Here is a 119,136-nt window from a genome sequence, read left to right as displayed (position 1 = left end):
AAAACTTTGATCAAAACGAGAAAGAGAGAGAAAGTAAAACAGTGGTAATAGGAGAGGGAATTTAAATAAAATCAAAGCTTACTTGTAGATGTTCTTTTAGCAGAAGGCTGAATATTTAGAAGTTTTTGACTCGAGTAATAAAATTTAACGGGCATTATATCACTAGGAAATGCTTTTCTTAATTGGATTTTTAAGAAAAATACAAGATAATATTTTATTAAGGTCTTCCGTTTCCAACGAAAGACCTTATTGCTGTTGCTTTGATTCTTTTCCCATTTTTTTTTCATACGCATTATTGTTGATGCGAGTTTGCAAGAACGGCTTGGTCGATTTTTTTAACTTTGAGAACTAACAGATTTTGATATAAACCTTATTGAACATGTACTATATTGATGACGTCATTTTCGTTTTTTAAATATTGACGTGTTAACGATTTTAAGAGGAGTCAACTTGTCCGTGGATTATCTTCTAAACAAATAAAGATATCAAGTTGAAATTTCAGGGATTGTAGACCAAAGATTTTAAATTTGACGAAAGCATTTTCATTGTTCTGTTAACTAAGGGTGCCGAAACTCGCCTGAGCTCGAAAGTTGAGATAAAAATGAATCTAAAGACTTTCTTCCGTAGCATTTAATAAGAAATATTTTGTAATATGTTAAAGAAGCAATAATGTCCACCTTACAGTTATTTTAGCATTATAAAAATTTCTCAGGCATTACGTAATCAAGGGTTTTAATGGGACCAGAAGTCCAAAACGTTGATCACTTATGTCTCAAAAAGAACAAGTTATTTTTAAAGCAATATAGAGAACAAGACGCTTAAAACGATGTTCTAAACAATATTACACTATCCAAATGTTAGTAAATGGTCCATATAAGGGATGAGCGGTCGGTCCTTAAAACGTTCTTTCCCAGAAATCTCAAGAACGGTAACGAATTTCACTTGTTGAATAAAATATGTTTAATATCAGAGCACCATTCAGTTGATATCAAGAAAAAGGAAATGACCACTCAAATACGGAGCCAATAGGGGTATTTTTTTTAAAATATATCTCAATACTGATATATACTGATAAATCTAATATTTTGTAATATGTTATAGAAGCAAAAATGTTCTTTTTACGTCTATTACCCCATTATAACAATTAACTTAACGTAATAAGGGATTTTAGGGGCGAGAAGTCCAATACATTTATGGTTTGTATATTTCAAATAAAATGAAAAAGATATAGAAATAAAGAAAAGAGTCAGGTAAAATCAAAGAATTTTTCATTTCATATCAAAAAGGGGTTTGTCCCTTAAATCAAGGACCAAGATGGTTGTTTTAAAAGTCTTTTATCCGTAGGTATCTATAAGAGAATATTTAATGTGTTACATATAGATATAGGAAAATGTTGGTCTTGCAGTTATGTTCCCAAGAATGTAAAAGGTTTTCTTAATTGGTACATAATCAGGGATTTTAAGGGACTAAAACCTTTTTTCTCAATGATAAATATTTGGAGAAGCATCATCATCATCATCATCATTATCAAGGGTATCATCATTCAGCTCACATTTCAATATTATGATTCGTTGACAAATATCGATGTCAACGCTAAATGTATATTCCCTTCTAAAAGTCACACGGAAGACCGCAACGTGTCTAGTTTATTTTTATTTTTATTTTTTTGCCGATTACTAAAAATTTCAGGTAAACTATTATATAATCTTTTTTGATTTAATAAATTCCTGATATTTCCCGTTCTGCTGTGTCATATCAAAACTTTATACCTTAGTGTCAAAGCATTTTTATATCCGACACTCACTGAACTCGGTGGAATGCATATGAAAAGTTGTATATTAAATCGTTGATACAAAGGATCTTAGGAACCCGCGACGTTTTACCACCATTAAATCCTTTATATCCGGCTTACTACCTGTATGTTTTATATTAATGGCCCATAGTAGACATCTCATACATTAGATTTTAAAACATTTAAACTTGTTAGGAAAAAAACTCATTTACCAAAAGAAAAGAACGATAGAGAATAATAAATAGCAGCAAATACAATCACCTAATTTAGTAAGTAAAGCTAGTAAGCAAAAAACCGAGAACTAAGTACAAAATATAGGGACTGATTATAGCTGAAATTACACTCAACGAATTCGAATTGCTACTGCAAAATTCTAGAAGTATTTTTTATCTTACGTTACGCAAAGCAACGACAAAGGGTAGCATTAATGCAATAATTATTCATTACCAAACACGTGTGATCTACCAAAAATGTCCAACCAGCCTTTTTCATTCGTGAGGATGAAATTTGTAAAAAAAAAAAAAAAAAAAAAAAAAGTGACAAATCTTGAGAATTAGATACATGTGTCATATTATCGACAATTAGAATATTTATACCTGTTTATGAGTATTTCTGTAATCATATATGGCAGTGGATTTGCGCCAGATTGATTAATTGGTCTGTTTAAACCCTTTTATAAAAACAAAGGTAATCCCTTGAAACGCTATGGATACACTATATTATTAAGTTGTCCAAGATAACACAGGATCAGTTTATCAAACAGCGGTCAAGTGACGAGAACATTCTTGAAATTGACAAGATTTCGAAAAAAAAAATTGATTTTGAAAATCATATGATTAAGTCTTCTTTATGCACGTAATTTTTGAGTTGCATACGTTAAAACATCGTTTACCAGTGGAGACTGTGAGATGTCATATAACACCAATACACAGGTATGTGAAAGAATTTGTACAGTTTGCAGTGATGGTCATACTGCTACCATAACGCTCATTCTTTGTCAGCTTTTTTATATTTAGTTTATATAGATCTTATTTCCCAACATACCCACAACATAGCCTATTAAGGTGATACTGGAAAGTCTGCTCCTCTACCTGAGGAGTAGCCCGTGTCTCAGTCTGTATACAAGAGGAGGCAGAAAGACAGATTCCAGATGACTACTGGAGAGCTGTCTTTCCTGAACCCATTCTATACGCACTGACACTGCGCTACAACATTCTCGTCCTAATAAGTAAATGCGATCAGGTCCATACTAATAGTCTGACGCACCGTGGTCAGCAGTGACATTTTATTACTGATTCTGATGGTAATTCTGCATTATTGTTTTTCTTCTTCTAGACGTTTTTAAACCTTAATAACTTTTTTGTTTGTCATCCGATTTCATTCAAATCTTCAGGGTGTATTGTAAATTTGATTTAGTTTTTAAGTACAAAATTAATTTTTAGTTTTTTCAATTGTACCACTTGAAATATATAATCAAAATTTTTACTCATGTTTTGCTTCGTAACTTTTTAGTTTGAAATATTTTTTAAATGCATATATAACAAAAGTTGTGCATAAATTAAAGGACTTTCATTTGAGACCAGAAAAAATGGGCTGGCCCCTTAAATAAGGGGTCTAAGCGCCTTGAAAATCTTTGCTGTATAACTAAGAAACAATACATGCTACGATAATGATGTCGCTTGAGTTGTTCTTCAGTATCTTATTAATCTAACTGTAATATAGAATTGTTCGGATATTGCGTAATATGTGAGTTAAAGCTTCACATGAAGATGCATACACGCTTTTATTTTGCTTATAGGGAAGACAAAATGAAAAATAATTGCTTTTTCTGAATTTTTTTTTCATTGATGTCCATCGATTTTTGTTCATTTCTTTCTGGTGCATATAATAATGTTTATTATTATACTTTCATGTTAGATACTAAAATCTGATTGGTTTATACGCAGTTCATAATCCGTTCTATTACCCTCAGCGTTAGCAACACACTTGGCAACGGGTAACACAACAAATTGTTACTTGCGCGTAAACTATGCGCGTACGGTTCGCCGTAGAATTCATGTCATTTCTATATAAAAGCAGTAATAATTTCTCTAAAATTAAGACATTCAGTATAATAAAATAAATAGTGCCTATTTGGGAGCATAACAGTTGAAATTGACACCCCTCGAAAACCATTGTCAACCTCCGGTTCGCATCGGTTGACAATGGTATTCTCGGGGTGTATGTTTCAATTGTAACCCTCTCAAACAGGCACTATTAATATAATGTTCTATATAGTTCTTCATTTAACAAATAAATGGTATGAGAGAATAAACTGAAACTTCTATTTGTAAAGAAAATAACTTGCTTAATGTATATAGAATTACTGGAAATTTAAAATAATTATGAAATTTAAAGATTACATCTTTTATTATGTTTTCTTTTGGATATCCTGATAAAATAATACCAGTATTGCCTCTATGTGTGCATTTTGATGAGCACGGAGATATATAAAACATTTAATCGTTCGAAACTTGAGATTTGTTATAGATAATGACTATTACATTCATTACTTGCTGTCAGTCTGATTGACTTCATTCAATTGTTCTTTTTTATCTTTCCGAGTTATTAGTTGTGCCATCTCTGTATATTTGAGAGAATATGTAAAGTCCTAGTATTGCATCCTGTCTTTGAGATATCACTGTTCAAGTTTATGAAGAAAATTTGTTTGTTACTTTCTTTGATTCCAAACATAGTCTCAAAGATATCAAGAATTAGGTTCTTTGTTTTCCTCTTTTAACTTTGACCAAGAGATCCATTTTAATTGTCAAGGATGAACTCTAGGAAATCGTCTTTCAGTTATGTTGGCATTTTGTGTTCTCTTCGTAAATAAACATTTTAACTCATTGACATCATTATTTGTATTTTTTAAAAAAATCAGAATATAAATAAACACCAGAAACTTTCGGACTAAGACACATAAATATTTTAATATTATCCTGAATTTCTTATCTCGTCTTCCGTTTTGGCTGAGATATATCAATTCTTAAAGTCCAGTATTACTGTAATAAACTGTGCAAACAGTGTATTAATACTGTATCAACCACCATATTAAATATTGTCAACTTGTGTCCTATATTTGACCAGATCCATCGGGAAATTCCACACAGGAATTTAAAGCACTCTGAACCGTGAGGCGAAATGCAACAGAACTAAACAGTGTTACCGGTCTTTTTATCGCCCATTGATTGGAGTTATCCTAAAAGTTTGCAGAGTAAAGCTAATTAAAAACATATCTAATCGCACACACAAAATAATAAATTTTGAAATACATGAATGAAATATATATCTTTCAACTCTTACAACAAGAACTTAAATTTTTTTTTATCTGATTTTTTTTTATTAATATCATAAACACTTACATGCATACCCTTATTGATAGTTGTTTGTTCTTCACCTATGATATCACATTTCTGTTAATTTATATAAAAATATCACATCTAACTGTTTCCTTAAATGTGGACTGATATACTTGTTTCGAGTAATATTGTTATATAATCAATCTCCTACATTCATATGTGAACAGAAAAGAGTACTCTACTTTAAAATATGAAAAAAAATCGGCATATCCTAGAGCATGGCAAACATGCCCATCCCTTTACTTGTTTTTTAATGTGAAATATGTTAAATGCATCATGGAAATCACAATTTTCACAGTATCTCCTTATAATTAGTAGTTTTGAGAACATTTTTCTGGACAATGAAAACAAGAATCGAGAGAAATATTCAGCTTGATACATGTGTGTTCACGTCTAAACCCGCATTTTTCTTTATTTCATTTTTTTAATTTTATTTAAATACAGTTAAAATCAAATTTTCTTGTAAAAATGTTTTATAATTTAATGACATGTGCAAAATTGGCTGAGTGGAACATGTATCCTGGAAAGTTAATGTTGTATTTAATTGCCACATCACTCGTTTCTTACTATGCAGTTTCTGAAGAGGTATCGCATTAGCTTTTTTCAAACATTGAAGTTAAATCAAGAACACTTAGCTAGGACCATTACCTCGTTTTATCAATAAAAGGGAATGAGTTATAATCGTGAAAATTTATCTCCGATTAATTCATGCAAGATGAGATGATGTAAACAAGTTCAGTTCTGGTTAATATTTAGGACACTCATTTGTGTGTTAATCAATAGAACATTTTTTCACCACATTTACTCTTTGATGAGGGCTAAAATTTAAATTCCAATGATACAGATAGAAAACATCGTGATATAAATGTAATGTTTGAAACAAATGAAATACAAATAGAAAGCAACATACACAATTAGTTGAGATACAAAGTAAATAACTGACACCAATACAGCTCCATACATGTCAGTCCTTCGTATTCCCTGTGGTGAGAGGTTGTTTTCTAAACGATAATTTTCGGGTTAACTATTCAAATTTTTATTTCATAGGTGGTCCAGATTTCAGAACAAAGTATTGAGAACAAAGGGATTATAATTCATTTACTGCATTTATAAACGTCACACCATGAATTCATGACCAGAAGTAAACCATAATTTATTAACTCACCAAACCAAGGTTTTATTTATTCATTTGATAATACTAAATCATTTTTAAGAGAATGGTGAAGTAGTGAAATCAATATTTAAAAGAAATGGAAATACCGGACCACTTATGGTACAAGCATTTCTTATCCCATTTTAGAAACAATACACGTTTGATTTAAAATGCAAATACATATATGTAAGTCCTGGCCATATGAATCCAATTTTTGATAACGAATAATTGGCATGCAATTGATTAATTATTTAATATTGATTTTATTTTCATTTTATTCTGATCAATAAAGTTAATCAATAATTTATAAACGGTATATTCTAGGGTTTTCGCGTGCAACAAAATTTGCAGACATAAAGTCAATATTTGCCTCATTATTTTTTTTAATTAAAAAAAAATACTAGCGAACAAAATTGATCGTTTAAAGCAGAAATTACATCATTGCCGAAATTATCGGATGTACGGTATTATGTGAAACTGAATATACCGGTATTAATTCATCATATATCTATTTTTTTTTATCTACACCAGTATGCAGGGAAAACATAAATACATTTCAAATGAAAAAAAAAACCACGAATACATTGTTAGATTAAGTATTACTGTAGAACATAACTCAGTGGTGACAGTAAGATCATTTCAACCTAAACAGATCCTAAAAATCAGGATTAACTTCAGATATCATCAAACTCTTGCAGCTCACCTGAAAAAAATATTCATATAGAGGGTAGATGAGAAAGACGATCATGCTAATGTGATCAACTTTAGATGTAATTTACATAACTATATAAGGTTTTAAGGGGTTAAGTTCTGCTACACTTCTCACTTTGCAGTTGAAAAAGCTGGGTTTTATATATATATATATATATATATATATATATATATATATATATATATATATATATATATATATATATATATGGCATTGAAAAGTTTTACATGTAGGAACACTTTTAATTCATTTTTTAGGAAAGTATGCTTATTGATGGTTTTATTGCTTACTAGTTGATTGATTCGATTTCTCAATATTTACATTCAGTGTATATTTCCCCTTATGTTTGCATTGAAAATCTGCGATGTTCAATTTTCTATAAATAAACTTTACAAATTCATGCGCCATGCGCGCAAAAATAAACGTCCCCACGTGTTTTAGTACATTTATTTTTGTAAAATTAAATGAAACCTTCAATCATACCATACCAATTTGATATGTCCTTCTTAAAAGCAATCCTTAATATATATGTCTACTTCTAAATAAAAATGATTTTTCTACACAAAGTTTCTGGCAATATATTTATCGTCGCGGAAGCTAACTAAATAACATGTAAATACGGCTGTTACATGTATGTTTTATATCCCTAGTTAAGAGCATAAATAATGGCTTTATAGCGGCGATACACATTATTTCATAGAAATAGAAATCAGTGTGAAAATATAAATAAAAGCATTCAATGCTGAATTATAATAACATATTCGTGTGATTTTTAATGATTATCGATGACTTAAACAGCCTAAATATTTCCCAGAAAAGATAGGAAGTCCGCAATTGGTATTTGGCTAATTTTTCATTCCTTATTTATTTCAATTTTAAACCATTCTATGGATGGATAGTCAAGAGTTGATCCATCAGCGTCTATATGACGTCTTATTTTTTTAGAAATATTGTTTGGTAATTGGTTTTCTGATGTGTATATATATATATATATATATATATATATATATATATATATATATATATATATATATATATATATATATATATATATATAAAAGCACTAAAAATAACCAACGACACGAACAATAAAGTAAAATATTGTCAAATTTTCGGGACGACCCGTCCCTTCTTCAGGACAACAAAGTAAAAACTACATATGAAAGAAAAAAACATCTCTAAAATTACCACTAAACTAAAAACTAAATAATATATAAAAACTAAAAAATGTATAAACACCGGATCGAAACGTGGCAGCTACATCTTTGTATTAAAGATTTCAAGTCTGAGAAAGAAAAATCCCGTCCGACGCAGCGGACGGTCTGTGAAGAAGTGCTAGAAGATAACGCGAACGAATTAATTTGCTAATTGAGGATTGCTGTTAATTAAGTTGTACTAGTAAGAGAAATCGTAGTAAAGGGTTGTAGGGAAGATAGGCTCTGTAAAAGACCGCATAAATATACAGAAGAGTGTAAAAACTAATGTAAGTTAAATAAAGAAAATAAAAAGGATAAAAAACAATGAAAACTAAAAAAACCAAGGAACGAGCTAATAAGGTGAATAAATTACATGAATAAAAGTTTGTATATATATGATATGTGATATTGCTACGCTTAGTTGATGTTCATTCTGGTGAAGTCACTTAATTTGTTCATGCCGTCAGGGCGGAATGACTTCAGTCTATGCATCCAAATTTTTTCTTTATTTTTTCTCTCCGCATCTGTCTTGTCTGGGTTGTGATCGATAACCAAAACCGTCATGTCCTCCCATTTGTGACCATCTAAGTTAAAATGTTCCCCGAGGGGTTCTTTAATTTTCTTAGTTTTGATGGTGGAACGATGATTACTAATGCGGCTGCGGAGGTCTCCTGTTTCCCCTACGTATTGTTTCTGACAAAATTTTTACAATTGATGAGGTATATACAATTGTCAGTACGACAAGAAGTATTTGCGAAAATTTTGTAAGTACGGCCAGTGATTGGGCTAGTGAAGTCGTCTGCATCAGAGCTGTTTCATATGTAGTTTTTACTTTGTTGTCCTGAAGAAGGGACGGGTCGTCCCGAAAATTTGACAATATTTTACTTTATTGTTCGTGTCGTTGGTTATTTTTAGTGCTTTTTTATATCTCATCTTGTAACCGTGTATCGTTTGATCCGACACTATAGATAACGAGTGTTGTTGGTTTGTTAGTGCTTCTTATATATATATATATATATATATATATATATATATATATATATATATATATATATATATATATATATGCATTTATGGGCGATACAAAATTTTTAATCATTGAAGTTTGATGGAGAACATAATGTTTAGAGATTGTTAACAAAGCAAACTTTACTTCAAATTCATGAAAATTTAAAAAGATTATGGATGATTTCGAATCTTAAAAAGACGTGTCCTTATGTTCAGAAGCATATTTATATAGAACTTCGGCCTCTACCAGCTAAAAAATTTGATAAGCTGATTTAACATAAAAATTTTATTCGTTTTTCAGATATCATAGAAACTGGTCTATAATTTATAAACAATGAGATTGATGTGACAAAGAGTCAAAAACAATATTTTAACCACCTTTCTTACTGCTTTGTGTAATTATTGCGAAAATGTCACAAAAGAGTTTAAAGACTTATTTCCTAAATGAAACCATCCGAGTGGAGACTTTTGGATGATACAATACATGCCATAAATAATTAGTAATTGTACGAGAAAAAAGATAAAAACTGCGCTATTCCACTGATAGGAGGATTCGACATATAAAAACCGTCACGTCTATTATTGAAACTTATGGCCAGAATTTGTATGAACTATTAATTAAACACAAATTAATGATCTATAGGCCCATCAAATTGCACACGTCCCGAGACTGCGGCTCTATTGACTTTGTCCAATCAGTTAACTGTGCTTCGTGCATGGCATTAAAGTAATTGCAATATCGTTACGAACAATACAACTTCAACTATAGCAACATTAACGCAACTTGATTCACATCATTAGGTGCGGGAAGTTTTTACCTTCAGTTGAAGCAGAGCTTCGCAAGCAGTCGTTTGACATGGAGCCCAAGAGAAAGCCGAGGTTAGTGAGGAAAGGGGTAACAAAAGATTTGCCCCCTCCAGAAGTAAACGAAACGGACTCAGTTCCACTTGAAGCATTTGCAAGCAAAAAACCTTGTTTTAAAGAAATCGTCAAGAGAAAAATAGAGGAAGACAGAATGACCACATTGAAAGAGAGGACAGACAACTTTATTAACGAAACGAGTTTTACCGCCATCGCTAGGATCGTCAAAGCTAACACTATTTTGAAGAAGATTATTTGGCTGATCCTTGTCATGGCCATGATGGCCTGGCTTACCATTCAGTGCTACTGGCTACTGGATAAGTATTTCAGTTACCCAGTGGAGGTCAAAATTGAGCTGAAGTCGGCACCCAAACTGGCTTTTCCGAGTGTAACAGTTTGTAACAGGAATCCTCTGAAGAAATCCAAACTAGCTGGGTCCGTGTTCTCCCGACTGAGAGACAAGTTAGATTTGAAAACAGACACGACTCTGTATAACGGGGCCATGGAACAACTTCAGAACAAAGGCCATTCAGGTTTGTAGAATAACTACTTTCTAATGATTTAATTGACGAACAAACCAAGACCACAGCATTCGTCTTAAATGTGTGTACATGTAGTAAACAGTTAACATATCTTTATACGTTTTTATATAAGTGTATCTTAAATTTCGTTTTCTGTTAACTTCTCCTTTGAATATTTATGTAAAACAAATATGTCCATATTCAAGTGGGATTTTGTGGACATAAAATTTCTAATTCAATCTTAAATTCGATATTAATTTTCATTAAAAGTTGATCAATATTGTATCAATGTATTAATGAAAGTAATTAAAGTTATCGTAGCCAAAAGACAAAAGATATAATTTTTTTTAAGACTTTTTTTTTTTTTTTACAAAACAGCCAATTTAGATATCCAAACAGCTTTCAGAGGCATACATAATTATGTCCTAAATGAGTAAAGAGTTGCATTAACAAGTAACAGTTTGTATTTTTGTATTTCTGACAGTTGAGTCAGAAATACAAATTTGAGTAACAGTTATAGGTACCGGGATTTTATATAATTGCATATGGAATAGCAAGAAAAGTTTTACTTTGTTATTATAAAATAACTTAATGTTGATAAAATAATATGGAAGTAAACTTATATGCATTCATCATCAAAATGACGTCATAATTGATCTAAAGGAGACAAAAAGTACAGAGTGTAAACGTATTATCCTGTGTTTATTTTGTTGCCGTATAAAATTCATAGACAAATAGGATGAACTAGAATATTTAATGGTATTGTGATCGATCAGCTGGAAATCGTGACTTACCAGAATGGATTGAATAAATAACAAACATTGTTAAAGATTCATCTAGAGGAGATTTTGAAAGGGACAAAACTTCATTCTTCTTATTCCACTTCCTTACTATTTTTCCGGAGAGGGTTTATACAGACACTGTCTGTTACCTTGAGTTGAAATAAAATATTTTTATTAAAGTATAAGTATATTATTTCAGTTATTTTAATTACATTAACTATGTTTCGTTTACAAATATATGATAATCAATGTCTTAATTGCAAAACAACACAAGAAAGAATCTAATACATTCATGCAATTTTCAACATTGAAAATATTTTATCAAGATACAAAAGAAATTGACATCTGTGAAATTTCTTAAACGTACATGTATGAACCAATTTTATTTCAGGACCGCATCACACTGAGGAGAACCTGACATCACTGGTCCAGGAACACGGCTTTAAGTAGGAATTATTTTAAGTTCTGTTGTTCATTTTATGTATACTGTGGATTCATAATTATACGCGAGGAATGAATATCCGCGTAAAATCGCGAGTAGCACATCTCGTGGATTTTAAAACGTGGTTTTAATGCCACGGACAGATGTATACAAAAGGAAACTATGATAAAAAATTCGGCGTTCATAAGTTATACTCCCACGATTCGATGCAAATCGGTTGAATCGCGGAAATAAGTACACGCATAAAATAAGGATTCTACAGTATTTATTTCATACATTGTATTGTTATATTTAGGCTGTAATCTGGCTTCAAACACATGTATAGTTCATTCTTTTCAGCTCTTGCTGCAACTGCGGAATTTGTATAAAATTATGTTTTATAATGAATTGGTTTTTCTGTTCTTACAATTTTAACCAGTTCAGCATACAGCTGATTAAAGCAATATCTAATTGTTTCCTTTACGATCGGTAATCACTGTCAATTACTCGATTTTCGCCTACTTCGGAGATAAACCATAAAAGAGTTTAATCAGTGGATGGGCGATATTGTTAATGTAAAATGTGGGATATTAGTTGATGAGAAATATATCAATGTTGTATAGGTTAGGCACATGCATTCACCAACAGTGAAACATACATGTTGAAAATATTTCATGAAAATTTCAACTATTGATTTCGAAAAAATATCTATTGTCAATTCACAATTAAATAACCGAATCAAGTTAAACATTATCCGTTTCACATTTTAACGACACCCAACTAATTTTCAATATCGAATTCTACAGACAATCGTGCTAATGAAGTTCTCGGGCCAATGTAAAGAGATAAGCCTAAGCGGTATCTCAGCCCTAATTAGGGCAACGAATAAAGAGGTATCTCTGGGTTATCCCTAAAGACTAATACATTGATTATTCAAACATAAAATCACTGGTTAACATCTTTCGTATGTTTGTTTATTTTGCATATAAAACAGATTACATTCATTTCTAAATATATAAAAAGTGGGGTCAATCATCCATTTTGAAGCAGTAGATTTTTGCATTTATCCTTTTACATACTTGTGAAAGTAATTGTTAAATCTACAATACCGTTGTCTAAAGAATATAAAACTGTTATGGTGTACACTTATGCACAATAATGTTTCTTTAAAGTATGTGGGACGGATTGCAAAATGAATCTGTGGCGGGAACGTTTTACAAAACATCCAGCTCAGAGATAATAGCCGCATCAGCGTATGCGTCGATGGCGCTGTTGGAGGATGATGACAGCATAGAGGAATTTGGTCATCAGAAAACGGACATGATTACATCCTGTGTATTCTCCGGACAACAGTGTTCTCCTGCGTAAGTTTGTTAAACACTTTTTTCACGACCCAAGTGAGTTTTAAGGTAAACATTAAATTCCAATTATTTGTAGACATAAAGCTGAAAATCTTCTCATAACTAGTAACGATCTTATCCTTGAATGTGCAAATAAAGGATGTCTAAATTGTTGTTGCCTAAGGTAAAAACATACAAGCAGAAACGGGTGCATGTGTTTATTGTAAAATTAGGTTTATGTTTTTACTTCCGAAAGTTTCACAAATTCATCATTAGGTGAATAATTTTCAAAATCTGATATTTTAATACTCTGGATACTGTAATTTTCTTTTCTTTCTTGATATGCCCCGCAGATTGAAGCATGGACAACCATGCTTCAATCTGCGGGGCATATCAAGAAAGAAAAGAAAATATTGCAGAAACGATCGGTGAAAGTAACAGAAATTGATTTCTATTGTTCCTTACTTGTTTTATCTGACAATAGTTCAGTTCTTGTGACAATGATTAATGGTGATGTAAATTGACAACCAGCAAGTTGAGTAAGCTAAAAACAGCCAATAGATGAAAAAAGAAACGTTTACAAAACCTATTATCGTTATATTCAAGCAAACATCCGGTTATTTTGTTCTTTGCTGGTTCTATCCCACATGAGCCCAGGTTTTGTTATTACTGTCGCTAATCACTCGGCATAATATTGAACGCAGTAGAAAGCATATCCAATTTTACCTTCTCTTTTTTTAGTGCAAATCCATCAAAATAATTTTTTTAATTTTTGAACTCTGACAAAATTACCTTATATTACATTTACTAATGATCTCAGCATCAATCATGTCAGATGTTTTTCCTTTTTAAAATTTAAAAACAGCATTATGACAAATCACAGGTGGTTGATCAAGGTAATTCTTGGCAACATGAACACTTTTTTTTCTACAAAGGCTTTGTAACATTACTAATTAAAATTGAAGTATCTGTTCCAAGCGTTTTTATAATTTTATGTATTCAGTGTTTTGTCCTGTGTATAATAGCTTACTCTTGATATAATAAGACATTAGGCAAATACCTAAAAAATATTGTTCTAGTAATTTTTTAACAAGTCTGCCACTGTTGATAATTTTTTTCTGCTTTATGCAAATGATTTAGAAGATATTGAACAAACGACTCTGCAAAATAGTGTAAATTCCGAAACAGTTTGGAAGTTCTGATGATTAGAGTTTGGCCAATTCTATGCTTTACATTGCTACTAAGTTTTTAAACTGCTTTTTGTATAATATAAATTCAATTTGATGTATTCTACAGGAACTTTACGTATCTACACAACAGCAAGTATGGCAACTGCTACACGTTTAATTCCGCGAATGACCCCAACCCACAACTTTACACCTACTACGCCGGGCCTCTGATGGGTAATGCTTTTGTGTTCACCTGTATTCTCCAGTACCCGTGTAATATTATTATGAAACATGCACCAAAATACGTATAAATCTTAGCATGTAAGATACTGGTTTTACTGGGAAAAAAATCAATTCCAACTTCAATCGATTCATTTGTGTAATCCAGAAATTCGGGGGGAAATAGACAAACCAATTACCGTGTTATGCTTACGTCAATTCTTGAAAAAAAGAAATGATTGAAGGTATTAGGTGTACGTATAATTGCTGTTTCAGTGTATAACTTATTTACTAATTAACGAAATGTAATGTTAGGGACAGAGCAGACATCAATTTTTTTTAGTTATTAGGATCAGAATAAAGATCTCATGATTTATAGTAATTCTGAGTAAATATTCTGAAATGTGAGATGTTTACACTGTTAATTAAAGGGACGACAACACAAAACTTAATATTGACTAGTCTCAGAAAGAAATATCGATGTTAGGCTATAAAATAAATTGATTTTGAAAAGTAATTACTCAGGTTCATCGCTTAATTGGAGTCAGTCAACCGTCCAAGGGCTAAGCCTTTGTCAACATCATTCATTTACTACTTCACTTAATAGTTCTTTATTAATCCTCTCTAAATAACGATTTATTTATCGAAATATTAAACATATTTATCTGATGTGATGAGTAAACTTAATTCAGATTCTATTTCGTATTCGTTATAACCAACTCAAATGGAAAAAAAAAACATTTAAAAAAGTAGATATTTCTTTGAGCAGCCACTGAACTAGAAACACGTGGTTGTTTTGATTTTCTTTTATTTCAAAAGACCAGTTAACCCATTGGTGTCGTATATATTGACTATAGTGCATTGGGCAGAATGTTGTCGGGTTTTTAAAGTATTTTTTTTCTTCCAGGTTTAACTTTAGAATTCAATATTCAACAGAGTGAGTACATATCTGCTCTGGCACCGGATGCCGGAATCCGTGTTTCTATACATGAACGGGGCACGTATCCATTTCCGGAAGATGACGGATTTACTATTTCTCCCGGATCCGCCTCTTCTGTTGCATTGAGACAGGTGAACAATGTTTTATATGTATAAAAAATGTATTTATATAGAAAGATGAGCAATATTTACTCATATTACACAACAAAACATCAAAATTATTGCTTATTTGACATCAAATTTCCAAATAGGAAGCAAGAACACGATCCCTTTTATAAATGTGGTTGATTGTTTGGCTAAATCACATACAAATGGATCTTTAAAAAGCAATGAAACAGATAGACAGAAATACCTGTAAAACAAAAGTTAACATCATATGTAAATCATTTTGTATTGACCTTCCTTATTCTCAGGTATATATTAGTCGCCTCGAACCCCAGCATGGAAACTGTTCTAAGAACCCTACCGTGGTGGACGATTACATGGATAAATATGGATTTACTTACCACAAACGCACTTGCCTGAAGTCCTGCTACCAGCAGACACTCATTCAGCTATGCAACTGCGCATGTCCAAACTTTCTCGTACCACAGAACTATACCAACATTTGTGATTTTACCAATGAAACTATATGTAAATAATGATTATTTTTAAATTCTTAAAAATTAATGATAATTATATTGATTTTTGTACTAGTATAATATCTACATATCTTTCTTACTCATTTAAACTTATAGAGGTCATTTTTAATTTCTATTTTTTTTATCTGTATTCATTTTCTAAAACTATTGTAAAAAACATAACCTTTAATAAGTCAAGATGTGTTATCATAGAATGTTAAACAGATTCAGTATTCAATGAATCATCGCAAACTTTTGAAATCATGAGTAATTAATTTCCTATTTATTTCAAAGCGACATGTACAAGTGAAAGTGTTGAGCAATGGGATACCTGTGACGAGAAATGTCCAAGCAACTGTCAGTAAGTCGGTGTATTACATGTTAAGCAGTTATCATGAATGTAAGCTGTCAAGTTACAAGTCAGTCATCAGTGTCCTGTCAATCAGTGAAGTATATATTATGTAGATATGATTCAGCACGTGTCGGTCGTTCTTATATATACTACCAGTTTTTAGTATACTATTTCTTAAAATATGATAAAATTTCAAGTACCATTTAAAATCCATTGAAGTACTTTACTATTCATTCCTTTCAGAGAGAACCAATATGAAACTACCGTCACTGCATCTGCATGGCCTTCTAAAGCTTACGAGGTACGTAAACTATCTCAAATATGCTACTGTAACAGCTAATTACCTGGTTTACGGCTATTCTTATTAACGGTATTATCTTGTCCTTTATAGAGCTATCTGAACAGTCGGATGAAATTGACATCAAATGAGTTCATGGATGGTGGACCGAACACCGATAAGTATGCAGGCAAAACATAATATAAATTCATTAGAATTTTTAAATGAAGAGAATTTTCCCTGTAATGTAAAAGTATGCATTTCTGCTATTTCTAGGGATGAAAATCTCGTTAAGCTTGAAATCTACTTTGCGGAGATGACTTATAAGAGCATTGAATCCCAGAAAGCTTACGAGGTCAGTTGATCTTATACTTTTTATTAAAGTATGTTTCTTCTTGCATTTATTGGTCAATGAAAAATCCTGCATATATATCAAATTAAAATACCAAGATAAAGCATTACAATGACTTGTAAAAGCAGATAACACAATTCTGACGATAAGTTTTATAAAAAGTTACATTGTCTACGACGAATTTAGCTCATTTGCATTCATGAAAAAGTTACAACGCATTCTTATTTGCTTAAGTGATGAGAGATTACCGTAAAATTTACTTAACTTAATGAACATTGTTATGAACACCACAAAATTAGCGGCCATTATTGATTATCGTACCTTAAAGTGAAATCAGCCCCGCTCTAACCACATTATTGTAGTAACATACTGAATAAATCATATTTATCAAATCTTAATTGAATACATCTATCTGTTGAACGTCAAAGCTTATGGGAGTTTCGACGCAATTAAATCACCCAACCGTTTACAGTTCATCCGGAGCCACTTATGTTTACAATTTTGATTGGTATCTGTCAATAAACGATTTGCAACAATATGATTATATCGATGGTTTTTACAGAATAATGGGCATAAAGTAAAAAGATATATATTTATAAAAAGTATCAAATCATTACTTAATATCAAAGACTATGGACAGACATCTTACTCGAGCTAAGGCTACGCTGAAACAGTTATCATTATGGTGCATGCGCATAAAAGCATCCTATTTTCATTAGCCAAACAATTATAGTTCTACTTAATTTTGACCGGTGGGGGGGGGGGGTATTGTTAAAATAATGAATATACTCTTTATGGAAATGGGGAGGACCATTTTAACACATGACACAAAAGACATTGTCTGCATTATAAGAGAGTGTGTATTTGCTGTATACTTTTCTATGAGCTGTCTATGAGCTAGACAGTCTGAACCAAATGGGCGTAGACCCTAAACCACACTTTTTGTCGTCAACCGTTTCACGGAGAAAATCATTGTAAATTCAAATGGCACATGTAGAATCATGATTACTGTTTTGGATCAAATAATCGTATATGGTTTCAAAATACACAGAGAGGACAATTCAGGGGTTTTTTTGTATGGGTTGAATGAGGATGACTAAATTTATCATTCCAGGTATTTATCAAAGTAGAGCTATTCGTTATTTCCTTGCCATTCTTATATTGAAAGCTTCATGTCTGTTTTTCAGTCGCAGAACCTGATATCTGACATCGGGGGCCAGCTCGGTCTCTGGTTGGGACTGTCCGCTATTACTATCGGAGAGATCGTGGAGTTTGCCATGTCCCTGTTTCGTCTGTGTACCGCCAAGTTCCTGACCAAGAAACACCGCACCGCGGACTCCACCCCTGTCCAAGCCTTCGTCAACGGCTCGTAGACATCACCATTTTTATCAACGTTTCTTAGACTTACATCAGCGTCTCCTAGTCATCACTGTTCACATCAACGTTTTCTAGTCATCACTGTCCACATCAACGTCTCCTAGACATCTCTGTTCACATCAACGTCTCCTAAACATCACTGTCCACATCAATGTCTCCTAGACAAGTATCAACGTCTCCTAGACATCACTGTTTACATCAACGGCTCCTAGACATCACTGTCCACATCAACGTCTCCAAAACATTTCTGTTAACATCAACAGCTCTTGGACATCACTGTTCATATCAAGTCTCCTAGACATCACTGTTCATATCAACGTCTCCTAGACATCACTGTTCACATCTATCAACTTTTCTTAAATATCTTTATCAACTTGCACCAATGTCTCCTAAACATCAATTTTATATCAACGCCCCTAGACTTAGATCAACATCTCCTAGACAAGCATCAATGTCCCCTTCACTGTTCATATCAACGTCTCTTTAAACATACATCAACGTCTCCTAGACATTCACTGTTGATATAAACGTCTCCTAGACTACATTGTTTATATGCATGTAATCACCAAACATACGTAACTGCTGATTTGATCTACAATATTCTCTAGACATCTACAGTCAAAGTCCAGTAATTACATAAACAACTTTTTGGAGATGTCTTTTTTGACATTTTCAACTTTTTAAAATAAACAACCTTTCATCCATTGACGTACTCACGAAGTCCAATGTCCAATTTTATATCATCAGCTTACCTTATTGTTATATCAACTGTCGTTTCTGGACATTGGCAGACATAATCCGCTGTTTTATTGTTAACCTATCTATGCCAATCTCAATGTTTATTATACAAGCTGTCATACCGTTCCCCCAATGACAATGTCAACATCCCCTTAAAACTTCAAGTGTACTTTACTTCTTTATGAACATCCTTTGCTATTCCTAATGGATTTTTAATCAACCCTTCCTAAACTCAGACTCTCAGACTCTTACTTTTTCTCAGACAAACTTTAAACCAAAATTCTGTGAGGTTCGCGCGCGAGAGACTCGTCGTCGCGAATAATTGTCGCCGCAAACAAACCCTTATAGCATGGTTGTAAATATTGAGGCTTCTTCGCGAAAATTAGTTTCTGCAAACTAGTTTACTTCAGGTAAATCACGATATACCTTTAGTCGTCGCGAATAAATGCTGGATTACAGTAATCCATATTTTATGACAACATTCTCTTCTGTTTTTATCAACATTTCCTTGCTATAGTTAAAAATACATCTCTCTCTCTCTCTCTCTCTCTCTCTCTCTCTCTCTCTCTCTCTCTCTCTCTCTCTCTCTCTCTCATGCATGTACAGTAGTTGGCCATAAATTAGTTCGCAAAATGGCCGACGTTTCCTCAGGTCTCGTCACCTGAATTTTTTGACCAACTATTTCTAACGACAAAGTAAAAATGACTTATCAGACATATTTGCTACTTTGTATTAAATCCTTGGGAGTAAAATTATCTTTGAATTTTCTTCGTTTAACGATGTACAGGCATTGTATAGTCCAATCCACACTTTACAAAAGTTGTTTCTCTTTGCAGGGTCAACCCAAAGGTCAAAAGGGAAAAAAACCAACTTTCTCCTTCTTTAGGTAACCAAATATTTGGGCATGATGAAATCTCTCTGAATTAAATTTATTCCTTCAATCTGTAGGTTGTCCCATCATGGGGCAATCAAAATACACAAAGGAAACGGACTTTTAACTTCAAATAACAGAGTAACAAACCTCTAAACTACAAAGGCTACTTTGAGAAATCTATGGGGTTTTTCCAAGGGACATAACTTTGATAAAGTGTTGATTGGTCTATTCAACATAAGGGGAGACTACTCGAAATGTCAACAACAACTCTTCCTAGGTTACGAAATGTACTTGTATAATCAATATTTTTGCTATGATTTTAAAAAAGTTTAATTACGGTTTTATTCAACACATTAGACTCTGGTCTTGCCGTAAATTAAGCTTTCCGATTTTTAAAAGCGTGTTTTCTGTTATTTTTGGGGACTCTTAAAATAGGATTCAGTCATCTCGCGGTGCCCTTCAGTATTTTAAAACTTTACTTCACAGTTCTTGCTGTTGTTCGATCATCCTTCCAGTTTTATACATGTAAAATCCAATATCTGACATCTGTAGGATGATTTATTTCTACCTTCCCATCATTTTTCTCCGGTTTGATGCCATGTTAGTTTGCAGACGACAATTGTTAACCAAAGGGGAATAACTCAAAAAATAACATCGGCGATAGCAGAAAACAAAAAGTCGGAGAATCATCGGACGATGTTTAAAATTCTGGTTATCGTAGAAAATTGACTTTATCTACCTTACAGAAAAAAAACGATGCTACGCCGGCCATTTTGCGAACTCATTTATGGCACGTTAACAGCATATGACAGAAGTTATACCCAATTATTATTTTGGACATTCACTGATCAAACATGTAAAATATACACATTTTTTTAATGATATTATGTACATGAACACAATTTTTGAAAAATGTACAGTATGCATTGTTACTTGTTGCAAGTTTTTATGAGCATTGTATTATTTTTTATAGTCTGTCCCAAGTTATTGATTCCATTGGTTTTTGGTGATTTTTAATAAAAATACACATACCTGTGAAAGGAAAACAGATGAAATAGATTAAAGGGATTATATCCAAAATATCTTCATCGACACTTTATTACTTTTCAGTCATAAAATTTCATTGGAACGAAATCAAATTTCTTACGGAGATTTATAATGGGAAATGTTTACATCTTTTCACCATTCGGAATTCACTTGAAATACCTCGCACAATTTTCCAACGTTATCATCCGGGCTTAATTATTGCTAATGCGATGCAAAATCCCCGTAGACTTTCTATTTTGGGTTGTGTGTTGAAACATGAAGCGATAGAGAGGCGTTTCAAAACACATAAACTGGACATTTTTCATAATAGTGGATGAACGTTGTTTAAGCACAAATTAAGGTAATTATGATTATCGAAATATCAAGCTAAAAGTGGTGGAAGCAAAAAACTCGGGACAGAGTATAAATGTGTTGAGGGATGTGTGGTTATTTGACCCCGCTTTTAAAGATGTGTTTCTGTTTCAGGAATACCCCAAAACCCTTTGCATTCAAATTGTTAACTTTTCAACAAACCCTATTACATATTAAGTAATTGCAATATATATATTTGGCCATCTGATTTAGCTAGATATAAACATATCATTGCATGTGATGCACCAAAATATAGTGTAAATAAATTGATGTGCATTTTTTCTGATTTACTTATTATTATTTTTTTCATATTGAGAGGGGACTCTGGCTTTTGCTATGTAGAATTTTTTGCATTCTTGATTTTGGGATCCAGAGTAGTAATTCAACGGAAACATTATTTCAAACTCCCAACTGATAGGAAAATCACATTCATGACCTGCCATAAATTTCATAGAAAATGTTATAGTCATATAAACATACGAGATTTGGTGTAAACGTAACGTTGCAGTAGTCGTTACACTTTTAAAAGGCAAATCATTACATCCCAATATGTCTGTTTCTAATGTTCTAGTACCATTTTGTTAAGGGACTTCGCCACCTTGTTACCCATTGACGTCATATTCAGCTTGTCCATGTTTATGAGTTCCGTCGTTCAAAAATTAAGCTAAAATACGCCATTAACACCCTCAATAGTTTTGTCAGTGCCAAGGTGGCATTTGTTCACCCACTACAGGTCATAAAATTCATATGTTAAATGATGCAACTGCAGAAAATATTTATAACTTCTATTTTTATTGTCCATATACCCTGAGAGGTGAGATATTTTTCTTTTAAAAAAAAAACTACCTATAAACTTTCCAATATAATATCATATATAGAAGAAAATAATAACTCTGTGAGAATTTTTTTCTATATAGTTTGAAAGGAAATCCTAAAATCTGTATGAAATTAACAGTGATATTGAAGTTAAGGGTACACTCCCCTCCCCTACCCCACACGGATTAGAATTTTTCATGATTTAAGGATTTTTGTATGAGTCTGCCCCCCCCCCCCCGCCCCCCACACTTTAAAAAACGGTTCTTGGTGCCTGTGTTGGTAGGAGTTATTTCTCGTCGGCCAAAAGTTTATATATCAGACCGTGAAGCCAACATCATAGGAATTATAAGCAATATACTATAAATATCCTATACAAAATATACGTTTATATAAATACTAAATACCAGTGCATGAAACAGTCTTACTCATATACAAAGTAATGCGCTTTATACAGTTTTGAATAAATGGAAAGGAGACGATTTAATATGATGACGTCCTAATATAAAAAATATACGTTATATATAGGTTGTACCAGTTTAAACATTAAAGACATAGTCCAGAAAAAGTAACTACTTTTAAAATAACAATCTATGTTCCACACTGACTGTTAATTAAAGCAAAACTTTGTGAAAACCTTCAGATAGCAGCTCTCTAACATTATAACATCAATTATTTCTAAATGAGTGAATAATCATATCTCCCGTAGATATTTCGCAAGATGCGGTTCTCTGTGTTGACTAATTTCAGCCGCTATTCTACAATGCGCCATTCGTACATCACACTCAACGGCTTTAACTCCGAGTTTATCATGAAGTTTGAATGACTTTTTTTTTTACTTTCAGAATCTTCTACAAAATATTGTGTAAACTCTTTCGATTTCTTTCGCAGGGTGAAATCCCCATATCTCGAAGACTTAATCAAAAACACTTGAGACATACGCATCAAAAATGTTTAATTTTGTCTCAATATTTTCGTTGCAAACTTTTAGAATACCAAACATTCATTTCATGCCTTGCATTTAGATAATCTGAGTTGTATTAAAATTCCCATTAAAATTAATTGAGATCATAACAATTATACACTTTTACCAAGGGATTTTTGGGCATAGACCCGAACATTATTTTTACTCTACTTGCCAGAATGGTGAAAAACAATTATTCTACTGCTGTCTGCATAACCATTATTACTCCATTTTACTAAATTGATACAATTGATTCGCCATAGAAGGGAACCCTAATAACACAGCATCGTCAAAATTGTGACTCAGTTGTCTTTCTTGAGTCATCCAACATTGGTTGTGTACACGTGCAGCATTCCCACAATGGAAAAGATAGTGTTACTATGATATGGGTTATTAATAAATCATGTCACATTTGACCGCCTTCTGTTCTTAGAAAGGTCTGGTCAAAATTATTTCATTACCTTATAAGGATAAAATAATGAATGGAGCCAAACATGAAACGCCTATATGATATACCAAGATTATAAATCTTTTATGCATTAAAAAATACAAAAAGCACAAAATGTCTATCATTCAGTATGATAATACGTCTGGGAATTAAACTACAATAGACAGGCCGAATTTCCTAAATCATTCTTAAATTATTAAGATTATTTCACATTTTATTGAATGTTCTGACAAACAGTTGCAAGTCCTTTATGATAAATCCCTGTGATGTTAGTTTTTCTTATTTTTCAAAACTGAATTCTATTTGTTTTTAGAATGATACGAATTAATATAGTAAAATGCGTGATAGTTTCCTTTTGTTTCTGTTCAACAGAACATATAAATACATACTGAACCCCGATAGGTTCTAAACTTTGTTAACTATAATTATTTCTATATTACAAGTGTGAATAAAACTTTCATTATATTATAGAGCCAATAGGCTTCTGGCGGCCGGCGGAACTTTAAACATTTTTTTAATATCTGTACAAATGACATTTATGAAAGTATACTTTTAATGTAAGAGCAAACAGCAATGATGTGTGTGATTGTGGCCATTTGAAACTGTTTGTACTTCATGGGGAAAAAAATAAAAATTAAAATTGAGGCGAAAACAATTGGATTTTTCCTTTGATAAATAATTCTTTTTGACGGAAGAAGATCATACATATCTTATAAAATATTGGGTGCATCGATTGGAATTGCAATTTGTTTGAGTGCTTACATTGTAGCCTCTTTATCAAACAAATTACATACATAGGTGTGTCATTCCATACCAACGTATCGATATTGCACAGGACAAACAATGATTAGAGAGGTCTCTATGAAAATATCTGACCAGAAACTTCCGAAGTTTGTCGATCTTAATGTGTCTCCAAAGTTGACTTCCAACATAATCATTAAAAGCGCAATCAGTATTTAGATGAAGCCGTGTAAAACCATGATGCACCGCAGAACTGGGAACAGTTAGACTACAATTTACAAACTCTTTCAACAGTGCGTCAATTTATTCGCAAGATTTACGTGCCCCGCTCGGCCTTAAGTCGCTTACGCTTGTTGATCATTTTGTCACATTCAATCATAATAGCGCCATAAAAGCTTGCAAAATAAATCATCAAAACAAAAGTGTAAAATTTGGTGTTTCTGATGCAATTTATCTTGGGTTTGATTTTGCCTTCATAATAAGAGTTTTTGCTCTGCGCACGTAATGACGATAACGATCTAGCCAGCTTATCGCCGCAGACTTACATCAAAGCAAAAACTAAGGGGAACAGGGGAACAGGGGGAACTGTTTTGACATTTTGAAATACTTTGAAAAATTTTTTCTAAAAACAAATTTTAGTGAAAAAAATTGTAGTGAATTATATCCATTAGCAATTGCAAAATCCCCCAAATGTCACTTCCAGGGTTAAATCTATTGCAGTGTCACACCCCACCTTCCATTTCTAGTTTCTAATGAGAAAACATTAGTATCCCATATTCAACAAACTGTGAGAGTACGTGCACAAGACAGTAAAACCATTTCATACAACACGTATTTGACCGTGACTGTGAGGTGTATCAAGACATGATCACCCCTCTTATAACAGAGTATAGGATCGAGAGTCTATCCCAACAAGTCTATCCCAACAAGTCGTTACGAACAAGTCTATCCCAACAAGTCGTTGCGAACAAGTCTATCCCAACAAGTCGTTGCGAACAGCATCCTGAACAGCTTATGTGGGAGATTAGGGCAATTGCTCCAATATTCATAAAGAAGAAGACAAACAGTTTGTTTTCTTCCAGAACAGTAGTATTTGTATATTACAATGACCTTGATAAAGTTCAAGTCGTTCACGAAAGTCAAGGTCGTTAGACGTGAAGACTGAAGAGCAATCAAGATTTAATGCGTTCATCAACAAAAGTATCTTATCATTTCAATGAATCCCATATCTGTCCTTTTTTTATCAAAATGAGCATACAAATAATGTAATAAAAAACATAAAAGAAATTAAAATTTCCGTGTTATTGCTTTGTCAACGCGTACTAATAATAAAGGCGCTACAGAATTAATGTAAACAAAACCTTAAGGCAGGGTAAAGTACGCTAACACTGAATTATATATACTTCCGTTAGCAATGTTATAAGTTTTAATTCATAGTCTGTTGTCTGCCTACGCTACTTCGGTTTTATCCACAAAAGTGATGAGCTATGAATCCATTATATTTTCGGTAGGTGTAGGAGGGAAGTGTCTGAGGTATGAAGAGGACAGCGTCAACCCTTACGTCTCTTTAATCGTCCAGCCTCCATATCGTCCCAGCTGTACACACCACTGATTTTCATTTAATTTAGAAAAAATACATCGATACAGAAGTTTTAAAGTGGGAACACAGTGTTCCCATGATAAAAAAGAATGGGACAAAAACCTTCGGCTCAAATGAAGAAGGCAATTAATTAATATGTATCTCTACAGAGATGCACCAGCTATTAGGCAGTGCGAGTTTTCGAGTTCTTCTTTTAATGAAGTTTCATTAAGATTTAAAATATCTATTATATTTTGATGCTATACAAGATGTTGTTGTTTGTTATTGCTGCTGACTTGACGTGGGACCCTACTTTGGACGATACCACAAAGAAAACAAGGAAAACGCTGATTACATAACTGATTACGTCAGTTAGAGTGTTATCGCACGTACCAATTATTAAAAATGAATTATTCCACAAAACAGTTACATTATTCTATAAAGACCTCCAATGTTTACGTTTAATTTCACAAATATTAGACGACTGGCCAATTGTCTGAGCGATTAGATATTTAGTGTCAACAGACTTGGATTATTCCAATGATAAACTCAGCTATACCGGTAAGCGAAGGCAGCCCCAGATGAAATGTCCATACCAGTCAATTATTGCAATATGCTGATGACAATTGCCATTTTATCAATAACAATTAAAGATGTTCAACAATTAGGCCATATGATCATCTTTAAGCTTATATAATAAGACAGTTTACCTCAAATTCACTAGCCGAGACTATTATGCTGTACCGTCAAATTTTGCATCTTATCTAATTATCAACAATTCGTGCCAACCAAGTTAAAATTTAAGAAACTGTTCTAAGTCTAGTTTTAGAAAAATGATGATAATATTACTTATTAGGTTTGTTACTGACTGTAAGCTATGGACTTTACCGACCCTACAAATTTCTTTAAACAGTCAGTAACAAACCTGATAAGTGTTTTATTTTGTCAAGGAACTAAAGTTTTATATGTAAACAAACAAAAAATAATATATAACAATTAAATTCATATATTATTTCTCTCATTTTTTTATTTTCTTTGTCAGTCGTCTGTGCAAACATGGATGCTATTGTAGGATCATAATATTACGTCAAGGGCGGGGGGGGGGGGGTCACTCTTAATATTTTGGGGCTTAAGGTAGTCCATCCATAACTAAGGTGAATTTAACAATTTTGATTGATCTATACAACATCAAATACATGTTTTAAAGCTATTATGAGACTGACTTAAACCAAACTTGGGTGTATGTATGTTGTCAATTAAATGAACTTTTTGCACTTAAAACTTTTTTTAAGAGTTGTCTGCCCTTTAGGAAAATTTTAAAAAATCATTTTCTGAAAATATATATGGTAAACTATGAATTATTTTAGCATATTCGAAGACGGAGAAAGCTTTTGCAACTTTTAACCAAGAGAAATGTGAGAAAATTACTTGTACTAAAGAAATATATTTAAAAATGCATTTTCCCAATAGACTTCAATGTTAACTTCAACATATGATTTTATTAAAATTATTTTTTTTAAAGATTTCAAAGGTGAAACTTTATTATTTAATAAACTCCTTAAAATCACACTAAGATTTTAATGATCAAAATGCAATCAATTAGATATGAAATATGATAGTTATGGATGGACTACCTTAAAAATCAAAAGTATGGTTGAGCGTTTGTGTAAAAAATCAGCTCAAAGAACGTTACGGCCGCCATGTTGCCGTATAAGTTTTGACGCTCGCCGTGTAAAGAAATTTATAAGACAATCAGGTGACGCGATTCATTCAATGACGTCGAGATATTCTAGTCCGAGGCAAAACAAAATGGCTAACATTGTTTGTCGATCAATGCTTATGACAATGTCCCCAATTAACTTGATTTTGCGCAATAAAAAATTAACTTTGATATTTTGTTTAACATATATACTAATATAAAATGTTATTTTTTATATGAAGGACGGTAAATACAAGTGAAAGGATGTCGCATTTTGAATTCGAATATACGGCCTAAAATAACCCCCAGTCTACCCACTGAGCTGCAAAAAATTGCGAACTTTGACACCATGATGTCTAAATGCATTGAGGAGAAAATGAATGCGTTTGCAAATCTACGCTTCCTGTAAGAATCTATGGTATTTTGTTACTCTGTCCCTGCATTGAAATTATGAATGACTTTCAATTTTATAACCACTCATCAGAGTGAATGTGTGCCGTTACACACCACCACAGGAATGTCATAAAACAGATCTCAAGGACAATCAAAATAAGTGGCGGTTCATTGCTCTTTATTTCGCTGCTGACATATTTCGCCGAACATCAACAAAGCTGTTCATTTTCACAAGAAGTTCACATTCCAGTGTCGCCCACTGCCCCCATACTATTCTATTATTATGTAACTTCCTATTTCCAAATAAGGACAAGCGTAAACGATCTTAAGTTTTATAAAAACTGTTTCTTCCGACAAACGCTTGCCCTTTTAAGAGTTTAAATAATAATGTCATTTCTGTTTAAAGAAATATCAAAATAACTTTTTTCTCTGGGTTAAAGGATGCCGAGATATCCAATTCGTCATTTCAAGGCCTCATATAAGGCATTAATTTCAATTCATTATATGATCTAATTAATCGCAGGCGTATGACAACGCCAATCTTTGAATCATCACTCATACAAGCCGTGTAATACGTAATGGGCTCTGAATATTGATTCATTAATTCTAATATATCCTGTTTTGCTTTATACATGCAATAAGTTAGAATGAGAGTGTCACCTTGATTCTTTTCGTTTACATACAACAGACACTGAGATCTTTTATAACTTGTTGGATTTTAAAGATGATGTTAGCTAGGGTCTTTACAAGTTTCCTGCTAAATCTGCTCACACCGACTTGCGCAAATCACGTCATATTGTCTTCTGTGTCACAGGTGCTTGTGGACTGCCCCTCCTTCCTTTTCCATTTTTTTATGGTTATGTTTTTCATTTATTTATTTGTTTTGGGGTTTTTTCGTTTAATAAAAACTCTTGTTTCCCCTATACACTGTATAAGAGTCAGAGTCTCTCTCTCTCTCTCTCTCTCTCTCTCTCTCTCTCTCTCTCTCTCTCTCTCTCTCTCTCTCTCTCTCTCTCTCTCTCTCTCTCTCTTTATATATATATAGGGGAAAGGAGTGTTAATATAAAATGCTACCGAGTCGATCGTGAAATATCTGTTATTTTTCGACTTGAGACATATATAAGGGGCTGTTAACGATAATAAATTTTAAAATAAATTAAAAATATATTATTTTTAAAATTGAAAACGAAGGGGAAGGGGGGTTAGTACACGGTCCTGTCCACAAGCACCTGTGTTCTGTGTTCACGAAATGTGGTCCGGGGTCTAATCAAAACAGGAAAAATATAATCTTTCTATTCAATAAAGGGTGTCACTTTTTCCAGTTTGATATGATGCACTAATCTTGCAGTGTACATGTGTTAATCTGTAAATGTCCCGGAAATTCTATTGTACATAAATATTTTTCATTACATGTATATTAAAGCAGCTGAGGTTTGTGTTTGTACTTCTGACACTTCAAACCGGAACCCACCCCCAACACTTCCTCTGATTTCCTAGGTTCCCAGCTCAAGAAAATCGAATTCGCCATATAGATTAGTCCTCGCCATCCACACATCTTTAACTATTTGTGGGTTTGCATGACGATAAACTCAGTTTCACATAACTGTTCATGAGAAAGGCATTGGAACTCATTGGTAGATTTACGGTGCAAACTGGTCCATGTGGGGCGTGAACTCACATAACTTTAACACTTTTAAGAGGTCTGTGTTAAATTTCAGTATGATATACAAGAAGGTTACTTCTCAAATCCCCACCCTAGAAATGTGAACCCAAAGTTAAATCGTCAAAAAAAATTAAATGACAAAGTGAAACTCGACACCTCTAATCGTTCACGTACAACTTGGACCCGGATTAATGACCCTGCATTCACACATTCCAGCAATATGACAAAGCAGCCCTGAGAATTAAGATGGAGGACTTCTCGTTTGTTGTGGTTTAGTGGTATTTTTAAATAAATGCCTCCCGTGCTGCTCTTCCTTTGGCTGAGAGCTCCATTTTCTGCTTCCCAGAGGGGTGACGTGATTTGCATTCCGATTAATATAATTAATAATTGATTGTGTATTTATACCCCGAGCGATAAGGTGCATTAAAATTCTCATTGCATGCATTTTTGTAGCGCAACATTCAATCAAGTGCATTAACAATTGCCATTACAAACGATATGCATGACGTCTGATAAAAATACAAAATTAATCATTCACACCATATTTCAAAGAACTTTTTTAAAGTACATTTCTAATTCAGTATTTGAAAATGTTAAAGACTTAAATTTATGTTTCCCTTTGGAAAATAATCTCTACATCTTTGAACATTTAATAAATAATTTCATTGTTGGCTAACTTTGCCTTTAATTATTTAAAAGTACAGCTATGTGCAAACTTGTCAAATGGTATCTTTCCCAGAACCCATCTGAATTTCAAAGAAAACCTGAAGAAAAGTACACATATTAATAAATATTTTTACAGTACTAGTATAAGACGATCAAACAAATTATCAGGCAGTTTTTCGATCAAATATTCTAAAGTATATTAAACGTGCATTCAAAGTCAACAAACATGAATGATTTTAATGACTAGGACACTGGGTTATAAAGTTCAGCTTAATCCAGCAAATAGTCATGGTCAAAGACATTCAAGCATCAGGACCAATGAAACAGGAACCAGTTGGCTGGTCTTCTGAGACAGTCACGACAACATTAAATGTTTTATATTGACCATCGAAAAAGTTTAATTAAGGATGAATTTCACTATTCAATAGAAACTGTAATAAAATATTACTTGACTCGATTAGTATACCATACATGATCTTATACAAATGGTCAGTCGATATTTCCATGAAACTGTTATAAAATGAGAACAATGGTAACAATGCTTGCAGTATGAGCCACGTGAACAAACCAATAAGCGGGGAAATATTGCTTTTACACAGAAGACCTTTAGCATTATTCCTCGAAACCTTTCCCTTTTTATCGTGGCATTCGGAAATAATATAATAAGTTGTGAGGGGCGGGTAGACGCTTCCCGCGCCGCGTGGTAAGAGGAAACTTGTGTATCACAGATTCCTTGTACTGACATCATAGTATCTACTTGTTAATTGATACTGTGCATCACAGAGTGATTATCGGTAATATACTAAACAAATGATTGTTTCATTTATTTATAGTTTTACAATAAGAATTAAACCCTGGATCCTCAGAAACCTGAATCACATCTCCGTGACGTAGAGCTAGATTCGACCTTTGCCTCCTGTATAAATACGTGGAGAACGCCGAAGGAATCGCATTGCTCTTATGTTTTACAAAACATCGACATCTTTTAATCGACGAGCATCAGGTATCAACTGAGAGAGAACGTTTAGTGATCAGTCAGCGGCTGACCGCGTGTTTCTGGAAGGGTTATAGAAGATTTCCAAACAGCGAAAAACAGAATACAGAGAGTGAAACATTGTATCATTTTAAAAAAAAACACACAAACCTTAAAATAGATGTAATTGGCTACTGAGTTACTACAGCGTGGAGATACTTGACCCATTTGAAACCTGATTGGTCGCGCGAATTTCTGGTGTCGCCGGAGTATATATCCTGCGACATTCGCAACGCCATGTAAAAGGAAGGTCACAATGAAACTAGGGAGAACGCCATGGATTCCGTGCTGATGTGCTTCATAGTTCTGCTCATGTGTCTGGCCGTGGAAGTTTATTCTATTCCTTTACACGGTGCTGGGTTTGAACCCAATACGCGACCGTACAGAAACAACGGCCTTATCCGACCTCAAAACAAGAAGTCCGAAATGGCAAATATTGTGTCCGAACACTTGGTTGATGCAAGGGATGTGCAAAGTGACGCTTATGTGTACAATAGAGCACAATCCACGTTAAATCACAGACTACTTTCAGACATTCGGACAAAACGTCTAAAGAGGATAAGAAGGTCCCTCTTTGATACAACAGTTATTGTCCACGAGGGTAAAAAAAATCCTTTAACCAGATGTGACCCGCATGCTGAGAGACATTATTGCCACAATAACGGCGTATGTAGTTATATTCCCTCGCTGGAACTAAAGACATGCAGGTGAGTTTGCAAAATGTGTAGTTTTAAATTTATTTTACTTATTGCATGGGTCTCAAATACCGGTAGTTCTATATGCATGTACAAGATGCTTCGATAGTCAAAGCGACATCTTTGACAATCTTCTTGACAGTCAACAGTTCCGGTTCCACGAACCTGCTAATGATAAATTCCTGTAAAAATTTTAATGGACTAGATGACACTCGGTGTCCGCGACTTCCATTATATGTCATTACGGTAATTAGCTGAATCCTTGGGATGCCGGGGGTGGGGACCTCAAAGGTCTGACAATCATGGCCGCTTCAACCCATAGCCAGTCCTTAATGGGCAATGACACAGCGTCTGATGTTGACCGATATTATTATTTAACCCATGACCATTAATTGATCTAGAAGCCAATTGTTTGTCTGAGTACTTAGTAGGTACGACTTACAAAGACAATGGCTTTCAGTGTTTCTTGGATTTTTGTAAACTAGAAATTAAAATATCTACAGTGGAGAGTTGTTTGAACCGTTGATATAGCACAAAATCAACTCTAATGAATAAGATGTTAATTAGAATTCCAGCATGATGCTTGCATTTTCTTTTCTATTTATTTTGTGTAAGGTTTCATGTAATAATTATTTGAGTTTTTTTTAATTTTAATTTAGAATAAGAGACGAATGACATGATTTAGTGATGACAAGGTTTAGTACAATAAACATAACCCTACACACTCTTAACATTTCCCCGATACTTATGTATAAAGGGCTCTACTTTTCTTGATTATAGCTACTCAATAACAATCTTGCGTCATATGCATTTACGTAAATTTTATTTCCAAGAAATGTAAGGGAACAAAATTTTTTACAATTGATCATTGAGTAGCAATCGTAGAGTACGGGGGCAGCCAACAGAAAAAAAGAAGTCATTGCAGTATTTTCATTTTCACGAAACTTCTATGTTTTCTCTGACGTTCGAGTGATCCACTCGTCAATGCGCGCTTCAACATGAGACTAAGAGATCAAAGGAATGGATAATATGGTCCTTACAAGTGCACAGCTGTTTACTTCAACATATATAGGCCAACAAAGTTCATATCGCGGTTCTTAACATGAAATGTATGTATGCCAGGGGCCATAAAATGATTCATTTTTAATCGTTACATTGCACATCGGTCGGAGGTGGTCTTTACGTAGACAATATTGTAAAAAAAAAAACCGAAATGTCACAGACTGTATATGATAGAGTCTAAAGAATATTACTTGCCTTATTGCGTAAAAAATCAGATCTTTATTAGTTGAACGCAACATAAAACTAACCTGAGAAAACAAACCACATGAATTATCTACTGAAGTGCTACGTAATGGTAAAAATAGTCGAATTCATTTAGGGGATTTTTATTTGTTCAAAGCCGCGTAACAACACTCATCAAGTACCCGGATGGACACAGATGATTGCAAAAGGTCGAAACTTAGGAGCTGTGTCGCCCGATATTGGATAGGGTGAGATTGAATAACCAAAAGAAACCCGAGTTTTATTCTTCTTCTTTGACAGTATAATTCTAATCTTATTAAAATTTATCCGCTTAAATGCATGAGAAACCCAGGAGTCTCGGGATTCCGTACCGATCCCCTCGACACTTCAGCGGCAATGGATGCTGTCAGAATGTGCATTGTTACATAGTCCGCGTTCCTGTGCGCTGCAGTTACGCAACGTGCCAATCAGTTAAAACCTCCCAATGCCTTCAATCTCTAACTTGACATTAATATACGAGATAAAACTTTTCATTCTATGAATGACAAAATATTTTTGGCATTCTTAAATTTTTTATCATTTAACAAAGGGAAATGATGGCGTCTGTAACACTGACATTTCAAGAGAAAAGGAAGTGCTACATTCTTGTGGATGTCAAGGACTGTGTTTGTAATGAAGCTTAAATCGCACTCAAAGAACAGAGTCGTACAAGAACAAACCGGTTACTGTTTGACAAAAATCATAAAAATTTATAAAGATATAGAACGCAGGTGACCAATTTGTGATAACAGCCCAGCGTTCAGTTTGTTATCTATTTAAACGATTAGTTAACTCTGTGGTGGGCCAAAGGTTGATGACGTCATAACAAATTATGAAGACAAAGAGAACAGATAAGAAAGATTCTGGCTAATAAGAAATCCCCTCACAATATGACGACTGCTTGTTACGCCTGTGGTGAAATTGTTTTCATATTGGCTTTTCCCGTCCTTCCAGAGCGCAGGGTTAAGCGGATTTTCTGAAATACAAGGCATTTTTTAGCCTGATACTGTTATCAATAGGAAACCAACTTATGATTGTTTCAACAATTTTGTTCTTCTCGTAAAACATATGGCTCTCTTTTCATTCTTCCTGTGGAACATGCAGGGCCGATTATTTACTGGAGATGTACATGGGATGTGTATTGGATAGCGATTTGCTTTGTAACACTACACCTATAACTGGCTACCTTTGGGGCAAAGCAAAAAGTATTAATGTTCTCGGCTTTGTGCTGCCGGAAAGCCAAGTAGGATAATGGGAAATAAAATGCTAATAAATGCAGAGTTTGTCATGAGAACCCAGCATTATATTACATTGGTAATTAAGGAACAATTGTAATGGTGTATTGCGTGACTAATACAGTCACCACATGAACCTAATCCTCCATCATCTCTTTTGTGGGTGGTCATTTTAATTAAATCCAATATGTTCAGCGCAAGTGGAACCCTGCATCAAAGCGCACGATTAATCACTATCGCCTCGGTAATCTAGCAGGTTCTTTAACATTTATCCTGCAATCAAGCCCCGGCTCACTCAGATGCTAAGAAAAAAGTTAATAATATCCCGTAATAATTTTATTATCTTGAATGCATGTGGTTTTATGCCCCGGCTATAAGTAGCAATCGTTACAAGTCGACATTTTGGTCCCGTATAAGATACTCCACACCTTGGGCTCTGTCGCTGTCTGAGATATCCGAGCGCCTCTCCGACATTCTGGGACTCTAATCAACGACCTACCTACCTCTGACGGTTTTCACGCGCACAGTTCACCCCAAAGTTTATCATTGTTCAAGGGTAGGTTACATAAGAACAATTAAATCAGAGGGTCTTTGGCATGCATGAAATTATTCGGCAGATAAGTTAAATTCCTGGCGCTCACTGCCTTCAAGAGGGCCGGGGTTTTGCACCGAATTGAGTGTATTGGAACTTCCTTTATAAATACAATGCTCAGCTTTATAATAATTGAGATCAGATAAAACCGTGATTTATAATTATGCAACGAATTCCTTATACACACACTTCTGGAGTTTATCAACCGTACTTATTTGATATATACTCAATATTCTATCTTAATAAACTTTCATAATGAACCTGATGTATTCTTATTTAATCGATTGCTCTGACATTGATCAACGTTTGTTGAACATTTGCATTATTTAGATTAGTGCAATACTGCGACACATACAATCCTATCAACATTTACAAAGTCATTTCAAATGGTCAGCTTATTGGAATCGTCTGAAAGTCAAAACGTTTAAACAAGCTTAAAGTACCGAAAGAATCGTCCACTCAAGACTTTTCATGATGCAAGGAAAAAGGATCAAAATTAGTCGTAGAAATGGGTTGTTTGGTCATGGTTGGACACGGGGCCCAGATTGGAATAGCGTGATGAGTCGATGGCATTCTCGGTTAAATAGGTTCATTTTAATTATCGCAGAGGAAGAGTCCCAAGTAGGAGTTGCAAACTTGCACGGGGTAATGATCAAATAGCAGAGAACTTCTCTCTTAATTCAGGAAGCGGACTTAACAGCTTGCAACACTAGACCGAAAAGTTTTCAAACGTGTCAATAAATGCACGTAAGCACAAGAACTCTTAAAAGACGTTTGATGCACTTTATAATTGGGTTAAATGTTTTAAACTGGCCATTTGCCTTCGACAAGAGTTCTTGGAATATTAAATGTAAATATTACTCGAAATGTATGAAAACAAATATGAATATCCATACGGTAGTCTCATGTTTGTACATAATGTATGGATGATTAGATGTATCTTGTAGGCGCTAAAGAGAGTTGAATCAGATGCGTTTTTTGGAGCTTACTCATTAAATCTTGTTTAATGTAAACAATTTTTGATAAAATATAAAAAAGAAATGAGTTGGGAATTATTCATTTCAAAGTCGTCTTAGTCATTCAAAAACGGCGGGGCACTAGCGAGCGGTGCCCGTAATTGGGTGAGTAAAGCCTCGGCTCCGAGATCAGAGGACGCAGCGATCGACAACAGATGAGATCGTACCGCTGTTCAAAACTAAAAGCCTCCCAGAAATTTGCTAAGTTTCCAAATATAACATCGTTAACAACATCAAGCTTTTCATCCATATTTTTGTTTTGATTACAGCTTTTGTGCCGCATCTTTTTTGTTACCCCAGCTTGATTAAATTAGTTGAAAATAGGCAAATAAATCACATACTGTTAGTATTTTTGTGCTGTAGATTTCTAGTTTTCACCTTACAAGAAATCTTTTACTTTCTAAACATCAGATAGTCTAGCATAGATTTGTTTAAAAATGTTTGATCTATTTGCAGGTGCCCGATGAAATACACAGGTCCTCGCTGTGGGATATGGGATATACAGTATCTAATAAGTGAAATGACGCCTTATAACGTGAGTCTGCAACTCTCTATACATTAAACACTTATTACAGTATACTCTGTCACTTAAAACCACATATCGGTGTTTATTTCTCTCAGCTTTTCTAATAAGAAAAGTTTTTGAACAATATTTCTCAACATTCTCTCCCCAATACCGTGCGTTTTAATGAATCCTCATTAATTTTTTTAAATTTTCAATAAAGCTTTTGTGAAACGGACTGCTAACATTTCTTCAAACCATTAACATAATTTTTAAATTTTTAAAATATTTAAATTTTAAATATAATGATCATTTAGTTATTTATATAAATCTACTTGCGTGAATAAGTAACAACATGTTTTGTTAATCGTCTTATGACAAAATAGTCCAACGGGTCAATGCAAATATTCATTAATGATATGAAAGCAAACAGCTGTATTTAAATGTATATTCATTTGTTACTGTGCCAACCAAAAATGCGTGTATGGCTTTACAGTTAATGCTGTTTTATCTTAAAAACACTTATAATTCTCCATACAGTTGATGTTGTTTTAAATTTGTTTAAAACTGTGTTTATTTTGTTGAATTAGGGGATTAATCAATTGTGACACAGCCTTCTTTAGGGAGACACGTGCATATATGATTATAAATTGATTGTTTGATTGAATTTGGCGTCCCTCTATGTCTTCACTCTTTGTGTTAATTGCATAACGCGCGTTCACTTGATATATGACGTCATACAGTAAACATTTATGATGCTTTCATCAACAATGTCTTTTTTTTTTTAATAAAGTAGATATATACTTATTACATCAAAAATTTATAAAAAATATAACATACAATTTTGTTAAACAAATGTTTTTATTTTTTCAGTTTTTTATGTATGGTAAATAAAGAACGGATGAGGGAGTCATGAAGGTGTCTTGAAGATAAACGCCGGAGTGTCCCTCCCAACGAAATTCGGTCACTCCATATCGAACGCAACAGACGAATAAACTATCACACCCGAACAGGACGGTGACCAAACTTCCATTTTTCCTTGCAATAAACTCAGTGTATTTTTTCCATATGTGCGCCATAGTGGAATAAAACCACGTGCAAAACATTAACATCAAACGTGTTTTACAAGGAGAAATACAGACAAAGCAGACCTTAGCTCTTGCAAGTTGAACGAAGATCAGCGTGTGCGCTTCGGTGGTTTAGTGGTTGCAAGTCATTAACCCTGCCTGTGGCAAAACAGGAGTATTCTAATTAGCTAAAACAAAACAGACACTTCAACAATCGCAAACAATAAACTCCTTGAAATCTAAAGACCGACAATGATGCTATCTCAGTTCCTATATTTCTTCACCTGTTAATCCGAATGTACTAGCGCATATGCCATTTCGTCAAAGAGATTCCCAGAAAACCAAATGGCCGAGTCGACGCTTCGATGATGATTATGATGTATTGAAATAGAAGAAATTAGTTATCAGTTGTTTGGCAAAGAATACAAAGAGGAAGGTTTTCTTGCAAAGATTGGTTTCAACCCAATACAAGGCGTCAATTGACTTTTGCATTTTTCCCTGTTCACGTGACAAAGATAAGCACAAACTGCAAAGGGTTCAGGGGAACGATGAGGTACCATTTCATTTCAATGTAAGAGAGCTTACAGCATTTCCATAAAAAGACGTACTTTTTATTTTGAAAAAAGTAGATTTTACCCCTATGTTTTCGAACCCCTTTGACTATGGGTGTTCGAAATGTCATTTTTATGTCTGTGATATTTCCTCAGTCTAAAAGATGAATGTATTGCTGTGACGTAGCATTTTTGTTTGTAAGATATTTACATGTATGTATGATTTATCAAATGGATACTGTATTATTTGAATCTGCCCGACCTAACGGAACATAATAAGTGGCGAGCGAGATTGATGGGTATTGGTATTCCCGGTGTGTGGTAACAGAGAAACATATAGGGCAGGGCTTTGTAACACTCGACATTGTCCACACGGGCATTCACTCAACTACTGACATTTCATAGACAATTTCATTTCACATTCTATATACCCTTGTTCATTTTAAACTTTTAATTCCAAAAATATCGTTTTTTATCAATTGTACTCATAAATTAAATATTCGTTTCAGTTAAAGAAACTCTGTTTTATTGAAAATTCGACTCAGTTCTTGATTAATTTATCTTTGATTTTAATAATTTATAGTTTCAAAAAAGCTCAGTCAAACTGATATGGTGTTGTTTTCATAATTATAAAATTGCTAGATGCAATAAATGCATGACTATGTCCACATTGTGTGTATGTCCAATTGTTTAATTTGAATGTTTTGTGTACTGCAAGGTTGTCCGATTATTTATTATTGTATATAATTTATTAGGAGAGAGTGAGAGACCGTGAGTGTTTATTGGAGAGCACCAGTTTGTTATTGTTCCTGGTTTATATTTATGAATATTATTCTGTTAAAGATCTGGTTGAATATTTCAGCCTAGCTGGAATTTTATGGCAAAATCTACTTTAAGGATTAAAATAAAGGATAGTTAATTCTGTGAACGTGTTTCTTTTTTAATTTGTATTTGTATTTTAATTCTGTAGTATTGCACAAATAATGTTGCGACTCTACATCAATGACGACGTTAACGAAAGGAAAGATGAAAGAAAGGTCCATTGTGTAACAACATACACTAGTAAGCTAAAACGTAACAAGTATTTTATTCCGACAACTTTAATCTTTCCATCAGCGTTGCTTTGTCTACAATTATTTGATACATCGTGTCATATAGATAAATATTCTCTGCGCTGACAACCCAGGTTAACAACTTCAGCGAAAAAAAAACAAAGAAAATGACAAAACGCAACTTGTTGACAGGAAACTATTTTAAGATTATTACTTAAAATACACATGTTCTTTATTTTAAAAAAAAAACGCTTGCGTAGATTTTTGAACGGAAATGACCTTACTCGTATCTCACAATGTTTGTCTCACAAACACTAAACTCCCTACTCGTCGTCTAGATTGGGGGGGGGGGGGGGGGGGGGGGGGTTATTTTCACATCTACCATACATTTTGAATAATTAAGCTATTAGTGTACAAAGCTAGTTGAAAATTAAAGAAATACGATACACATGCTAGAGAAATTAAGTGCAGAGCGCTCATTGACTAAAGTGAAATTTTAAAATAAAAAATGAAGGTAAACATCTTTTTTATTAAAAAAATATTGTAAATTTTCTTTTATTCGTATATTAATTTTCCTCTGTAAATTCCATTTAATTCATTTAGGTTTTATGATTTTTCATAAACTTATCTATGAAAGAAATATAAACATGGACCTTTGTCTCCATTTTGCATTTACAGCTTAACATTTCTTACTACGCATCAGTAAAAATTTATTATCTTTTTATAAACAATGCAACAATGAAGAAGGCACAATAAGATAATCCGTGTATTAAAGTTCAAAAAGTTTAATTATATTGTTTTTAACAGCAACAATACCATAAGAGCAAGATAAACATATTTATTTTGAAGCATACATGCATGATTGAACTCGTGTGAATTTGCTACTTTTTCCCGCGTTCGTGCACAGAAATAATGAAAACGTGAGCTTTTGTTTGATTAAGCTGCTTCATCCGATTTTTTGGCTATAATTTCATAAATAACTTTCCATACAAACAGACTTTCACCTATTTACACCAACTAAATCGATCTCCATCAAAAAGATAGAAATATTCAAAATAAAAAAAAATATATTCTGTGTGAACACACAAAATGCATCATTGGAATGTTCAGAAAAGGGAACCATTTGGTTTCGTCCCCCGGTTGGTTGAGTTTATTCAACCAGCATTTTATTCTTCGATTAGAAACAAAATAAACTTAGAAATATTAGTTTAAAAAGTTGGGTTTTTTAAATTTTGATTTACCTTAACATTTTGAAATCCTGCTTTCTTAAATTGAGTATGTCAAAGTCGTAATTCAATCTTACCCACCTCGACGCTAGAGGCGAACCTTACTTAGGGGCAAAATATCGCGAGACCCTTCTAAACAATTTTGTATATCATTTTTTCTTGGAAATATAGGTAAGTTGACCGAGAAAACAACTGAATTGCCTTTATTGCAGTGGAGTGAACACTCAGCGCAAAAATTTGATTTTGAAGTGAACATTAGAGCAGATACACCATAAACATCCTTAAAAAAATATAAGTACTGTTACCGTGATGTATATTTAAACAATAAAATTGTTTTTGTGGTGATTCATCCTAGATGTTGGGGTAGCGACATTGCAGAAATGATTATTTCGAGCTGTCCGTGACGTTTCTTAGGTTGCGGAAAGATTCGACATATCGATAAACTGGTTAGATCTGGATGGAATTGTTTCTATACAGCTATGTATCACAATAAGTTTTCTTTTTAAAAAAGAGGAAAAATACTCGGTAGATGTAAATATAATTTTGAAAGACTTACATGCTTTCATTGCAAAACTTGTTCCACTAACACCGAGTTACGGCAAAACTTATGACCTCAATACATTATTTCCTTGAGATTTCTATCCTGAACTTTTAAAACACCGCATCTTTTGACTGCAGAACCCGTCCAAACGAAAAGACATCGCTGTCTATCGTTCGACGTCTTCTAGGCTTATCGTTTCTCCCAAGCTCCAAAAAGGGGTGAATAAATAAATTAATTCAAAAATTCATACGTGAGTGAAAAGAAGATCAAAATTAACGTGAATACCATCATTATCGCTGTCATGTCAACAGACCGTGTAATGTACTAGAATTTACAAAAAAAATAAAACAAACAAAGACCACAAACATTATACCTTGTAACGAACTTAGAAAAAACCCCATGTAGTTTGCCAATTGGTACACTAATGGCAACTGTTTAGTTGGCAAAATGAAAGAGGTACATGTACACATGTATTTATTAAAGGTCCTGTAATCTATTAGTTAGTTGTTGGTCACCTTGTCAGGTGACATTTAAATATTCATTGCACGGGTTTTAACTGACCGATGTAAGCGCAGAAAGTTATATAGCCATTCGAAGGCTCTTTTCAGTGCAGATAGCTTAATTCCCACCCACCCGTCCTTGCTTTTGATGTTTATTGGAATATTATGTTAAAATATTGTTTTATTTTGTAGAAATGAAAATAAAGAAGAAAACTATGCATTTAGATTTGTGTATTTTCATGAATAAGAAAACTGCACTTCAGAGCGCTTCACATCCTAATATACGTGTTTGTGTTTTATTTTATAAATTATTTATGTTCGTTTGAGTGGAACGAATAAGAACATAATTACTTATTATAACAAATTACATTGCGTGTCGTACTCAACCAAACGTTTGTTTCGTATTCCGCTTCCTGTCAATGTTTGGTCATATTAATAACGTATATGTAACTTATCAACAATCAATAGAAATCCTTTCTCATTGCATTTACTGATTAACTTAGCCGATCTATCTTGATAATTTGTTAAAAAAAAACCTTTGGCAATCTAAAAAAAATAATAACAAATACATGAACAAATATAAATTAAGTGTACTTATTTCTTGTTTTTCATACACAGTGAAGGGTAAGTGTATCCTCTCTGTTTACGTTAATTATGAACATTAAAGCGATTACATCTTGTGTAGGTGTAAGACCTTTCTGCACTCTAAATAGTTATCTTGAATTACAGAAAAAAATCGTTAAAAAATTGTTAGATTTGCAGATCTGAATTAATTTAGTCTGTAGTATATTTAGTTGTCTCCCATGCGAAGTTCATGTTATTATAAAACACAATCTACAGTTAGAAGCTTTGGTTGAAGCTGAATAATTCTTAGTTTTTTTATCATTCATTTTTTTCAATAGATAATAAAGAAAAAAAGTTTAAACAGTTCAGCTTCCTTAAATAGACCAAAGAAACAATATTTGGCCTCAAGATAAACAATGATATGGTACAATTCTGCAAAAAGGTAACCTTTTCCTGTTTTTGATATTTAACTTCTTATAAAAAAAAGTCATATAATTTGATTTTATGATTGATGGCCAAGATGAAGGCTAATGAAGCTACGATTGGTCCATTTCAAACCTAACATAAACTCACAAGAGACATCATACAAATGGCCGTGAAAAGATCGAACTTTATTGAAAAAATTAATAACATTGTCTGTTTTGTAACAAGTAACCAGTTTACCTCACAAGAAAAAGAGATATTAGCTTCTTACTTCTGTTATTAATCAATAGCCTAACATTAAAATCTTCGGGTTATAATTATAGCCCCGAATACCAGTGTTTGAGATAGCATACCTCTGACTCTGGTATCGAGGCCAAAGGGGGTAAAGAATGTCTTATCTGATCCACGGCCCCTGGTGTTCTTCATTTACAATCGTAAAATTTCAGAAATAGAAGACACTCTGCGGTTCATTGGATTTTATGTTCACGAAATCAAACTTGGAGATTGCCATGACCAGTGTTTCAAACAGTTGTCCTCCTTCGGAAGGCGTCGGGAACCTAGGTTCTCAGACCGGCCAAGTCATCATACTAAAGGTAGCCATTTTAGGACTTTCACCTTTCACAGAATGAGTACACCAACAGGACAAAACCAGGGACGTTTATACTTCAATCTGTGGAAGTAGGTTTTACCTTGAAGTCTAAGTTTGTTTTTCAAATTCCTATAAACCTTTAGTTAACGTATCGTTTCATGATATGTTTGTTCAGTTACATAATAACACGTATTACTTTAACCCACACCCCAGTGTATGATAAAATGAAAGAGAGCTATATATCAAAATATTATACACTACAAGGGTATTATTTATTCTTTAAATGATAAGCGTTTAACAACTGAGATGTAATATTAGCTTTATTGGTAAATACCATTGCATCCAAATACATGTACACTATTAATCTAGCTGCTTTTCGTCGCCGGGTAATAGACTTGCCGACAGACATGCCATTTTTTACTTTCATCTTTTTTCGTGTGTTCATTTACTAAAATCTAGATTAAATCATGGTTACAGGATTAACTTCCATCAAAAACATTGACCCCTGGTGACCTTTGATACATGTCGTGAGACAGTTGTGATGATCGGTAACTAAAAACGAGAGGAACTCTCCTAGAAAGAAGGAAAATGAGGAGGAAGTCTAATATAAAACAGCTGAGTCTGTTCTTATGGCCAATAAAACTCATCAAAGGAAGCTAATATTTATAAGCCATTTTTTTTCTTTTTTCAAGCGTTTTTCTGACGCTGGTTACAGGCGACCTATAATCATCGCATCCACGAGAGCGCCACTTTCGATCGTCTGAAGAACCTCGCACTGGATGAAAAATCAAGTTTCAGCAAAACTGAAACTATATGGAAACCTTGCTGAAACTTGAAGTTGAAGTTTCATGTATAGTTTCCGCAATGCGGAAACCATTATATCGATTCAGCAAGTATCCGTTAGGTTTCAGTCAGCAGAAACTTTAGTCTAAGATTCCTGATGGTTTCCGCAATGCGGAAACTAAATTTGAATCGTGTGAATAGTTGTGTAAATTATTATGGAAATATCAATCAGTTTCAGAACATTTCCGCTAGGTTTCAGTATGCTGAAACTTTAAGTTAAGATTCCTGATGGTTTCCGCAATGCGGAAACTAAATTTGAATAATGTGAAAAGTTGTGTAAATTATTATGGAAATATCAATCAGTTTCAGAACATTTCCGCTAGGTTTCAGTATGCTGAAACTTTAAGTTAAGATTCCAAATGGTTTACGCATTGCTGAAACTATTACTAAAATTGATTTGAGTTTAATAGTGATATCATTTATTTTCAACAGGTTTAAGTTTAATTCTAGCCTAATGATAATGAATCCGAATATACTAAAATGTATAGTAAGGTTTCAGCGTGACTGAAACTATATGTATACATGTAACTATCTTCAAATGTGGCAAATATGGCGATTAAGAACATTTATACTAAGTAATTAATTGAATTTGAAAAGAAAAACTGATGTCTGATCTTGTTTAATGCATATGATGAAATCATTAATCTTAGGTACTCGGGCACGTGTATACATGTGTTTACATTCTTTGTCCAGGTGACCTTCTCTGTGATTTTCCTGTATATTCTGTGTGGATTGCAGGGTTTTTTCTGTCAGGAGTGAACAAAAGACTGTTACATAACATATACACAGTACGAAGCGTGAGTTTATAACTGGAGCCCGGCGGGAATTTATTTTCAATTTGTGTGTACCTGAGTTAGTAAAACTGATAAGTAAATTATAATTATTTAGTAAAATAAATTAATATACCTATTTTGTAAAACTCCTTCTTAAATCATTTAGTTATCATTTGAATGAACCTTGAGGTACAGTAACTAATTAAGCAAACAAATTAAGGTAAAGTCGTTGTAAATTTTTACAAATCGTACCAAATATTCGTATAACCTGAAGTTTAGAGCTATTTCATTTCTTTTTTAATACCACGCCAACACATGTACACAGGAATTTTTTTTTAAAAATTCTACAGTTGATAATAACAAGTAAAACCCACTTGGAGTTTGAGTCTAATATAATAATTGTTTAATTATTTACATGCATTTCAGACTTTACTACATGTATGACTGTATCATGATTCACTGGCGTCGGAAGCAAATTGAAAGTGGGGGGGGGGGGGCTAGACTTATCCTCAGAAATATTGAGGAAAAACCCTAATTCCCAAAATCATGAAAATCCTAATCCGTGGGGGGGGGGGGGGGGGGGGCTAGTGTACAGTCCGATGTGTACATCTTACTTCCCGGCTTGTTTAACGCGTTTGTATTTTAATTTCATGAATATTCTTAACGTACTGTTCATCGCATGACCAATCAGTGCACATGTGTTACTGTAAAATAATTGCCATCAATTCATCGTAGTTGTAAATTCACCGTACGGGTGAACGCTGTTAACCGGACCCCGTTAATTGATCGGCATCTAATTATATTTGTGATTTCTGTGTGTTCATGCAGAACCTGCTCTGGGATGAACATAATATTTTCACACCTCTATATTTTGAATAAGAATATGACCGTGCTTAGAATCGCGGTGAAAATTGGACAAGTCAAGACTAACTTGTCAGTAAACTATATATGGCTCTATAATATTTAGTTTGGCAAAATCATCAGTACATGTAAATAAAATATAGTTAAAGACAAAATCTGATACGTATGTCTCATTAAAACTTGTTTAATTTCATTAGACATTTGTAAACAAACGGTCGGCCATTTTCTTTGGTTAATCACGTGTTACAAACACAATTGTAACAAACACACGCCAATACTTTGTCGTATTTAACCAGGAAATACTGACTCCGACAGTTCTTATTTAAAATAAATATACATGTAAAAAGTATACTATTCGGTAAAAAATGATAATTTTGATTAAACATTATTCATTTTAAACTATCCCAAGATGCACTTTTCCAAGATTTAGCGGGTTCTGATTGGTCAGTATTGGCGCACTTTATGATTCCGAGCGAAGGTTAAAATGGACAAGAAGGTGCTGTTGTAAAATGGAGAATTGAGAAGCATTAATAGCCTCTACAACAAGGAGATAATGCAGGAACGAAGAACTCATGTCAAGGTAACTTAATCCACAATATAGATACCCCCAATAACATTTTCAAGGCTCTAATTTATCTCTAATTTGTAAACGAGATCTCGCACCATCAAATCAAGATGGCGTCATTTTTTCAAACTTGGTTCGGCGTTTTAATTTTTATTACCGTATCTCTTTTAGATATACGTTTTGACCAAGTTAACCATTAACCAACTTTATATGCATGATAATCAAGATTATCCAGGGTATACACATATATGATTATATAAACGTCCCTAATATATGAATGCTTGGTCGGTAAACAAGACGAACAATGAATCTTTCGCACATTATACAATTTACAAACTCTAAATGTAACGAACAATTTTTATTAATTAAATCCGGAAAATGAAATCTTTCACGTTTTTCTTTTTCAGCATTGACAGCATACAAAGTCAATGTTTCCGGTGATTAGTTGCATCCTCTGTTCGGTGATTCGGGTGAATGTTTTGACCAGCTGGACGATGTGAACGCAAGGTATTGCTTTGAAATTGATTATTTTCACCATTAACTTATAGGCCTACATGTGTTGGATGTTTATAATTTACTGTAGTAATTTTTGGGAAATCCAGGTCTAAGTTCTTGAAAAGGAGGTCGATGGTGGATGGTGGGGGGGGGGGGGGGTGAAACACACTTATTGTTGATAAGTTTTTCCATTTTTCAACAAACAATAATAGAATCAAAATGGAAATAACAAAGCTTCAAACATAAAATGAAACATTTTAGACCAGATACTACTGTAGTCATTATATGACATAGTTTAAACAGCAACTGGCAACTGCATTGTAGCTTCTGTATTCACAATTTTATTCAGAATGCTTTTATTACATGTTAGGCTGAATGACTTATGTTTATTGTTTAAAAATCTAAATGAAACTTTATTATTCATGTTTAAGATAAATAGAACAGACATAAAGTACAGCCCAGTGAAAGGAACAAGTTCATCGCAAGAAGAAGAATGTTAATGCTACCACTGTCCAGAACTACTAAGTCTGCTGTAGCCATGATGTGATCATATGAGTGCTACACCGGTCTGGACAATGCTCGAAAGTCCCCCAAAAAGGCCTATTTCCATAAACTACGACTCGGGTTACATCAACAACAGCCAAGGACACTCCTTATTGATTCGAATGGACACATCTCTACGACCCGACTAATCCTCTGCAGAACAAGACCTTTTAACTGTAAAGTATTCTCATTTCAAAAAACCTATAAACTATAAAAGTACTTTTTTATATGATCAAATACCAGTATATTACAATGTCTGTCTGTAAGCTAGATTCTTAGAAAATCACATGGTTTTGAGTGGTATTTCCCGGCCAACCCTGGTTTTGACTTATTAAAGGATTGATTAGACCTTGCAGATATTAACTTTCATTTTCTTAAATAATTTGTTATATTTGCAAATATTGCATAACATATTTTAGACTCCATGTAACATATATCCTCACACCTCCAAGTTGATAAGTGTTAACTACTTTTTTTCCATTTTCTTTGTTTAAACATTTATTGATAACTTTGCAGCAATATATGAAAAATTAAGAAACCACATTAAATGTAAAAACACTGCATTAGGAGATGAATGCATGGGTCATAGAAATGATAAAATACACCAAACAATATTCAATTATGTCGTATATGAAAATATATAAAGACAACATATACCCCATGTATTACAATTTTTATATAACAAAATTACTTGAATGGAAAGTTGTTTCCATGTGGGTTTTATTTTAATCTGTGTTATGTAACTAATATATAATTGGAATTAGCTTTTATATCATAAGTAAAATGCTGGTATTGATGAGAATTGTAAGGTGAATGATCTGTGTGATACTTTTTATTTTATACATTCATGCTACAAAAAGCAAGTACATGTTCATGTAGTAATACTTGTCATATATAAACAATGTATATTTTACTTCATGTCTTGGATTTAAAAATATTAATGTAGGTAAAGTAGTGAAATGTAGGAAGGTAAACCGTGTGTAAAGAAGAATATTCATCAGGAATGAAGTGTGTTGCAATCAGCATAATTAATTAAATGTGTACATCATATTTTTGCACATGATTTGACAGACTGCTCCATTGTTAACTTTTTATTGGCCAACAAGCTTTTCATATCTCCCTCTGGGTCATCTATTAAATACTGACAGGCTTATGATATTAAAATCTGATCAGTTGGTACATCATGGGTGAAAATTAAAAGTTCACTTTGGACTTAATGGATTATCAAAAAAATGATATCAAATCCTGTTCTATTGTAAAACATTAGATTATATTACTAACAAAGAAAAGGTTTATCCCAACTTGTAAGTGGGTCACTTTGACCTCATTTTGGAATTTATTGACATATTCAAATCAAATCTGGGTCATACCTCTATAGTCAACTACTATCTTGTAGTGTATTTTTTTTTTTAAAGATGGATACTTTAGACTTTTAAAAAATATTTTATGGTGTACATTTTCATTGTAGTTCAAAACAAATTGAGACAAGTGTATCATGTTCATGTAACAGTGAAGTTTTCTTTGTTTATTCATGTACGTGCAGTTATTTTGTAAATTGCATTCATATTTTTAAAAAAGTAAGATCTTTGTTGCATTTTTAAAGGGAGATTTGATAGGCATTTAATCGAGATGAAAAAAAAGAACAAATGTAAAGATTTCTATGGGAGTTTTTTTTCTTGTGCAATTTTATCATTTTTTAAATAAAAGTCCCTAATAAGGGAATTGCCATATGGATGTTTCTCCATTATTGTATCTTGGCTGTATTTTATTTATTATTGGAAACAATTTCAGATTTTTGAACAAAATAAATTTGGAACTGTTTGAAATTGTCTTGTTTTTACATAAAGTAGAAACCTTGCTCAGCTTTTGTGAAAGCAAAAATATAAAAAGTTTCAGTAAGTTTCAGTTGCGGAAACCCTTTGTAAACAATATGTTTCCCAATTGTATATGGAGGTTGAAACTATGCAGAAACTTCAAGTTTCAGTAAGTTTCCATCGCGGAAACCATTTGTAAACAATATGTATCCCAAACGTATATGGAGATTGAAATCATGCAGAAACTTCAAGTTTCAGCAAGTTTCCGTTGCGGAAACCATTTGGATTCATGGACAGCCTAAGTTTCAGCACTGCGGAAACTTAATGAAACTTGAAGTTTCCGTGCTGAAACCTGTCGGAAACTTAAAGTAACCTTAAGTTTCCGCAGAGTTTCCAAAGGGTTTCCGCAGCGCTGAAACCAGATATTTCATCCAGTGTCGGTTTTTGGCGGTAAAACAAGAAGAGCGTTTGCTGTCCTCATGCTAAGCAGACGACTGCTCATCTGGTTACCCGTACTGATGGCTTGTGGAATCGGGTCGTCAGGGTGCCACGTAAGGAGAGCTCTGTGATACTCTGGCCGAGGGTCCAGGTGGATTTTGTCCGCAATCTGAAATCAATATGTTGCGAGTTTTTAGTTTCAGCATACTTTCACTACGATTATGACCACTTGAATTAATTAAATTTTTAGGAAACAAAACTTTCCGTGTTGAATCTCAAAGACATGTGCCTAAACTCGAGGGTCGAGAACGTGTGCGTGAAAATTCAAGTTACCCCATGAATTTGGTATCTCGGCGAGATAACTGCGGTATGTGACGAGATAACCATCTTTATTTCTGGTGTGCTCATACTGTTACTCAGAGGACAACATCGTGCATTACATTGGAAAACCAATGCTGTCTTTGATAACGCGAAAAAAAAACCCATTCCATCCAAGATTGTTAATCTGAACGCGGACTAAAATAAGCGTATCAATTTTTTATGATGCCAAATAAAAAACCAATACATATCTATAGCCTACAAATATCAAAAGAATGGTTTTATCAGAACACAAGGCGAATATGTGCTGTAAATATTCAGAGATCAGATAGCGATGTGATTCGGTGGAAAGTAATTAGCATGCGTTCTACACCGTACCCTGAATCACACTCCATCAGATGGCGCTACATTGCAGCATCACAGGAAATCGTCCACAGTCACGTGACGGTACAATTTAACCCTGCTGCTGTCACATCAGCTTTTCCCAGTCCTTTCCAGTGTGTGCATCATTACCCTGATTTTCATACTATCAGATATTTCATGTGTACAACTTAACACACACACCTTTTCAACCTCTGGCTGTCAAATATTGTTCACAGATTTTAAAACTGTATTCAGAAAGGACTATGTGACTTTGTCAGATCACGGTTTGCTTCAATCTTTTCTTAGAAACCTTGACAGCTAAATATTTTGTTAACATCCTTGCACTCAGATATCTGACGACTTATAAAACTGACGTTTTATCTTGTAACCTGCCACTTACGTCACAATATTACGTATCAAACCGCTTCTCGCTATAATTTAGTTTTGTAAAGATTTCTAAAGATTGTAACATATCCACAAATTTTCACAATATAATGTTTTGACATGTTTTTTAATTGGTACATGTACTTGTAAATAAGCTAAATATTTTGGTCAAATTTTCTCTCGCTGCATTAATACATATTTTACGAATACAGAGCTCTAAATTTTGCTCGAATAATGAACAAAATATTCCATTAATATTTTGATTAACAATTCGAGTGTAAAATGAACCATTTATTTTTATTTTTCCAATATGACATTAACTTTAAAATGTATCAATTTAATATATAATGCCATCTTTTACTAATTAACAATATTTAATTGTCAACGAGCCCAGGACCACTCCGTGACTATTTAATAAATGTTAATAAGTGAAAGACAATTTTAATAAGTCTTTGTTCTCGGTATGTACTACTAACTGATAATTATTATTACTAGTATGCATACAAAAAATGCATCAATTCACAGAGTACACCAGAAGAGTCATGTGCAAATAGCTGAATAATAATTACTTCTAATAATAATACTAATAACTACTACCGCAAATACATTAAAATCATGAGCACTGAAATCTGGTTTCATCAATACGTATGTCGGACAATCGGGTTTTTTAACGAAGCCTAAAAAGTTCAGAGATATTATAAACAAAGTGTGCAGAAAGTCTGCAAAAAATCCCCAAAATTCATACTTTAATCAGTTTTTAATTTCTTTGCACTGGCCGGCTTCAAAGTTCAAAAAATGGACAACGTTGATTTTTAGTATGAGGCAACTATTGGTTTGATAAAAGAGTAAATAAATAATATATCAATGTTAACTTACCCTCGCTCTTATCATCGTTCGTTTTGGAGACGGGTTTCCCGCCATTTTATTCAGAGCTGGTATGACGTAAAGGTTACAGGTCACGATGGCAGAAACCGGATTTCCAGGTAGTCCAAAGAAAAGCTTCCTTCCTTCTTCGAGGGTTGCAAAAGCAGTTGGTTTCCTTAAAAATAAGATTTCTTTGTGTAAAGCATTCTTAAGAAAGCAATTGAATGCACTGTGCATGTATCATTACTACCAATATTTTTGGTTGTTCAGATTCTAAATCAATCGAGAATTCGAGATACTGATTTTGTATCAACGTTTCTAAATCAGTGTTGCTATTGATTCAGATAATAAATCAATAAACGCTTATTGAATTATTTAAAAGAAAATTTAATACAGTAGAATTTTAAAAGCAGTTCGTTTGAAAGTGGGCTACTTTTATAGAGTAAAACTTTGAATTCTTTTAACATCATTTCACAAGTCATTGGTTATTAGTGAAATTGATGGGTTTTTTTTATGTATCTTAATGTCAACGACCTAATTTTTTTTTATCAGGTGCGCACTTATGTTTTGAGAAGGAAAAATAAAAAACGAAGTGCTGCATTTGATATTCACTGATTGTTGAAGGAAAACAGAGAGGCAGTATCTGGATAATTAGGCTATCTGCCTCTGCATAAGTTACACAACAATTAAGCCTTGATCGTGAGAACGCCGAAATCATAAAGAATCTGGATCCATCAACAATTTTTTTTTCAACAACGGCATGCTTTGCTTGTTATCAGATCCCAGCGACTGCACGGACAGATGCACTGTTGTTCCTGCAGCGTTCACGGTCAGCGATACAGCTCTGTGGTCGGAGATCCGATCGAAGAAAATATTATGTTTACACGTAGATCTAAGGTATAAGTCACTCAGTGCACAGACAACATTTGAAATAGGAATTAACAGCCTTACAGCTTCTTTGTCTGTTTTGAAAAACATCGTTAATGATGTGGAACGGAACCGCAGTACGGCGCTGTAGGTCTTCGGCAAGATGAAGAGCGTATTCTAATGGCAAACAGGAGCCAGCAATGTTTTCTTCATTTCTCCGTCCATTTGTATTCAAACACAGGTGATTGAGTCACGGTTACATTAAAGACTTTTGCATGTGTGAGGTAAAACTACCTGATTGGATGGACGTGGAACAAAATCTGGTGTTCTAGTAATTGCTTAAGATGGTAGGGGACAATTCGATGTCAGTGCAGGCGATAATACTAGTGAACTATATTATTTATAATCTAATATTTGCATTGTTAATTGTCTTTGTCTCTGATAACATTGCGAATCCATTTTGAAGCCTATAGCCCAATAATTTCATAGAAGATGAAAGATACAAAATGGGCGTGTCTTATAGCATAACCGAAAAACGGTATCGGTTGCGCCGCGTAGTAATACAAAACATGTGCTACATAAAAAAAATGGTGGTTTTAAAATGTTGTTTTTAAAAAAGTGTCCAAATTGGAAATGATATAAATTAAAGTAATTAGGAATCATTATTTGAATATTATGAGGTAATGATTTCGGACGGAGCGTAATCAAATCTATCATATCGCCCTTCGGGCTTTATTGGATTTGACGACGCCCCGACCAAAATTATCACCTCATAATACTAAAAGAATGATTTCTTATTCCTTACATCATCTGATCGTTTTTAAAATTTCGCTGATGAACATTTTTTATGTGGAATGAAACAAATATCTATATATAGTCAAAGCTAAATTTTAGTTTGTATTTCGAAAGACAGTATTCGGCGGAACATGGATGCCTCCTTCATATAGAAAACTATACTGAATTTTTTCATAATCTAACTTTATTTTACAGGTTATTTATTTATATTTACATTCTACTGTGTTTTTCCATTAAATTCTGTGATCTTCAAATGCCTCTAAATGCAACAAGTAGTCAAAGGTCAAATTGACGAGTTTTATTATGACGTCACAAACGTTGAACGCTGTAAACTGCAACGTCACAAGCGAAAATCAAAGTTCACGCTTGTGGCTGTTACTGTGGCTCTTCCATTAATATTAACTTACTCTTAGGATAAGATAGGAATTTTAAGGTATGAATCACATTTGCAGACAAGGCAAGAAGTTAAAAAATGTAAATATAAGCATTAAATCATGATTTTTTGAAGTATACACTCTCATAACTGCAGCGGTGTGTTCATACAAATTGTCATAACGCGCTAACGCGCGTTACTCAATTTGTATGCACACACTGCTGCAGTTATGAGAGTGAATACTTCAAAAAATCATGATTCAATGCTATATTATAATCTTATTGTGCATGGCTATATGACTGGAAATTTATCTTTATACGTCTTAATTTTAAAAACGTTTTTAACCATATACATGTATTTCTTAAAACTTATCTTGGGAATTAGAATATAAAACAATGACTTCATAGCATAAGGTTTATTGCGATTTCCAGCTTAATAGTTACAGATATGCAGTTTTTAATACTTTTCATTAAATTTGAGCAGTAGCAGAGCTTTCTCGGCATCTATTGTTGTATCGGCATATATATAATGGAGGTGTTATTGAACTAAAGAAAGGTGGAAGAATCCGCTTGGTCAGCAAATAGCACAAGCGTTTATATAGCATAGTGTTATCACATTTGTAGTTGTTTTACATCGTTAATCTTAATCTTTACATTTTAACAATGTTGATTCAATAATATGCATGCTGATGAAGAGCTTTGGCGAAGGTTTACTGTTCATGTACTCCTTTTTATTATTAAGTTAACAGTTTTTAATGTGTTTTTCGCGACATCACTATTGATTGTATTCTTTGCGTGAATCAAAATAAATTGAGTAACACAAGCTAATCTTTGCTATGTTTGGAATAGATGGATATGCAAAATAGTAATTTCGTCATAACACATAAAACACACTAATGACAATATTAATAACAAATTCTTGGAATCTTTTGCCCATTGGAGAGGTATGTACATGAACTAAGCTGTTCGCAAAATTTAAATACTTGCTGAAGAATTTTATTTTTCTGCTGTTAGGGGGCGTTTCTTGCTCATTTTCCTCAGGAGTTAGGAACATTATAAATATCAGTTAAATACTTTTTTGTTGAAATTCGGTGCATTGAAGCCCATCGTACGCTCAAAATAAATAAAGAGGCGTTCCGAAAATCATTACCGGTGGCGTTTCAATTCCCTCCGTATGTAGGAATTTGCGAGCTGATGCTGAAATGACTGGTACGGCAGAAGGCTCGTGCTGTTTCCCACTCCTTCCAACAGTGAGGGCAAACCGGGTATTTGCCGTACAATCAAAGGTTCGGTGCACTTACAGCAAAAACGAACACGATCTGCATCTTAACAGGTGTTTACGTGAAAAGTGCGTGTTTTTATTTGAAACATGTTTGTAAATAAAATACTACTTAAAATACTCTTTATTTGCTCTTCCTTTTGTATAAAACGGAAGTTATCACTGAAAATTGTAATACCACAATAAACGGACACTTTTATCCCAGTAAATAAAAACAATCTAGTGAAGGGTTCTACTTCGCAACAAGAAATCTACGTCAAATTCGCGTCAAACAGAAGTTTTAAAGTAGCTTGATGTTTTCACAGAAAAATAACTTATAATAACATCGCAACATGAAAAATTTAAAACGCATATTAATAATAATAAAGATACTTTTATTATTAGGGGAAGGTGGATTTTGCCTGTTGGTCAGTTCGTCTCAAGTTATTCTAATGTCTATCATATATACATGGCATTTAAAAGGATAAAAAAAGAAATTCCCTAAAAATCTGTCTTTATCATTGAACAAAGATTATCCGAAATTTGACAAAAAGTAGCTACATATAATACAATGTACAGTCTGGTCAAATACTGTTTAAGTGCTCACTAAATCGTCTTCGAGAATGCAAATGATTTAAAGCCGATGATTACGATCCATGTATTGATATTCCGACATTGTTTAACGTGGTGTTTCTACTGATAGCCAGGGCAACGACCCGACACGTATGTTCTTTTGCAGATTTCGATACATCGACGTGTGATAAACTTTATTATGAAAACAAACTCTACGCATCTTACATGTTTGTCAAAGATAATCGGCAGATAGACCTGGAAATGCGAGCGCTCCGCCTCTATGGCTGACAACAAACGCCGCTAATATAATCTAATTAGGCGCCGGTTGAAAAAGTCAAAATCACTTTTGCACTGGCTCCTTCCATGACCACGCCCTTACATCCCTGGTACTCTGTAATACTTAGTTCAGTTTACGGCAAGCCATTAAGTGTCAACGGACGACAACTAAGTCAGGTGGGCTTGCTGACGTCATCAAATCGTGAAATACGTTCCTACGCCCCAAAATATCTTTAAACTTAATTTCAAAGACGTCATAATCGACCTGTCAACGATATATTTGAAATCAGCAGCTGTCAAGTTAGTTATGAAATGTCTTATATGAAGACAGGATCAAACAAGAGGTTTGAACCATTTTGGTCATTATTAGTGAATGAGTCGTAGAACGATAAATGGATTATTAATGGATATTTATCAGATTTTCATAAATAATAACATCATAAATACACTCAATTCACGTCTACCTGCGTAACCCGCGTCTGTTTTCTTTTTCAGGATGAATTCTGTATCAATTTGTCAAAGATAAAAACAACCTCAGCACAGGAATAAGTCTTATTATTGAGATTCTTAATGCAACAACAGACATCTGTAATCGCAACGTTTAGTGCTATGCTCTTTTGGCATTTCCGGTGGAGCGCCATCAAGCGGATATAGAATAACATTGATTTTTTTTTACCAAAATGTAACTACAACATTTTATTTCATTTATTGTTTAATGAAATAAGATGAAATTTCCACAGACCCACACATTCTTTCAATGAGATCCAGAAGAAAGCTATCTAATTGAATAATCGATAATTTGACAGCTATCTAATTGAATAATCGATAATTTGACAACTACATGTACATGTATAAATACCATTTTAATAAATATTCCTTGATTTAAATCAATTAATTAGAAATGCAAGGCACAATAATAATCCATTTCCAAAGCAAATACATTAGCTATGTCTTACCCTGGCTTCATGAAGACTCGCCCGAACTTCAGATCTGCATTCAGGTCAGTTAGGACGTGTTTTAGCAGATCCTTAATCAAAATAAAATAGTTTTAATCAAAACAAACACATGCCGTAAATTACTTTTAAACACATGAATATAATTATTATCATCTTCATACAAAAAAAAAAATATCTATAAAGCAATCGTGCACATCGTTTTTAAAAGTGGAGGGCTGGGTGGCCTACTAGTATCTGAAATATTGACAAGCAAATCAATTACTTTGCAAAATCAATCTTGAATTAATTTAACTGGTAATTTTTGCATATCTTATGTCCGCATTCAATTTGTCCAGAGACAAGAGATCAGTTTTGTATCATTAGCAGTTAGTAAATAACCTTTAGCCTTACATTTGAATTAGTCTACATTAGCCAGATACGACTATGCGCGCATTTGGACGTTGATCACACCTTTTTTTTATCGACATTTTACGATTCATAAACATCTTACATTTGAAATATGACATGTATCTGTTGTGAATCAAGATATTTAAATGACTTTTGAATATCCGAATCATTTTTAGTTTGGTCCCCTTTTTAGCTCAGTAAGGACAATAGTAACCTAAGATCAACATAATTAGTCTCAAAACGGTTGTATTTACCACAATTTTTGAGAACTAAAGAACAAAGAAAATACATTATTTTAACAATTAGTCCCATTTAAAGTCTTAAAACTGTAAGTACCTTGTCACCCATGGATACCCCACCGGATGTCACAATGACGTCACATTTACGTAACGATTCTGTCAGTTTTGTAAGTAATGCCTCTACTCTGTAATATGAAGCACAGAACCAAATATGAATTGATTTCAGACAGTCATTCATGCATCTGAATTTTTGAAGTTTTATTCTAGAAATAAAAGAGAAAACAAGCGACAAAATAATTCCCAGATGAAGTAAAATATTACCGTAACCACCCCTTTTTTATCATACAATATCATTAGTTAAATTTTGCATTGTTAATATAAAACTTTCGACATATACTTGTTCAAATAACATACTCTTGTTGTATTTCATCTAATGAAAAATGCGAGCAAACACATATATGAGAACAATTTATTTTCTTTTATTTTTAAAAAATCCACCGGAAATATACCCTGTATATCAATCAATCGAAAAATCATATTCAAAATCTTTTTCATACTTCATCATCCCTGTCACTTGTATGTATGTTGTATGTATGCTTGTATGTGACCACTTACGTGTCGTCTGCTACACCAAGGTCCACGACGGGGAATCCATGCTCCAGGAGCTGGGCTATCAGTGTAGTCCTGTTACTGTCCCTAATCTTACCCTCCTGTAGGGCCTCATCAGGTTCTACCAACTGTCAGACAGGAACACACAATTACCAGATTATCAATGTGGAAAACGTTTATTGACAATGTTTGCTGATATTGTTTCACTTTTTCCGAATTCAAAATAATCAAAGAAAGAGAAGCAAATGAAAACACAACGTAAACACCCGCAGAAAAACCAAAGAAGATCAATTTGATGTGATACCTCATTTCCGGTTGACATTACTCCTACAACAGGAAGTCTATAACACGTGACTCTGGCTGCTCCTACTGTTGCCAGAATGCCTAGCTCTGAAGGACCAATCTTTTGGGATTTCTCTAAAACCTTCTCTCCTTTGGCAATATCTGAACCAACGGGCCTGCAAAAATAAATGTATTTCAATAACATCATATTCAATGACGTATATGACAAAGCAGATTTTTAAATCTATGAATATCATAATTTATATTTTCTACATTGGTTATGAAATTGAATTTAAACAGTGACGATGTTGCTAATAAAACATATGGGTGTTAGGTCTGGTTATTTCCCGGGCGAGTAATTTTTAATAAACAGAAATTTTGCAATTTTACAAAGTGGTTTCGCGCTAGGTTAAGTAACGCTAGCTAGCCATCAGGTCACGTGGTTACGGCTCTCTCCCAGCTGCAGTTGTCTATTCAGGGACAACTTTTCTATCTCTGCTATAGCTCTATCAATAAGAAGCGTACCGGATGTCCTGTCCTCGTTTTGGCGCCACCATGATCTTAATTTCCACTTCCGTTCGGCCATCGTCTTCTTCTCTGACGAGAATAGTGTCCTCCACTTGTACGACGGAATCGGCCCCGACTGGAAGTGGTGCCCCCGTGTTGATGCGTACACAAAATCCAGATGTCACAACGCCCTTTGGCTGCAACAAATGTAGACAAAAAAACTACAAAAATCGGTCCATTTCCTTGGGTCTAAACAACCGCGAGTATAACAAGAATTATTTTTTTTTCATTGTACTTAATTATATTTATTTTAAACAATGCATGACAGTGTAACATCCTGTTGAGGTTGATCTTTTGATTTCATTCATTCTTTCCAAAATAAAATTAGTGTTTGTTTGGAATTGTCCCCAGCCTCATTGAAATACCCCCGCTGATGAAATTTTATTCGCAAAAAATAATAAACATTAGTGGAGATTTAATTAGTTAAATTTCAAGTTTAAAAAATAATCAAAGTACTGCAGTACTGAAAGCCGGGCTCTTTTGGTGTGTCTTTATGCATATTGTATAGTAAAGACTAAAAGTGTCACAGAACGACCAAATTTTGTAAGCGGCTATAAACAAAAATATGTTTGTCTAATAGAAAGAAGTTCAACAGTTACTGCCTTGAATTTTGCAACAAGCGTTATTTATTCAATCCCCATTTCTTAAATGCGCAGCAAAGTAGTTCATAGAAATTCATGCGCATTGTATGTGTCCAAAATGCATAGTCTTGTTTTTAAAGCACGTTATTAATAAGATTACTAAAAAAGATTCTCTCGAAATTAAAAAAAAGAAGAAACAAACTGCAAACACATTTGACAAAACGTGGCTCTCTGTGTAACTATTTGGTATAGCGGAAGCTTGACGCTGTTTGGTTTTTTGTTTACTTTTGAAGTTGTGCTATTTATAGTAACATTGGCGATTTGCCTGCCTACAGCCAGGACTCTGCTTTCAGCAGAGCCCGGCCAAAAAAAAATTCCCCCCCCCCTTCCTGGGTCTAGAAACATCCAGGCGGCAATTCCAAACAAATGTCTTTTAACGATGGCCTGATCAGAAACTTTGCTTGTGAACTGTAATCTTTTAATATATACATGTAAATCATGACCTCTTGCTCTTCATGATCATCTATTCAATAGGATTTTCTTTATTCCCATGGTTTTGGATCAATAAATTTCTGTCTACTCAATCTATATGAACTTGTAAAAACTGTGTAAGTAAATAAGTATATTCATGGAGATTTACTTAAATAGTATTCTCCTTTAGCCTATAAAAAACCTTGACCTGGACAATCTGATATTTCCAAATAATGTACAATCTTTGTACAATTCACGTTTTCGCTAAAGAAATTATAAACTGAATTATAAATTGATATAATACATATAAATCAAAATAACAATATAACAAGTTAGGCAGCATGATAGATGAACTGTTGTGTAATTAACTCAGCCCCCTCATTATTGACCTTTTGTTTATCTATATTTTAGTATTGTTTCTGAGTTGTAGACTGTTTGACAAGGGTTGACCGTTTTACACTTTCAATCAATGGAAGCAACACGCCCGATTGTTGCGTACTAAAGAACTCATGAATTTTTTATTTAGGGGTGAACAGCGCCGTGAGAATAAGATGTTTATCTGCCCACTAAACGGAAAGCACTTGGGTCGTCAGGAAAACCGGCCAAGATCTAAGGACGAAAAAGAACGCACCGGCAATCTCTGTGAGAGAGAAACTTGTTGTTCCGTAAAGTAAACGGAACGCACCGCAAATACTACGTCAGTCGGGCCTAAAATTCCATTCATAAATTGACACAAGACCCAGTGGGACCAAGCTCCTGCGCTACCCTCCATCAACCCATAATTGCTCAATCTACTGAATAATTCAACAGCATATGTTGCCTATCTCTCTATAGGTCTCCGCAATTTACATAAGAAACAATGGGAAACACGGTTTTCCGTATAATTGGTAAATTTATTTCTCCATTGTCGTAAAATTTATCATTATACGACGGGATTCCTCCTACCTTTATTAATATTAAATATGATTAAAAACAATTAATTCACAATTTTGACTCGGCGTCCAATAAGTATATTAAAATTTCAAATATGCCAAAACCTACACATGATTCAAAATTTGTTAATGAAGAAGGGGAAAAACTTCGACGGAATGGAAAATTTTGGGGCGGAATGGAGATAAATTGCATTTCTGATTCAAAAGTGTGTCTCTAAGGAAAGACTAATTGTCGTGCTTCGTCCGTTCCAAAACAGCAAACAGGGCCATAAAGTGCCCGAGTGATCGAACGGTGCTCAGTTTAATGTGAAGGTGTTTGAATAAGCGCGCGGGATGCGACGGTGACTGATAGACCCTTTAGTCCCAAGGCACGTTACGATAAACCAAAATCAGTCATACACTTGTACAAATCAACATCGCTCTCACTCAATTCATTTCATTATGGAATCTTACTAGTTTTAGAGTCGGACAATTTTGCGCATTGTCATTTATTATTTTAGGTTATGTCAATTAGGTATCAAGAAAACGTATACTATGCATTTTAAAATCTTAACCAAATAAAATTTGTAGAGCACATATTGACAGGGAGGAAGTGGATCAGGCATCAGGCAGGGAAAAGACTAGTGCCTTCTTTTGCGCTATCATCACAAACGGTGGAATAAGAGTTACATCAGATAAAGATATATAACGACATAGACGGTACAGGCACAAGCTGTCAGGGTAGCACTGGTAACATGTAAATAACTGCAGTGATAACCACAACACATTGTTTACACATTTACTTTATTTCCGGTTATTCACAACATATAACACTTTTCTTATTGAATAGACATTTACTTGTCTAATCCTGCTGAAATTAAAAAACTTAACACTCATCTTATTTCATTGTCTACATTTTTAAATATCGCGGAAATACCTAACTCCCTACCACTAAATTACCAACCATGCGGCAAAACACAACTACGCTGCTTACATTAATACTGCGGTTATGCATAACTAAAGACATAAACAACCTTTGACTGAGTAATATTTTGAAATGAGTTACCGCAGAACATCTTTAACATTAACCTTCCATTACTTACCATTAACATACCACTGATCCAGTTATCTTACGCATTATCTCTTCACTACATAATTATGAAAACTGTGCTAATTGTACGTAAAATACAGTATAAATAAACATTTTATTCCTTATCAACTTACAATTGACAAATTTGTGCTTTAAAATTATTTAAAACGATTTAATCCAATTTATAAATAAATATAACTAAACATAAACCCATGCGTACTACATGTATATAATAACGAACTAATGTCCAAACCACATCATGCAATAACTTACCATTAACCAATTCGTATCATTTAACAATTAGCAATTCCATTATACAATAACTTACCACTAAAACCAGTTCGTTTACCAGTTTGTATTACACAATAAAATACCACTACAACCAGTCTGTATTACACAAAAACTAACCACTATAACCAATTTTTATAACGTAATTTCTAACCATTACAACCTGTTTGTATTACACAATAACTTACCCCTATAACCACTTTGTATTGCACAATAACCTACCATTACAACCAATTTGTATTACACAATTTCTAACCATTACAACCTGTTTGTATTACACAATAACTTACCATTATAACCACTTTGTATTGCACAATAACCTACCACTATAACTAGTTTGTATTACACAATTTCTAACCATTACAACCTGTTTGTATTACACAATAACTTACCACTATAACCACTTTGTATTGCACAATAACCTACCACTATAACCAGTGTGTATTACACAAGTTCTAACCATTACAACCTGTTTGTATTACACAATAACTTACCACTATAACTTGTATTGCACAATAACCTACCACTATAACCAGTTTGTATTACACAAGTTCTAACCATTACAACCTGTTTTTGTTACACAATAACCTACCACTATAACCAGTTTATATTACACAATTTCTAACCATTACAACCTGTCTGTATTACACAATAACTTACCACTATAACCACTTTGTATTGCACAATAACCTACCACTATAACCAGTTTGGATTAAACAATTTCTAACCATTACAACCTGTTTTTGTTACACAATAACTTACCACTTTAACCAGTTTGTATTACACAATAACTTATCATCACAAACAGTTCATATTATACAAGTACTAACCACTATAATTAGTTTGCATTATACAATAACTTACCACTGAGCCCGCCGTGGAATCTCCAAGAACCAGTCTGTTTCCAGCACCATCAGCGGCTAACATTTAATAAATATATAAAAAATTACACATACAATTTTTCTTTCAAAAAATTCAATAAAAATGATAATGGATATAGACTAAGAAAAGATTATTTTATGTAATGCATTTCTTGTTCAACAATTCGGTGACATTCCATTTGAAATCGAGGTCTTTGATAGAAGTGAATGAATGGCCGAACTCCTTGATTAATTAGTGATGTTATACACATACCTATTACTGCATAGCCATCTTTGACTGAGGCAGGAAACGGAGGTAGTGGATCAATCGCATGGACGTCATCAGCAAGAAATCTACACAAGCACTCTGAAAAAATAAAACAGATTATACTTTTGACTGCAGAGATTCAAATCTGATATTACTATACAAGACTGTTTACGTCAATCGGCCACTCAGTAAAATATTTCGCAGAATACAATTTTTGAAACCGACTATAAAACTTAGGAGAGCGACAAATAATGGCGAAACTTATTTAGTAATAAAATAATTGCATTTTATCTACAAATAAGCATAGACTTTCAAAGATACGATCAGACAAATACTGTAAATGAAATATGAAACATTTTCGGAGCTGTTATTTTATGTACTCATTTGTATATTTGTGAAGTTAAGAACCTCCTCCTCCAATCTACTAATATGCTTAGGAATTGTTGTTTCTTTTCCTTCTATTCCTCATTTAGATTGTCTTCGTACAGTGTAACTTAATCAAAATTGGCGTCCATGAAGAACGTATTATTGAGCACTTCTTAATTTGATTTCTACAATCAAATATTATATTGATACAATCAATCGTTTGAGAAGTATTGCCAAAAATAGACTTCTTTTAAAGATATTTGCTTCGCCTCTCTTTCAGAATCTCTGATTATGTCTTCGATATTATCAAGAACCAAATGACACAAAACACCCTAAAATACTCTCTCTCTCTCTCTCTCTCTCTCTCTCTCTCTCTCTCTCTCTCTCTCTCTCTCTCTCTCTCTCTCTCTCTCTCTCTCTCTCTTTTTGAGTCTCTGAAACTCGTTATGTTGTTATAAAAAGTGTCAAGGCAAATTTCTTAAAATCTTATCGTAAAACAACCTCGCAATCCAATTTCCTCTGCGCCCAAGGGTTGCGCATGCTCCAATACTATTTTAAGTGCTTCGTCAACACTGATCATTGGGTATGTGGATTTCCGTGGCCGATAGGCAACTCGGCTTATGTCGTGATTGCCTATACCAAGAAAATAAAATGCAGTTGAATTATGAGTTACTGACTTTTTTGACAATTTACACACAATTTTTTTAAATTTTGTTTTGGAGGTATAGACTGGTTTTGCTACTAGCCATGATGGTGGTGATGATGGCGATCGTGGTCATGGCCATGTTTGTTTTCTCCATGGTGATGGTGTTTGTATTGATGCTCGCCATGGTGATGATGGTGCCCATGGTGATGCTGGCCGTGGTCGCCGAGATATCTTCCCTCGGGGAAATCGTGATGGTGACCTGGATGACGGCCATGATCTTTCTGAGCGGCGTGGCCTGATTTGAACTAAAATTAAATAAGTCGGTAAGAGATGTAATCATTCACAGGAAGATTCAACATCCAAACCTAAATACATAAACCAAACACGGAAGAACTGATACCACACATGCACTCGTGTAAAAATATTAGGCAGTAGTACCGTAAAAATTATACATATTATGTTGTTTAATAATGTCAGATATTCTAAAAATCCATAAAGTGTATCCCGCCCCGAAAATATGCCATGAATCATAACTACTAACTGCAGTAAAGGTGTTATCATAATTTGATCATCAAAAAATTCTTTTATATTTATATTTATATATAATAAACTTTTTGGTTGTCTTTATTTCTAAAGCAAAATATTCTAACTTTTTTGGTCACACTAACAGTACAATTACATTTGAGAAAGGCTCATAGTTAAAAAAAACAATAAAGAATTGTTTGAAATTTATAAGCATTACAATCATCAGCCTGTATAACAACACCGTTGTAAAGCAATGGCTTCGACAGAGAGACTTACGTATAATGTGACAGTTTGATAAATCGGAATATGTTAAATCACTTTGCAACATAATCAAAAGGCAATAGAAAACGACTAAAACCTAGGATAATTCAGAACAAGAGCCCCATGGGCCAATTCGCTCACCCGAGCAACAATAGCCATAACTTCGATCAAAACTGCATTACGATATTCCCACTTTCCCACTTTTGTACATATATAAACATCAAGCCCCTGTCGTCGTTTCCATTTTCGAGAAACTGTTGAGAAGATTTTAAAATATTGTCCTTCATTTATTCCTTTGATCATTTCCACTTGCATGAAGGCATATCCCTTTAACAAGTTTGAATCCCCTTCACCTACAGGGATGTTTGCCAAGTTGAGTTGAACTTGGTCCAATGGTTCTTGAGAAGAAAACGACAGAAATCTAAAAAGTTTATAGACGGACGGACAGACGGACAAAAAGTGATCACTTTAGAACACTTGGGCTTTCAGCTAAAGCCACGGGACATAAACGTTAGACGAGCTCACTTTTAATCTTAGTCTCACTTTTCCACTTTATGTTCCTTTTGTAAAAGTGTGACTGAGATCAAAGGTGAGATCGTCTAACATTAGCCTCTGTGCCAGATGAGCTAAAAGTGTATGTACAAGATTAATATAATCAATGAAGAGGGGGTGTAAGGTTTTTCTGACGCTCAAGAAATGATCAATGTCCTCATGTATTATCTACAAGGTAAAAAGTTCTACATAAAATGCAAGTCGGTAATATTTTCAGTGGTTATTTATTTAAAAATAGCACTTAACATTAAGAGCAGCCAAGAGAACACAAATATGAAGAATTCTGTTTCAGATGTCAGCTTTATTATTCATGAATATGATAAAGTCAAACACAGTTTGTGTACCTGATTCGCCTCAGTGTAATTATTAGGCGGAATGTCCTTTGTCAAAATGAGCTTTAAGCAGTAGAACATGCCGTGCATTTCCAATCGTCATAGCAAAGCAGATTATTACTTACTTCTCTCAGTATGAAATCTATAGAAATCAAATTTACATGTCATACTAAATAAGTATCTGTTCCGACTGAATTTCCAAAATTGAATTTACCTTTCTTTAACAGCATATCTTTTAAGATAACAGATTTTGAAACCTTGTTAAATATCATTGCGCACCTTTTACCACACGTCAATCTCTAATTGACGTATTACTTAGATTGGGCTAAGGAGAGAGAGCGTGTGGTCTGGTCAGTGGTTATACACATGCCTCCTATGACCTTAACCTTAGACCTTAAAACTTGATACAAGGTCAATGCACACCCTTTACCTAAAGCCACTTATAGGGGTAAAATCATGAGGTAAGTCGGGCCGCTAAGGAAAAGCAAACTCCGGACAAATGATATCAGACAAACAGACGAACAGATTGATAACTAGAGGGCGGGACACTAATAAACACCTGAAATCAAATACCTTAGTCCTTGATATACCCTCTACTATATAATAGCCTTGCTATTAAATCATTTGAATTATTTTACATGTATGTTAATCTATCTACGTCAATATTCTATTGACGTCATTTACAAACTTTAAAATTGTACCATACCGTTGGTTACCCAAAATATAACTGTTACAACAAATGAACAGCAATTGCTGAGTATATCACTAACCGGCAAACAGAAGCGTTCTTTAAATTAACCAATGAAAATTCATAAAATCATATACATGTAGAACAAGCCACAACTAAACTAATGGATAAGTTAATTTGGTATGAAAAAGATCTTCATAATTGTTTAACAAACATATGGAAGGATTTGGGTCAAAAAATATTGTTTCAAAAATCGATGGTAAATGTGATTTAGTAGCACTGTATCGATGGTTTACTGTTTAAAGTCCTTTCCAGATTCGTTCACTCACACTATAGATCTTCAAAATGATGCCTGGAAAGAGACGTAATTGAAACATTTCCTCTGTACCAATGACAGCGCATGCGATATTGACCCAGCGACTATTAAAATATAAAGAATAAATCTAGATTTTTTTTTGTTGAGTTAAAAATTGACAAAAAATTATGCTTTTACCTTCATAAAATTGATTAAGTAATGCAAAGAGTTTATACACAGCACTACTGATAAATCCTTGGTCATAAACACGTCTGAGATCGCAGAAGAAAGTTCTTATTCATTTTCGAGTCTCTTTGCTTGACGAAACTTTCAGGAATAGTTTGCATGATTCATAAAATGTGAAAACTTAAAGAGGCATGGATGTCCCAAACAAGAATACTGATTCCAACGTAATACAAAGCACGATTTTTTCTATATAAGATGGGCACCATTTTACTGAAATAACTCAGTTTTATCAATGGGAATAAAGTACAAAGGGCATGCTAATTTGTCTATCAGACGATTGCAAAGCCGTACAAGATGGCGAAGGATCTCTAACTAAAGAGGCCAGGATTAGATCCCCATCAGCGAGGTCCATTAACTGATCACTGAACGTATTTACGACTACTACGAATTAAGCAGAGGAAGGGCAGCAAGTCTGATACACGCAAACCCGCGTAGAGCGTGGGTTAATCCCCGTCCCGACAGGTCAACGGGTGCACTGAGTCAGGGGAAGAGAACCAGGGACCCAAGGGAACCATTGCTTGTGAAGGCCGGGCAAAGAAACCTTACACAACGAAAGATCTATCAACAACATAATCGACATTCGCAAAAATCAAACTGGAAAGACATAAAGTACACTGAAAAATGTTACATAAACACTGTAGGGTTTAATGAGCGAACCACAGATGAACGAGAGTAAGATAACGCGAATGTTAATCATGACTTGCATCTAGAAACTTATATTGATGTAGTTTGGAATACTTTTTGCACATCATATCACTCATTCAGTAAGAATTCAGATATGCTAATGGGTAAATTTAATTTGTTGTACCAAATATAACATGAATACCAACTGACATTCTCAAACTTAAACTTATGGAACTGCGACATATTTCTGTTAATCAAAAGATTTTTTTTTAAAGTTTTGATTACTTAAAAATGAAAATGCATTGTATGTATGGCGGGGAGGGGGATGAAAAATTGCACGGTATTAAACTGCAATATTCATGTATCATCTGTCAGCCCTCTCGTTTATTAACTTTATACAGGTTTTACAATAAGTTATTTTTTAATTGTGCAAGAACAAATCAAAGAAATTTAATAGTGTTTCATAATTCCTGGCATGTCTGATTAAAAAATTGTTTTCAATCAAAAAGTAGCATCGTCGACCCCCGTGGTTTGAACTTTCTTATTGTAACATAATAACAAAGGATTTGACATAAGGTGTATGACTTTTGTAGTCCTCTCTCTACAGTAAATGACAAACAATTTTTTCACATGCAAACAAAATGACATATATATATATATATATATATATATATATATATATATATATATATATATATATATATATATATATATATATATAAAGATTCAAAATAGTTTACATACTATAAAGTACGGTTTCCGTTAGAACATTTTCATACCTATGCAAATACGCAGTAAAACTTTATTGGATTTTTGTTTTTGTAATAACAAATGTGAACTAGGAAAGCAAGCGTTCATTTAAATCATTACTAAGTCTGTCATCTCCCCATAGCAAAATATGCTTATTAACAACAATTTAATCGACCTTTCTCAGTGGCATTTCTATTACGCTAAGAATTTTTACAGTACAGAGATTATGATTTCAGCATGCATTCGGAAAAGAGATTGTATATAATGAAAATAAAATTCAAATGACTAGAGAAACTCTTTCAGGAGTTTTCCAGGGGCTTTATTTATTAAACATTCCTTTTTACACTTAAAATTATAAATGCTTTTTAGTTGTTTTTTATGAGTAAATGGCGACATCTAGAGTTTGAAATAACAATATGAAACAAAATTTTGATGAATGTTCATAAATGGAAAAGAACGTAATACCACAAGGGGAACGGCAAAATTGTCTGTTTATTGTCTCCTATCAGCGATTTAATCAAGGGTGTAAAAGCAAGAAACTTTTACTTGGAACCACTGTGTGGTTGAAGTTTTCTCTCCCCCATAGCACTCAATTTCCGCTGCATTTTACAAAGCTCATTTTTCCAGAACTTTTTTTTTTTATAAATGAACCTAAATCTAATGCGCTTAAAGGTTGATTCTGCAGAGACGCCGATTTTGTCCTAGGAGTAATGATGACTTTGCACGAGCTACACTAATTTGATTAGAGAGAAATCACATCTCTTTCTCCAAGAGTCTGTCTTATTACTGCGTGGTGTTGGCATGGAAAATACAGAACAAAATATACATCAATCTTCTTAAATAGTTTGTATCACCAAAATACCAGCATGAAAATTATGAAACAACGGCCATATATTGTTTTATTTCAATTCGGTAATATCCACGCAATTCATTATGTTAGCTTAAAAAGTTCTTTAAAAAAGAATGCTTTCTAATAAAGAATTTAATGTGTAAAGAAAAAATGCATGTCTTTCAAGGGACAGACAATATCCCGACACCTCACTGATATAGTGTTCAATAAGGGTCAAAGGTCAAACACTGAAGTCATTCACAAGGACCGATCCCAAGGACTTTTAATTATAAAGTACTCGACCTTATAAGACAACGATGAGCACGGTGTTTGAGACACAATCCCTAACCGTCATAATGTGTGAAAATTTGCAAAATCCACATTAATTTGTGTGCTACACAGGAGAAACGCCTCGCACCTATTAAAATATAATGAAAAGTGTTACCACCTGTTACATGTAATTACTTTCTTCAAAATAAATTACACAAACTGGAAACTGTCAACCAAACTTAGTTCAATTCAATTTATGGTCCCTCAATTATAAAACGTAATGGACTACAAGTGATATAAAATACAGTATAGATTCTAATGAGTAGATGGTGAGAAGACAGAAAAGAAAACAATAATATCAATGAACATCATCACAATTTAACGGTATGAATGCACGGCAGCTAGACCTCATATCTAGGAATTTATCTAATCATTCAGTTCTTTGCAATTCTCCACTTACATTGACTTGTAAACATTTGGTTTTGCATAATAAAGATGATTCTTAATTCCGTTATTTTTCATGTGAAATTATCCTTTCAAATGAAATGAACTCGTTTTCCACACGATTTTGATCCCACATAACAAAACCTCTGACTTCTACATACAGTATTGTGTCTGCTATTTTCAATAGTCTAAAAGAGTAAAAAAGTTCTGATTCTTTTATTTCACATCTTTTTATCGTTATAGGTAATCGAACTCTTTAGAAATATACAGAAATTGTCTATTTACTGTTGGTATACAACACGCTTTAGTATCCGTGTATAAGATGACATTTCGTTTTATTATTCTTTCATGTTAAATACTGAAATCTGATTTGTTTAGACGCAGTTGATAATCCGTTCTATTACCCTCAGCGTTAGCAACACACTTGGCAACGGGTACACAACAAATTGTTACGTGCACGTAAATTATGCGCGTACGGTTCGCAGCAGAATTCACGTCATTTCTATATAAAAGCAGTCTAATAATAAGACATTCAGTATAATAAAATAAATAGTGCCTGTTTGGGAGGATAACAGTTGAAATTAACACCCCTCGAAAACCATTGTCAACCTCCGCTTCGCGTCGGTTGACAATGGTTTTCTCGGGTGTCAGTTTCAACTGTTACCCTCCCTAACAGGCACTATTTATATATCATTATACTTCTATATTAAATTCTGAAATCGGATTGTTTAAGACGCAGTTGATAATCCGTTCTATTACCCTCAGCGTTAGCAACACACTTGGCAACGGGTAATACAACAAATTGTAACATGCGCGTAAATTATGCGCGAACGGTTCGCCGTAAAATTCACGTCATTTCTATATGAAGCAGTAAAATTGTCTCTAATATTAAGACCTTCAGTATTATAATAAAATAAATAGGGCCTGTTTAGGAGGATAACAGTTGATATTGACACCCCTCGAAAACCATTGTCAACCTCCTCTTCGCGTCTGTTGACAATGGTTTTCTCAGGGTGTCGCGTCGGTTGACAATGGTTTTCTCGGGATGTCAATTTCAACTGTTACCCTCCCAAACAGGCACTATTTATATAGTGTTAGCTGTTACCAAGTGTGTTGCTAACGCATAGGGTAATAGAACGGATTATCAACTGCGTCTTAACCAATCAGATTTCAGTATTTAACATGAAAGTATAATAACAATAAATGTGCATCCACCCATCTACACTGCGGTAAGAAGGGTAACTCTAACAATATAACAGTACGTTTCTGTTGTTTCTGTATTGGTATTTTCTTTAACTGTGACCTATCAATTCTTAACCTCCTCGTATGCATCTTCCAGTATTTTGCCAGGAATTGGTGTAACATCACGAATGAACTCTTATATTGAGAATCATTTTTAAAATCATTAACACAACACGGTATGAAGAATCAGATGCGATTTATTCACCGGAAAACGTACAAATTATATCACATTTATCATAATAAATTGATGGTGTATAAATTATGGCACAGAGGTGTATATATAGATTACGAACGGCGAGCTCAACCCAGTAAGACGCCACACCGGGACTGCAAGCTGGTGCGTTCACTGAGTCTAATGCAGAGTCACTGTCATCAGTCATTAACGATCATTGCTACATCATTGTAAAGGAGACAGACACGTGTAAACATGTAAACATAACTAAAAATAAAAACATTAAACACGTACAACACAGGAAACTATCTCTCTTCTTGTTGAAATGATTTTCACCAGGCTAGTAAGGTACGAGAAGTTCTAAGTATAAACCGGGAATGTATTTATCAAAATAAATACCACATAAGAGAGGTAGCTTGGTGTCTTTTTCTGAATGACAATTTAGAATTTTCAATCTGGGCTGACAATTGACGAATAAGAGTCCTTGGCTGGTTTTTGGTCAGACTAACACAGTGAAGTTTGTTATACAAGTCAGAAAACTCTCAGTACTATCATTTGGACTTTCAACCTTAAAGTTCTCCTTAAGTTTCACCCCAAACATTGGAAACGATCGAGTAACATGCAATATACCTGAAAATGTTCTCTATAAAAGTACAACTACTTTTAACCAGCATTAACAGGGGATATCTGGTATAAGCAATTGAAATCCTATATTTCCTTTTAATAAAATTTGAACACGAACCATGTGATAAGAATATAACCTGCCTACGTTTTACAAACTGCCTACGGTAGATGCGATGATAAAAGTCACTGCCGCTAACCTGTTTTTCGTCCTCATTTTGTAATATGCACAAGGTGTTTAAGGAGTTAAGTTTATGACCCGCGAGGCTTGTATTATCCATGAAGGCACGGCAATAAAATCATCAGATTTAGGTAATATTAGGAAGGCAATATAACCTTACAATGTGTTCTGTCTTTAACTACTCCAAACTAACCAAAAAAAAAAAAACATTGCATGTTCTAAGATAATCGAGATGCATAGGATGCAAAATAAGTAAACCATACTCGCACACATCAACATTACAGTTTTCAAACACACAGACATGCATTCAGCTGTTAAAATACAAATAAAAATATATAAGAGCTGAGAATAATGACACTTAATATAAGTAAGACTAGCATCGGTTTCAATAATATCAACTCATCACAGATCAAAGGTCGGCAATCTTGGGATTGCTGCATCACTTCCGGTTGACTCCGATATCCACTCAATTATCTTCAGGTTCGCTGCTTCGGCGTCAGTAAGTGGCTCGGGTAGCAAGCTTGGCGAAAAAATTAAACTTGGAGTAGAGCTTTCCGGAAAGCCTGCCAACGAATCGTCATTGGTTCTGTTCCCGCTTAAAGAATCGGAGGTGACAGCATTGGCCGTCTGTAAGCTTATATCAACTACATTAACTTCCGTTTTCGGATCATTACTTGCGATACACAAATAAGATGACTGATGAATGAGCTCATTTTCCGCCTGTTGAGCCGGTTGGTTAATGTCGGTGCGGTTCTGGGGTCTGATTTGTCTGGATTCCTTGTGTTCCTCTGCCCCTAGATCTGCATTGAGCGACTTCTCATCTGAATTGGGCGGGTGCCATACCGTTCCCTTGGGAACGTGGAGCCCCGTGATCTGTACTCGCCATTTAGTGAGGTCACTGAGGTAGAGCTTAAATATCAGCATTACCTTACAATTGTGTCGGTCCTGTTTGTGCTCCATGCCTTGGCATCCTGAAAAAATAATAATGAATTTCTATACAATCATCAATAATTACAATGATATATATTATTATATCAGTGGTTGATATGAAAACATTACAGAACAAAACAGATAAATAACTCATATTACATAATCATAAACCTACCTGAGATACACTTGCCACGCCCTCCACACTTCCGTATACAGTTGCCGTGCCCTGGACACCACATGTACCAGCTTACGACATACTCATCACGCACAAACTTCCGGTCTATCATGGATTTCCGTGCCCGACCTTCCTCCGTGTACTCAAAGTAGTCGTCAACGCGGTTCCGCCCCTGGTCCTGTGTGCCTCGTTTCCATGTCAACCTCCCACTGTCTTTTACGGATTTTTGACGGCACAATGTGACATAGTTTTTCTTAATGGCCCTTTTACCTTTGTTCAGATAGATGCCCTGTATCAATGGATGATCTTTTAAGAAATCGTGAACTTTCAATCCCACTTCAACAAAGTTAACTTCACCAAACATTGACGTTTTGTGCAGTTTGGCGCCAAGAAACCCGCACCTTTCGTCCAAACGCTTGCGGATTCTTCGTGCCTGAGCGAAACTTTTTTTGACCTTCTTGCCTGCTGGTGGACTCATCAACTTGGCCTCCTTGTCAAAATCGTACACATTATCATCGTTCGCGTTGCTCGACGGAGTATCATTGTCATCGAATGTGACGTCGACATCGCTGTCTTCTGCATATGGAATCGTCGACTCCCCATCAGAATGATCTTTTGTAGACGAGATATCTATGTCTTCATCAGAATCAGATTCAAAATTCATATGAAGCTTCTCTATGGGTTCAAAGCACGATGATATGTCTTTACCCATAATTCTTTGGGCTACATTTCCGGGATCTTCTGAGGCTGCATTCTTCGGTAGAGCAAACGAGGGTGGAACTGGCCTCTCTAACATGGTGATGCTAGCGTCCCGATTTCCGGTTTTCCCGTTAACTAAACTGGCTGTCGGACTTTCTACACGTATACTTTGAACACTTGGGGGTCCAGCGGTAAGAAACTCGTCATTTGTCAAATCCGGAAGACTTCCAGATAAATCTAAACTTTTCAAAGAACCAAGAGATGAAAGGGGGCGCTCGGGCAGAGTAATTTGCGGGTTATTTGTTTCCGGTTGTTGGTCCTGTTTTACTCGGTTTTGGTCTTTCTCTTCCGTCGCAGAACCCTCGGTAGTCGCCGTCTCCATAGCAAAAACATTACGGCTTAAGTCTTCAGCGGGGGCGTACGAGTCGCGCTGATTGGATAGCTCCGTGGTCAATGTGTCCTCTCTGTCCAGCCGGATAACCGAGATCGTCTTGGACCTGGGAGAGTAATGAAGTTTTCTTTTGGGGCGGTTTCGGTAAAATGGCGTTTTCCGAATTTTATGGAGGACGTGGCTATCCAAGTATTTTTCCACCTCTCGCCGACAAATACCAATTGTTTTGCCTTTCTCCTGCACCTAAGTAAATTCAAAACTACACATTAGTAATAATTATCCTAATCTTTACTTCTTTCAAAATATTTCAAGCATTTCAAAATTGGTAAAAAAAAAATCATCACTACATTTTCTTTAGTTTTTTTTCAGCATTTTTCATATTGTAGCAAAGAAATGAATAAATGAGAAAATTTGCGGTTTTGGTGAATTGGTATTTGTCAGCCTTGGTGGGATAATGAAACCACACACATTGGACCTCAGGGTAGATGACAGATATCTACAAACTGAAGCTAAGATTTTCGATCAAATTATGCAAATACTAGCAGAGATTTCTTACTTTATGGCCTTGACTTTGGTTAAAAAATGTGGTATCGCTGAAACCAGGTCTAAGTTTGTGTCTGCAGGAAAATAGGGCATAAACATATTATAACTGATATAACAACAAATAATCCGTCAGAACCTTACAACAAGGGTCAGTAGTTTACTGGTATAAAACATGTGACTTTAAGCAGGTGCTTTGCCCTTGAGCCAATAATCACGTCATCGCCTATATTTACGCGAGAATTCGGATTTCGTAAGTACCTCAAGGAAAGCTAACCTTGGGTTCTACAGTACAAAGACTGTACTGTGCGAGTACTTTTAAAGACTATTCTGTACATATACATCATGTACTTAAGGCTGAACTGTACCAGCAGTCACTGAGTAAGACGGAGCTGTGTTATGTACATGTACATCTGAACATAAGACTGTCTTAACAGAAAACCTTCATAAACAAAGTAAAATAGGAGGTACCTGTATAGGTACATATAAAATTAGGTTTCACATTTAGATGTTTAATAGGTACAGGAATCTAATCTTTAACATTCAAAGCTGAATCGTCACTGGGTAAACCACATTGAATCAGTCCCAGAACACTGAGGTTTTTTTTCATTCTTATTTTATTTGTTGCGATTGCTTTGTGTAATGTGGGAGGTGGTGTCTGCTTTTTTTTTCTTTTCTTTTTTTTTTTGGGGGGGGGGGGTGAAGGGTGGGGGTGGGGTTAGGGATTGAACCGGTATTGTTATAAAAATTAAGAATTCTCAGATTTTATAGACTTTTTCCATATCTTATTACGTATTTTTTCCTTGATATGGAGTAGAAGATGGGAGGTAAAAAAAAAAAGCCCAGACAAATAAAATCCACACACAAAGCATTATTTGACCATCTGTGACCTTTACAGACTCACCAAACAAATTAAGAAACTTTCATGCATGAAGTTTTCTGCATGTGTAAATCTAATCTAATGAAGTATGAATGGCTATGCAAAAGACATAATTTTGGGTTTCCTGCTAATCTAATCAGTAAGTCTAGCGTCTAACATTAAATACTGGTGTCCATTCATAATTCATCACACATGAACTTAGAGAAAATAAGTGTCAGAAGATAATGACTACAACTTATCACAAACAATGAATATATTACTCTTTAGGCTAATGTTTTCTTCACCAGGTGATTGCAGAATGCTGTTTTACCCTCATTTTATAAGTTCTTCTCTTTTAAATTGATTTACTTCTTTGTGTATCATAGCACAATATTGACAAAAATAAGAATGCCATTGTGCATCCATTAAGCATCTTCATGAAGAAATTTTAGTTTCTGTACAAGTTAGATTAAAACACCTATTGTTCAGGGGTTTTACAGCTTAAGTTTTTATAACTGAGTTAGGTAATTCCACTTACTGAGGTAGGTATTTCCACGCCTCTCGACTGCAAGGATGAATGGGTAGTCTGAATTTCCTCCGTCTTGTCTTTCAAAAGATCAATAGCATGCGGGATTCCTGGACAGACAAATCTCAAACACTCCTTAAATTTAAAATATGACCAAGTTTTTCTTTGTTTTATCTCCATCATCTTCTAGCAAAACAATAATTTATTGCAGCGTACAAAAAATTATAATAAAGATTCCAAGTTCCTTAAATAAATGATATAATATTACGTTACTGTATAAAAACTTCTGTAACTGTTCCTGTAAATGAAACCTGATGGTCTGTCAAATCATTTAAATGATAGCCACATAAAATGTTGAAGGTCACGCATGACTTACCTCAGAGGCCTTGACACTGCCGGGTAAGTTGATGATGAGGGTACGTCCACGTATCCCACACACCAACCTGACAACAACCAACACTAGAATTTTCTCTGTTTTTATGAATGTCAACCGACACCCCATGAAAATCTATCAAATACTTTCATTTTTTTCATATTTTAGTTTTTTTTTATGATTCATGTACCAGTCTCCTTAACAGCGTATCTCCCAACTTACCTCGATAACATGGCCAGAGGTGTGACCTCCAAGGATTGTTTAAGCATTGCCAAGGTCATTCCGAGGGCTTCCTTCTCAAGGACAGCCTTAGTGGCCTACAAGGAACAGAATATCACTAAGGAAGATAACCTTGTTTTTAATCAATATTCCATCATGTAGTAGGGGAATTGCAAACTTCATCATCATCTATCATGTAAATTTTATCGATTATGATATCAAATGAGTGCATATATATCTATTGATGAGTGTGTATATTTTATCTGCATTATTTATCTATGTGTCTTATACTTATTGTTGTACATATGTTTTAAACAGGACCACAATGTAAACTTGTACTTTGTCACTAACTGTGCTATCCTGTCTAAATAAAAGACTTTATTATAGAGGACTTTGAGACTTAATGGTTTTATTTTAAGCTCAAAGAACTGCTAAGAGAAGTTGAGACAGCCAAGACTTCAAATAACTAGATAGGATGACAGAGTCAAGTAATTGTGGATGTCCTGCTGTACCTCCGGGGTGACATCCCTGGGTGAGAAGCCGGTACCTCCTGTCGTCAGAATGAGGCTCAGTCCTCGCTGGTCACTCCACTCAACCAGCGTAGATTTAATTTGATCACCTTCATCTGGAACGATTTTGGTGACCACCACATTTCCCTGCAGTCTATAAATTATAAAGACTTTTACAGATCTATGTGAATTAAAGAATATGACTCATGTCTTTGTATGAAAATCTTTATAGTGAAAAAAGAATACAGCCTTATTGTAATTTGTTCATGTTCTGAAAAGCAGGGGGTGCTTGTAAATTTGTTTTAATGTAATGTGTTATTTTTTTTTGGAGGGGGGGGGGTGTTTGTACAACGTACAAAAGACTTTGGGGTTTCACATTGTTTTAGATTTTGGTGGGCTGTTTTGTTGTTGTTGTTTTGGTTTTTTTTTTAATAAAAATCCTTTGGAATATATTGCTAATTAACTACCAGCAGTAGTAGAATGGTACATGTATGCTAATAACAGGTTACAGACTATCACATGCACATTACTTACATGCGTTTGTCCTGAATCAATGTATACAGGTTTTTACTGCTCTCATCAATGGCCTCATTTCTGAAGCATCTGTCACTCACTGAAAAAAAAATCAGACTAAAATATTAACTGGTACCAAGAAATCTATTAGTTAATCATTATACATTTGATATGTTAAATCAGATCATGTAATAAAATATCAATCACCATGCTCTCTATCATGCTAAGGATTGGGCCTATGCCTAACTAATTTTAAAAAAAGGCCAGACATTTACCTCTAATATCACCCGAACATTCCATAATGACATATTAAATGTTTTAATGTGAAATCTATCACCAGTATACCATACATGACACTCAACCATGTCAACAAGTTTACAGCTCACAACAATGTCATTACTGATTAGACGAAATGCATACCTATGTATATAAACAACAGAATTGCTTTAAGCATGTTAAATGGGTATACAAATTTGTATCTGGGGAGGGGGAATCAATTTGTCTATTTAAATAGGAATTTTACAAATCTATTTTTCCACAAATTAACTATTTAAAATTCAAGTCAACTTTTACTTCAGAAGACAGCTCCGGCCTCAGTAACTGTAGGGACAATGGTCATGTTAGTGATTCATTCATCCATTCCTTCATTCATTCATTCATTAACAGATTTTTGTATGATGTGGTAATCATAAGCAAAAAAATACCACTTATTTATTAATACTTACTATCAACTTGTGTATAAACAAACAAAAACAGAGAGGGATAGTAAGACCTTTTATATCATATTCAGTTGGCTGCATTCCATTTGCCATTTCATTCCACGTATTAGTAAAGCCAAGAGATATCCCCTATTCTATACTGGGCCCCAGTGTTATAAAGTGTGATGCGTGGTTAATTAAATATAAAGCAGTAGTCATGGTAGTGCATGCTTAATTAGATAAGCAGTAGTTTGTCCTTGCAACACCGTCTCTGTAATCTTGAAAGGTCAAAGAAATAAAAAAAAAACCCAGATTTTATGTGACATATCACATTGAGCTAAACAGCGACAACAGAAAGTTAGCTCAAAGCTCCTGACCTATTTAAAATGATGTTCACAACGTAGAACATCGGTACATTTAGGGGTAGGTCTTCAGGTCATGACTACATGGGCCACGATCGAGCATTGACAGCCTTTTGTTTAACAACATGGTGCTAAAGTACCATTTGTTAATTACACAGGCACTTTACCTGTAAGAATTCCAATATGAATAGCTGGTCTTTTATCAGGTCCTGCGTCTGAGGAATCCATTCTGTGCAGCACTTCCCGGATACATTGAATATCGAACCCGATGGTATTAAATTGTGAAACCGAAAGTAAGGCGTGGATGTTTGTTTTCTTTGTTTATTTCATTATTTCTATTTACTAAAACATGTCTTATTCGAAAAGTATATCAAATTGCTAATAAATTCTACGTACTATTGAGACAATTCAGACACTTAACGCTATAACGAAGGTGGGGATGCCGGATGGGGGTGCCCCCGTTTGGGACACATTTTTTTTAATTCACCACATAATTATATTATTTTTTAGATTAACGAATGGTCACCTACATTGGATTATAAAGGTATATTTTTGCCTTTAAATCTTTTGTCTGATATTTCGGTTTCTTTTGGTTTAATTGTTTTTGGGTTTTTTGGGGTTTTTTTTTTAATTTCGGAGGGTGTGTGTGTGTGGGTTTTTTTTTTTTTAGAGAATTGAAACCACTTGGTTGACACATTTTAGGCATAGATATAAATATAAACAAAAGTACGTCGATAATGACGTGTTTTGTTTCTTACTATGTTTTATTGCATAAAGCGGGTTTTATAATTTCTTATTTCATAATATGGCCAAATTCTTCCTATTTATAATAAAATGCAATTTAAAATTTAACGTGATCAGGCAATCGTGTTTTGTCGTCATTCTATAACTTTTAAATTTGTAACGAAAAGATTATTTTAATCCTGAAAAATTAAGGTAGTGATGGTCAATATAAACCGACCAAAGCTATATATATATTGAGCTAAGTATGACAATTAATACCATTTAAAAACCCCTGGAAAAATAAAAAGTTTCAAACAAACGATATGAACAAATGCATACCGTGCACTATAATCGTTACTGATTTCCAAGTAGACAGGTTAACCTTACATTCTCGGGCTCGGTGTTGTGTACGTACATGTATACTTAGATACGCCCCTTAATTTACACACCGTGATACGGTGATCGTGGACGATGGCTGTTTTTGATGTTCAGCTGTGTGTAAACACGTTGTTATATTTCTTTATTTTTGTTTGTGGATTTGCAATATCTATACCAATAGGAGTCACTGATGTGAGTACATTTCAACCAATCTGCTGATGGATATATATAATTTTCTTAAAATGCGTCTAAAACAGTATCTGTTTACAGTATACATATAATGAAGTACATGGTGCATGGTACAAGTGGTGTTTTTAGAAGGTTTTTATTTCTGCATGCAATGTCAGCGGCTGGGCTTTTTCAACTTCTTACTCCCCATTCGTTCTCCCGCCAAATTAATTTCTAATTATGCAAAGCGATACAGATGTAAAACATTAAACATACATGTACATGCCTTATTTAAATCCATCTATTTCCATCTATAATTAGAGCAAAACAATGGCAGTTATTCTTGATCAGTTACAAATTGAAAAATTAAAAACATTACCTAATTTCACTTTGCAACATTTAGATAAAGTAACTGAGCTATATCAGCATTTGTTTTACGACCCATTTGCTTCAATTTGTGGATTCAAGTCAATTTGATGTTATCAGTTTCTTCTAAAGGCGTCCACACTGTATGTACATGTATATCTGTGTATATTTTATCATCAAAGAAAGACCATGTATGTGTGGTCTCTTAAAAATTATACCACGATAGCGTTCAATATGGACGATATGAGGGTTAAAGGAAAAGCTACAAAGAGAAACAAAAAGACTAATGGGTATTTTGCAGACCGATCATTTTATTTTGGGAAAATCTTAAGAAAAACGTGTCTTTTATCAGTTACCACAAAACAGATATTTTGGACAAACCAACTAAAATTATAATTGTTCCATTCGTTTGAAATGTTTCTTTAACAGATATTACTTACGTTTTACCGTTTCTCTTATAATGTCGAACATTATCAGAAATGAAATTGTTGGGGTAAATAAGAAGTTAATCATGAGTTGAATTGAACTGTGTTCTAGATTCAGTCCAAGGGATGTGTGCTGTACGGTTCACTGAAGCCGTTTAATGCTACTCACTATACACTGAGCTTCAGTTCCAAGGCAAACTGTGATTTCCCCATCTATGTCGGTGTGTTTGTCTGTATTTTCTACGCTTTGGGGATGGGAATCTACAATTCCTACGCCATTTATAAGTCACAAAAAGATCCGTCAATTTCGTAAGTCTGTGTTCTGTCTTATTAGATCATTTCAAATTAACCAATTACATTTAATTGCATCTTTGTATCTCGTTATTCCCACCCGATTCCTATTATTTTGATTTTTTTCTCGTAATTAGAATATACACGTTATTTATGCACCAAATGATACATTTTGGGCATTTTGAGTGTGGGGTCAATTTATTTGTGGAAGTCATACTTTGCAAAGTGTCCGGAACTTGCAATTCTATGCACAAACTGGAATGAGTCTTTGATACGTCTCCTAACAAAAAAGCCCATATTTTACCAAACTTATCTTTATATATGAATGTGTGGTGCCATATGGAACTATATCCTGGACTCTCCGCGTATATTGCATTACAGGTCCCAGATGTGGGTGATGCCGTTCATTCTTCTCAACTCTCTGGTGACCGCCGTCATGTTTGTCTCCTCCTGCATCGTCAGTGTTGGGTTCAGAGAACTGTGTGACTCACTGACCCAGGACAAGCCTTACCAGTACTACTCAAGGTCAGTTGGTCAACCCACAGGCACTTGACGGTATATATACATGTATTTTTTTCTTATTATAAAAAGATGTATCCATACCTAAAAAAAAACCAACGTTTTTACATGTAGGTAGGGTGTATAATGCTTTATTATTTAGAAATATAGATACATGTAATGTCAAGTGCCGGTGATTCAACAATGAATTTTACACTTGTAAGTACTTTTGAGCTGAAGTGTATATTTTGAATAATTTATTATTTGATAAAGATATGTATTAGAATCATATTTATAGCCTAGAAAGGATCATTTCAAGCTTTAATAGGAAAACTTTGTGTTGAATTCAAGCATGAAAAGTCTACATCACATTTCAATTACTAGTACTAGAATATCGGAATGTTTTGGATTTTAAATTGCCAATTTAATTATATTCTTTGCGAAATTTCGAATATTGTATTAATTGTATAAACAGTTACATCGAAGAGAAAATATCGTTTACAATGTACTAGAGTATGACAAACAATAAACATCGAGACATTAGTAATTATGTGCACTGAAATACTCTCTGTTGGTAGATATATATATTTTGACATATTTTGGCATTCATAACCAACATGTAATAAAAGTGAATATGAAAGGAAATCTTAGTTTACCCCAAAATGTATTTGTTTTAACTAAGAAATGGCTGGGCTCAACTTTCATTTTTTTCATTTGACAGTACTAGTATAAGATTTGTATAGATACTTTGCTCGGAAATTCTTTTGAGGTATTTGTGATTGCAAACTTGAAAGAGTACCCTGATACATTGTAAGCCTTCAAACTTTAGTTATCTCCTGGAGATGCTACTCAAGCTCAGTAACCACGAAGTCCAGTACTTCTTTCACCAATAGTTTATTAACAATCGTGATCGTACAGTTAAAATTACAACAATTAAAAGCAGTCCAAATCAAAGAGTCTCCTCAACCTCATTTCACATGGGTATATATAAGATTTTACTTATGATGGACAGTTCTGACTAGTTCGGCCCATTTACTACGATCATGAGTGAACATTTAGTGTTCAAATTTTAGATCAATATTTTATTTCTAAATAAAGCAACAAAACTGTCTATCAAAGAGTACGGATGCAGGATTTGAGTCTCCGAGTCCTGAGTCTCGGAGTCCCCCACCTAGTTATGAGGCATCACTTACTCATAATACATTCATTCATACATGGCATAAAAGGTTACAAAGGTTAATATATAGAACATACAATACATGACTCAATATAGAGTACCAGAGCTATCGTTGCAGACACAGAATCGCCAAATATGACACTTGTTTTTAAACTCTCAATTTGGATATTATTATGCCCGTATTATTCACCTGGTTTTATAACATCATTTAGGAATACTACGCAGTGCTACAAGAGTCACAGAGTTCATTCTGTTAGTTATCATTACCACCATTCAGTGCGCAGTACCTAGGTATACATAAGTATCATAGTGACCAATATTTAATACTAGCAATTCAAGGTCATAGCATGGCTATCTGTGTACAACATACACAGACTGTAACTTTGTAAATCCTGTATGTAACATGGCAGTTTACCAAATAGCTAAAATTAAAGAACAAGAAGCGAAAAATATCATTTCTAGTTTTCTCCAGTATGTGGCACAACATCATCATACTATGTATCCTGAAAAATTGCTAACTCCATTTGAATGTCAGATAAAAGAGAAAATTACTTAAATGAGGCATGGTCACGATTTTGATGAAATTCTATTTTTCTGTTTTTATTATTTACAATGCTTTAAGAATGCATTTCTGATGATCAAATGAAATTTGAGAGTCAGCCGAAGAGTTATAAACAAGATATATTTCTTTGTTATGTAAACAAGACTCGTGCCGTGTTTTTGTTTACAATTGCAAAGGTTCAATAAATCAGTAAAAAATCCTTTTCAAGCTGATTTGTTGATCTTCTTATTCATTTTAAGCATAAATACTCAGTATACAGTTCCTTCCGTTAAAAACATTCAATTTGGGTCTCAAACTGGAATTTTGACTTCAACAATCAAAATGTAAACAACAGCTTTGTTTACATAGCCAAGAATTGTAAGCTTTGTAACTCGCCCATATCTCAACGACTGACACTTAAATTTTGGTTGCCTATTGAAAATGCCTCACTGAAGCATTGTAAACATTAAAATCGGAAAAATAATTTTTGACAAAATCATGACCATACCCCCTGCATTACACTCGCGGGAAGAGTTTCTTGATGGACGATATTGCAATTTTGAATGATTTAGTTGGTACGAAGATTGATTTCTTGTAACTGTATTTCGTAGCTGTGACAAAGCCCAAAATCAGAAGTTACGGCTCGATGGTACCAGCAATATTGTCTCATTAGGACACTTTTATGCCTATATCAATGTTACACAGGTAAATTTTAAAGAACAACTTGACTTTCCTAAAATTCAGCAATACCTGAAATAATTTTCATTTCAAAAATCATTTAATTAAAGACAGCATCGTGGATTTGTACCCTTGGCTGGTTGGCACTGGTCATATCTGGAATTGTCCGGTTTGCACTCAACAGGCGACTAAGAACCCAGGGCGCTGCAATGTCTTCAGACACAGCAAATATTTCCACCATTGAGCCGACTGCGTGAACATGATGGACATCCACCAATGGACTTGTGTAGGCACATGTGTGCTGATATTGAAAGAAAACTGGTAACATATGTGCGTTCTTGGACAACACAACATAATGTTAAGTCACTGTCTCTTTGGAAGAAAATATACTCGTGGTCAGCTGTGAAGATGGGATCTGTGCTCACTTTTTTATTGTTAAATCAATGATTAATATCTGTGAAGTATTTTGAGAACAGTATTTAGGTGTATTTATTCAACAAGTTGGCATAATGATTACATACTGTAAAAAAGTCTTATATACTAGCATACTTTATATAACACAAAGAAATTCAGTTGTGAGTTAATCAAGGTTGTCATTTTTAATAACAATTTGCAATTGTTGAAAATGGATATAAAAAGTCAGTTAAACTTGATTTTTTTAGAATGCATATTATTGTTTTCATTGAATATTGTTCTTTATTTATCGTTTTTATTTTCATGTTATCGCTCAAATGTTCTTTTCCTCAGCAAGAATAAACATTATGTGCATTGATGGCGTCAATTTAGCGATAATAACACTGTTTGCAAAATGCAGTTATAAATATAGTTAGTCTTTTTCAATGATCAAAATTCTGTCGCATTGTGTAATACACATTTATCATTATGTAATACACATTTATCATTATGTAATACACATTTATCATTTGTAATACACCTTTATCATTGTGTAATACACATTCATCACTATGTAATACACATTTATCATAATGTAATATACATTTTTATTATGTAATACACATTTATAATTTTAAACAATGCATTTTGTTCACTTATTTAATACATGCTTAATATATTAACTTCAAAGTTTGTCATATAATTATATTTGCCGTATATAAAACTTATTATTAAATAAAATTTCGATTTGAACGAAATCAAACTTAATTATGTTTTCTTATTCCTGCTATGATTATGTTTTCTTAGGTTATAGTTAAATATATATATATATATATATATATATATATATATATATATATATATATATATATATATATATATATATATATATATATATATTATTTTTTTTTATATGTGTGTGTGTGTGTGTGTGTGTGTGTGTGTGTGTGTGTGTGTGTGAATTAACTTGATATAAAATCTGACCAAGCAGCTTTAATTGTGTGTATATTTTTAAAACAATTGATTATTTAATGATTATGGAAAAACTCCTTTAAAAGATTTTCAATTTTCTCTGTCGGTCTGAAACATTTACGAGTACGTTGTATTTGTAATTGTGAAGGATATTTGTAAAAAAAAAAACAAAACACACAAACAAACAAACTCTGTTTACTGTTGGTCGTATATATTTGGTGTACGTTGTCAACTTATTAATTATTGTGTTTATGATTAAAAAAAATATTTTTTAAAAAACCAACAAGGATTAAAACAGGCCCCAGGATCATGAAGCAAAGTAAACCATTATTTTATGACTGATTAAAATGTTGACCAAAGTCTGAAATTGCTTCATGATCCTGAGGCCAGGTTTTGTATCATCTGGCTTGTTTCCCTCTTTACCGTCCATTGTTGAGTTCAATACGAGTGTCATGTTGTAAATTTTGTATTCACACCCACCCAGTTAATTCAAAATTTACAACATGACATGAGCATTGTGTTAAATTCCAAACACATTCAAAAAGCTGTTGCTTTTTCTCCCATGATGAATACATTTCAAGGATTATGCAATTCCCCACCGTAATTACAAATTTTTAAAGTCAAAATTACATTTTCCTTGCAGGAAAACATAAACTGGCATATCTTTGAGATAACTTTACCGTAATTTGAACGTGTACCTCAGGCGTTCATGTTTACTCAGGTACATACGTACATAGAGTGATGTGGTAGATTTGGAAAGGTACATGTACCTAGCCTGGGTCCTCAAATCTGATGAAAAAAATGTCTTTTCTAATACTTACAATAGAAAAAATAAAAGTATACGCTTATTGACCCATCCATTTTTTTATTCTAATTCCTCGACTTTAAAAAAAAAGAGGCTACGTGCCTGCATATCCTGACAAGTCGCAATGTACTACATTTATATTAGCAGGAAATCAATATCGTAAAAATGCCAAAACCTCTGATTAACACATAAACTTCCTTGTGAATTATACCAACGTTTAAGAACTTCCGATACCTCTACAACTATATGTGTCCTCTCCTTACAATATCTTATATAGTATAGAGTACCAGGAAAAGATTATACTGTGCCAACTTTCGATGAGAATTCAATGAAGAGGAATATTTCAAACTGCAGAACTCATAATTATTTCGCACGCGAACTACTGAATTGAACCTTTTTTCCCGTTACTTTTTTTGTTCATATTTTGTCTATATCTTGAACTCGTTTGGATACAGCTCGTCAAAGCAGGTTGACTGATAGTAATAGGGTATAGTGGTTGTAATTGATGCCAAAGGAAGCAGATCACAAAATCATTGGGAAATACTTAAAACTGTGCTGCTTTAATAATTAATTATTTTAAGTGAAAAAATAATCTTACAAAAGTGTGCTGATTATAAGGACCTGTCTGAATGATGATGTACAATTGCGCTGTTTTTTTAAAATGTGAACTTCCAGAATAACATCTAATTGAAATGTTTAAAAAAAAAAGACGCATGTAAGGTGGCTCTATACACCCACAGTTTATTCCAATTTTCAAAAGAAGACCACAAAACATATCCTTATCAAATATTAAAATGATGATAGGGATATTCTAGGTATTTTTAAAGAATTTTTAATGTTTTTCCATGTTTTTGTAAAATAATTTTAAAAAATTAACTATTAACAAATTGAGAGAATTTTTTTTGTCATATGATGGATATTTCTTTCGGACATCTAAAAAAATATTACACTTCTTAACATTCAAAAATGTTATTATTGCATTTTTTTTAGTATTTCTCCAAAACACAATTTCTCATATTTTCTTACTCTGTTCACAAATCATCTGAAAAAGCTGCTTTATGTTATAAGAAAATGTATTTAAATAAATGTGACATAAAAAATTGAATGAAAATAAATGCAAATGAAAACAAAAAATATTTTAAATTTTATTTGGTATGAAAGTTCCTCAGGTAAGAGTTATCGTTATAGACCCAAACACCTTGGGGACTTTTCATCTCTGAGTTGAAGAAAATTTCCTAAATATCATGTTGGAATGATAAATACATACATATTTCATTAAGAAATATATAAGTGTATATATTCGCTTGAATGCAAAACTAAGTCAAATAGTTAAAGGGGAAAATAAACTAATAGGATTTATGTATCCCAACCTGAGAGAAATCCAAAGCCACCCTCCCATCCCCTTAAGGTGGTAAGGAACATCTGTCGATATTAATGTGGATTAAAATATATTATAATTGAAATACTTTCACCGGTTTAGAATTTTCTTTAACAGTATTCCACCAAAAAATACGTTTTACAATACGTTTTAGAAAATTTTGGAAAGTTCAAAATTTCATCGTCCTCACCGGGATTCGAACCCATGACCTACAGTTTTGAAGTAAACTTTTGTTTTACTTATTTTTATACGTTTCACCTGATATTCCTTTTACCTCTAAATAGAAGTTAATTATATGTGGAATTAAACTATTTTCTAGATTCAGTCTAAGTTTGACTACTATACGGTGCTCTGGAGCCGCACAATGCAAATGACTATACATTAAGTACCAGACAAACTGTATTCGATTAGTTGACTCACGATGTGTTGTCGCATTCGATTAGTGGTGTGTAAATAACATTATGTTCATGTCCTCGGAAAAGAATTATCATGGACGCAGGGTGTCGTAGAAATAAGACCTTATATTGTATATTGGAATTGTTTACTTTGTTTCAAATGAATTCATTTGTTAAATACATTATATCTGACGAACTGGGTTCTGCATAAATTGCTCTGTAATGTTAACACTCAATCAATAAAATGCTTTCTTTGGTGATCCATTCGGGATATGAAGGTAGCGACATTGCATAAAAATACAAATATTTTTCGCAATGATCGCTACCTTAATAACCTTCATAACCTGCTTAAATCATCAAAGAAAGCATTTTATTGTTTTCATTAATATCTTTCTTTTAACTAATTAATAAATTGATTATGACAAGTTAGTAAAATTTCACTAAATTACTATTAATGTACACGAGTACGTTAGCTAAAGAAACAGCCAAATCGTCTCTTGTGAGACTTTTAGTCTGACATCATCATGATTATTTCGTGCAGTTCGTGATCTTTCTTAGGTCGCTGTAGGTTTCAACCAATCGATTAACAGGGCAAGCCAATTTCAGTCCTGTCAGTGTCTTATTAACTGGTCTACTCAAATATTTTCATTATTTAAAACTTTAATTGTTATTTCAATTGCATTTATCTTAACCAATGCAGTTATATCTCTATCTGAATACAAAATTGTGACACGAGCACGTACATTCACGAGTTACAGATCATTTACCCATGAATGAACCAAAATTCCTTAACACACCCTCTCAATACATTATCAATAAACGAATTTCCTGCAAAATACAGAAGACCTTGTATAAAATATCATTAACACCCCATCCAGAGGCTACCCATTTTGATGAAAGATAATGTCACAGCAATGACATTATTTGTAAAAAAAAAAAAAAAAAAAATCAAAACAAACAATTCCTAAGAAACAGTAAAATAAAAAATCATACAATACAAATATAATTATACAAATAAAAAATTATATAAAACTTAACAATAAAAATGAAAATAAAAGAATCATAAAAACCAAATAAAGATTTAAGAACAACCACATCTAAAAATTATACAAAACAAATTGAATTTATTCGGTACAAAAAAAGAACAAATAAAAATTTCTACGACGACAAAGAAAATTTCATAATGCTTATAGAAATGAAACAATACAACACAAATGGAAAATAATACAATAAAAATGAAAATCTGTGCGAGGCAAATAGGAGAAACATTTTAATTTCCATAGATCCGCGTATTGTTATTGTTTTGAATTATATTTAAGCGGAAGTTTCTTGATAGACGACAAAAACATGATTAATTTCATGTTCAACTAAATCTAATTGCATAGCAGTGACAAAGCCCTAAATCAGGCGTCAGGATCATGAAGCAATTTCAGACTTAAGTCGAAATTTCATTCCGGTTTAAAAATTATTCTTTATCCTTATATGACGATGAAATATGACCACTGAACATTTTCATATCAATACACTTTTAATAGCATTTTAATTTTGTAGTGTTTTTAATCAAGAGACATTAAGACTGTATACAATTTTTTTATTTAAGTCTAAGATTGCTTCATGATCCTGACGCAAGAAGATATTTGACGTTTAAACCAGCAATATTGACTCCTTTGGAAATGTTTACCACTCTATCAATGTTACACAGGTATTTTCAAATATGTTTTTAAATGTCGGTTCAATTATGAATAATGTAGCATAAAAAAAGAACTACACTTGCATCTACTTCATATTCAACATAGCAGATTAAAATTCATAATTTCATTTAAAGACAGCGTCATGGATTTGTACTCTTGGCAGGATGGATAGCGCCTGGCGTCATATCTGGGATTGTCTGGTTTGCACACAATAGGCGCCTCAGAATCCGGAGCGCTGTAATGTCTCGAGACACAGCACCATTGGACATCCACGTGCTATATAATATCATTTCTTACCTTTATTTCGTCGGACAATACAACGTGTTAATGTCACTGTCGTGATGTGTTCGTAATCGGCTGTGGAGATTGGATCTGTGGTCTCTTTTTTGTTTTATTAAAAGAATGTTTATTTTTTAGGAAAACCACTAAGGTTTTGTATCTCCAGAAAAAATTATAAAAATTACAGGAAGTATTTCAAAATTGAAGTTTGTTTAAAAAGAATTCTATGTAAAAAAAAATGTAAAAAAAAAAAAAATTCAAAATTGAAGTTTGTTTAAAAAAAAATCTATGTAAAAAAAATGTAAAAAAAAAAAAAAAAAAAAAAAAAAAAATATCAGGAATTTAGCAAATACTGGTAGTTGTTTAAATTGTCATTTAATTTTGTTGAAATGAAAATACATTAAGTGGTCGTTGTTATCTTGATAATATTTTTCCATGCAACCTATTTTCTAAAGATGACTGTATTGTTTTTTCACTATAACTATGATCTTTCATTACTGCTATGATCATGTTTCCTACATTTTAGACATACCTGTGTGTGAACGGCATACCTTGGGTTTTTCAAATTCAACGGCCTTTGATGACACAATTCAGATGTGGAATCCTTCCTCTCAGAGTCGAAACTGGCCGTTCAAGAACGTTGTTACGTTTTGTGTAAAAGCAGTTCAATTGAAGATGAAAAACATTTCATTTTTGATTACAAATTCTACGAAAACAATAGAAACTCTTTCTTTCATAGTGGAAACTTAGGTAAAAACCTAGATGAGACTGTCAACTTGAATATTATTATTGAAAAAAATCAAAGACAAACTGCCAAATATCTCAATTTGATTTATTCGGTTAGACAAATTTATCTGTACAAATCAAAGTAAACTCATGCACTCAATCAAATGTATATACTATATTTGCATATTCTAAGATTTCAAAGTGACAATGGGCCGGGTGTAATTCGATGATGTATAATATTATATTGTACTATACTTTTGACATACACATGTCATTTTAATAAAACATTTACATGTATTTACAACTGAAAGTTATCATTGACAAAGCTAAGTTCCGCAAATATATTTAGATTTACATGTACAGATAATTAGCTCGAGATAAAATTACGAAAACCTGCAATTCGTTTTGTTTGCACTACAGATAATTATTTTTATATAAAATTTTTAATTAATAGAAAATTAATAAAAAAAAAGTCCACACTAAAATATTCTATAGAAAAATAAATGTACAAAGCAATTAGCCCCTCCACTTTTTTAACCCCCCCCCCCCCCCCATGCCCACTTTAAAAAAAATATGCTGTGCTATTACGTGCATGTCCTAAAAGTTGATAATATAATATCAGAGAAGGAAATCAATGCCGTAAACATTTGCCGAAGCGCCACGAAATCTCGGTGACCAACGGTATTCAACTTCCTTGTGTATGATGTCAAAGTTTAAGAATTGCAATACTTATACGATTAATGTGTTTCCGCCCGCTACAATATTGCACGTATTGTAAAAGGCAACATTTATTTTTTAACAGCAATGCGACCTTTTGATAGGACTTTGATTAAGAGCAATATTTCGAACTGTGTAATTGATGAATCGTTTTTAACATGAAATATTGGGTTGAACCTTTGCTCTCTTTGTTGTGACCATTTTTGTTCCACTTTTTGACTTTCCGTTTCTCGTATTCATACTTTTTTGTCCATTTCTCGTACTCGTTGGGATCCAACTCGTTGAAACAGGTGGACATATGATAAAAAAGGACAATGGCTTCTGTTGATGTTCATTTAATTGTCAACACTCTGTTATATTTCTTCATTTTTGCTTGTGGATTTGCAATTTCCATACCAATAGGAATCAGTCAAGTGAGTATTTAAAATGAAATACGCTATACTTTGCTGAACTGATAAAATTTTTTAGCATTTTATTAAATGAGTTTCTTCTAGTGAAAAACATCTGTTCGTTTATTTAAGGACTTATCTCAGTGTTCTTTTCAAAAATTCCTTGGACTTTACATGCATTTCTTATTTGAGCTTCTGTCTGTTATATCAACTCATAAGAAATGTATTTTCTTGGGTTTTTTGTTGTTGTTTTTTTTTTTTTAGAATGAGTTCAAAGAATGTCTTCTCTATGGAAAACTAGAGCCCTATAATATATCAACGTTTTATTTGAGTTCCGGTACCAAGACAAACTGTGATTTTCCATTGTATTTTGGTGTCTTTGTCTGTATTGTCTACGCCTTTGGAAAGGGAGTTTCCAATTTATATGTCATTTACAAATCGCAAAAAGATCCATCTATAACGTGAGTGAGAAAGTCTCTCTCTCTCTCTCTCTCTCTCTCTCTCTCTCTCTCTCTCTCTCTCTCTCTCTCTCTCTCTCTCTCTCTCTCTCTCTGGCAGTTATTTTCATGCAAATAGAAAGAAAAAGAAAATAACTAAATATTATTATTTAAGCTTTTAAAGGAAGGATAAATGAATATCCATTCCCGTACAAAAATCATACTTATAAATCGCCCGATGATTAAGGTATGAACTATCATATCTTCCGTACATTAAAATGATGTCAACAGTCTCTTATCTTCCTTACTTTTACGCAACAAATTCTAGTTTATACCAAAAATAAAGTTATACATTCTAATATTTTTTCTTATGGTTTTTCTTCTGTTGGAAAATTAAAAATTAATGCTCATGAAAGAGAAGAAAACGATATATATTTTCCTGGAATAGTAACTGCTTTCATGTGACTGTGAAAAAATCGCTAACCCTGATCGGATTACTATATACACGATTATTTTTGCCCCGTGATTTTGTTTGTTTTTAGCCCTACTTAATTGCAAACAATTTTGATCCGTCTTGAAATCGCCCACACAGAGTGCTGTAAACATTGTACTCTTTTGAATTCACAGTTATTATACCCCCCGCAAACGAAGTTTGGGGGGGTATATAGAAATCACCTTGTCCGTCCGTCCGTCTGTCCGTCCGTCCGTCTGTCCGTCTGTCTGTTCAATTCGTGTCCGGTCCATATCTTTCTTATGGAGAAACATTGAAAGTTCTTACTTCACACAAATATTGTTTATGACGTAAGGGTGTGTCATGACCTTGACCCAAGGTCATTTGGGCAAAGTCAAGGTCACTGGCAGAAAAAAATCAAAATTCGTGTCCGGTCCATATCTTTCTTATGGAGAAACGTTGGAAGTTCTTACTTCACACAAAGATTGCTTATGACCTAAGGGTGTGTCATGTCCTTGACCCAAAGTCATTTGGGCAAGGCCAAGGTCACTGGCAGAAAAAGTACAAAATTCATGTCCAGTCCATATCTTTTTAATGGACAAATATTGGAAGTTCTTAATTCACATCAAGATTGCTTATAGTCTGAAGTTGTGTCATGACCTTGACCCAAGGTCAATTGAGGAAGTTCAAGGTCATTGTTTTAAAAAAAATCGGGCTCAGTATACTTATAATTCAAAATGTTTATATTAAATGGCTGCTTGACATGTGGAATTTTGTTTGATTCGAGTCATGTTTGTTAACATAAGGATGCAAATGTCCTCATACATTAACAGTTAACTTGAACTAAAATGGAATTTAAAGAATAGAAATTGGTTTGTGTACTCATATTAGCATTAACAGTTTTATTAAAAAAACAGAGCAGTTGTTACATGTATGTATAGAAAATTGACAGTGAAATAGATTCATCCAATGTTTTCTATAGTAGAAAAAATACATGAGTTATGATTCTTTCTTAGCGGGGGGTATCAATTGTGAGCTTGCTCACAGTACCTCTAGTTTAATAATTGTTTTGAATTCGCCAAGTCATAAAATTGTCCGTTTAAAACGAGGGCGAAAGCGTCAAAAATAAAACGGGGGTGAATAATCCCCTCTCTACATTAGTTTCGCGAAAAAAATCGTTTGTCCTTATTACATGTACTAGTATACCAGGATCACTTTAAATCTTGAACTAGGCAAAATGAAAGGATATACAATACTTTTTGAAAGACATTTATTTATATATAGAAACAGCCACACTGAAATATACACGCCACATTTATCGATTGGTCGAAATCTACAGCGACTGAAATTGACAAGAAACTGACAAGACTGAAATTGACACGCCCTGTTTTCCGATTGGTCGAAACCTACAGTGACCTAAGAAATATCAAGGACTGCACGAAATACTCATGACGATGTCAGACTCAAATTACCACAGGAGCCAATTTTGCTGTTTCTTTTAGCTAACGTACTTTTCTTCATTAACAGTAATTTTGTGAATTTTACTAACTTTTCATAATTAATTAATTAATTAGTTAAAAGAAAGATGTTAAAATAAACAATAAGGCGGGTTATGTTTTTTTCTGCAATGTCGCTACCTTCATATCCCGAATGAATCACCAAAGAAGGCATTTTATCGTTTAAATGATATACATGTATATGATTTTGATTTTTCTTATGTTTTGCATCATAGGTCCAAGATGTGGGTTAAACCATTCATTTTAATCAACTCCTTGGTAACCATTGTCATGATTTCCTCTTCCTGTATCATTAGTGTTGGATTCAGTGAATTCTGTGCCACCCTTACCCAGGATAAACCTTACCAGTACTATAAAAGGTTAGATGTTCACCCTCCAAAACTATTTACTAGTATGTTATTCTTCAGATAAAGCATTCTATAAGATATGTCTCATAACGTTAGTATTTATCATTAAAAATATGGTTTTATTATCGTTTAGTTCATGGCCGTGTAATACATGAACTGCTTAAATCAAAATTATGTTAACACTTAATAAATAGCGTATTTTCAGTTGCAAGTACGCCCCCATGAGGAGAAATGGTATAATTGTTTTCCAACTGGGACATTTTTACACCCAAATGGAAGTTACACAGGTAAAGCCAAACAGCGTGGAACACATTGCTAAGCGGATTGCGCATGTAAAAATTATTTTTATTATTTTAATATCAGATATTGATACAAAATTAGTCGGTCAATGCATTTACGGTTATAAAGTTAATTTCAATTAAAGAAAGCCTCGTGGATTTGCACTCTTGGGTGGTCGGCTTTGGTGATTTCTGGAATTGTCCGGTTTAAACTCAATCGACGTATGAAAACCCGAAGCAGTGCTGCATCCCCAAAGATGATCAGCATAAACAACATTGAGCAGGCAGCTTAAGCAGACACATCGACCGTCAATGATATTATCCCTAGCATCTAAACAAAATTTTATTAGATAATATGATAATAAAACTTATCTCATTACAGTGAATGATGTGCCTATAATAAGAAATGTGTTGACATCAGCTGCCTGTGCTATTGTGTACATATTCCTATTTAGTAGTTACATGCATTTGGTTTTATTAGGAGCTTCTAATAGTAATTAATTTAAATTTGTTACAAACAACTCACGTTGTTATTTCAAGACACATGTAAATGACTTTATTGTGACTTATTGAAACATTAAACAGAAAATTTACTTTTTTTTATTCTGCCCACTCATTTTCATAGAGTTAATTATATTGGTGAAGGCATATTTTAGGTTTAAATGTTCAGTGAAAACTTAAATGTATTAAATTGTTATATTTTTGTATAGATAGATATAAACGCAGGTAGTTCAAAAACTTAACCGTGAATTTGTTAATTTGACCTGATGCATGCAGTACACTTTCTGAGTGAATCATTAGCATACTTAGAAGAAGTACTTTTCATAATTCAAAAATACTAGTAAAAATGTTACGGTTTGAAATTTAAGTTTCATATTTGGAAATCTCTGTGTGCTTATGTTTGTGGTGGTACTTCAATTTTCTCTAAGGTTTAGAAAAATGATGTTTTCTTTAAAAAATTTTGAGCGGTGAACTTTGTAACATGAATTCCATAATATATTAATATCGTAAATACATATGTAGTTTAATTCAAGGCATGGTGACATTAATTATTGTATTATCAAAGAGTATGTGGAGGTAAATTAGATTTTGAACATTTATTAACTTTTAAATGATCAAGAAAAGCAGATGTTTGCCTGTTAGTATACAAAAAGTAAACTTACAGGTTGGTTTTTAGCTCACCTGAGCTGAAAGCTCAAGTGGAATTTTCTTATCACTTTTTGTCCGGCGTCCATTTGTCCGTCTGTCTGTCTGTAAACTTTTTACATTTCCGACTTCTTTTCCAGAATCTCTGGGCCAATTTCAACCAAACTTGGCACAAAGCATCACTAAGTAAAGGGAATCAAAATTTGTTAAAATGAAGGACAGCGCCTCATTTTCAAAGGGAAATAATTAAAAATTATTGAAAATTTTTTGGTATTTTTAAAAAAAAAACTTCAAAACAGAAATCGACCAGAAAAGCTTAAACTTGTGTGGAATCATCGTCAGGAAGTGTAGATTCCAGTTTTTACAGATCATGACCCCCGGGAGTAGGATGGTACCACGTTTAGGGTCGAATTTTTATATATGAATCTCTAGAGTAGATATTTAAAAATCTTCTTCTCAAAGACCATTTGACTAGAAAAGTTCAAACTTGTTTGGAAGCAACCTCAGATAATGTATATTCAAGTTTGTTTAAATTATGATCCCATGGATTGGGGTAGGGCCAATATGGAGGCTCAAATTTTTCGAGATTCGAGTTTATTCTAATCATTATTTGGTGGTAGGGTGGCCCAACATTGGAGGGAGGGGTCAAATATTTACATAGGTATATATACAGAAAATCTTTTAATTTTTTTTCTCAAAAAACATTTGACAAGAAAATCTGAAACTTGTGAGGAAGCATCCTCAGGTAGGGTAAGGTAGATTCAAGGGTGAACAATTCATGATCCTCGGGGGTAGAGTGTTGCCAACATGGGGGTTGAACTTTTACATACGGATATATATATAGAGAAAACGTTTAAAAATCTTCTTCTCAAAAAACCATTTTACCAGAAAAGCTGTTACTTAAGTAAAAGCAACCTAAGTAAGTGTAGATTCAAATTTATTAAAATCGTAATCTTCAGGAGTAGGATTGGAGGTCCATTGTTAATTCTTCAAAATTGTTTAGACTTTGGCCCCTGAACAATCCTTGGGCCTCACAAGGGGTTCAGAGTTTGATGTGAGTTTATAAATAGCCCATATATGATCAGTTGTTTAAGATTTTCTTAAAAACTGCAATGCCCATTGTTCAACATGTGATATAAATTATATAATATCATCCTATGACAAAAGGGGCTCAATATTAAACATGAGGATACTTGTATCCAGGGAAAAACTGCACTTTTTTCATACCGAATTTAATAAATTAGAATATACAAAATTACAATACAGATATTTTTTTATATATGTGACTCATAAAGCTGATTTTATTACGTCTATTGTTGATTAGGTGAGCGATGTGGCCCATGTGACTCTTGTTTATCCAACTATATTTACATTCTACTTTGATTTTTCATTAAATTCTGTGATCTTTAAATGCCTCTAAATGCAACAACTAATCACTGCGTACGAATTTATATATAATTTACATATTAAGTAGCTTTTATGGATTGTATACAAACAGTGATTTCTATGTTATCGGTTAAAAAATATATTTCATACAGGTTGTCAAAACACCATTTTTTACAATTATTCAACAAAAAAAGTTGATTTTATTGTTATAAGCAAAATTTCAACAGTTAATTTTTATGGATTGTATTTTCATGCTTACGATCCCAACTCAACAGTCGAAGTATATAATTGATCAGCGAGGGAATGTAAATATAAGCATAAAAGTGACCTAGACACGATTTCAGATGAAAAATTTATTTTTGATTTCTATGTATAAGATAGTTTATTATATAAAAATTGTTCATTTTCTTCTTTAAAACCTTCTGCCACAAAATATAGTTCCTTAATAAACTCTGTAAAATATAATTTCTTCAAAACAATTTTATTCAATATAGTTTATTTGGCAATGTAAAATATAAATATACTACTAGAATTAATATGTGATGCAGTATTTTTGATGCAGAAAATGGCTACCCAAAACCTAAGAAGCGAACCTCTTTAAATGATTTATTTTTGACTTCGTCGTATCAATAACTGCCGTCAACTGAGCAGTCAAAAAAACCATTACGCGCTAACGTGCGTTATTCAATTTGCCTGCTTACCTGACGGCAGTTATTTATTTATTTTTTTATTAAATGTGTAGACTTAAAATCGGGAAATGCAGAAAATAACTAAATTGATCTTAAGGTATTCCACACCTCAATGTTCTTGTATCAGAATTTCTTGCAAACTATATCATTGAAATCTGTAGACAAACATACTTTAAAAATACAAAGATAATGGGTGGTCAGTGTTCATCCCTCTTAGTCATTGCAAATTTAAATTGACCTTTTTGCACCTAAAATGCAATTTCAGTATTTTTGATTAAGCAAACTTATTTTTTCAAATATTGTTTTTTTATGCACATTGGTCACACTGAATAGAGGGATTATGGAAAAATTTTGTACCTTAATTTTTTGTGACCTTTTTGCATTAAAATGGACAATTTCTGTAATAGTTACAATTTGATTTGAAATAAAAAAAAATTTGAATATCAAGAATTTTATAAGGTTAATCCAATTTGCCTAGATATGTATTCAGTATTATTTTGACATAATAAAACAGAAAATTAAAGATATATGGCTTCAAAGGTAATTCCCGCAAAATTTGGCTATCACTCTCTTAACATATACTTTTGTATATGTCACGCAGAACCTATAGAATATGTTTCAAACCTATCACATGTTAAAAATTTTAATAATGAAAAAAGTATGATAACAAGAAAAGTACATTGAAAATTAATAATATTGCTTTTTTCTGTCATTTTCGTCTAAAAAACTTCTGCATGAAAAAATAGTTTCCTTGAAATTCTTGAATTAATTCTTGAATTCAAATGAATTTTTTCTTTATGAATGATGTGTAATTATGAAATAATAATCTTTTTGTTATTATTAATTATAAATAAATAAAATCATATTTATTATAAATATAATGATCATCTGCGCAATTAAATCAAAACGTGAGGATTGAGATACCTATAAATTGGTGACACGTGATTGTAACCATTTTAAATTTGGGAATCTTATGAATATTATACATATTGATTCATTGGGGGAAAATGGCCATATTTGTGTATAAAATGTTAGCTCGATTCATTTAAAATCCACTATTTCTAACCTGATCTTGCCTTTGTACATTTGTAAATATTTTTGTTTTTGTACTTCGTGTACCATTGACATGGTTTGAGAGAAATAAACACTCATTCTTTGAAGCAATTGTGCTTTTTTAGAGATACACCAAAGCGTCAAGAAAATTGAATTTACAGAGTTGTATATTTCGTAATAAGGGAATTTCTTTCAAACTTTTTCACGGTATGATATAAGGGTGAGCTTGAGAGGTTTGCAACAACAAATAATTGTAATAATGACCCGGTATCATCCGGGGGGGGGGGGGGGGGGGGGCTTTGCAGGATGGCTACTTGTCCGAAGTAGTCTTCGGCGGTTACTCGAAACAAACAAATGTAATTATGCAGCGAATGGAGTTATTGTCGATGCTGAAATTGGAGTCAAATACACCAGTCTGAGGATCACGTATCCTACCAGAAATTTGACCCCACAATACGCCCTTCTTGAGGTGGTGTATGGCCTATCTAGACCCTTACAAAATTATAAAGTCTCTAAGCATTGGCATCTGAACTCGATGACTTTATTGCATATTGTTGTGTCGAGATTCCCCGAAAGACATCCTTCCCCAGGAGCTCACCTGAGTTGGTTAATTACCTTTTGGTCAACATTCTGAAATTCTCCATTCCCACCTAGCCAGAAACACAAATCTACCCGTATTTTACCCGTATTTTTTTTTAATGTTGGCTAATTGGGAAGACACCCCTGAGTTGCACTAGATCAAGTCTCTGGGCTTTGAATTTTAATATCGTCTTTTATTAATCGGGTTCAAAATGTCCTGAATATATATAAGCGATGACTTGCTTAGAGGCATTTGCCGAGTGTTTGACTTGAAACGATGGATATTTTCATTCAGTTGGTTGTTAGCACGTTGTTATATTTTTGTATTTTTGTTTGTGGATTTGCAATTTCCATACCAGTAGGAGTCACAACAGTGAGTATTTACTATTTTTGCTACAGGTGCTCAGTGAGAGAAACCACGCCCACCCCAACCCGCAAAATACACTTCTGAATTATTTTAAAAACGAATATATCTTAAAACACTTATAGATTGAATACATTTACATAGAAAAATGAAATCAATAAGACATTAATTACTTCAATGGTCTACATTGTTAGCTGGGGGGTCCTGATCATAATCATCTGCGTGTTCTTTTGTATATTTATTTTCTTTCCACGTGCTTTTGATGTATCAATGTTCTCTCTTGTTTTACACCTGCATCTATACTTTATGGCTTATCAAACTAAGATGTGTACCTGCTGAAAACCTATGTTACTAGACGCAGATGTTAAATTAACCAAAAGAATTAACCTAAAAAGGTACAGCAGTGATCCCTAACTTCAAATTAAATCATGTTATGCGCTGTATATTTCAGGAATGTGGGGATTTCCAGAATTATTGTTTTCTTATGACAGGTTAATATTGAGCACATGCTTTTTTAAGGATGCTAAAAAAAAAAATTCTGGGACAAAGAATTATTTTTCTTTGGAACATAAAATATTCTTGTCTCTGTTCTATTTTTTTGAAACCGATTATTTTACTGACACATTTAACGATGAATTATGATGGAATGCTATTTAAACAGTCAAGCACGACATACCACTAATTATGTGCATTTCTACCAACGTGTTGTTCATCTTATCGCCACCAATTTGTAAACGTATTTAAAACTATTAATATAGCCTTTATACTTCTGTAATTAGGCAGTAAAATATTGTAAGTGAATTGTATTGAAACAATTTTTGTCTGCTCTAAATGTAGCCCGACAAACGTTTATAGCTCGGGGTTTGTATACAGGTTAATGGTGAATGTGTTGGGTTTTTTTTTTTCAAGAACTAAATTATAATGGGCGTAAAAAAGAACAGCGTGCAACGACATCACCTGTCATAGAGCCACGTGCTTTAACAGTTGATGTATGTTAAGAAGGCTGATTGTTCGTGGTCATTGACTTAATGATCTCCTTAAGTTAAAAAGCTTTTTATAAGGATTCTGAAAAATAATAAAAATCTAAAACTAATATATATGAAATTTTTCAGTACTAGATAATAGTTTATTGCTAGAAAAATCATATCTAAAAACTGACTGATTTGTTTTATATGGACTTGTCCGTATATTAATATTAACGCTGTTTTACCTCTGACAAGAATGACTCTGTGTGTCATTGTTCAAAACGCGTCACATGACTGCTATCTGAATTTCTGTGGACGGCGAGTGACATAACGTAGAGAGCAACATGGCGAACGGAACGTCTTGTTTATTGTATTTCTGCCTTATTTAATAAATAATGGATGAGACAAAACCTATGGACTTATGCAACCCGATGTTTTTTTTGTAGGCTCTCATTAACAAACCTATTAAGTGATTTTTTGTCAAAGACCAAACCGTTCGATAAATAAACACATGTAAAATTTGCAAAAAGGAGAGGGTCCGTCCGACATTTACCGTCTAAATTTTGTAATGTCTTTTTGAGTACATTCTCTCTTACTTTATTTATCACTTATATAAGTTTGTTACAAACTGTCTACAGAAAAAGTTGGGTTGTTAATGTCCATAGATGTCTATAGACGTAAACAACTTGACAGATTTTTGTAGACAGTTTCAAACCTAAACTGTTTGGATTGACGAGGATCAAAAAACTATTTTTTTTTTTTTATCTTTGTAAGAAAGAGATGCAAACCACTTGCCGTTTGTTATCAATTAACGATTGTTATTTCCATTCCTACGTCGACTCGATATATCCCAGTGAACTTGAAATAAAAGATACCACAGAGTCTGCGTCATCTGTTTCATATTTGGATATTTTACTGCAAATGGACATTGATGGTGACCTAACAACAAAACTTTATGATAAAAGCGATGACTTCAATTTTTCTTTAGTCAACTTTCCTTACTTATGTAGCAATATACTTTCATCACCTGCATATGGGGTTTTTATCTTTCAGTTAATTCGATACGCAAGAGCATGCTCTTCGTATGAACAGTTTCTAAGGCGAGGCAAGCTACTGACAAACAAGTTGATAAAAAAGGACTATCAGCAGTCTCGTTTGAAGTCATCTTTTCGTTAGTTCTATGGTCGATACAACGACCTTGTCAGCAAATACAATCTTCTCCTGGGTCGCATGCTGTCTGGCGTTTTTCATACTAATTGTTTGACCATAATTAATCACCTAATTGTCTACGGACTTTTCCGGGTTTTTTTTTTCCCGATTACGACAAAGAGCACACGGCGGGTATGACCGGTCAGCAGACGATGCTCACTCCTCCTAGGCACCTGATCCTATTTCTATCTCTTTGGAGGTCCGTGTTGCTCTGCTTTGAATTTGTATTTCGTTTTATGGATTTTTAAGATGGTTGACGGTTTGTTATTGTCATTTTTTCATACATAAATTTTATCGTCAATATATACACACACTCTGGGCGTAATATTGCATATAAGTTGATGCTAAGATTTTATAAGAATGCTGCTTTTGCATCCGCTATAAAACTTAAAAACACCACATTGTACATTCTATAGTGTGCTGAAAATACGTTAATATGTTCAAATTGGAAAATCACTTTCTAAATCATTGTTGGGAACCCACCGCCCGTCTCGTAAACGCTTACCTTTTGGTTTGAATTGAATGCGAGATTGGTAGCCGGGGGATTTCCGACAATGATTCATAAATTATTATAAGTAAAAATCTACAGCTTTCATTTGCATAATCATTTCATGTATGACACAGGGAATATATTTTAAACGTAAAACAAAAACCATATTGTTGATAGGAGGGGTTGAAGGCTGACACATACTACATCAATGCAGATCACTATTTTTTTTTCAAATTTAACATTTGTCTGCGGATGTTGTTAATGTGAAACAATAAAAGCAAAATAATTCAAAAGATTTTCTTTAATCTCTAAGATTGGAGATTCGCCTCACAGAAGTTTCTACACTTTCACATAAGTCGGTAGGAACAGAAGCAAAACAGTTATGTATCAATTATAGTGCCACTGCCAACATACAAAAAAAATTCTAGTATGATTCTGTTATTAAAGAATTTGCGATCAATTGTTAAAATTATTCAATGTATCAAAACTCATGTAATCAAAGGATTCGAAGAGTTTGAGAAAATTTGATTTCATGGAAAAATCTTATTCTTAATGCCTTTAATGAAACAACCTTAAACTATATACCTATACAAATGAAATACTTATGATTATATGACCGCAACGCATTTTGTTCTTTTATGCAAATTAACAATGAAAATTAACATGGTGGTTGTACTTTTTTAGTTGTTCTACGTACACAAAGTTTATATGACTAGACTCTCAGTCAGCCATTACACAACTAAACTTTCACCACATTTTTATGTTACAACTTGACAGATTTTTGTAGACAGTTACAAACCTAATACGTGTTCGGATTGACGAGGTTGTTTTTTTATCTTTGTAAGAAAGACATGCAATGAAAAGACATTGCCATCTTTTTTTTTTTCTTTTTTTTTTTTTTCTTTTTTTTTTTTTTTGGTTATTTAAATACAACTTTCACAAAAGAAAGAGCAGATACAAGTGATATAATACATATAACACTTACTGGTATAATAAATTTTGTTAATACATTTCTCTAATATAATATGATTATACAGATGTATTTACACAAATGTACATTAGCAGCAATATAATTTTAGTTAACATTGCCATCATGATTTAACCACTTGCCGTCTACAAAGATCTATACGGCAATCATGTGACGTGTGTTATTCAATGACAGACCGTCATTTCTGACCAAGGCAAAACAAAACGGTAACGTGTCGCTTTCTATGGATTTAACAATAGAACATAATACCGTAGCCAGTCAAAACATAGAAAGGAAAGGAATATAATAGTTTAATGTGGTAATGGACATTTCCAAGGAATATAATAGTTTAATGTGGTAATGGACATTTCCAAGGAATATAATAGTTTAATGTGGTAATGGACATTTCCAAGGAATATAATAGTTTAATGTGGTAATGGACATTTCCAAGGAATATAATAGTTTAATGTGGTAATGGACATTTCCAAGGAATATAATAGTTTAATGCGGTAATGGACATTTCCAAGGAATATAATAGTTTAATGTGGTAATGGACATTTCCATGTTGTGATGTATTGTTTATTGAAATAAACAATAAAACCAAGTGTAATTATGTAAGTATTTTCTTTCCCAGTATTGTCACCTAACAGCTTACCACAGTGGGTTAGAGTGTTTACTTCTAACCAGTACGATATGAGTTCGAATCCCGCTGTGGGTTTTACAACTTCTACCTCTCCAAACATTTTTAAAAGCTAATTTTGGGATAAATGTTGTAAAATTTGAAAATTCTAAAACGGTGTAAGTATTTCAATCATAATGTATATTAATCAACATTAATATCGACAAATGTCCCGTACCACCTTAAATGAAATTTTAAAAGAGGACTGTCATTTGATTATCAAATGAGGGTTTTTAACAAATTAATGATTTAAAATCCTTCTTTGGACAGAAAACCTGTTTCAAAGATACCGATAACAAATGTTTGAGTCTTTGCTTGAAAGGTTTGCAAGTTAAAAAAAAATACGGATGCCCAAAGTCGGAAGGGGGCGAGTAGAATGCACACACGCGATGGTTGTCTTTAAAACTTTATTTCGATGAAGGAAATGATTCAGTCAATGTTAGTTGGTCTTGTTAAAGAAGAACTGGTTATTTTCAAATGTTGGAAAAAAAATGAAAATATATAACCTACATGTCTTCTTTTATAGTATAAAATCCGACAGTGACTTGAGCTTGCCCCATCCAGAAATAAAGTTTTGGAGTCGTACTAGAAGGGTTTAAGGTTTTTTTTTGTCCTGCGTCACCTTGAAAATAGTATTCAGAATGAATGGAAATCAACATCATTCGGTCGAAAAGAAATGGCTATTCCGACTCGTAACCCCATTCAGAACCAAGTGGTCCTCCTCTTAGTTGCGTTGAGACACTAAGTAACAAGATACAGAGTTTTTACTGTGAATTATTTTCACCGTACTATTAGACAATATTTTATCCATTGGGGTGGAGATGTCTTGTAATTTCAAATGTTCAGAAATATATTACAAATTATATATTTGCGTCTATTTTGAACTGCCGGTCAATAGATTGCGATCTATTAGACCGCCGGTCAATAGACTTCGATCTATTGGACCGCCGGTCAATAGACTGCGATCTATTGGACCGGCAACGTATTTCAGACGCGGGTATGTTAATGTTACATCCTTTCGATAGTTCTCAGGGAATGTATATTCCTTTACATTGACGCTGTTGAAACCAAATACAATGTTATCAAAATGGAGTATCAAATAATCAACAGTTTTAAAGCCTCATATAAGGTAAAAGACTATTTAAAATCTAATGGGTTGAAAACCACCTTCTTTGTGTAAACTAATATTAAATTGAGATGCTGTAATGCATGCAACTGGTTTTGTGCATGTAAAAGAGGGGGAAAAATCTTAGTATATTGCATAATGGCACGAAAACCACCTACAATATGCAAATTGTAATCCCCGAAAACTAAAAAAGGAATTAGGTAATAAAACAATTATTTAATGCTTGAACAGTCAATAGACCAGAATTTTTTCCCTTGGTGCAGGGAACAGCTCAGTATGATCTATTGCCCGAGGCCAACGCTCAGTATGATCTATTGCCCGAGGCCGTTGGCCTCGGGCAATAGATACTGAGCTGTTCCCTGCACCTCGGGAAAAATATTCTGGTCTATTGACTGCTCAAGCATTAAATAATTGTATATTACCCTATGCAACCTAAAGACAGGCCCCGAGGTTATAAAACTTTTTTGAGTACGATCTCGTACTCCAAATCGTACTCCGTGCTCCAAATCGTACTCCTACTCAAGATATCGAGGTTATAAAACTTTTTCATACTCCTACACGTACTCCGGCTGAGTACAAAAATGCGATTTTCTGAGTAAGCTTTGAAGCTTTCTCAAAGTCGTACTCAAGACATTTAATCTAAATAAAATGCAGTGCAAACATATAATATTGTTCATACTGTAACATTGCTGTATTATACGCTCTAATTTAATCATATTTACATGTATATGAATTAAAATGGAAAGTTTTTACCATTTTATTAATGACATATCTAGATATAAAAGAGGTGAATTTAAGAGTAAGGGCGAACTGCAACCAAGATTATCAAAATAACCTTTAGATAGTTTGCTTCATTAATTAATGTACATATACATGTATAACTACGTACAAAATACTACCGTTGAATAGCTCGACTTTTTTAAGAATTCTGTTTTTTGTCAAATACGACCCATACACCCCATCATTTAAAACAAAGAAATCAATGTACATGTATCGTTATTAATCAATTTCAATCAGATGTACTTGCTGGGTCCATTTTTTGATTATAGTGAAAATGTAGGTTAGTTCTAAACATTACAAAGGATGGGGGATGCATAAAAGTCTAACGCTTTCTATTACTTACTTATTAATCAATTATCATTTATGTTGCATGCCACAAAACTTGGAAAGGGAAACATTTTATAGAATAAGCGGTAAATTAGTGGCGGAGTAACGGAGGTCGCACCCGGCGTCCCCCCCCCCCCCCCACAGCCCTAAAAAAATTGTCCAAATAAAGTTAAATCATACTCCTTCTGGCAAAGAAAATGTACAACTTGCAAGTCTTAATTATCTTTTTTTTTAACTTGGGGGATTTCTCTACATTAGACTGTTTCAATGGTGCAATATGAAGAAAACGCGTGTGTTCAATGGTGTAACTAAAAAAACTGAAAAAACATTTTGGTTACGCTGTCCTTGGGTTCAAATATGACCAGTCACCCATATACCCACCTTTAAGTAATTGGTTATACTAACTAGTGTTTTAACGACTCTTCCATTGTTATTATAATATAAGCTGGTATATGTAGTTACATGTATCTTTTATTAAAACTTCATTAATTTACATTGTCCCATTGAACTTGGTTTTTAAACTGATTAATTTACAGTCATTCGAAAGAAAAAAAATAAAAGGATATGTTTCTTGGATTTCTACAAGACAGAGGAATTTGATGACTGTAGGTCTTAAATCTACAAACCATTAAAAATTATAAACAATTTTATTACTTTAAGTATACCGGTAATCACGAGAAGATATATCTCAAACGTCTATTTAAAGACTTCCTTTTTACCCTACAAAATCTCTAGAATCCTGGAGCTTCCGGGGCCGGCTTTGCCCCCTGAGTCATCAACAGGACTTTGCCCTGGACCATCTGGAGGCCACAAAGCGGCCTCTCCAGACTCCCTGTCTTATACTGACGTCCCCTCTAACTGCACATTCTGGATCTACCACTGGAACTAAATATTTTTAAGAGGAGTTGGTGTTAGTGTGTGTGAGTGGGGGGAGGGGGCGGCGAATCCTACTTCCTATGGTTTATCTATACGATTGTTGTTGTTGTTTTTTTATTTTCATAAAACAGTTACTGTCTGCATGTGGAAAATATTGGCCTTTGAATCGCCTTTCCTCTGTAGTGTCAAAAACGCTGTGAAATTTAGAGTAATTTTGAACAAGGTTCATTTCTTTTTATCTCGAAATATCGATAATAAAAACCTATTTTGAAAGTTAACAAAAAGCAATCTTACTTGGAAATGTAGAAAGTAATCAAGAATCAGCAGTAAGCAATTAAAACGCATGTTAAAGGGCGTTAGATGTACACATAAAGATAATATTTCGAATTTTTAAGTTTTGTATCGGCAATATTTTTAAAATTATGACGTACATATTTGGCTTCCTAGGTGACCATATACTACATGTAGCTGCAGAGATCTAGATGTGTTCTTTGTCTAATATAGACCGCAACTTCTTTTTAATTTTACTGCGGGAAGGTAGAGTATCCATTCCGAACCATCTACCAGTAATTGATTTTTATTTTCCAAATATTAAAGAAATTTTACCATGGGACATCACCTATCTTACGATCTTTATTATTTATTTCGAATTAAAACATCGAGAGCATAGACATGTCTAAGGTAGCAAGGGACAGTTTCGAATAAAGTACCCGTTTTGTAAAATTGAGAGTTGCTGTACTTGAAGGCTTATGAGTGTTGCTAAAATTCATGAAATGATTTTTAATGAATATCATTAGTTAGAGGGGTGTCTCTTGTTGAAATTGATATGCAATATGTAGGCCCCTTATGTTAGGAACATGAGAATCAGAAGTAAAATGCGAAACCTGCGGCTTTGACTGTTGTGCTGACTTTACACAGTGAAATTGCAAGTTACAGACGGGAGGTAAAATAACACGAAAAGTAGGTGGATGGGACATTGTAAACTATACACCGGTAAGTTTCTGACATGTGATAGTGCAGCATGCACGCGGTACGGAAGGTCAACCCTCTGCAGGGAATTAGATGGGGGAGGTCTAAAAAGCTGAAAAATCATGAAAATTAGCAAAATATGAAAGGGTCAAAATCTCATAAAAACCAGTATGTAGAGAATTTTACAGGTTTTGATTAGCAATTTTCTTCAGAAATTGGTGATTGGCCTTATAAAGAGTGAATTAAAGGTATTTGTGCTGAATGGGAACTGAGGAAACTCTAGTTACAGAGTTCCGAAGACATGCATCCCTTGGCTACAATGAATTGGATCAAAAAAACTGTCCCCTGCCACCTAAGTATACGTAAGGTGAAATGCATTGTTTGGTTTAACATTTAATTATAAACGCTCGAATATAAGGATGGTGGGTCCCGGTGACCCCATAGTCTTAAGTATTATATTAGTATCTTTCTACAAATAAAATTTGGTGTTATGACATCAAATTTTATTCTTAAATACACAGTTATGGAAAACATTAAGTATGATCGACGTATATATTCTGCTTGAGAATTCGGGTAATTTAAAGTTAATTAAAAGCTTGTTTATGTAAAAAAAAAAAAAAGAAAAAAAAGATAACACTTTAATTAATCATAACCCGCATGATAAAAGCTAGAATTTATGAGAGAGAGAGAGAGAGAGAGAGAGAGAGAGAGAGATTGAGATTTGAAGGGGATTATTGTTATTCTATGCAATCGATTGAAAACACATGTACTACTTAAAATAGCTTCTTCGCATTTTCATGTGAGAGATTTTTTTTTCTATATAGCTTAGTTGTGGGAATATTCATCTCTTAAGGAAGGAGTCTTTTCTGGTTTTCGACTTGTCAAACGTAAATTTGATTAATTGTTCATTAAATCAAGATGAAAGGAAATTAGAATAGTATATTTTTCTTTCTTTTTTACTATCATACAACTTGGCATAGAAAAATGTAATCAATGTTTAGAATGGAACAAGGACTATATTTTTGGCGTAATATTGGCGTAGGAAAATATCATATGTTGCGCAATTCAGAATGGCTGCAGATTATATATATATAATTAGTCTGATTTAGCATTTTAAAAACAATAACAATAATGTTGGATTTTTTTTTACTAATGTGAACTAATAATATGATACTTGGGTTTCAGAATATGTTTTTAGAATATGATTTGCCTATCAAATAACATTTTTATAAGTTTTTTAAAGCGCCCATTCTATACATTGATTTTTGTGAAAAAATCACTAAATTCAGTTTTTCTCTCTTATGAAACGGTCAATATATTAGCTTTTCTGTCAATTTATACCTTTATATAAAGTCTTCATTATACATAAAAATTAGAAATATTTTATTATTGAAAGCATAAAAAAATAATCAAAATTTCTTCAAAATTTAAGAAAATTAGAGGAAATGTGGGCTAAGCAATATCAATTTTAGTATAAATATTTATTCCAATTTAGTAGTATAAGCTGATAGACACTCTCATGGTCTATGATTTCATTGAATATTTGAATCTTCAAATCTTAAACAAATGTCTACAGAACTATAAAGAGCTACACTTATTTTTATCACTCTTTACGTTGAGGAAAAAGGTAGTGACCTTGACCTGACCTTTATCCGAAAACTCTCGTGCACATTCCCAAAAATATTAAAATGAGAAACTTTACGTGTGTCCTTGGCCTTTGGCATATGTTCATTGATGCAATTCCAACACCCACCCCCACCCCACCCCTTCAAGATATTAGATGTTTTTTTCTCACAAGAATTTTAAAAGGCAAATATAGTACTAAGTATGTTGCAATTAAATTGGAATACCCATATAATTTCCTTAGTGTATACTATATGAGTGTAAAAATAAACGGATTTCTCAGTATTTTTGTGATTTTCCCAAGTATATGTTTCTATTTTTGAATTAAACTCTTCCCTGTTTTCCCTAATACAGGAACTGCTCACTAAATATCTTAAGAGATATCCACTTGGGGGCAGTGACTTTCCAGTTTTATATTGGCGTCGTTTCTGACCTTTTCCTAGCATGTAAAATATCAAAATCGTATAAAAGCCAGGAAAACTTAAGATATATCGAACGAAATTCTATGTTGAAAAACTCTCTTCATATCCGTGTAAATTCTTACTTCTTTCTTTTATATTCATATCGTTCCTTACAACATACTTATACTTAATCATCACATGCATGAATCACTATCTGAGTCTCATGAGAGAGAGAGAGAGAGAGAGAGAGAGAGATTTCAATTGACATAAACACAATTTGTTGATAATTTTACCAATTACACTGGATTTATCGTCTCTGTTGCTCAAAACTTCATAAGTTATAGATGCAGACACATCTCCATGCTTGCAGATGGAGAAGGTAATATGTACATGTAAATAATGTGTTACATTTTGTTAATAAATAATTAATCTGAATACATGTACAGTTTGCCTACATGCCAGGACTATTTACATGAATTACCGTTCTCTGTCTTTCTCCAGAGACGTTAAAATTCATCGATCGGCTTTTGGAGCATACTCCAAATAGTATTCAGCGGAGAACGTACTCCAACACTTTTATAACCTCGGTTTTTTAAGTCGTACTCAGTGGAGCACATACTCAGAGTACGGAGTATGAGTATGAGTACGAGTATGAAAAAAGTCTTATAACCTCGGGGCCAGGAACCAAATCACCCTTATTGGTATAAAAAAACATATCTCCTAGCCTCCTGAATTTGTTTCAAGCTCATAATACTAAGCATAATGCTTGAATTAACACCCCAAAAAAATGTGCACCTAAGAAAATACCCTAATAAAAAGGGAAGAGGTGAATTTTATTTCCTGTCGCTCGTGAACGTTCAGGGAAATACTGGTGTGGTACCTGCATGCGGTATTTGTATTGTTTAGAGGCATTTTGCCGAGTGCTTGACTTGGAACGATGAATGTTGAGTGCGTTCAGTTGATTGTTAGCACGTTATTATATTTCTTTATTTTTGTTTGTGGATTTGCTATTTCCATTCCATTAGGAGTCATAACTGTGAGTTGAAGCCATGTTTTGAAATGCATGTTATTTTATTCATTGTAAAGTAATTTTTCACGTAATTTTTTAATAAATCGGTTTTGCTTTCAAAGAAAAGCATACAAATTGTTGCCCCAAATGGCAGACTGTTTTAGGTTGTAGGGCCATTTACATAAAACAAAAACATTCTCAAAACGTTGTAATAAAATTATTCCATTTGAATGGTTGCTTTCAGAAACATTCTTTTAACTGTAAAATATTTTAAAAACATTTATTTATAATCTTGCCAAAGAATACTAGTATTATAAAAACATTATAATCAATTATGATAAAAATATTTCTAAAACATGTATTGAAAATGTTGTATTTATTATTTTCATAACAATGAAAATGTAAATACTTCACTTAAATCGCTTTCATTTGTATTTGTATTTCTGTGGATCTTCAAAAATCTGCTAATCATACAGAATTAAATGTTATAAGGCAGCATAAATAAACATTGACAAAACGTTTTTTATGGTCTGAAAGATTATTTTGTGAAATAATGTTACGAAGGTGAACGGAAATTATTTTGAATTCATATTTTACTTTCATTTTTTAAAACATCTTAATTACCTTATTATTTATACTGCAGAGTAGATTTCTGTATTTCTCAATTTATCAAAGAACATTAAAAATGCGGTTTTAACAACAATCTGTGTCAATATTAAGTTTAAATGCCCTCTAATTGTGTTTATTGAGAGTTCATCAAATGCCAATGCGGGGTTTGAGCAGCCGACCCTAGCTAATGAGTTTCTGCGCAATTTGTTATCTATTTGGGTCAAAAACTTGGAAAAACCTGCGCCATTGATAATTGAAAAAGGAAATATACGGCGAGTTTAAATGCAAATGATAGCGCTATATTGTTCTTTGTTATAGGGTAGTTTTTATTTTTTGTCTATCGAGAAAAATGTCCATCAGATAGTGGTTTACATTTCTGGTGTATTTTTTTGTTTGATTTTTAAAATTACTAAAATTGGTTTGCATGAGAGTTGACTAATGGGCATTATCAGACATTTCAGAATAAAACATGTCAAACTTACATATGACACTAAATAGAAGAGCTAGCGACGATCTCAAGTTATCTTGAACAATTGGACTATAGAACTTGATCAAATGTACTTAGTATGCCCGTAACTTACTTTAGCCCCTAACTCAAAATTAGATGATTTCAGTAATATGGAATGCAATTAACATCCTGGTTTTGTCAAAAGGTTAATATTGAGCACAGTTACGTTGGCACGGACACTATTCCACTTTCTTTTTTTAAACTTTATGTTGGCACACCTTTCCTGTTCATAATTTCAAAATTTTAACTTACTTGTTTCTATGTACTAGATGACTATGTTTGTTTGAAAATGAATGAAGTTTTTGTCTGCATTACACACAACTGTTTTGTTCTATTTGTCATATTAACATAGGTAATGGTTTCCCTAACAATATTTTTCTATAACATGAAAATTGACAATATAACAAATGACAGTTTTCTTATATACTAGTAGTTTATACAAGTTGGCAAAACATATATGTATGAATTCAAAGTCGATCAGATTAACAAAGTTCTGCATGATGTTCGATCTTTACCCGTGGGTATCCGACGATGGGGAAACCATTATATGTTTATATGACAAAGAAAACAAAAAAAGTTATGTGTCATGCAGACGAAAACATTTCATTACCATGACAATCCATGTTTAGACTATTTTTTTAAAAAGGCAAAAAAAAAATTATCGGAGCTAATTTATAAAAAGGTTTTAACACCTGTATTAATTATATCTTTGTTTTGAACGTGTTCGTTTCGTCTGGTGTTGAAGCATTGAATCACACTGGATATGGAATAAACCATGGTCATTTACTACAACAGTGGCAGGGATAAGATCTTAACGAAATGAAAGAAGGCCGTGTTCACTCAATAGCTGAAGCCCAGTTTCCTTAAAACTTCGAGTCCTGAAACATATGCACGTTAATTCGTATTTTCATGGATTATGTATTTGAAATGTTTTATTATATTGATCGCTATGTGAATATCTATGCTTGAAGAAAGGTCAGTGAGGTTTAACACATCAATATTTAAGTTATTCCTTTTTACAAGAAAATAATATTTCTCTACCTAGATAGTACGCCATTCTTATCTAATGTTTTAATATATATATATATATATATATATATATATATATATATATATATATATATATATATATATATATATATATATATATATATATATATATATATATATATAGTACCGATCAGACCCAACCTAACACCAGAGTAAACCCCAACTAAACCCCGGGTTTACTTTCTGGGTTTACTTTGGGTTTACTTTTTGAAAATTTGGGTCCACTTGGGGTTTACTTTGGTTTACTCGAGAATTGCTTTTGGAGTCAACTATATACGCACTGAAGTGTGAAGCAGACTTGTATTTTATCTTATCATCCTACTGCCTGTATTTCCTGCCCCTTGTATATTCCGAATACACATGTAGCGTCTGCTTTCAGGGGTATACTTCTGATCGGGGTTTACTTTCTGTGTCCACTCTGGATTTACTTGGGGTTTACTCTGGGTTTACTCTGGGTCCACTTTTGCAAACCCAGAGTGAACCCAGAAAGTAAACCCAGGGTTTAGTTGGGGTTTACTTTCTGTTAGGTTGGGTCTGGTCGGTACTATATACGAACTATTTACATTCTTGTCTGTATTCCCATTAGAACGGAGTCGCAGGATGCATTCTCTACGGAGAACTGGAATCCCAAAGTGCAACAAGATTCATACTGAATTTCAGCCCCATGTCAAACTGTGATTTCCCCATGTATTGTGGAGTGTTTGTCTGTATTATCTATGCTTTCGGAATGGGAGTCTACAATTTGTACACAATTTACAAATCAAAGAAGGACACTTCCAATTATAATCAGTGAGTCTATCTATCTACCTGTCTGTCTGTCTGTCTATTTATCAATCTGTAGAAGCAGTAATATTCGTTGAGGATTTAATTTCGTTATTTTCGTTGGCAGTATATATCAAAGAAATTAAATCCATGACGAAATTTTAATTTATAGAAGTATTTCTGAATACAAAGAAGAGATTACGTTATGATGAAATTAAGTGCCAAAATAATTTTTTTTTGGTTTAAAAACAACGAAATTTTGACCCCACGAAAATATGTGACTCAATAGTATATATCTGCATCATCTATTTATCTAATATAATCTATGTTCATGAGCATAACGTTACTTTCATTGTACTTACGGAACCTCCTCCTTGTGGTAGCTTATGACAAATTCCTGTAATTGTAATCGTTTACAGGCCCCAGATGTTGGTGGTGGCGGTCCTTGCAGTAAACTCCCTGGCTACACTCCTCGTGTTTGTCTCCTCCTGCATCGTCAGTGCGGGGTTCAGAGAATTGTGTGACTCCCTCACCCAGGACAAGCCTTACCAGTACTTCCCAAGGTCTATTGGTTCAGTTAAGAAAAATTGTAATTATTGTTAAAGAAATTTGTAAAATGGTTGTCTGTTCTATATTGTCGGGGTATGGTTCAAATGGTACATACGTACTGTGGTTTTATCAATAGTCGTTGAATACCAATTTTCGTGGATTTTGTTCTTATGTTAATCCATCAAATAAAAGGTACGTTAAGTGCAATATCCTTAGGCGAAGTTACGTATCCTTGAAAATGTGATTTTAACCCAATTAAAATTAATTAAAGTAGTTCGGACTGCAGTTATGTACAGCGATCAACAATGACACAGTTTCGAACTATTCTAATTCACAGCTGTGAAGAAGCCCAAAATCAGAAACTCGTGATAGTGGGAACTGACCATCAAGTTTCGGCAGGAACTTTTTACACCAATTTCAACGTAACACAGGTAAGTTCAACAACAAACTCCATTCTGACCAGCATTAAAAAATACTATGTTATTGTTTTATAATTTTTTATTACCTTGGGTGAACCAGGAAACTAAGGAAGCTGAAGTGTTTTTATAAAGTGACCAGAAATTTGAATCATTACCTTTCGTCTTCTTTGTCTTAAGTTTTAAGCACCAATTTTGACAATACCTATTGGTTTAACCCTTTGTTGTTATCTGGTAACAAAAAAAGATCAGCAGTAAAAGGAGTAAAAAGATTTTGTGTCCAACCAGTTTTAAGCTTATACATTTTTGCTCCTTTCATTCATAAATTCATAGATATACATTTATAATATATACATGTATTTCAAGGTTCATTTTGGGTTTAACTAAGACATCCTTATTCAAACGTACTCCTTTTCCCAGTGTACGTGTCTATGGGCGATTAAACTTGTTCTCAGATATCACTGATATATTGCTCTGTCTATATAAATATATTTACTGTTAAATAATCCATCTGTTGAGATGTAGACTTTACAATTTCATGAATTGTTTCATATACATCTTCTTGTGTACTTTGCGAAATATGTGAATATAATTTTAGATAATAAGTCAATATTTCACTGTATTTAATTAAAGCTACTGCTAATTATTGAAGTTCATTTCATTTGAAGGCAGCCTCTTGGATTTGTACTTTTCTGTGGTTGGCGTTAGTTATTTCTGGAGTTGTCCGGTTTAAACTCAGTCGACGTATGCAAACCCGGGGCGGGGCTCCATCAGCATAGATAACCAAGATCTCAACCGAAGGACAAACAGTATAAGGAGTCGCGTCACATCGACTGTCAATAACGTCATTGTGTGTTGCCACGTCACTTTCGCCGCACTTGTTTTGTGCAATTTTTAGGTTTAGAACACATTTTTACAAGCAAAATTATAAGTAAATGTAAAATATATTTTAAAAACTTCTTCATATGAAATATTTGTGCAAGATATTACATGTATGAATATTTAATTCTATCATATTAAGAAACTTATTATTCATCTTTTATTCTATGTCAAGTACTATACTACTGTATATGCATTCTTAAAAAACAATCGTTTGTCTAACCTATCTAATTACTAGTAGTTTAATCTAAAAGTTTTAGATTTACCTTTTAAACAGTCTTAATCAAAGTTTGTATTATATATTGTTTAATGTTTTCGTCTTTATGAAAAAAATGAGGACCTAAGTTTTTAGTTTACTTAAAAAAAATGGATAGTAATTTTTTCTGTTAACTTTATTTTTATGAAACGACTGAATCCCCTGTCGGTTAAAGTTTGTTTGTCATTATAAATGTGGATTTTGTCTTACTCCCTTTATTTTCTTAAAGATATTCTTGACTTAATTACCATATGTCAATGATAAAATGTTGTTCAAAATTTCGTAAACTACTTGCTTTAGTTAGAATATTGAAAATGAATGACAAAATGAATGGGATTCCTTATTTTGGAACATTTGGAGATAACTTCGTCACCCAGGTGATCCAATGCTATTTGTTTTCGTCCGCCGTCACGCATCATTTCGTCATTAGACTTTTTTCACAATCACATATTTCACAAAACAATAACTTTTTTGTTGTTAAGAAAATTGAAGGATACTTCACAAGGGTTGCATATTACTCATATGACAGTGAAGACCAAGGACCACTTAATTATCAATCAAAGTCTTACAACATATCTCCAACTTGTTAATGTTCAAATCTTCACCAAAAAAATCATTAGGAAGAAGTATTTAACTTTTCTTTGATAATATGTGTATTATTAAGCTATCTTATTTTGGTATCAAATGGTAATATTTCACACTGGCATGAATCAACGAGCTATATACCTTAGTATAATAAAGAGTTTGCATTAAGGGGGATGTGCGGCCATCTTGTACATTTGAGGATAAGAATATAAACATTTCTTGAACTGGCTTGTTTCTGCTCGAAACTGGCCAAAAATGTTGCCAAAAGACATAAAAGCAATAAATATGAAGTCCAACATGTCATTTTGTTTAAAAAGTATGTATACAAGAACATGACAATGCCTTTTTAATCACTAAGAACAGCTGTCGAACTGCACAGCTATAGACTCATTTTGAAGATTTAAAACTCTGAAAAAAAATTGAAGGGGTCCATTGGTGTCCTCTTTACAACCATGGCAGAAACAAGCCAGTTCAAGAAATTTTCATATTCTTATCCGCAAATGCACAAGATTGCCGCACATCCCCCTTAAGGTTAGACTGTATACAATTACATTTTGGTCAGCTCATCTTTTGTAAATTTGCATTAAGATGGAATAACACATCATTATATAAATAGTGCCTGTTTGGGAGGGTAACAGTTGAAATTGACACCCCGAGAAAACCATTGTCAACTGACGCGAAGCGGAGGTTGACAATGGTTTTCGAGGAGTGTCAATTTCAATTATTAAACTTTCATGTTAAATACTGAAATCTGATTGGTTAATGCACAGTTGATAATCCGTTCTATTACCCTCAGCGTTAGCAACACACTTAGCAACGGGTCACACAACGAATTGTTACATGCGCGTAAATTATTTGCGAACGGTTCGCCGTAGAATTCACGTCATTTCTGTATAAATGCAGTAAAAAAAACTCTCTAATATTAAGCCATTCAGTATAATAAAATAAATAGTGCCTGTTTGGGAGGATAACAGTTGAAATTGACACCCCTCGAAAACCATTGTCAACCTCCGCTTCGCGTCGGTTGACAATGGTTTGTACATATGTACAGTTTATTTATCATTATATATTTCATAATCAAATGATTAACTGTTAATTTGAGTGACTTTTTCCAGGTGTGTTTGTTATTCTACCTTAAGGTTCGACTGTATACAATTATATCTTGGTCAATTCATCTTTTATAATAAATCTTTGTAAAGACTTTTTTTCAACCAATCAGGTTGTGATATTATTTTGTAAATATGTTGTATACTTATCATCAGAATTTTAGTAATTAATTTACTACAGAAAGAGGATCCTATCGAAGATTTATTGAAAAAAGATTTTTTTTTCATTATAATTCCAACATTTTTATATAAGCACTCTTGTATTAAAAAAAAAGAAAATCGAGTTTTCGGTTCTTATGTGTTCATTTTACCTGAATGGAATCCTCACCTTAGATCTCTGTTTTGTATTGTATATACACTGTACGTATTAGTAAACCCAGCGAGTTCTTGTGTCAATGTTATTAAGCATTTTTGCTGAGTATCTATTAAATATCTGTATTACATTTACATAAAAGTCTTTTTCATTTTCCTGTCGTCTGCACGCCCCCCCCCCCCCCCCCCGGTTCGACTCAGTGGAGGTAGGAAGTAGGTAGAGATAATATTTTTCGGAATCCGAAAAAACACCCGGGGTTTTTAACACAAACATTCGTAGATGTTTTGTCGTTTACTTTTTCAGTTAGTCGTCAGAGACTGTTAACATCAAACTTATTCAATGATTTTTTCTATAAGTATAT

The 119,136-nt window shown here is 33.5% G+C and overlaps 6 protein-coding genes and 2 long non-coding RNA genes across 10 annotated transcripts; 6 read left to right on the top strand and 2 right to left on the bottom strand.

Moving 5' to 3' along the window:
• The first annotated feature begins 9,826 nt into the window (after positions 1-9,826).
• On the top strand, positions 9,827-19,175 carry LOC128178219 (degenerin unc-8-like). Its single transcript, XM_052845276.1, has 11 exons — positions 9,827-10,653; positions 11,815-11,869; positions 13,017-13,208; positions 14,481-14,587; positions 15,480-15,643; positions 15,925-16,144; positions 16,426-16,492; positions 16,727-16,784; positions 16,875-16,942; positions 17,037-17,115; positions 18,300-19,175. The coding sequence occupies exons 1-11, from the start codon at positions 10,116-10,118 to the stop codon at positions 18,483-18,485; spliced, it is 1,734 nt and encodes a 577-aa protein (XP_052701236.1). The 5' UTR covers positions 9,827-10,115; the 3' UTR covers positions 18,486-19,175.
• A 12,225-nt stretch (positions 19,176-31,400) lies between these two features.
• LOC128177812 (uncharacterized) lies at positions 31,401-39,364 on the top strand. Its single transcript, XM_052844678.1, has 3 exons — positions 31,401-32,205; positions 36,777-36,855; positions 37,696-39,364. The coding sequence occupies exons 1-3, from the start codon at positions 31,775-31,777 to the stop codon at positions 37,714-37,716; spliced, it is 531 nt and encodes a 176-aa protein (XP_052700638.1). The 5' UTR covers positions 31,401-31,774; the 3' UTR covers positions 37,717-39,364.
• A 4,278-nt stretch (positions 39,365-43,642) lies between these two features.
• Positions 43,643-79,373, bottom strand: LOC128175489 (gephyrin-like). Of its 2 annotated transcripts, XM_052841126.1 has the most exons (18): positions 79,252-79,372; positions 78,046-78,124; positions 77,515-77,665; positions 77,006-77,100; positions 76,787-76,853; positions 76,423-76,545; positions 64,359-64,563; positions 64,114-64,245; positions 63,253-63,345; positions 62,983-63,038; positions 58,736-58,914; positions 58,233-58,386; positions 57,935-58,056; positions 57,417-57,504; positions 56,694-56,764; positions 51,609-51,771; positions 49,670-49,836; positions 43,643-44,108 (listed from the first exon to the last, which is right to left on the bottom strand). In XM_052841126.1, exons 1-18 carry the CDS (start codon positions 79,310-79,312, stop codon positions 44,045-44,047), a joined length of 2,070 nt encoding a protein of 689 aa, XP_052697086.1. In that variant the 5' UTR covers positions 79,313-79,372; the 3' UTR covers positions 43,643-44,044. The 2 variants fall into 2 exon arrangements, with proteins under 2 accessions (XP_052697086.1, XP_052697085.1); XM_052841125.1 differs by lacking the exons at positions 43,643-44,108; positions 49,670-49,836; positions 51,609-51,771; ... (7 more) ...; positions 64,114-64,245; positions 64,359-64,563 and adding exons at positions 71,496-73,261; positions 73,396-74,728 and having other exon boundaries at positions 79,252-79,373.
• On the top strand, positions 45,597-49,241 carry LOC128175491 (uncharacterized). Its single transcript, XR_008242691.1, has 3 exons — positions 45,597-46,392; positions 46,785-46,884; positions 47,304-49,241. It is a non-coding gene; the product is annotated as an uncharacterized LOC128175491 (long non-coding RNA).
• An 845-nt stretch (positions 79,374-80,218) lies between the features above and the next one.
• On the top strand, positions 80,219-85,457 carry LOC128175490 (transmembrane protein 179B-like). The gene is made up of 5 exons (XM_052841127.1): positions 80,219-80,377; positions 81,257-81,453; positions 81,817-81,960; positions 84,263-84,356; positions 84,440-85,457. The coding sequence occupies exons 1-5, from the start codon at positions 80,279-80,281 to the stop codon at positions 84,584-84,586; spliced, it is 681 nt and encodes a 226-aa protein (XP_052697087.1). The 5' UTR covers positions 80,219-80,278; the 3' UTR covers positions 84,587-85,457.
• Positions 85,458-91,614: 6,157 nt separating this feature from the next.
• LOC128175332 (uncharacterized) lies at positions 91,615-99,476 on the top strand. The gene is made up of 5 exons (XM_052840868.1): positions 91,615-92,098; positions 92,339-92,535; positions 94,695-94,838; positions 95,032-95,113; positions 95,251-99,476. The coding sequence occupies exons 1-5, from the start codon at positions 92,000-92,002 to the stop codon at positions 95,395-95,397; spliced, it is 669 nt and encodes a 222-aa protein (XP_052696828.1). The 5' UTR covers positions 91,615-91,999; the 3' UTR covers positions 95,398-99,476.
• Positions 99,477-100,209: 733 nt separating this feature from the next.
• LOC128178840 (transmembrane protein 179B-like) lies at positions 100,210-118,900 on the top strand. 2 transcript variants are annotated; one of them, XM_052846212.1, is made up of 5 exons: positions 100,210-100,330; positions 114,496-114,698; positions 115,091-115,234; positions 115,558-115,651; positions 116,305-118,900. In XM_052846212.1, the coding sequence occupies exons 1-5, from the start codon at positions 100,235-100,237 to the stop codon at positions 116,413-116,415; spliced, it is 648 nt and encodes a 215-aa protein (XP_052702172.1). In that variant the 5' UTR covers positions 100,210-100,234; the 3' UTR covers positions 116,416-118,900. The 2 variants fall into 2 exon arrangements, with proteins under 2 accessions (XP_052702172.1, XP_052702171.1); XM_052846211.1 differs by lacking the exon at positions 100,210-100,330 and adding an exon at positions 111,436-111,769.
• On the bottom strand, positions 112,040-115,170 carry LOC128178841 (uncharacterized). Its single transcript, XR_008243010.1, has 3 exons — positions 115,034-115,170; positions 114,473-114,644; positions 112,040-113,737 (listed from the first exon to the last, which is right to left on the bottom strand). It is a non-coding gene; the product is annotated as an uncharacterized LOC128178841 (long non-coding RNA).
• Positions 118,901-119,136: the final 236 nt, after the last annotated feature.

This window comes from Crassostrea angulata, chromosome 3 (genome assembly GCF_025612915.1).
Source record: "Crassostrea angulata isolate pt1a10 chromosome 3, ASM2561291v2, whole genome shotgun sequence".
Taxonomy (NCBI): domain Eukaryota; kingdom Metazoa; phylum Mollusca; class Bivalvia; order Ostreida; family Ostreidae; genus Magallana; species Magallana angulata.
The sequence above is the reverse complement of the archived record's forward strand: the minus strand, read 5'-3'. Positions and strand labels throughout refer to the sequence as shown.

Bases quoted from the DNA above. Each gene is read 5' to 3' on its own strand.
- LOC128175490 (XM_052841127.1), top strand. From the start codon at position 80,279: ATGGCTGTTTTTGATGTTCAGCTGTGTGTAAACACGTTGTTATATTTC. The intron at 81,454-81,816 runs GTAAGTCTGTGT...ATTGCATTACAG, and splicing joins CAAAAAGATCCGTCAATTTC to GTCCCAGATGTGGGTGATGC. The intron at 84,357-84,439 runs GTAAATTTTAAA...ATTTAATTAAAG, and splicing joins CCTATATCAATGTTACACAG to ACAGCATCGTGGATTTGTAC.
- LOC128177812 (XM_052844678.1), top strand. From the start codon at position 31,775: ATGGATTCCGTGCTGATGTGCTTCATAGTTCTGCTCATGTGTCTGGCC. The intron at 32,206-36,776 runs GTGAGTTTGCAA...ATCTATTTGCAG, and splicing joins CTGGAACTAAAGACATGCAG to GTGCCCGATGAAATACACAG. The intron at 36,856-37,695 runs GTGAGTCTGCAA...TTATTTTTTCAG, and splicing joins GTGAAATGACGCCTTATAAC to TTTTTTATGTATGGTAAATA.
- LOC128178840 (XM_052846211.1), top strand. From the start codon at position 111,671: ATGAATGTTGAGTGCGTTCAGTTGATTGTTAGCACGTTATTATATTTC. The intron at 111,770-114,495 runs GTGAGTTGAAGC...TATTCCCATTAG, and splicing joins TTCCATTAGGAGTCATAACT to AACGGAGTCGCAGGATGCAT. The intron at 114,699-115,090 runs GTGAGTCTATCT...AATCGTTTACAG, and splicing joins GACACTTCCAATTATAATCA to GCCCCAGATGTTGGTGGTGG.
- LOC128178219 (XM_052845276.1), top strand. From the start codon at position 10,116: ATGGAGCCCAAGAGAAAGCCGAGGTTAGTGAGGAAAGGGGTAACAAAA. The intron at 16,145-16,425 runs GTAAATAATGAT...TTTATTTCAAAG, and splicing joins TTTTACCAATGAAACTATAT to CGACATGTACAAGTGAAAGT. The intron at 16,493-16,726 runs GTAAGTCGGTGT...CATTCCTTTCAG, and splicing joins AAATGTCCAAGCAACTGTCA to AGAGAACCAATATGAAACTA.
- LOC128175332 (XM_052840868.1), top strand. From the start codon at position 92,000: ATGGCTTCTGTTGATGTTCATTTAATTGTCAACACTCTGTTATATTTC. The intron at 92,099-92,338 runs GTGAGTATTTAA...TTTTTTTTTTAG, and splicing joins TACCAATAGGAATCAGTCAA to AATGAGTTCAAAGAATGTCT. The intron at 94,839-95,031 runs GTTAGATGTTCA...GCGTATTTTCAG, and splicing joins CCTTACCAGTACTATAAAAG to TTGCAAGTACGCCCCCATGA.
- LOC128175489 (XM_052841125.1), bottom strand. From the start codon at position 79,312: ATGGATTCCTCAGACGCAGGACCTGATAAAAGACCAGCTATTCATATT. The intron at 77,666-78,045 runs GTAAGTAATGTG...TATAATTTATAG, and splicing joins TTGATTCAGGACAAACGCAT to ACTGCAGGGAAATGTGGTGG. The intron at 73,262-73,395 runs GTAGGTTTATGA...TTATTTTTTCAG, and splicing joins GCGTGGCAAGTGTATCTCAG to GATGCCAAGGCATGGAGCAC.